The 144,179-nt window shown below is 40.3% G+C and overlaps 5 protein-coding genes and 1 long non-coding RNA gene across 14 annotated transcripts; 3 read left to right on the top strand and 3 right to left on the bottom strand.

Moving 5' to 3' along the window:
- The first annotated feature begins 9,853 nt into the window (after nucleotides 1–9,853).
- Nucleotides 9,854–46,922, top strand: fgf11b (fibroblast growth factor 11b). Its single transcript, XM_015961138.3, has 5 exons — nucleotides 9,854–10,854; nucleotides 33,085–33,195; nucleotides 34,170–34,273; nucleotides 43,390–43,588; nucleotides 43,680–46,922. Exons 1-5 carry the CDS (start codon nucleotides 10,662–10,664, stop codon nucleotides 43,811–43,813), a joined length of 741 nt encoding a protein of 246 aa, XP_015816624.1. The 5' UTR covers nucleotides 9,854–10,661; the 3' UTR covers nucleotides 43,814–46,922.
- Nucleotides 46,923–64,178: 17,256 nt separating this feature from the next.
- LOC107386612 (claudin-7-B) lies at nucleotides 64,179–67,274 on the top strand. The gene is made up of 4 exons (XM_015961137.3): nucleotides 64,179–64,734; nucleotides 66,055–66,219; nucleotides 66,327–66,411; nucleotides 66,490–67,274. The coding sequence occupies exons 1-4, from the start codon at nucleotides 64,512–64,514 to the stop codon at nucleotides 66,650–66,652; spliced, it is 636 nt and encodes a 211-aa protein (XP_015816623.1). The 5' UTR covers nucleotides 64,179–64,511; the 3' UTR covers nucleotides 66,653–67,274.
- Nucleotides 67,275–69,150: 1,876 nt separating this feature from the next.
- Nucleotides 69,151–77,178, bottom strand: npm1a (nucleophosmin 1a). 2 transcript variants are annotated; one of them, XM_054730652.2, is made up of 11 exons: nucleotides 76,998–77,178; nucleotides 74,783–74,862; nucleotides 73,925–74,044; nucleotides 72,366–72,459; nucleotides 72,117–72,232; nucleotides 71,984–72,036; nucleotides 71,429–71,471; nucleotides 71,277–71,357; nucleotides 71,097–71,195; nucleotides 70,936–71,010; nucleotides 69,151–69,923 (listed from the first exon to the last, which is right to left on the bottom strand). In XM_054730652.2, the coding sequence occupies exons 1-11, from the start codon at nucleotides 77,044–77,046 to the stop codon at nucleotides 69,873–69,875; spliced, it is 861 nt and encodes a 286-aa protein (XP_054586627.2). In that variant the 5' UTR covers nucleotides 77,047–77,178; the 3' UTR covers nucleotides 69,151–69,872. The 2 variants fall into 2 exon arrangements, with proteins under 2 accessions (XP_054586627.2, XP_015816622.3); XM_015961136.3 differs by having other exon boundaries at nucleotides 71,097–71,198; nucleotides 76,998–77,177.
- Nucleotides 77,179–77,856: 678 nt separating this feature from the next.
- Nucleotides 77,857–113,345, bottom strand: kcnip1b (Kv channel interacting protein 1 b). Of its 8 annotated transcripts, none has more exons than XM_070555323.1 (10): nucleotides 113,182–113,345; nucleotides 112,486–112,745; nucleotides 95,984–96,164; nucleotides 82,859–82,983; nucleotides 82,703–82,784; nucleotides 81,936–82,006; nucleotides 80,770–80,877; nucleotides 80,595–80,699; nucleotides 80,428–80,490; nucleotides 77,857–79,103 (listed from the first exon to the last, which is right to left on the bottom strand). In XM_070555323.1, exons 4-10 carry the CDS (start codon nucleotides 82,958–82,960, stop codon nucleotides 79,056–79,058), a joined length of 579 nt encoding a protein of 192 aa, XP_070411424.1. In that variant the 5' UTR covers nucleotides 82,961–82,983; nucleotides 95,984–96,164; nucleotides 112,486–112,745; nucleotides 113,182–113,345; the 3' UTR covers nucleotides 77,857–79,055. The 8 variants fall into 8 exon arrangements, with proteins under 8 accessions (XP_070411424.1, XP_054586630.1, XP_015816616.3 ...); XM_054730655.2 differs by having other exon boundaries at nucleotides 82,703–82,772; XM_015961130.3 differs by lacking the exon at nucleotides 95,984–96,164.
- On the top strand, nucleotides 97,016–100,908 carry LOC139072097 (uncharacterized). The gene is made up of 2 exons (XR_011521704.1): nucleotides 97,016–98,615; nucleotides 100,857–100,908. It is a non-coding gene; the product is annotated as an uncharacterized lncRNA (long non-coding RNA).
- A 13,757-nt stretch (nucleotides 113,346–127,102) lies between the features above and the next one.
- On the bottom strand, nucleotides 127,103–139,960 carry hrh2b (histamine receptor H2b). The gene is made up of 3 exons (XM_015961129.3): nucleotides 139,859–139,960; nucleotides 130,138–131,006; nucleotides 127,103–128,119 (listed from the first exon to the last, which is right to left on the bottom strand). Exons 2-3 carry the CDS (start codon nucleotides 130,756–130,758, stop codon nucleotides 127,655–127,657), a joined length of 1,086 nt encoding a protein of 361 aa, XP_015816615.1. The 5' UTR covers nucleotides 130,759–131,006; nucleotides 139,859–139,960; the 3' UTR covers nucleotides 127,103–127,654.
- Nucleotides 139,961–144,179: the final 4,219 nt, after the last annotated feature.

The following is a 144,179-nucleotide window of genomic DNA, read 5'->3' as shown; positions in this document are numbered from 1 at the left end:
AAATTTGTGACAGGATTAAAAAAACTTTAATTTGGATAAAAGTGTTCTTATGCATGCAGATGACAGGTTCAATTAGATACTCGGACTGATAGTGATATTTACGTCTGATTAACACAAGAAGGAGATGATCTGTCCTGTTCAGCCTCCAATCTCTTTATCCCCGTCTCACAGTCTTCATTCCTCATTTCTACAAAACCTAATACCAGCAGAAACAAGCCTTTCACATATGACCTTTTATGTCTCAGATTAGGATTAGAAATAAATAAATAATGTTACGGTTTCAGTAATGATTCTTCATTTAGGAACTAATCCAGCTATTAGCAGTTCCCATCATCCCTACAGAGATGTTCTCAGTAAACACAAACAGCTTAGAAATGTAAAAAAAAATTGTAAAGACCTGCATGTGTGGTTGTGTTTAGTGTGCACAGCTTTGTGATAATACAGCAGAGATGATGTTTTTATGCAAGATTAGTCCCCAGAAAATCAAACCTGAGGAAGAAAACAGAAAAAAAGAGGTCAGATTGTTTGGTTTTCAGATTAAATGCATGATAAATGTAAATTGGGATCTCTCTACTATTTCATCTGTCATTTGTGTAGAGTTTATAATAACTCTCAAAGCAAATATCTTTGTACTAAATAAAAAAAGAGAAGATCCAGATTTAGAAAATAACACTGGAAACGCAGGTTGGGTGGTTTTAAAAGTGGTGGGTGAAAGCTGGCAGGGCTTTGGGGTAATCAGATAAGCTCCTCCCATCACAGATGCTTTTCTCTCAAACTAAATCAAAAGACGTAAGACTAACTGTAAGGCATTTAAAAAATGAAAATGTCCACATTGATTATCAGTCTGCATTCTAGCATCTGAAGAAGAAAGTCTTGTTTTTGTCTAAGGATGCTGTTTGTCTTAGCTTCTGCTTTGTAAACACATGTTCAGCAGCAAGCCTGCGTGGTCACCTTCACATGTGTTTCACATTACTGCAATAGCCCTTGTTTATTCCACATGTGACATTACAAATGTCAAGCAATTTATCTATTAACCAGAATTCTCTAAACTGACATCACTGACTTTGTGTAACAACAGAACACTTCGCTCTCTTTGCAGATTCTGAGATTTTCTTATCATTTTAGATCTCGGGCTCCTCTTGCAGGAAAATGATGAAGGTGAGACAGGGAGAGCCAGACCTGCTGAGGGTGAGACAGGGAGAGCCAGACCTGCTGAGGGTGAGACAGGGAGAGCAAGACCTGCCGAGGAGCAGGTAGGTGCTACAGTGAAGAGTGAGATGATTTTAGGTGGCTGATGAGAGGAAGATTTGAATGTGGTAATGAGTGAACACAGTTACATTTATTTAATCCCATAACAAGTAGAGCTGGGCAATACGGCTTAAGAATAAAATACATTTTGTACACGCTTCCTTAGAAATATTTGAAAAATAAGTGTTAAACTCTGCATTCTGGTGCAGTTAGACTGCAGTTTTGGCCACTGTTTTTTCTTTTGGCCATCTGAAAACTGAAAAGGAGAAATGAATCCGGCGAATTAACTATTAATTGATTTAAACAATATATTTTACCTAAAAAAAAAGATTAAAATCGGATTTTATCAGGAAAAATTAGCAACAATCAAAATGTGCAATAATCTTCCTGGATGGGTGCAATGAGCACATGAGCAAGTGCTGTGATTTTGGTTATCTTATTGTTTTATTATTACTTACATGATGGTGTTAATAATGTAGACCACACAGTATAAACAAATGTGCAATAATCTTCTAAATCATATATGAGTGAATACTGGTTGTATTGTTTTATTTTTGCAAGATGGTGTTCATACTGCTAACTTGGATAATTAGCTACAAACAAAAAAGGGCAATCTTGAATAGATGGGTGCAATAACTACATCTGAGCAAGGACTGAAGTTTTGCTGTTTTATTCTTTTTATTGATTAATATTTCCATTTTGTTTCCATTTTGCTTTTTGGGGGGGGCAAACTTTGGCTCTTAACCTGTGTGTCAACATACATGATACCTCAATAAACGTGTTCTGGTCCTCATCCTTTCTGATCGGGCCTTTAGGAACCATGGACAGCACCAAGCCATAAAACCATCTGGGATTATGTACCATAAATCCTCTAATACAGGCCTGGGCCTGTATTTGACTCAAGCTCATCAAGCTCCAGGCCTTTATTGGAAGGAGGACCAGAATTAGAGGCAGGTCTCAATTTCTATTTGAGCAAAATGAACTAATGGTTCGCTGGAGTTTTTGACAATTAAAATAGCGCCCACATTTTCAGTTACACCAAGCCCCCACAATGGAGCTCTAAAATTGAGTTAAACCCGGAAGTACCAAAAATTGCAGTTCCACCCTCATCCGCTGGGGGCTGGTGTCACAAGCGAGCAAATCCTCATTGACTCCCATGTTAAAAATACCAATTTCACAGGAGAAATAAACATGTTTACAGCTTGGTACCAAAACATGTTTTTGGTTTAAATGATCTAGTTTACACTCATGACAACTTTGAGGGGGGTGAATTTTTTTCTCACTCTTCTGTTTAAGTGTATTAAAAGCCTAAAAGTCTGTATAATTAATGAGCATCCGACACACGTGACCGCCGGCTCAGACCAACGTGACCACAGAGATAGCTCCGTGGAAAGGCCTCAGTAGAGCCTCGGTCTGGCCTGGAAACTGCTCCAGCATTTTGAGTCTCTGTGTTTGTGTATTCTTGTTTTGGATATTTTTAGTGCAATTGTTGGACAAAATGACTTGCTGTGGCATTAATTGCACTAATAGAGCGTCCAAGGAGTCTCCACTTTAGATTTTTCGGTAAGTAAAATTATATTTATGTATTTTAGGTCACTGCCGAGCTGAGCTTAGATTTGAACATGTACTGTTTAACCATGAAATTTAAATGTAATAGGGTAAAACCCAGTGCATTTAACATAATGCTGCACTTTAGAAAATGGTTGAAATATAACATGTTGGTGGAGCTGGGTTCCGACTATCGGCTTGTGGAGCTCTCGGGTGAGCGATGTTTTCCACCCGTTCTCCCCTGGCTTCGCAGCTTCTGTTTGCTGCGCAGAATGCCGGCTGTTTCTCCCTGCAGCTCGGCGCGTCTCTGTCTGATCGTGGCTTCTGTTTGATGCGGGGAATGCCGGCTGTTTCTCCCTGCAACTTCGCGCATCTCTGTCTGATTGCGGCTTCTGTTTGATGCACCGGGCTGCCGGCTGGGTCTCCCTGCAGTTCGGCGCATCTCTGTCTGATCGCGGCTTCTGTCTGCTGCTTGGAATTCCAGCTTGTGGAGCTCTGGGATGGAAACCTTTCCACCCGGTTCTCCCCAGCGGCAGCTCTGCACATCTCAGATCGCAGCGGCGCTTGTCTGCTGTGCGGCTGCCGGCTTGGGGAGATCTCGGAGGCCTCTGTGTTCCACCCGGTTTTACCCAGCGGTCAGCCCGGCGTATCTCTGACTCAGAAGCTCTGGTGTTGTGCACATTTAACTCCAGTTGTAGCTAGATTGCTACCTCTGTTAGCTTAGCTCCCACCTCCGCGTTAGCCAGGGTTAGCTTCAGGTTAGCTTGTAGCTAGTTCGACCGGGTGTCGTCAGTTGATCCCAGCCTTACAGCCCCACCCTCAGCTCCTCCTCTCTTCCCTTTTGTGGAATTGTCTGGGCTTGACGGAACCTGTGACACGGTCAAAATGGCGGTGGTGGCCACCTCCCATTTGGCCTCAAAAGCGTGATATTGGAGCCTATGGAAAGGAGATGTCCAGTATATTTATGTCGATGAGTTAAACACATTTCTTTTAACAAAGGTAGTTTCTGCTTCAGCCCTCTCCCCCTGCACAGCGGCCGCAAACTCACTGATGCGCCTGCAGCCTCTCAGAGTTCCTGCTGCTCTAAACATTAAAATAATTATTTCATTTTCTGTTCCTCACTTCTGATTACCTTCAATGGTGTCTGTTTGTTGCAACCACCAGGTACAAAAGCGAACATGTTTTTATTTGACTATTTTTCTGTCCTGCCTGTTGATTATCTTCCTGCATCTCCTCTCAATCCTAAAGAAAAACTGCTACCTGGGTTCATTTATATTCACCTTATGTTACCTTTGAACTGCAGTTCTAAAAGATCTACCGACCGCAAAAACAGCGGAGTGCTCGCCGGCCACATCAGTTAGGTGTGTCACTGAGGACAAAACAGGTGTTGCGCCCCGATCCACAGCAGCAAAACACATCAGGCACAAATAAAGAATAAAAGACTGAAAACATAAAAGGAAATGAGCCGACATGAACAATCGCATGTTAAATTAGTTTTTGAGGTGGCAACACCTGATTTGATAATGTTACTGTGGCCGTGCTCAGGACGCAGATGTCTGGAGCGCGTCAACAATCAGAGCTTTGCATGCGCAAGCTGGTTAAGGTTAGGATGGGGTGAGGGGAAGGTTAAATTGCAAGAGGGTAAACGTCACAATTTGGTTAAATGTCCGTTTTACGGCGGGTGTCAGTACCGACGCTCTGGCACAGCTCGTTGCCTCCCAACGCGGAGGAGCTCGTCCCCTGCTGACAGCAGGCTGCTGTCTTTTCCGTGGACTGCATCTTGTCGGTCATTATCACGTGACAGCGACTAGTCGATAACAGGCATAAAAAGTCACTATAGAGCGTTGAAGTCGACTAGTGACTAGTTCATACAACCCCTGCAACTGCTCCCCAGAGTGTTCTGCAGCATAATCAGCACGTTCTCTTTGAACTTGATATCAAATTTTCGCCTCCTCTTCGTCTCCGCACAGTTAAAGTTACCCTCGCGGTCTATCACTGGCAAATCAAAAGTGAGACGGATGACACAACTGCCCCCCGTACTTGCTTGTTACCACATTCCACCTGGCTACAATAAAAAACCAGCCATTATTCACCTCCGCCGACTCCGACACCGGCCAAAATATGATACACGGCAGTTAAATATATTAGAGGATTTATGGTATTTTGTAGTATAAAGTGCCTCTAAAGAGAATGTGCTTTTGATACACTGAGCTCACATGTAAACTATTAGGCATGCCAGGATGATGAAACGGCTTGTTTTTAACAAATCATCTGCCTTGTGGCTATTACTCAGATGATGGAAATGTATACATGGACACATGACATAACGTTGGTGAAATATTTTTCCCTCTTTTCATTTTGATGTGAGCTGTATTTTTATTCTCTACCATCAGGGATTTTAGCAAGGGTACTGAACTGTGAGTTCAGGCAGATGTGCTTTTCTCAAATTGGAGCAGATTAATAAATAAATAAATAAAACTGAGATGAATCGGATCATTAATTTAAAAACAATGATGGAATGTCCATGAATTCTGACATAATGACCAGTTAGTTGTCAGGTGGGATGAGCTCATCTGGGTGATTGCTCTTCAGAAGAAATAAAATATGGTTTCAGGACTAATGCATCCACTTACTTTTTTGCCACCAAATTTCATTAGAATGATGGAAATATTTCTTACCCTTGAGATCGAGTCCCTACTTAGCTTTCTTTTGGTGTAACTTGGCATGTACTTGCGATTACAAGCAGCAAGAATGAGAACAACTTTTGGCAGTGCAAGTAATGGGATGTCCATTAGGAGATTGATTCTCAACCCAAAGAAGACAAGTGAGTGACTGAGGGTTCCTGGCGAGTCTTGCGGTGGGTGGGGGTCTTTTCTGTTTCCACGTCGATACAAACCACATTATCTCACGTGTGGCTCCTTCTGCCCGGCCCTCACCGTGTCTTTATCCTTCCAAAAATTAGATGTCAAGGGATGACAATCAGCGACCTTGCAAGATATTATTAGAGAAGAGTCAAATTGACCTTGGATTTTTAGATTGTGCCCACTAGTGGCTTCCTTGACAAATAGCTTGTAAAAGCCAAATAAACCCAAACAGAAGATTAGTTGAGTTGATTTATTGAGTTGAAGTTTGAGTGTTTCTCATAAACGTTTGGAGTTTTTTAAACAGTTAAACACTGACATCAACTAGCCCCACCCTTTAGTATCCTTTAGCACCCCACTCTTCATTCATTCATTCGTTTGTTTGTTTGTTTGTTTGTTTGTTCGTTCCTTCATTCATTAAGTCATTCTTTTTTTCATTTAATCAAGCAATACATGTATAATGTAATATTACTATTACGTGTATCGTAATAAACATGTACACTATGAAAGTTGTTCTTACAACATTTCCATAGTTTTTAATTATTTTCTTAGCTTAATAATGTCTTCTTCTCAGTATCGGTCTACTTTCTCTCCTTTGCAAATTTTAGTGCTTGTTTCCATAAGCTAAATTGCCAAAAGTTTTGAGAATGAAACAAATCTTGGTTTTCAAAAAAATTGGTATTTTTAGGCAGTTTTCCAGATGGTATACTGAAGGATACTACTACTACTACTACTACTTTCACTACTACAGGTAAAAATTGAAAATGTGCATAAGTCCATTTATTTCAGTAATTCACCTTAGACTGAGAGACCATCTAAAGACTCAGGAACCCTTTGCAGGAGTACTGGATTCATTGGCAGATTAGAGTGTGACACTTTGAGTCTAGAATATTGAACCTTTTCACAATATTCTACTTGTCTGAGATTTTGTATCTGTAAGCCATAATCATGGATCTTATAATGAGTCTGTCTGTCTATATCTTTTAAGCTGAGTTACTGAAATGAATTAACTTGTACTACTACATCTGATTTTCATGCTAGCATGTTGACAATTAACTTCTATTCCAATGATGGAAATTCAATAATTTTTTTAAATGTGTGGAGTTTGTAAGAATTCATGTATCTTTTTTTCTTCTGTACCCAACTCCTAAGGATTGTTCTCAGTGGGTTTATGTTCCAAGAAGTTTCTAGGACAAGGAACCAAAATGTAAATGCTTTCTGCAATGATTTTAGCCTTATGGCACTGTGTTTCACCCATCGTCATATATACTGGACAATTCATGTCCATAGGCTCCCAATAATAAGTTTTTAAGCCAAAATGGGAGGTGGCCACCACCTCCATTTTGACTGTGTCACAGGTTCCGTCAAGCCCAGACAATTCCAAAAATGGGAAGAGAGGTGGAGCTGAGGGTGGGGCTGTAAGGCTGGGATCAAATGACAACACCTGTCGAACTGAAACGATGTAGCTACAAGGTAACCCAAAGCTAACGCGGAGGTGGGAGCTAAGCTAACAGAGGTAGCAACCTAGCTACAACTGGAGTTAACTGTGCACAACACCAGAGCTTCTGAGTCAGAGATATGCCGGGCTGACCGCTGGGTAAAACCGGGTGGAACACAGAGGTCTCCTGAGAGCTCCACAAGCCGTCAGCCGCGCAGCAGACAAGTGTCGCTGCAATCAGAGATGCGCAGAGCTGCCGCTGGGGAGAACTGGGTGGAAAATATCTGTTTCCATCCGAGAGCTCCACAAGCTGGCAGCCCGCACATCAGACAGGCGCAGCGACGATCAGAGATGCGCTGAGCTACGGGGAGGGAAGAACCGAGTGGAACACAATGGTCTCCCGAGAGCTCCATAAGCCGGCAGCCGCGCAGCAGGCAGGCGCCGCAGTGTTCAGAGATGCGCCGAGTCGCGGGGAGTTGACCATACCGATAGTCGGAATCCAGCTCCACCAGCATGTTATATTTTCTAAAATGCAGCGTTATGTTAAATGCACTGGGTTTTACCCTATTACATTTAAATTTCATTGTTATACAGTACATGTTAATATCTAAGCTCAGCCAGTGCAACAGTGACAGGGACATAAAATACATTAATATAATTTTACTTACCAAAAAAATTAAGTGGAGACTCCTTGGATGCTCTATTAGTGCAATTAATACCACAGCAAATCATTTTGTCTAACAATTGCACAAATAATATCCAAAAAGAATGCACAAACGGCACAACTAATGATTGTTGAGGGACTGAAAATCGCGGAACAGTTTTCAGGCGAGGCCGAGGCTCAGGCTGAGGCCTTTCCATGGAGCTAGCTCTGCGGTCACGTGTGTCGGATGCTCATTAATTATTCAGAATTTTAGGCATTTAATACACTTAAACAGAAGAGTGACAAAAAATGCACCCCCCTCAGAGTTGTCATGAGTGTAAACTAGGTCTATTAAACCTAAAACATGTTTTGGAACCAGGCTGTAAATACATGTTTTTTTCTGCTGTGAAAATGGTATTTTTAACATGGGAGTCAATGAGGATTTGATCGCTTCCGACACCAGCCCCCAGCGGATGAGGGTGGAACTGCAATTTTTGACACTTCCGTGTTGGCTTCTAATTCATTCCAGTATCATGGGGAATTATTATTATTATGTTGGAAAAGGCATTGTTCATCATAACTAAACCACTTTTGGATAACTGGGAGGAGTTCCTCTTGGAGGATGTTTCAGTACCATTCTTATTTAATGACTGTATTCCAAACTGTGAATGAATCCATTCCCTTGGCTGAAAAGCAGCAACCACACATATGCTTTACTGTTGGCTTGACACAGGACTGACGAACTAAGAGAAAAATTCTGATTAACCAAAGAATATTACTTCACCCAGTTCCTGGACCTTTTGCAGGGTGTTGATCTTTCCCATGCTTTGTTATTGATGAAAATGGCTTTATTGCTGCTTTTCCAGACATCAGACCATCCTCCAAAAGTCTTCTCCTCACTCTGCCGTGGATGTAGTCACACTTGCCTCCCTGCACTCGTCCCCCCTCTCTACTGTCCACTCCTTGTTCCCTCCTCTCCATGATTGATGTCAAGTTGTTGTTGTTATTGTTAGCCTCAAGGGCAACATGCCGATTATCACTTGTAAGTCGCTTTGGACAAAAGCGTCTGCTAAATACATAAACATAAACATAAACTTGCCTACTGCCATTCTTGAACAAGCTCTACACTAGTGTTGCCCTGATTCCACAGCTGGATCATTATCAGAAGATGATGGTGCTTGCTAGACTTTTTGAAGCCTTCTTCATAAACACAGTGGACATGTTTTCCACTTAACATTCTGGAGTAAAGTGCCATCATAAAATCTGAGGCAGGACACTTGTTCGCAACTAACATTTGTTATATTTTAAAATGTGTGACCACCATTGTTAGGACTAAATTATATTAAACACTTGCCCATAGTCTCAACGATGCTCCAAATGCTCTGCTGCAGGATGTTGGTGTTTACCAGCAATGGTTGAGGTTTCTTTGTCCAAAACTGTTAGATTGCTGCACAAATATGATTGCACGTTTGTGTTTTTTTTTTTTTCATTTATTTATTTATTTATTTTTTGCTGCCAGAGAGAAGCTAAGGGATGTTGGGAGTGATCCAATGTAAGTTTGCAGGTCTTAGCTTAACTAAATCCGTCCAAGCTGGTGTTCCAGTCTGCTTTAGTGTAAGCTGTCATTCAGTTACATCATACAATAAATGACACATTGATGGAGCAAAGTCCCTGTTACTGATTCCAATAAAGAGGTCTGCGAGTCAGAGATGAAGACAAACCATGAGCAAGACCAGAAGTCCACAGCTAAACCCGTTGAGGTTTTGATGTGCAGATGTGTGGGAGTATGTAGGAAGGTGAAGCTGTTGCTAATGGGGAGACAGAACTATTGTCGCAATCCTCTCCCCCAGTCAAGCAGTCAGAATGATTAAGCCTTGTTTTATTTTGGGAATCATATCCGTAAAGTAAATTTGTAGTGAAAGGGGTTGTTTCTCTCATCCCAACCATGATTCCCTCCCTCTCTCCTTCTCATGAATGTCACCTCTACTGATGGAGGTTTTCACACACGCGCACACACACACACCTCCTCATTCAAGCGCTTGCTGACTTCGGATGGGAGGAGGAAGAGGTGGAGAGAAGTGAACGAGAGGGAGAGGAGGAGGTGGGAGGCATGGGGTGAATGAGGGGGGAGTGTTAGGACTGTGTGCCATCCGGAGGCAGAAGAGGAACCTCTTGTCTGTGTGTGTTCATGTCTCCGCTCTGTTGCCGACTGCTTTCCGACAAACACCGTCAGCATCCCGCCTGCTGCTCTACATCTGGAATTAAGTCAGCTGGATTACCGCTCGGACTCTGCGCTTGCTGCTCCACTCTGCCACGTTTAAATGGGAGGCAAAGTTGGATCTGTTTGGACAGCACGATGGGGGACAAACAATCAGATTTTTCCTGCTCTTTTAAGAGTTTCCTAGCGTTCAAGATTATCTCACTTTTTTTCGGTAAAACTGTTTTTATATGTAATTTAGTTTAATCCTCTTCTCTTTGCTATTGTGTATTGAAAGTAGGTTAATTAGTTTGGAATATTTAGAACTTGAGGCACATTTTGATGTGAAACAATGAGTGGGGAAGCAGGTTAGGGGCATGTCTCCTCTCCCTCTTTTTTTAAAAGTTTTTTGTTTTGTGATTTTAAACAGAAAATGTGACACTTGATCCACGTGTCTGCTACAAAGAGGTTTTTTTATTGTTTTTGGCCAGAGTTGAGACTTTACAGTGGACTACATCTGATATTACATCTCTCCCACATCTCCCCCTCTCAAAGGGAAGCATCTTCCCTGTTAACCCACTTAGTAGCCGGATTTCCCCTGGGGGGAGTTCTTTAAAACATCTGTCCTACTCCAGTTTTTTCTTAAGAGGAGCAGAAAACCAGCTAGGAAAGGGGGGTACAGAGAAGTAACATACCCCCCTCCCAAACGTGTGAGGGGGGGAGAAGATGGCAGCTCTCGCCAGCTCTCTCATCAGACAGAAACGGGCGGTCAAGGACGACCAAGCCAACCGACCAGTTGCCAACAAGCGCAGGCCCTGTCCCAAGAGCAACAAGTCCCTGTGCCAGAAACAGATTCTGGTTCTGATTTCTAAAGTTCGGCTGTGTGGGGGTCGGAAAGCTCGAAACGAGAAAAGACCGGGTGAGTCACTCCCGATGCTTTGGTGTTTTTAATAATTTGTGCTTAATAAATTAGATCTTTAGTTTTAGCGAAGTGCAAAATTTGAACCGATTGTAAAGTTCAACAGCTAAACTTGTTACTTAATTAATCAAAATGAGTTCATTACTTTATTCTCACGTCCAGTGTAGAATCCAAAAGTCCAAAATGGTTTCATTATAGTCAAAATGCTCCTACGTTGTTGTTCCCTTCCAAACAAACCGCAGTGGTAACACTTTATAATAAGGGTCCCTTTAATAACGTTAGTGCATTTTTAAGCATTAATAAACTATTAAAGTATTAACAACTGCCTAATAATAAACTTAATGTGCATAACTAAGCCCATTGTTAATAGTAAATGGCCTGTATTTCTAGAGCACCTTCTTAGGATGCTACAACCCCCCAAGGCGCTTCACAACACGATCAGTCATCCACACAGTCACACACTGGTGGGGAAGAGCTATGATGTAACCACAGCTGCTCTGGGGCGCACTGATGGAAGCAAGGCTGCTGAACACTGGTGCTACTGGTCCCTCCAACCACTACCACCAGGCAAGATGGGTTAAGTGTCTTGCCCAAGGACACAACGGTAGCATTCTCTGGTTGGAGCCAGAATCGAACCTGCAACCTTCTGATTACTGGAAAATCCACTCTACCTCCCGAGCTACTGCTGTCCTAACCTTAGGGACACTTAATAGTTAGCAACATCGGGAACGTTAATAAAGAGATCATTTGTTTATGATGCTTAATAATGAACTAAATAATGTTAATAAAATAATCATTTTTAATAAAATGTTACCACAGCAGCTGTTGATCTTCTGGTATTGGAAATGAGGAACTTTGTGTAAGTTGTTAATGATAAAATAATAATTTAATGTTTATAAATTTTCTACATTTTACAAATTTAAAAAAATCCAACAAATGTCCGAAATTGTAGCTGTTCTAATTAAATTTCATTTTAGAACTTAAATTTAAGATCATATGTTCAGAAACGATACAACATATTTAGGAGAAATCTTGGAAAACAACACCATGCACCATGTAGGGTGATTGTGCTAAATCTGCTCCTCGTGAAACGTTATTTCATTGTCTGTAAAGCTGACAGGCATTTTTGTTTTCCAAGGTCAGATGGCTGTGTTATCCATTCTGAGTCGGGTCGACTAGTAAAGACTTTCTGAGAATTTCATTAGAATCCACCAAGTTGTTTGTGAGACAGTTGAGATTGCTACCAACACTTAAGTGAAACACTTAAAACAGATACTGCACATTGTGTAGCACTCAGAGTCCACGTTGTCAGTCTGTTAGTTACTACGGCACAAATTATGGCTTAATATTAAAAAGGTGGTCGAGCCTGTTTTGTTTGTTAATGATGATCAGCCATGGCAGACATCTTGAATTGGGTAGAGTCCATTGTTAACCACTTGTAGATGTACATCTGATGAAGACTTTCAGAACAGTTCATTCAGTATTTCCTGTATGTAGCAAACATTCAGTCACCTCTTGGTAATAGTCAACAAGAGCTGAATATTACAGCTGATAGCATGCTTTTTGTTGTTTTTACAGAATATAATTTTTTCTTTCATTATTACATTGACTGATTGTTTTGTAGCACTACCAAACAGGTAATATGAGCGCTCTGCTAAAGGTAAACGATGCAGATGAGAGAAATGTTGCTGAACACACGATCTTCACAGAGAACCATGAGATGTGATACTGCTCTGTATTCACTTGGTTTGTGGTCTGTGGGTCTGGCTGTTTTAATCTAACTGCCTCTTTAGCTGTGTTTGTGGTGCAGTTTGAATGCACAGCAACAGGGATGTCTATCAGCCAATCAAATCTCATTCTCACCTAATGTAATAAAAATAATTCATTTTCCTGTTTATGTTACTATGTAATCTACAAGTAAATAGTTTAATGTATCATTTGTATTCTTAGACACATTTTTGTATGTTGTATCTGTTTCAGTCTAAACCCCTACAATCCCTGGCTTTCATAAAACTGACTGTTTACATAATAATACCAGATGTTTGGTTGCTGCTGCCCTGCCAAGGGGGGATTGATTGTGGACGCAAATCAAAATGCTCTAAGCTCATGCACAGTTACAATAATATCCCTATGATTCCATGAAATGGTAAATATTGTCCTAGCTTGTCCTGTCTGTTTGGGCATCTGTGTGTGTGTGTGTGTGTGTGTGTGTGTGTGTGTGTGTGTGTGTGTGTGTGTGTGTGTGTGTGTGTGTGTGTGTGTGTGTGTGTGTGTGTGTGTGTGTGTGTGTGTGTGTGTGTAAATTGCTCATGTGCTAACACTTATTTTATAGCTCGTTAGAGAAATTGAGGTGAGGTGGTGCTCACTCCTCACCCCTGCCACATGGACCCAAGGGATAAACCATCAACCCTGCTCAATGGTCAACTTTCCTCACGGGGTCACACCCATTAGGACAGTGGGTGGGTTTAAAAAAATCGTTTTTTTTTTCAGTCAACCACACCTTAAAATATCAGTTTCCCACATTATGGAACATAAGCACACATAGCTCCTTATTTGCACAAGTTAGGATTTTTATCAGAATCCTAAAAAGATCCTCTATCTCCCTTTCTCTTGTTCGACAATGAGAGAATTACTTTTGCCATCGTTGTCACTAAATAACTGATATATTATCCTTTACAGCAATTTCACAACAAGCCTTTAGTAGGAAGACAAGCCTTTTGATGAGGAGATCAGCGATAAAACCAAGCTGATTATACCTGCTCATCACCTCCTCCAGGAGTTAACTTGTTCCAAAAGATCCTTTGAAGTAGAGGCCCTTTCACTGTCAGCAAGCTGCACTGTTGCCCTCTTTTCAGATCAATTCAGCTCATTAATATATAGTGATTAATCAATAACCCACTTCTTACTTTGTTCAAGGTGGAATCTGATTTGAAAAGGGGGGAATATTGAACTGCCTGTCTCCGTGTATCACCTTCAGTATCTTTCTTTATGTTGACTCAAGTTAAACATACATGATGTGTGTGTGTGTGTGTGTGTGGGGGGGGGGGGGGGTGACATTAAAAACATACAAATAAGTCATTAATGCATGTGTTCCTTGTGCAGACAACCTTATGTGCAGTGTGTGCTGTTGGACATGGAGGTACAGTAGTATGTTATGGGTGTAAGCATCCGATGGGCCAGCCGGATGCTGGAGCATGAGCGTAGGCCCCGGCTGGCGGGCAGCAGACCAGGTTACAAGGATAGATCCAGGAGAGGATAGCATTAAGCTGACCCCAAAAGATCAGGGCAGCAAACTCGCTTACTCAACAACACCTGATCAGACAATGCAGTGTTATGTAGCTTCTTATCCGAACTTTACTGACTGTGACAGGGGTCAGAGAGAGGGAGGAAGGCAGGCAGAAAGGCACAAAGGCAGCTATCTGTGAAGGTAAACAGAGAGAGAGAGAGATCCAGATGTTGCTGCTGGTGTTTAAGAAGATGCCAGCAAAATGTCAGGGTGTTTTTGTTTCCTAAAAGAGATGTAAAGTTATTAAATATGTCATTTAAATGACAGAAGAGAAGCTGCTTGTTTTTGCTTGTAAATGAGCTTTGTGACGGAGTAACGACTAGATAAAGATTTCCAACATTTTGGCTGTTAGTTTGAAAAACCGTGAAGGATTTCTCGTAGATAAGTCCAAAGATCTCGATTTACCAGTCGATCTACATCCCAATCCTCACCTGTGGTCATGAGCTTTGGGTAACGACCGAAAGAACAAGATTGCGGATACAAGCGGCCGAAAAGCGTTTCCTCCGTAGGGTGGCCGGGCTCAGCCTTAGAGATAGGGTGAGGAGCTCGGACATTCGGCAGGGACTCGGAGTAGAACCGCTGCTCCTCCGGATCGAAAGGAGTCAGTTGAGGTGGTTTGGGCATCTGGTCAGGATGCCTCCTGGACGCCTCCCTGGGGAGGTGTTTCGGGCGTGGGCTGCCGGCAGGAGGTTACATCTCCAATCTGGTCTGGGAACGCCTTGGGGTCCTGCCGGAGGAGCTGGTGGACGTGGCCGGGGAGAGGACGGTCTGGAGCTCCCTAGTTGGGATGCTGCCCCCGCGACCCGGACCCAGATAAGCGGAGGAAGACGATGACGAAGTTCAAAGATGTGACGACATATTAGTGAAAATGTTGAGTTTAAAATGACATTATTTTGGTTTACACACTGTAACTTGCATCAAGGTATAAACCAACATTGTAAATGGCCTGAATTTGATATAGCAGCTTCTAGAGTCATAGAACCCCCCAAGGCGCTTTACCACACAATCAGTCATTTATCCATTCACACACACACACATTCATATGCTGCTGCTGATGATGAGCTACTTCTTGCACTGACAGAACGGAGGCTGCCGAGCACAGGCGCCACCGGTCCGTCCGACAACCACCAGCAGGAAAGGTGAGGTAAGTGCCTTGCCCAAGGACACAACGGCAGCAACAAACAGAGCGGGGCTTGATCCTGCAGCCCTCCAATTATAGGGCAGACTCTTAACCTATTTGCCACTGTCGCCCCATAACCAACATGGCAACATTTTACAATATGAGACAATTCATTAACATTACCAATGTTGAGCAATTTGGTAATACCTGATCTAATAGTTTATCAATGCTTTATAATGCACTAAGTTATTGCAAAGTGTTACTGACAACACAAATACTGATAAATGTCTGACTAGAATAACCAGATGATAACCTTTAACTAGATGTTTTTTTTCCTTCTTATTGACCCTTTTGTAAAAATGCAATCAGAAAAGGAACCACAGAAAAATAAATGATAAAAAATTTTCAAAGTAGTTGGAAAAGCAGATTAGATTCAGACCATGTAAGGATGTAATGCACTTATATAGAAAAACACTCAACTAACTAATCCAACACTTTTCTCTACAAAATTAAAACTTCTTCAGCATTTCAAACCCTTTGAAGTATAAACAGAGGGAGTGTGCTGTGGGTTTCTGTGCAGACAGCTTTTGGAGAAAATTTGAAAAATTGACCAATGGTAGAAAAATCACTTTTAAACAGTTTTTTTACACATTTGTCACAATTATAAGTGATGCTGGTCTAAAAATATATTTAAAAAACTGCATTCACATGAAATGGTGTGAATTATTGCAGTTGTCTGCAGACAATAACAAAAGTTACTCTCATATTTGATAGTTTAATGTTTAACAAATCAACTTGGTAGAAAAAAAATTGTTTTGAGATGCTAACCTAAACTGAGTTTTTATTTGAAGTTTTTTTCAGAGTTATCTTGCAAAAAAAGGGAAAAACAAATGTGCTGTGTGCTTTTGAACTCTCCCAGAAACCCCTGTTTCCTCCAGATGAATCCACTAAGAACCAGATGTTGATGAGGGTGCAGCTGTTCATCCGAAGAAGCTGACGACCCACTTTGTCTTCTAAACTTTGTCCAAGTTTTTTTTCCTCAATCAGCTTAAAACCTAAATTAAATCCTAAAGTTTAAAACCTCTTTAGAGTTTTATATAACCTAAAGAGTAATTATATTGCACAAGGACAAAGAGGGTTTCAGAATGTGTTCACAATGAACTCCCTTCTGTTTTCTGTCTTCTGGAAGGTCCCACCTTACAACCTCCCACACGAGCCTGCTAAATTAAATCAGTGGGTGCTCTGATTAAGGCTGACAAAGGAAGATCAGATTTACCTCTAACACGGGAAAGAGTGTGAGTGTGGCGGACGTTTGTAGAGGTAATAAAGAAGACAAGAGAAGGAAGTGTGAGAAGAAAACACCCATAAATCGAAGATAGGAGGAGGAGGAAGGCTGAAAGGTCAAAAACATATTTTAGTAATGATTCCTTTTACAGTCCCCTAATTACTAAGTACTTACATGGTAATTACATGGTAAGTTCAAGTGTATTATTGTGTAATTAAAGTGTATTAATTATAATGAAGGGAAATCATTGTGTAAAGCAGTATTTACTGGGAATGATTAATAAAAATAAAAACTAGAATTGAACCTGAGTTACATGGCAATAACTGTTTAAGAACTCAGAAAGAATAATACACTTCAACCTTCTCAGGCTCAAAATAAGTTTTGATAAAAGGATGAACAATTAAATCCTTCAGGGGTACTTCAGAGTTAAAAAATGCTCATGAAATACGTATGTGGAGTAACCAGGTAGGTAGGTTTTAACTGTTGCAAATCTGCAACGCCTGCCTCCAGAGGGTTAACTTACTATGTAATTACCATGTAAGTACCTAGTAATTAGGGGACTGTAAAAGAGTGTTACCCATATTTCTATGTTCACATTATAAAGAAAATCTAATAACTACTTTTCACTTGAACACCAAATTAAAGTTTTATATAAACTTAATCTGACTGAGGAAAAAAATGCCCATTTTATTTAATTCCTTATGCGTCACATGTACGGTTATTTGTAGACACAAAAATGAGCTTCCCTAGTGTGCATTTTAATATTCTGCAAAATTGTTGTCAGGTTTTTGTATTTAAACATGTAAAAATTAAGAATTTTACTTCAACGTGATTCAGCTGCGTTCATCCTCAGAAGTGTCACCAGTTGTTGGTGTTTCACAACAGGTTTAGCAGACCTGTTGGGTTTGAACAGTTAGCCACGCCTACTACGGGTGGACGATGTCCAGAGAAGGGAATCCCAGGTGTGTGAAACATGGGAGGCACCCATTGTCCAGGTAGACGATCTACTGGCCCCTATTCCTGGAGTCAGTGGTCCCAATGTTGTGTCTGTTGCTTTCTGATCTGATGACTCTGCTGTCCCAGTTCATGAAAAGGTTGTTTAAGGTTTGTTATTTGTACCTTTTTCCTTTCCTGCTTTCTACTTTGTTGTTCTCCTGAGTCATCGTTCTGCCCCGTTTTCACTGTGCTGATGCTCTTCCAGCTCAGTTTAGTTTCCTTGCCTCATAAAGTGGTAGAAATGTGAGACATCACTGTGAAGGATTGGCAATCTGTGAAACTAAGCTGCAACAGACATGAGACAAAATCAAGTCAATCAAATTTGTTGGAGTCCAAGGGAGGAATGACAAACATGCAGAAAACGTCTTTTGTTGTCCACGACTTCAAATGGTGTTTTTCTGGAGTTTGTCCTAAAGTTGAAGTGGTAGCAGCCAGCTGTTTCTCCTTCTCTGATGTTACTAAGCAGAGACCCTCTCACACCAGTGGTTCTCTGTTGGTAAAGACACAAGTGCATTATGAATGGAGGACTCAGGGAAGAGCAGAAGTGTTTTTGCTTTCCTTGACGTTGGATGTGCTACTACTAGTTTATCCGTTTATTGTATTTATCCTAGTGGATCTATAATTAAAGTTTATCCCTCACCAAATAGAATATTTACTAAGACAACACAATACAACTATAGACACATTACTTTGTCTTTGTGTGTGTGCCTGCTCTGTCTTCTTGATCCCCAGTGAGTCGTGGAGGATGGCTGCTTATACTGAGCCAGGATTCTCTGGAGGTTTCTTCCTGTTTAAAGGGAGTTTTCCTCTCCACTGTCGCTTTATGCTTGCTTAGTATGAGGATTGCTGTAAAGTCACTGACACTAGTCAGTGACTTGATGCAATTTGCTGGGTTCCTTATATAGGAAACATTATTTCTGATTGGCTTAATGAACTGACCTGAATTGGAATGTTTATTATGGGAAGTGCCTTGAGACGACTCTTGCCGTGATTTGGCGCTATATAAATAAACTTAAATTGAATTGAAGTGTGGAGGTTTGGCGAGACCGACTAACGGCTGGTCAAATGTTGCTTTCGTAAGGTGTTATTGGCGAGGTTTTTAGACAACTGGGAAAAAACAATTTAAAGAGCATATTGCCGGTTAGAGACTCCCATGAACCGATGTTTAGAGAAACATAATAGAAACTTGTTTTAAACATTTTTTTACACATACATAATAGGCTTTTAGTCATTTGTGTGAGGTTTTTTATTTTTGGCCAAACAAAGTGACGTCAGCTGAGGGAGTCCCGTTAGTTTAATCCAGAGAAAAAAAATGGATTCTAATGCGGCGCTGACACAGAGGAAACTTTAAATGTTTACAATTATACTCATGATGGACCAAAACCATAAAGTTATAAGTTTGCTGCACGCCCCAGAGAGCAGAGACAAACCAGAGGGAGAAACGATCGTCCAAAGCAGAGAGATTGTGGGGGAGCAGCAGTGGGGCAGCAGGTGTCTGGTTAACTATGTTAGCCAATAGGACCACATCTACACATTTAAAAAGTCCCTGTTTGTGATGTCGCAAATGGGGAAATTAGTCTAGAACCACCTCTCACTTGGAGGAGCAGCAGCTCTACTCTGAGCCTTTCTACGATATCTGAGCTGCTCAGCTGATAGCAGCCAGGGAGGGTGATGGAGGGGCGTGGCTTTGAAAAAGCCAATTCTGAAAGGCACTATAAATTTACAGAAAAAAAAAACTGAGATTGCTTTATGTGAAAGGGATTTTATGCAACAACAACAACAACTTTATTAACATGTCTGATATTGACCATCTGGCTTTTATAACTTAAATTTAAAAAAAGTCATGATGTCCACTTTAAAGAAATAGAAAGTATTTTTTTTGTTGCCAAATGAAGCCTCTCCTTTCTCTAAAAGACAAAAACAAGTTGTGTCAGTATAGGTTAACATTGCAAAGTTGCATCTAAACAAAGCACACAACTTATATAACAGTGCCCTTTCAACAGAAAACTGTCAAGGATATTTGTGGAGGGCTGATGGTTTGGGGGGGGGGGGGGGGGGGGTTGTAACCACATGATGCAGGTACCTTGCAGACATTGAGTCAAACCTGAAAACCTTTGTTTACCAAGGAAAAATGAACACATACACAACAGGATGGCAGGAAAAAAAAGGGTGAAATGGTTAAAAAGCTCATCCAAGTCCAAACCCAACCTAATTAAAATGAGCAAACACCTGAGGCATCGGCTACATTTTCTCCACAATGATCTGAAACTAACCCCTAACAAAAAAAAAACGTAAAACCCTTTATTCTAAAAGTAGTTTGCTGCATCTTTAAATTCCCATCTGAATGGAGCACCCTGTGTATCCAAACAGTGTTCTCCAAACCTAATTTTAGATAACGTTTGACAGGAAATGCTGGGTGGATTTCCTCCTCGGTGAAAAAAGCTGCCCCTAAGCGTCTGCACTCACGGTTTTCCACCTGTGTGAGAGGAGCACTAATCTGTATCAAAGTGTTTCATAGAAGAAATCAATGCAAGTTCAAATTCTGAAAGCTTTGTTGTTGGTCAGTGTGTGATCAGACTAACTGACATAAGTCTGAACCCTGTAGGAGTGCAGAGGATGCTTTTGTTTGTTTCTTCAGCATATATTAACTAGTCTATTTGTGTTCTTGCTAGAGGGTCCGTGGGACAGGCTTCTGCATCTCTGTTCCTCACCACTAGACGCACCTTGCTAGTACCAAGTCTAGTCCAGTTATTCCTGTCAGACTAAACTTTCCTCAGGTGCTCTGGTCCATACTCAAATGACAGACTAACACCATTATCACATTAGTCATGTAATCTTCCTGATGTAGCTGTGAAGCTTTGATAGAGTGTCACTGTCACTGTCAGACCTAGTGATGATCAGCCGGATCCAACAACAGCCAAACACAGAAAGTTTTAAAGAGTTTAAGGACTTGTTAAAGTGATCGGGACCAGCTGGAGTCGGTTCCAGGTGGCGTGGCCTGGGAGACAGAAAACAGTCAGAGAGGGAGATGATTCAGATGTCTTACTCTGAAGAGTGACTGACCTTCTGAAAACAGCAGCAGTGCTCAGCGGTGAGGGATGCCGAAGAAGGTAGTACTCAGATTCAGGCTGGAACTGAGGCAATATACAGGTTCCGTGGTCAGACAGACTGAGGTCGGGCAACAGGCAGGCAGACAGGCTCCGTGGTCAGGCAGGCAGAGGTCAGTAACGAACAGGTAGGCAGACAGGTTCCATGGTCAGGCAGGCAGAGATCAATGGCAGGCAGGCAGGCAGGCAGGCAGGCAGGCAGGCAGGCAGGCAGGCAGGCAGGCAGGCAGGCAGGCAGGCACAACCGCTTGAAGGACTGTGACAGGGCAGCAGACGATCTCGCACTGAGCAGCAGGAGCCAGGTGCTTAAATAGGGAGCAGCACAGGTGGAATTAATCAGCTAGATTACTGCTGCTGCAGGGAGACAGGAAAACACAGAGATCCGAGCATGATCTTGACAGTCACAGACAGTTTCCGGCTATAATGCTAATGAAGCACGTATGTGATTACTGAATGTGAGGCCGGGATTCAGCGTGAGCCCTATTTGCTGCTGCTCATGTACGACATGATCTAGTCACCAACAACAGTAAGCGACAAATACTCCTCTCCCCTTTTTGAGAACTGCTGCCATTGTCACATTGAATGTTTCAAAAGGCCTTGAGTTGATATTAAAAGGTCATTTTGAAAGCTGTGAGTGATGCAGTGCACCTGATTTCACCTCGCTCCATCCTCCTATTCCTGTTCCTCCTCCAGCATCATTCCTCTGCCTTAAGTTCAGGCTTGCCTTGTGTCTTTTTATCGCTCTGTGAGATCATCATCGGCCTTTTGCTTTTTTAACTTTCCATAAGGTTGAGTGGCACCAGCGGCATGGTAGAGCTTCATGGCCCAGTTTCATTAAAACGAGAGACAGGCCCCTTCTTTAGATGAAAATACGCGCATGCATTCAAGTGTGCAATCCATAGATCATGCACAGGAGGGATTAGCTGAAAGGGAACGAGAGACTGGGAGTCCTGACAACACGAAGCAAGAAAACTCCCCTTTTGGTTTGGACAAAGATGAGGAGATGCCCTTGGTCGTCCGACCATTGCAGGCATCCAGTAATTACCTCCAATCTCATCAATTGGAGTTTGGTTACAGCCTGCAGAAACACTGAGCTCAAACCAAACTACATAAATACATTAGTGTGGTAATATCCAAGCTGTATATGCTGATTAGTGATGAAACCCAACCACTGCTTATTTTTCAGAGCAATTACATCACAGAAAGCGATTCAAGCGTCCTTGATGGCGGCCGTGAGGCACAAAGTGATTAGAATGGCTTCTTATGTGAACTGACCTCATTTGTGCAGAGACACGTATAATTGCTGTGTGGATGATCGTACTGTAGGACCAGGCAAGCATTCTCCCCCCCAGGTGCTTTTCAAAACCACCATCAATTCCAAATGTAATTTTGGTGAGGGGCATCCCTGTGTAAACCAGGATTAGAGGCAGGCTTGATTTAATAAAACTGTCTCAAGGCTATTTCACATGCCTTTAAAAAACTTTGCGATCTTCATATCTCTTGATGAATTGTAAATGCATGTGTGGCTATTTTTATCTCAGCTTTCACACTAGAACAGAACCCTTGGGAACAAATGTTAGGTTCAGTTTCAGAAAACTTAAAATGATTATTGAGACATTTATCACATCACTTGGAGGTTTTTACTTGCTTTACTGCTTGACAGCTTTGAATCCCATTTTCTCTCATATGTAATGAGGTCATTTGGACTCAGCACGGCTGATAGGTCGACTTGTCGTCAGGTGTGATAACAACACCTCTGCACGAATGTACTTAAGTACAGAGAGGGCCGACTTTGACCCACACTCAATTGACCTGGATCAGTCCCTATTTTCTATCACTCAAGCCTACATGTGTCCCTGGAGGAATGCATGTAGGCACACACACACACACACACACACACACACACACACACACACACACACACACACACACACACACACACACACACACACACACTAGCTGATCATTGTGCTTCTGGCAAGGCTGCCCTTGCCCTTATATGACCCAGTGGTGTATTTGCTCCAACAGGAATCAAATAGGCAGTTCGGGTGTTCTGAAGCGGACTTCTGTGAGATGTTTATGAGCAGGTACTATTTTACTTACTGTAGATAGCATGTTGATCAGCCTTAATTTGATGAAATAGAGATCAGTTTTGATTAGGTTAACAAAGTTTGTTACGATAGTAATGATATTTTAAATCAACTGAGAATCTCAGAAATGTTCATAAATCAAAGTTCTAAAAATTATTTACACATTAAGTGTGTCTCAACAACAAAACACAAGGAAAATCACACTGGATGTACAACAGATACATTTATGTGGGAAAGATGATCAAACCTCTGCTAAGTCTGGAGTTTAATGAATGAGAACTTGATAGAGATTATGTTTAGCATTAAAAAGCTGTTTTTGTGTTTATATGACTGCTTTATTTTATTCTACTATTGTTCAAGTTAAACTTCAAATGTACAAAACATGCAGCAGAATCCGCAATGCCAATATTATTTTACCTAAAAATGAACCCAAGGCTGATGTTAAGAAGCATTTTAAGCCACAATGGCAAATCTGTAAAACAAGCAAACACTTTTTCATGCTTTTTAACAACGTTCTAACATGGAACTACATATATTCTGATTTATTTTTCAAATGACAGTAAAATTAATTAAATGGTTCTTTTGAATTTGTCTAAAATCCTCGGTCAATAACACGGCTCGGTCCAAAACCAACAATTGGACCATCCAGTTTTCTGTCTTACTGAGCCACCGAACTTCTGTATTTACCTGGGTCTTCCATTCCTTGAAAGCGGACAGAAGGGGTGAAAGGGGTGCTAGTTCTGTGACTGTGTTTGTGTTTAAAAACTAGCCTGTTTTGCAGATTTGCCATTGCAGTTTTTTTGTGGAATTAGCAGCACAGTAAAGATTTATAAAGTACCATAATGGACCTCTCTAGCATCTTAGCAGTCAGAGATGGTTTAAAATAGTGAAACACTTTATTCTAATCAGCTAGTTCCTCAATCAGAGCAGTACAGATCTCTATTTCTCCACCCTGAGGCTGAGCAAAAAGCTATCTGGCATATACATGCTATTTTTATTAATCTTTCCAAAGTTTCTAACTTCAAACTTTCTGAACTGTCTTGGGTCATGAGAAGAATCATCAGTGAACTTAAAGGCATGGTGGGATTATTTGGTATGCTTTCTTGACCTAGTACGGTAGCACGACTTGGGTTGCGAACGACCACAGTCACCAATTCTTGTCATGTGTCTATGTATGTATGTCTGATCTCAGAATTGTGTGTACTGAAACTCTAATTTCCCTCTGGGATTAATAAAGTATTTTTGAATTAAACTAAATTGAATTGAATTGAATATACAGCTCAGAGATCAGCATCTTACCTGCAGTTGAAAACTGTCAAAAAGCACAAAACAGGTAGAAAGTTTCACGGTGGAATCAAGCTACCCAGAACAGGATGCATCCTAGAGCAAATTACTCTCTTGTCACCACATACTTCATGGATTTATTTAGTTCTGAGATGTGTCAATACCTTCTAATAAGAACGTTAGCTTAGAAGGCACCCCATGTGTCATATTACCAAACAACCTGCTACATGGAATAAAGTAAAAGACTTGTTTTTTTATCCTCCTCAAATATGTCAGTAAATTAATTAATTAATTAATTAATTAATTAATTAAACTTGTTGTTTCGCACATTTTGAAATTCCTCAGAGGCAGCTGTGGGTATTATAGTGTAGATTAGAGTGAATCAAACCGTTTGTGTTGACCTATATTGCTCTTGTTCTGATTTAATGATGAAAAATATCTATCCTTGGATCGAGCTGGAAAATGAAATTAGTATTTTTAAATGAGCAGTTGTGTTTTTCTGTAAAAATGTTTGAAACGACTTTACTAATTAACTTTTAAAACGCAAAGGCAGAGAGTCCCCGGTGTCTGAACAAACTTATAGACGGAAAACTGCTGGTGCAATACTGTAAAAGTAGGTTACATTATAATGGGACAAAGCACCCACTTCAGCGTATCTGGTAAGTTGGAAAATTGTGATCATTTATTTTACATCTGAATGTTGTTGGAGCAGATTGTTGGAAGATTGTAATACCTCTGAGTTTTACTTATGTAGATATTTAAATGAAGAATTTGAGAATTTCTTATACCACGTTATTCTCATGAATCACAAAATCTGAATTTTGAAGAATCTCATTCATATCGTTTCACCCCAAATGCTCTTTGTGCTTTTTTTGTGCATGAGGAGAAAAAACACTATACAAATTATAGAAATATTTAGGGGATAGCTCAGTGTAAAAACAGGATTTGAACTCATGTAAACATGTTTGTGTGCTTTGTTGATCCAGCCAAAATAGTATCTGTCAGAGTCTGTCTGTAGGCTTCTTTAGAGCTCAAGATGGAAATAAGTCAACGTCCCTGTGTTATCCTGTCACCCAAGCTTGGAAACAAAATGTGTCCCCATCATTGACATTGAATTAAGATTATGTGTCACAGGAACCGTGATTTAGCTAAAAAAAAAACATGGTTACCCTCAAAGAGATTAAAAATAGGCTGATGTCAGATTGAGATATCAGTTGTTGGATAATCATGGGTATTTACTGAGCAAGGCCTTAATAATGAAAGATCTGTTGCAGTGGTGCCTCCAGTGGGTGGCCAGGGGTGCCCATGGTCACCCCTAGAAAATTGCTGGCCCACCCCAAGGAAAGACCAGTGTTAACAAACCATAATAATGTTCACTCAAACACAAAATTCACCTTATTTTTTCAAGACATAAATGTACAATCTATGAAAATTAATGAGTAAATAAATAATCTGAATTATAAAAAGAAAATTATACGTTTCTGCTGCTCACCATATAAAATTTGCTTATATCGCCATAGTTTTTGTGAAGACAGCAACAGGTGAATTAAACTAAAGAATAAAATTCTAAAATAGTTTTTAAAATAAAAATTTCAAATAACTGAAATGTATTTTTCTGAAATGTTTGTGTTTCTCAAATTTATAGTTAAGTGTATTGGATTCATATTGTTTTTATTACAAAATAATAAAGGAGCAATTCAGTGTGTCGCCACAGGCTAAACTCTCCCAGAGTTACCCCAAGGACCAGTTTGGTGTGCCACTCCAAAATATTCTGCGGCCCCATCTGGCAACCTTTATCAAAATTTCCTGGGGCCCCCCACAACTGTTGATTTGCATGATGTGATTTTTATAAGAGGTCAAATGTATTTTGTCAAGAATGTGAGAAATGGTGACAGGAAAAAAAATGTTTTAAAAATACATGCAAAGGGATTTTTCAGTTATTTTGAAATGTGTCTCCGTGTAAAATTATAAAAAGTTACTCTAGCTAATTGAACAGCTTCGGTTCGGAGAAGTGTTTATATTTAAAAAGACTTATGAGCTTTCTGAAAAATTAGAGCAATGTTTGTAATTTGCTCTAAAGTTAGATCAATTAGAGCCACACTGATGACCAACAAAGCCACATCACGGCTTCACTGCTATGTACCAATAAATACACTTGTCTCTTAAATTTGACAGCGGTGACAATATTTTATTTTTTTGTATCTTTATACTATCATTATTTTTGCAAAGCAAAGTTATTTTGACAAGACAGGAAATTCCTGCTAGACTTGACCCATTGATTTTCCTAAAAGGAACATGGGTAACAGTGGCAAAGAAGGTCAGTGCACGCCCGGTAATTGGAGGGTTGCAGGTTCAGGCCCCTCTCAGTCTGTCACAGTCATTGTGCATGTCCTTGGGGCAAGAAATTTAACCCACCCTGTCTGCCAGTGGTGGTCGGATGGACCAGTGGCAAGTATTCTGCAGCCTTGCTTCCGTCTGTACACCTAAGAGCAGCTGTTGCTACAGTGCAGCTCATCATCACCAGTGTGTGAATGGGTGAATGAGTGCCTGGGGGGGGGGGGGGGGTAGAACCCTATAGGCGCTATAACTCTCTCTCTCTCTGTGTGTGTGTGTGTGTGTGTGTGTTTGTGTGTGTTTGTGTGTGTGTGTGTGTGTGTGTGTGTGTGTGTGTGTGTGTGTGTGTGTGTGTGCGTGTGTGTGTGTGTGTGTGTGTGTGTCTTCTCAATCATTCCATCAGTCATGACAAATGGCTGCTGTAGCGTAATGGGCTTGGCTCTTTTATGAACGATGAACCATTCTACATAATAATCTGGAATATTAATTTTAACAAATTAATAACCAAATGTTACAGAGATAAGAAGACTCAAAGGTTGTTTTCATCGATAAACTGACGGTCATATCCGTTTGTCTGTGTTTCAGTTCAATGAAAAGGCAAGTTTAAATTTTAAGAGATTTATTTCTTCAATTTAAACTAACGATTTGAAATGACAATCATAGGAAAAACAATCAACATTGGCAACCTTGTTGGACAATCTTTAACAGTTGATATTTTAAGCTTGCACAAATAGACCTTGTGTTGGATGTGAGGATGATGGAAGTATGAATGCGTGCATGCAGGTGTCTGAGATTGCTTCAGGGAGAGGGAAGGTGAACTGAGTGAAAAATGATGTTTTGCAATTAAACTTTAGTTCTTATTAGAAAAACAGCATCAGAACGCTATCTGGTCGTGTTCTGCCTCACCGTACTTAGGACCCCCTTTAGATCCGGACCTCGGATGTGTTCTGCAGATGACACCTTGGCTGACAGAGAAGACAAAGGTGTGCGACGGTCCAGTCCAGAGTTGACCTCGGTACACATTGCTGAAGCGTTTGGCAGATGCGCTTTCTCAAGTTTAAATTAACTCAGAAATCAAAAGACTCTGGGACGAGTCTGCGTTATCGGTTGCATTTCAGCTATTCTGTCTGGCTTGACAGTAATAGCGTGGTGGGAGAACAGGAGGCTGCAGGGCTCCTTTCCCCGTGGCGTTCGTTCCGCACTTCAGCTCTCTTCCATTCATCAGCTCTCTCCCGTTCTGCCTCCTTACCGAAACCACTTCTCTTCCCAAAGCAAACTTGTTGTGCGTCAGAGCAAATGTGTTTTGAAGTTACTATGGATCCGTACCTGTATGAGCAGGTGTGAAGGTCATCGCCAAACATCTTCAAAAACATTATTTAATTAAGTATACTGATTCATTATAGTTCATTATGATTACCCAAAGCATAATAATCATTCATTTGCTTAAAATACACTTATAATGAGCAAAGTGATCAAATGATTATTTAACATTAATAAAATAAAGAAAGCTTAAGACTCTGTTTTATTATGACTAGACTGTGTGTGAAGTCCTTCTTCTGGAGAGCAGGTGTTCGGATGTTGTGGAGTCCTTCAGACTTGCTGGCGGCTTAGGTCTTAATCTGTGGGTGAAGGTGCTGCGTGACCCAGCTTTGACCCAGCTGGGCAAAGATGACCTTTGGCACAGAACCCATACTTCCTCACGATACACTGCTCATACTCAGTCAGGTGCTGTTGGAGGTTTAATCCTGTTAAATGGGAAATTTCCTTTCCACTGTTGCTACATGCTTGCTTGGTATGAGGATTGCTGTAAAGACTCTGACACAGCAAGTCTGTGACTCTATGCGATCTGCTGAGTTTTCTTACATAAGAAAATCTCACCAATTGGCATTATTATCTGAACTCAATGTACTGATAAGTAGGTTCATTTGAAACATTTACTTTGTGAAGAACCCTTGTTGTGATTTTGTGCTATAGAAATAAACTGAATTGGCTTGGTATGAATTATACAAATGCAGGCGTCAAATAATACTTCCGCGTAAAAATCGGAGCTGGTTTACAAAAAGCTGATGTATGACACGAATGGAAATGTTTGACCCAAACATTTATCGCCGTTTTTGGCATGCTTTGTGATGGGCCTATCGCACGTCCTGTTATCCCGATGATGATAATTTTTCGATATATTGTGCAGCCCTACAACAACACCACATTTTTGCTCAACATCTGTAAAACCGATTGAGTTGTAGTCATTTTTATTTTTATAACATTAGTTGGATTTGCTGGCCATCTAAACATAGGATGAGTCTTATGAGGTCAAACAAACATCTGACATCATCGATCAGCACTTGGAGTACACGAGGGTGATGACTTTTAGATATTAGCTCAATCTCGGCAACAATCCCTAAGATTAACTTGTTTTGTTAAACAAAATCAGACCGCGCTGTGTAAGGAGGAATACCACTTCTTTTAAGTGAAACATTTGATTTGATTCTACTCTGGTTGCACACAAATAACACAAACTGTCTATTAAACTTCTGCCTGCAGTTAAAGTGTGACCGTAACTCTTAAAGAGACGACAACTCTTCATCACGTCCTCCTGCTGTCATCCCACTTCTCTCTGCTCTGATCCTCTCATTTCACTTCTTGTCTCACTCTTTCATCCCTCCATATTCCCTCTGCGGGGACAAGTAATGGAAGGTTTCCGCGTTTTAATGGGATGATGAATTGTAACATTAGGTGAGATGAAAAAGAACATAACTCAAAGGGTGTGAATTTATAACGACGCAGAAGAAACAAGAGCGAGATGGAATAGTGACATGATGAAATGTTTTGATGAGAAGGAGCGAGAATGGGCAGTGCTCCAGATGAACTCTTGTAGCAATGGGAGTAGGTCACAGTTTAACTGATGTTTCAACCCTGGCACAGTTCCTCTGAGAAATAGTGCTACAGATCTCATCATCTCCTCCCTGCCACTCCCTCGCTGCCTGCACTAGTCCAAGGAAGGAAGGCTGATTCTGCAGTGCCCTGGGTAGTTCTCCCGGGACAGCCTGTAAGGGGAACTCCTAGATGACTCCATCCAAAACTTTTTTATCCAATGTTTAATCTTTCTGTGGTAAAAGTGGCTGGTCAGTTTACATGTGAAATTTGAAAAATTAGAATTGTATTTATTCCAGTAATTTCACTTAGGCTGAGAGACCATCTAAAGCAGGGGTGTCAAACTGAAATTCACACTGGGCCGAAATGAAAAACTGGGACGAAGTCGAGGGCCAAACTCAATATTTTTCAAAAATTGACAGCAAATGTGCTCATTTTCCTTCATCTACACATCTTTGAATCTTTTAAGTATTTCTATTTTATGTTTTCATCTTGTTTACTCCTTATTCTTATGTTTTACTAGGGATTAGGGATTTTCTATCCTATTTCTATTCTATTCATATATCTGTAGTCTTTCCGGTTCCTGTTTTAAAGTAGGGTAAATCTTTTTTTCACAGGCCAACAGCAAAACCCCCGAAAAAGTAATTATCTTTAAAGAAAACGCAATATCTCACCTGTTAACATTCATGCTTTGGTGCAGATAAAGTGCATACAACCAAAATAATTCAAGCTCAGTTTGCTCCACTCTGATTTACTGTGATGCTCACCTGTTCCAGCTAGACACATGTATACGGTTGGGCTCTGAGTTGAGGAAAGAGTTCATCAGTGAGACTCCTGTGTGGTTTTGTTCATCTTTATCACAGACAACAGTTGCTCACACAGGTTTGAGCTGCTGAACATAGAGAGCATTGGAGCAGTTCGACCACACAGCTGGGTCACTGTGTCTGGGAGGAAAGATAAAAACTACAGCAGCTAGTCACACTGACTTGAGCGTGTCGCTAAACTGGAGGTAAATCATCTCGGTCTGGAAGATGGTTGGTGCGCTTTCTATGTCAGCAGCAAACAGATTACTGAGCTGCATGGTGGCACAGTTGTTAGCATTGTTGCCTCGCAGCACGAAGGTTGCAGGTTCGAAACTCAGCTGTGGCCTTTCTGTGTGGAGTTGCCTGTTCTCCCCATGCATGCGTGGGTTTCCTCCGGGTACTCCGGTTTCCCCCACAGATCACAACATGCCCTATAGGTTATAAATTGTAAGTCTCTTTGGATAAAAGCATCTGCCAAATAAATAAACATAAACATAAAATTCCATTTCTGGGCTTAAAAGTCGGCAAATTGCTGAGTGAACTTGGCGCTGAGTCAAGCCTAATTTATACGTCTTCGTCTGCGTTGGGACAGATGCACGCAACGCCATTATCTGTCCTTGCGAGCCTGCTGGAGAGCCCTCACAAAGATGGACGGAGTTGAGCTCTCTTTTCTTAACATCCGTCCGTCGAAACATAGAATGCAAGCTTGTGATTGGTCAGGATGCCACTGCCATCTACTGCACTATGGGATTTGTAGTCTTTGCTGCTAAATTGGCCAGTGGGCCAATTTTAATATATATATTTGATATTTGATCTTGTGGGCCAAATAAAAGTAGACCGCCGGCCAAATTTGGCCCTAAGGCCTGAGTTTGACACCTGTGCTCTAAAGGCTCAGGAACCCTTTGCAGGTTAGCTGATCAGAGTCTGAAACTTTAAGTCTACAATATTAAACTTATTTACAATAATCTAATTGTCTGAGATTTTGAATTTGGGGTTTTCGTAAGCTGTAAGCCATAATCAATCAAAATAATAACAAATAAATGCTTAAATTATCTCATTTTGCATGTAATGAGTCCATCTCATGAATTACTTACACATTTTAATTTTTACTGAAATAAATAAACTTTTGCACGATATTTAATTTTTTTAGATTTGCCTGCATTTATCCAGATGAAATGCATGTGCTTTTAGCCATTTTGAGGGTTCTGCAGGGTTCTCACTCATGATTATGTAGCTGTTGTCCTAAAACTACTGCAAGGCTACTTAGTCTTCCATCCTCAACTCTGGTACAACAGCAGTGTGGTACTTTATTTAGAAAAGGATAGATGATCAAGTTCACCTGAGTTCAGCAATTGATGCTGAAATAATAGAAACCAACAGTTTACAAAATGAGCATAGCAACTGTAGGGTGACCACTTTGAACATGTAAATGTTTGGAATATTGTAAAAATATTTTGTTGTTTATTTATTTATTTTTTAATAAACGTACATTGTTGCTTTTTTGAACACAGCATTGTTACCTTACATAAAAAAGAAAACAAAAGAAAGAATATCTACTTTGGACTTGAGAAGATGGAGAATATGCACAGGAAAGCATGGTGTCATGCTTGACTTTTTGCTAAAAGATCCACATTGTTGGACAAAAACTATTATTGCTTTCAAGTTCAGTAGCAACAAAGCCAGGTCATCATCAATTGATTTTGTACCCTTCTTCAGCTTCCTCAAACAAGTATAGGCTGAGCTAATTTTTACTCTGGTTTTAGCTCTTTGCTTCACCACAATAGACATTACTCTCTTACTTTCACTTCCAGGCGCCACCATGGTGCTGTCAACACAAATTAAAGTTGCTCTTCTTCTTATGCTTTATAGTAATGGTCGACAACTGAAAAAACAAACTGCTAGCTTTTATATGAGCTACTGGCACAGTAAACCGTATTAGCCATAAAGCAGGTAAAGAAATTCAGACGTTTTTGAACAAATCCAAGACCATGGTTGGAAAAGGGCAGAATGCCTTCTCTGGGTCTGGGATGAGGTCCTGCCTTAAATGGAGGAGTTTAGGTATTTCTGGGTCTTGTTCATGAGTGAGAGAAAGATGGATCATGAGGTTGATAAATAGATCGGTGCTGCGTCTGCAGTGATGCGGACGTTATACCGGTCAGTCGTGGTGAACAGAGACCTGAGCCGGAAGGCAAAGCTCTCAGTTTACTGATCGATCAACTTTCCTACCCTCACCTATGGTCACGAGCTTTGGGTAGTGACCAAAAGTATGACATCACGGGTACAAGCGGCAGAAATGAGTTTTCTCCGCAGAGTGGCTGGGCTCTCCCTTAGAGATAGGGTGAGAAGCTCAGTCTTCCAGGAGGGGCTTTGAGTAGCCCCGCTGCTCCTCCACATCGAGAGGAGGCAGTTGAGGTGGCTCGGGCATGAAAGCAAGTTCCTGCTGCTTCCACAATTAAGAACCACTTCAAACATTTGTTGCCACTTTGGAAACTTCCTCACACTGCACACAAGTCGCAGCCCAGTGAGCGCTGGCTTAACAGCTCAGAGCCAAGACCTCTTTAGGGGGAGACATGTTTTGCTAAATTCACATTCTGCTTTAACACTGTTTTCACAGACTGAACAAAAACACCTGGACAGTAACATAAGATGCTATCAGGCCCGTTCAGCAGTAGGAAGCATCAACACGCCACATGCTATGCTAATTCTTTAGCTGTGCTAATAACAACTGGATGGGAATTATTCACTATAGCCTAAAGATTGTTGCGTCTAATTTTTTAACAGAAGTTTAGTCATTTAATTAATCAGTTCACACAATGGATGTCACACTTCATCCCAAAAACCAAGATGATGACAACAGTTGTGATTGTAATGGAATCACTAACAAGGAGCTACCTTCACTGAAGATCCCAGGTGTTTTGCTTTATTCTTAGCTTATTTGAAATCTCTGCACTCAATAATTATGTATCAAATCATCCGAAGCAACAACTTGACCCATTTTAGGTAAATGTGGACGTAATGTGTAACATTCTGTGCTGTTTTTGTGTTTGCTCGCAGAGCCGCAGCTGAAAGGCATCGTCACCCGGCTGTACAGCCAACACGGATTCTACCTGCAGATGCAGCCCGATGGCATTTTGGGAAGCACGAAAGAAGAAAGCAACGCATTTAGTGAGTGTTTGTTTTTTATAGAGGCTGCATGTTTCTGTTAAAAAATGTAGTTTAGGCTTTGAAGAACAGAAACCAAATGCATTCACTAAATTCACTTACCTACAGACCTCACCATCATCTGAATAAAACAGCTTGTTGTTGCTGAGAATCAAATCTCTAACTTTGCCTGAGCTGATGCTGCATGGTATGCATCGATCTAGAGCCACAGCAAGTGCCATGCTGCGCAATAGGAGCCCTGAGGCTTATGCATTAAGGAAAAAGTTGGGATTTCATCAGAAAACCTGTCAAATTGGTTCAAATTAGTTCTGTTATTTTGGTATTTAAAGAGAAAAAAGACACCAAGTCAAAGTGGCTGTCAAACTTTGGCAATTTAGTGTTTTCTCACCCTGAAATCGTCCCATTGAAGGTTGATTCTCATTAGCTCTGCATTTCTCTAACTGAACATTATAAACCATTTAGAAATGGCCAAAATGACACCACTCTTCAGCATGACCTTTTGCAAAGAACATTTCAGACTGAGAAATAAGCGGTCTTCCTGTTGTATCAGTAAATTTTCTTTGCATTTGCCTAGCTGACCTTGAAGTGGATTTTTTGTTCCTTTGTAGTTACATTTACTGTTTGGTGTTTTATAACTAGTGTGATAGCAGTTTAATCACCCCATATATTGTCCATGTCCACTTTTACTGCCTTTTCTGTTAGATGCTGTTGAAATAGCAGAACATCTCAGTTATCATTGATGTTTAGAGGCTGTGAAAAACACAACAGAGGTGACTCAACTGTTCGATTCCATGAACATGAACTCAGAGGTTTGAATTTAGGGTTCATGTAAGTCACAGCATGGAGCAGTGATACTGGAGTCATTCAGGCTGAAGACAGAATGTGTTCAGTGTCATCTCACAGTCACCTGACTTCATTTTATTTCCTCCTTCTCCCTTTGTCATGCTGGTTTTCTTTGACTTTATTTCTGGATTCAGCACAGTTCAACTTAATTCCGGTGGGACTGCGGATTGTGGCCATTCAAGGGACAAAAACAGGGCTGTACCTCGCTATGAACAGTGAGGGATACCTCTATACCTCGGTAAGTCCATTCTGCAGATTTTTAAATCATTTTCTTGAGCCAATATGTGCTAAAATTACCCTTTACAGGGTTAATGAAAGCCCACCCAAACCCCCACCGCCTTCGCACTTGCAACTTCATAGTGCCGGTCCAGATGAGCTGACATACCTGGTGCTGCAGTCTGCTTCCAGCACATTTCCTGCATGTTTAGATCCTAAACACAGCTGACTTGTTTAATTTAGTGATGAATCAATCCTGTAGACACTAATGAAGGCTGAGGAGGCATTTCAGCTTTTAGATTAACTCATTCACTGCCAATGATGACAAAAGTCATCATTTGCATTGTTTTTACTGTGTGGGCATCGGGCCTATTGGTTTGTATCAACCACATATGATTTTTAATGCATTTGCATTGCACTAAAATGCATTCATTTCCAGCTGTGGCTAAAACAGGTTACCTAATTTATCCCAAATTTGCCAACAATATTCTTTTATAAAAGATTACAGTCTTTATGGTCTTTAATGAGGTGTGGCTTATGCTTTTGTACTTAAAGGTGTGGAAAACTCATTTAATCAACATCATGCTTTTGTACTTAATCAACACTTTTGCAGTGGTCTCTAGTAGGAATGAATGCCTTGTAAGTCTTTTTTTCTGATATTTGGACATCTCCATACCATACCATAGTTTCTTTATATAGCACATTTAAAACGCAGCATGGGAGCTGCCCAAAGTGCTGCACAGGCTGGACGAAATACGGCCAAACAAAGCAATAAAAACAGAAAATAAAAACACCAATCAATAAAAGCAAATAAAAAATGAGGAATGCTAAGAACACAATAAAACACTAAAACAAGTCACGGACTAAAAGCCAAATCGTAAAAGTGGGTCTTTAAACGAGATTTTAAAACCAACAACGATGGAGCCTGTCGAACTATAATAGGTCGAGAGTTCCACAGCTTTGGGGCAACATGTACAAATGCTCGTTCAACCTGTGATTTGTAATGCATACGGGGAGTGCAAAGCTGCATGAGGTCAATCGACCTCAACGTGATTGTGGGTACATAAGGAGTTAGCAGGTCAGAGATTGAGAGGTGCAAAGTCATTGAGCGCTTTAAAGACAATAGTCAATAGCTTAAACTGTACTCAGAAAATGACAGGGAGCCAGTGAAGGGAGCCAGTGAAGACATCCAGGACAGGAGTAATATGGCTACGTCGGTGCATATTTGTCAAGAACCTGGCAGCAGCATTCTGGACGACCTGCAGCCGATTCAGGGCAGAGACCGGAGCACCAACTAGGAGGGTGTTTGCATAGTCCAGGTGAGATGTAATGAAAGCATGGATGACTGACTCCAAATGCCTCCACTTCGAGATTGGTCTGAGGCGAGTAAGGCAGCAAAGCTGGTAAAAACAGGACCTCACTACTGAGTTAAACTGTGGGGCCATTGACAGTTCAGCATCTAGCTTTACCCCAAGACTTGCTTCAGATTGGATAACAGCAACGCAACTCTAACACTGACTTGACATGTTGCAATGTCTCCACAAATAACACAAGCCTGGAGGAGCTTCTGCTGTGTGGTGGTGTTGCTAATGCTAATGGTTACTTTAAACTAGTCGAGGTGTGGGAGACTATTTTCATGTTCAGCCTGCATGTTAAACTCAGAGTGATCAATTATATTCAGAAAAAAATTAAAGAAATGGTTTTTCAGTCAACAACACATTTAGTGAGGTCTATTTTTTTCAGCTTAAATTTCTTTTACTTTTAAGTAGTTTTGAAACACATACATTTTCAGTTTTACTTGGGTCAAAAGCTTGAGTCCACAGAGGTTTTTTAATGTTATTATCTATAGCAGCTCCATAAAATACATGTATTCTGGCCAAAAATAATATATAAAATTTATAAATTTATAAAAGTTAATAAAATTTATTATTACATATAATTTATGTAATGTGACAGATTCCCACTGAAATCTATGAAATTTAAAGGTAAGGTAAAAAATACCAAAACAGCCTCTGTTGGAAGGAAGGTTACACTGAAACAAGATTTCTTTCTCAGCTGGATGGGGGCTATCAGTTTTTTCGGTCAAAAAGCTAAAGAGGGATGTAGTGTTTGTTTACATTCTGTTAGCTTGTGTGGCTGATGAGTTTGGGCTGCTAGAAAATGCTGCAGCTTGGGCATAAGTACTTTGACACTGGCCAGCAAAAAGCAGCAGTGATTTGTAAAGATGCTAAGCCGATAATAGAAACAACCCAGAATTTATTTTATGTGCCTCCTAAAGGCTAGTTTATAATTCTCCATCTGTACAGAGAAACACAACACTCTGTCATTGCAAGGTCTCTCCAACAGGGTCACAAGGGCAGATGAAGTAGAGCCCAATTTTCTAAATCTCCGTCGTAAGCGACATAATGCACCTTTAAGTCAATTAAGCTTGCAGTGTTATGACCATTCAGAGGAGAACGAATCCTCCACTGATCGTAAATGACTAACACAAAACCGTTCAACCCCAGCAACGGGAAGAGAGTGTGTGAAAGTTAAATGTTGATTTATGAAATGTCGACATTAAAAACTCCCATCGTGTTCTGAGTACTCGCTCAGGTTTGGTCTTTTTCTCCTGATAACAGAGAGGAGAAGGGATTTCCTCAGAAAGAGTCAGCAGCTTCCTCTGTGTCTCACACTGACCTCCTTCAGAGAATTTCCCTTACAGACTTGCACACAGAGTTACAACACCAAGTTTAAAGCCAGCATGCAATAGAGCAGCGGTCTTCTTGTGTGTTATTATGCATTTGATTTAATGATGGGAGCCTATTCTCTACGGTGCCACTGATGTACTGATGTGTAGGCGTAGGAAGGAGTTCAGGTGGCATGTTAGGGCTCTTTGTGCATCAACACTAAACCATGCTTATGTTAGCTTTTAGATATGAATCATCACAATGCACTGGACGACCTTGGATAATAATGTTTTGTTGCAGTAAAACAGCTATGTGCTGCCTTCAGAAGTGTTGGCCAGAGTGACAAAAATCAATCAGAACCAAACTTTTTTTTAATACCAATTTTACAATTAAGGTGATCCAATTTGCAAAAGAAGACTTGATGGCAGGAAGGATATGTGACATTTTTACACTGAGGGAATGTGATGATGAAATGAAGCACAGCTGACAGCAAGGAGTTATTAGAATGCTAAAAGCACTTTTGAAAAACATCTACTTAATGTGAATCATCTGTTCAGGGAGAGAGGAATGACAAACGCGGAAGGACATGAGAGGTATTGATGACACATGTCCTCTCCTTTCTGTGCTTTTTATGGGAGGATTACATTGAGAGGCATGACATCACCAGCTGTTGGAAAGCATCACTTTAGTCACAGATCAGGAGAAAATGTTGACACTAGACAAAAGGAGCAGAGACAATAATTGGCCCAGACAAGACAAAAGAGACACGGTGCAGATCTGTTAGGATAAAGAAAGGCATTATACAGGGCAGCCAATTAGGAGAGCGCAGGAAGGGCAAAACCTGTTCTTTCTGATAGATTCAGGATTTATCTCGTGTCGGAGCTCTCTATCCAAACTGCTGCAGGGATTTCTGGAATTGCAAATTTGCAGGAATGAGAAATAGCTAATGATATGGAAATAGCCACTATCATTTACTGTATGTCCTAGAAAATGTGAAGTGGATGAATGCTTTGGGAGGCAGCAGGAATGTCAGCTCTGACTGGCAGTGTATTGATAGGGGGATTTCAGATATCACTCAACGCTGCCGAGTAATAAGTCCCTGCACATCATCATCCACTCGGCTCTTGTCATAATTCGTTTGAATGGAGCACAGAGGACAGACTGTACATGTGTCCTGCTAGACGGTATTAACTCCCAGTCTCATAGTCTGTAAACTCCTCCTAACAAGCACATCTCTGCCCCAGTGGCTTATGTAACGTGGCGTGCCATTGTGCATCTACATCTCACTCAACGGCAACATTAACAACATGCCCGGCTCCCTTCCCCGAAAACTCTCACACAAACCTAGATTGCACGTAACAGAGATGTGATGTGAATGAACTCTCCGTGCAAGGAGGTCGCCGCAGTGGTAATGCAATAGGATTGTGGTGGTAGTACTGCAGCAGATCAGTCAAGGAGCTGGTGGGACGGTCAGCAGATGCAGAAATCCTGTGACCCCTGCTGTCTACATGGGGGCACTGCAAATAATGTGCACAGTCCTGGAAACATGGTTGAAATTCCAGAAGCAGAGCTCACATTTTGAGGTGCATTTGCTCTGATTTCCTGCTGCAAAACAAAACGAAAGTAAACAAGATATAGAACATTACTCACTATCACAGCTTTAATTCCTGTTGATTAATTAGGGGAAGATTTAGGGACCTCTGCCCTGATAAATTCATCATTAGCACCTCGCTGACTTTGTTTGGTGGTATAGTCTCAGCGTAGAGAGGAAAGCTTCTTTAACCAGACTAGATGTAATCAGACACAAGGGATAAAAATGGATGGTGCTGTGTGTGTGTGAGTGCAGGGCGGGTCGGGATGATACGCCGCATCATAAAAAGGTTTTTCCCTTCTTAGCGATTCTCAACACGGAAACTACATATTACCTTTCTCATCTGCTGTCATTGAGGCCCAGTTTTTACTTGAGGCACAGGAAACGGATCAAGCCGCCATTATTGACATGGAAATGCTCCTTTGACCCTGATCTTTTAAAAGTGCAAAGCTATTTTTCATGTGTGAAGGTGGATCTGGTGGTTTGAGGCTTGGAATAATTTGGCTGGTTTCAGCAAAGCGATAATGAAGGGCTTTCTTTTAGGAGAGGATTTATCACTGGTCTCAACTCAACTTCTTTTATCAGAGCTTCAAGAGTTCTGATGTTCTGGTGAATAATTTGTCAGCGGATCAACTCTCAGACTTTGGTCTAGAGAAAGGAAGCAGGTCTCCTCACCTACCATCCTCCTTCTGTCTCCTCCAAGTGATCTTCTGCTCCCATTCCTGCCTCGTGTACCTTACCTCCTCTGGCTCTCTTTCTTCCCAACTCTCTTTCTCTCTGGGCCAGATTAATAATGAATGAAGCGGATCATCTATCGATCCCATCCTCTGTGTTAGCACAGCAGAAGATACCAAACCTGTCAGTGGACCTTAAAATAGCTCTGTAATTGGAGGGTAATGGGGGGGGGGGGTTCGAGTTAAAGGTGAGAAGCGGAATGGGCATCACCTGGATTGAAAGACAGTGTCATAAGACTTGGGATGCCTCCCAGTGAAGGAGAATAATGATGATGGCCAAACTCCCACACCTTCTCAATCTCATTTGGCTCTTTATTACAGCTTGTCCATATTAGGTGGTGATCTTTTAGTTCTTTTCGTTTTCCGGAGTCTTAAAAAAATTCTAAATTTAACCGTTTCTGCCCGGTTGCTCTTACTTTATGAATCTAGCAGAAAGTCTCTGCTTTCTGACGTGGGAAGGACCCTGTCCAGAGGCTGATGGTGGCTAAGAGAGATGTATGTCTGTCTTTAGTTGTTAAAATCACCAGTCAACATTATGCAGGGTTCAGTAATCTTTATGTTGAGGACAGAGTGGGAGGGGATGTGCTGCAGGATCATGATCTGTTACAATGATTGGACTAACTGCTGGATTTGATCCAAGTTCTGGTCATTTGATTTTATTTTCCCACTTAAGGCTAACCAAACACACACACACACACACACACACACACACACACACACACACACACACACATACACACACACACACACACACACACACACACACACACACACACACACACACACACAAAGAAAGCTTAATTAGTTTTGAGTTTCTACAAGGTGATGGCTTTAGATTGGTGGCAATGATGATGCAATCCAAAGAGTGTGCATGCTGTCTCCGTTTTTTATTTCAAATGCCAAGCCACAAGTCACAAGACTGAGCTTAAGCTGTTTTTTTTAAGTTCTTCAGTGTGAGCCTGTTATTTTAACCTCCATTGTTTTAGGCTTTGGTCCAACGTGTCATGAAAATAAAGATACAATCCCATCTGAGGCAAATGAAAGACATACCTTAGCCCCATCAGTTAAATGAATTGGCAACGGCTTTTGTAACTAAATTATAATGTTGGTTATTTGGAAAGAGTAAACATCAGTAAATATTAAAACGTACAAGTTCTACTTTCTTAAAGAAAAGACAGAATTTTTTTTTCCTCTTTAATAACACCAACTGTTGTTGTACATCACTGGAAAGTCTGATTAGAATTACTAACTAGTCTGGTGTGACCTCCTTTGGCTGCTTCTCATTCCAGTTTGCTGCTTCCAACGACTGGAATGAGCTGCAAAAATCAATGAATCATTTTTTTTAAGTCCAGAGTAGAGATTCTTTTTTTGTTTGAGGCACAATCATGTGTTTAAAAAATGTAAAGCTAAACAAGGCTATAAAATTATGGACTGATGGTGACCTGGCTTTGTTGCTACTCAACTTGTCTAACAGTGTGGATCTTTTTACTTGGTGGCTGGTTGAGTACCAGTTGGCTTGTATTATTGTGTTATTGTTAGTTAGCAGGCTGCAACAGGATTGTTCACAACAGTTGGGTAACACTTTCTTTTACAGTCCCGTAATTACTAAGTATTTACATGTATTAACACGATAATTACATAGTAAATTACACTGTATTTCTATGTAATAAATCTTATTCTGTAAGGTAATTGCTTTTTTAGTGTTGCGGTGGTATTGTTGTGTAAATATTTATGGTGGAACTTTGAAAGAACAAGTGTTCTTGGGGTGTTGCTTTCCTGGTATAACCATCTAATGGTCTGGTATCTGGCCCATCCAAGACCAATTATGTCAGTGTAAATAAAGTTGCAACCATGCTATGTAAAAACCAAAGAGAGCCAGAAGAGGGTGCTGTAGGCTATGATATGGAACGCTTGGAGACTGTAAACAAGACCGCAATAATGGACATCAGAACTTGGCTAAACAAAAAGAAAGCAAAAATTAAAAGGAGGGAGAGGTGTTTTTTCTTATCTTTATTTGAGTATGACAAATGAAAAACTCAGAGTTGGCTAAAATGATTCCTGCCAGTCACGGGAATGAAACACACACACACACACACACACACAGGCCATGAGATCAAAAATAAACTCACTGTTTAAGTCAATATTATTTTTAATTTGAATAAACAAGCAATGTGGTTGCTTTGGTTACGTAAATGTTTATTCATGTATTTAAATGGAATAACAAAGAGTGTTTGACCTTTTCAGTGGCCTAGTAATAGTGTCCACCCTTGGACTGGGAGATTTTGAGTTCAAATTCCAGTCGGTTCACACCATCCATCCATCTATCCATTTTCATCCGCTTATCCGGAGTCAGGTCGCGGTGGCAGTAGCCTAAGGTGAGAGGCCCAGACTTCCCTCTCCCCAGCCACTTGGCCCAGCTCCTCTGGGGGAATCCCAAGGGGTTCCCTGGCCAGGTGAGAGACATAGTCCCTCCACCTTGTCTTGGGTCTACCTTTAGGTCTCCTCCCGGTTGGACGTGCCCGGAAAACCTCACCAGGAAGGCGTCCAGAAGGCATCCTGACAAGATGCCCGAGCCACCTCAACTGGCTCCTCTCGATGTGGAGGAGCAGCGGGTCTACTCCGAGCCCCTCCCGAATGACCGAGCTTCTCACCCTATCTCTAAGGGAGAGCCCAGCCACTCTTCGGAGAAAACTCATTTCGGCCGCTTGTATCCACGATCTCGTTCTTTTGGTCATTACCCAAAGCTCATGACCATAGGTGAGGGTAGGAACGTGGATAGGCCGGTAAATCGAGAGCTTCGCCTTCTGACTCAGCTCTCTCTTCACCACGACAGACTGGCACAACGTCCACATCGCTGCAGATGCAGCACCAATCCGCCTATTGATCTCACGCTCCAGTTTTCCCTCACTCGTGAACAAGACCCCGAGATACTTGAACTCCTCCACTTGAGGCAGGACCTCATCCCTGACCTTGAGAAGGAATTCTACCCTTTTCCAAATCAAATCTCAGATTTAGAGGAGCTGATTCTCATCCCAGCTGCTTCACACTCGGCTGCGGACCTCGAAAACAAATTTAACACACGATCGTTTATCGGCTCATTTCCTTTTATGATTTCTGTCATTTATTTGTGTCTGATGCGTTTCGCTGCTGTGGAGCAAAGCACATCACCTGTTTTGTCCTCTGGTCATTTCACCTCACCGGTGCGGCCGGCGCGCAGCGTGCACTCTGCTATTTTTGTGGTCGGTAGATCTTTGTGAACGGCAGTTCAAAGGTAACTCATGAGGTGTTACCAGGTAGCAGTTTTTCTTTAGGATTGAGAGGAGATACAGGAAGATAATAAACAGAGACAGGACTAAAAAATAGTCAAATAAAAACAAGTTAGTTTTTGTACCTGGTGGTTGCAACAGACACCACTGAAGGTAATCAGAAGAGAGGAACAGAAAATGAAATAATTAATGTTTGGATCAGCAGAAACTCTGAGGGTCCGCAGGAACACCAGAGAGTTTGCGGCAGTTGCGCAAGGAGAGGAGGGATGAAGCAGGGGATCAGTAATGATGCAAAAACTACCATTGTTGAAAGAAATGTGTGTTAACTTGAAAATGTGGGCACAATATTTAATTGTCAAGAACTCCCCCACCCCCCACCCCCATGTGTGTATGAATGGGTGAATGACTGTGCCTGCCAGCACTGGAAGCTCAGTGGCGTATCGTGTTTCCCAACTGGAATGACCGAATTAAAACTTCAAAAATGTTGAGGCCTTTGTTTCTTAGTTAAGTTGCTTGTTTGGTTTTAAATAATTCATGTATGTTAGACACTGGAAGAAAGACCTGCCTTGACAAGAAAAAACAAACAAACAAGCAGACCATGGATGAACTTCGTGGGGTCTTTTTGACGTTATTATTTGCGTATTTAGAAGCACACAGTTGACTTCCTTTAGGGCATGACAGCTTGGAAGGTCCATAATGGTTTTAGCAACATCCATAGCAAGATAGTGGTTGTTGACCATTGAGCAGACATATTACTGTAGTTGAGATTTTGAAACAGGATTGGCCACACTGGCGTCATGTCAACTCTACAACCCCATCTAGCTACCTAGTTTAGACACTTAATTCCTAATGTGAATTTTCCTTTTACTTCTTTTCAGGAGCACTTCACTCCTGAGTGTAAATTCAAAGAGAGTGTGTTTGAGAACTACTATGTTACGTACTCGTCCATGCTGTACCGTCAGACCCAGTCTGGACGCTCCTGGTACATCGGTATCAACCGCGATGGTCAGATCATGAAGAGCAACCGAGTGAAGAAGACCAAGCCAGCTGCCCATTTTCTGCCTAAAGTTATAGAAGGTTTGTGCTTCATTCGTCACTTACACACATGATATTGCTGCTGAAAATCACCCCTTGTTGTTGTTACATCAGGGTCTTCTCTGTTTTGTAGTTGCGATGTATAAGGAGCCTTCGCTACACGAACTGGCCAGCGAGCCGGTGAGCCCTCCTCGGAAGACAGCGAAGACTTCGGATTCTCCAACCAAGAATGGACGGAGAGAATCTCCCAAGGCTGATGCCTCCTAGCACAGGAGTCTGAGGGTGGGACGGAGGGCAGAAATGACACTAGGAAACTCAGTTGCCCATAATGCACCAAGGGTGGCTGCAGGAACAGCTCTCACTCACCACCACGTTACGGAAGTGCATTAGGAGATGGTGAGGGTTAAAGAGCCAGCAGACCATCAGCCGCCCAGAAGGCCGAGAGAGGAGTCCCCCTCCCCCGCATTCCTCACCTGAAAACACAGAACAAAAGCCCAGGGAACCCCCTCCCTCCCTAAACCTGCTTCCTATTTGTTAGTCTTTCTCCTCGCCCCTCCTGTAACCCATAATATGCAGGTCTCCTCGATTTCCTGCCAAGCTCAAGCTTCGTTGTCTTCTCTCATTCCTATCCAGTGTTTGCTCTACTTTACTCATCACATATTCATGCAACGCTCCTGACTCAGCATCATAATCCTCACCCACAGGTTCCTCCTGGGCTCGGAGGTGGTGACAGCGTGGCTCAGCCCGCCCTCCACCCACCATCTTCGCTACAGCTAAACAAATCAGCAGGGTCAACAGAAACTCAAAGCTATGAAACCGCTCAGATCAGAAAGTCTTAGTCGGGTTCCACCAGCGGTAGGCCGTCCGTGAGAAGAAGCAGAACAATAAAACACATTTTAATGAGAAAACAGCCATTAAACTGATTTAGTAAATCTAAAATAAAACTCAAAAATAAGAGTTTATATCCAATATGATCTCTAAAATGTGCAGTTGCTGCATAAACTCTAAGCTGCAACATTGTGTTAAGTCCAATGCTGATTTAAGTTTAGACATCTAAAAAGACCAGTCAGCACTGGTGTTTGAAGCCCAACATGAAAGCCTTCGAGCTGCAGCACTTGTTATTCCGAGCATGTCAGGCAGCTTATCCACTCCATTGCTATATCTAATCACCTTGGAAGAATTGCCCTCAAAAACGGACTTGTCTGAGTGAATGTCTTGTGTGTGTTTCTGCTTTAACACCGATGAGAGAATGCGTGTGAATGAACTGAGTGTGTGTGTGTGTGTGTGTGTGTGTGTGTGTGTGTGTGTGTGTGTGTGTGTGTGTGTGTGTGTGTGTGTGTGTGTGTGTGTGTGTGTGTGTGTGTGTGTGTGTGTGTGTGTGTGTGTGTGCATGCGTGCATGTGTGCGTGTGTGTGTGTTTGCACAGGGGGGTGGGGGGAGGTAATCTCTTCTGTGTCCTTCACTCCGAGCACAGCATTATGTCTTTGATATGTCTGTGAGTAAGTGATGCTTCATCCATCTCGTCAGCCATTTCCTCTGACTTTTAGCCCCCATGTACAGTTTAAAATAGCATGGGAGAGGATTTCTGGGCCACTTCCTGCTTGAAGGTATTCCGTTAAATTGATGATTCCTTTGTGCAGTCAGTCAATGATTGTTTTGCATGCATGAAACCCGGAGGAAGCCGAGTCTATAAAACAGAACTTGTCAGTGTGCGTCAGCTCTGGTTGCTGACAGAAAAGATGTGTCACCGCTATGTTTCCTCAAAGTGCACGGATACCACCAACACACACTGACAGCGGTACGTGCTTCTTTTGGGAGAAGGAAGCCCGGGGAGATGTTGCCCGATAGAAATGGTAACGGAATGTGACCGAGGGTTATGAAAAGTGAAAAAGAGGCTCTTTGAATGCGTTGCGTTGAGGGTGGAAAGCAAGTCTGGCACGTGGAGTGACACTGTAAAAGAGGTCATCACGCGGAGGTGGTTATTTGAGAAGTGAGAGGGATTAGCAGGTGTATTCTTGAAGGAATGCCGATGAGGAATTCATGCAGCTGAAATAAGAAGAAGAGGTTTGGCAGCGTTGCATGCGGCACGTTGAAATGATAATGAATGTGAGACAAAGAGTGAGCCGCTATTTATGACAAGGGGCCTTTGGAGGAAATTAGTCGAAGGGCTTTTTTTTCTTCATTTTCTGGGTTTTTCTGAAGGGAACATGATATTTGGACTCTTAATCCTGCATAGGAGCTACAGAAATGTTGTGTCCCTGTTCTGTGAGGATTTTGATTTTTACTGTATGTTATCAAAGCCTCCAGACATCAGGTAGCTGAAGCCACCTACAAGCCCCTTAGTTCTGATTTGAATAAGAACACCTCGTGACTTATAGAGTAGATTTATTTATTTAATTATTCATTCATTTATTTATTTATTTATTTATTTACTTACTTATTATTTCAAAAGTTAAAACAATAATTGAAACAATAGACTATACACATCAACACAAAATATTTGAAGGCATTGGTTCTAAGTAAAATAACATGGCAGCCTCTGTAAGCTGGTTATAGTGGTTATTCTATATACTATGTGGCTGGTTGCTTCTCATAAAAAAACTAACCATAGTGGGTTGTTTAGGTGAAAGTATTTCCTATTTTTTTATTTTCACATTTTCACATGATCAAATGAAACTTCAGAAACTTCCCAATCCCTCTACTGGGTTTCGTAGCCCAGTGAAAGTGAAGAACGCTGCAATATGGTCCAGTTGGTCACATTGTAAGTAGAGGAGAGAGAAAGTTGTCTGAAATTAGCAGGAAGCAAACAAAGAATGCAACAGGGATGTATGCTGCTGCTTCATGAGATGAAGGAAAATCTGCTGAAGAATAAAGTAGATCTTTGTTATTGTAGTTAGAAGGAATGAGAAAGTGTTTTTGTTGCAGGTCGTCGTGGAAACGAGGTTTTATGAGGATAACGGTGTTGTTACAAAGACAAGACCACTATAGGTTGGTGCACACACATTAGGAGCTTTAACGTCTTCATCCCTCTGCTAAACAGACCTCCTGAACCACTCAGTCCACAGTCCATTAAGTTTCTCTTCAACATGATGGTGCCTGTGTGGGAGTATTGTGTCTTTTTAAAGCCTTTGTGTGAATGTGTGATTATGTTAGTAACAGAAAAAAAGGGCATAAGACTGAAATAATAATCAATAGGACTACATAGAATATGAGCAGCCACCACATAAAGGAGACAAAATGTCAAGAAAAGAGCAAAGTGGACCAAAAACGTTCAAGCTGACATCAAAAATCCCCTCCTTCAGTCTGCAAACTTAAAAAGTTTGTAGAAATAATCAAAGTCAGTGACTCAGCAAAAAAAAAAAAAAAAAAAAAAGAATCTAAAGTTATATTTCAACATAAAACTCTCAACACATATAAACAAGAAAAGTAAGGAATTTTAACTTAAACATTTCTGTCATTCAAGACATGTTTAATAATATTTATGTTGACAAGCAGTTTGGAGCTAAACACCTCTCATTTATACTCATTTGAAAGAATGCAGGAAGGTTTGTTGATCATGATTACATTTAAGTCATCGTCACTGCATTTGTGCCTCCTAGTCCTATTGGAAAATACTTCATGTGTACCATGCTGTTTATTAACGGTGTAAAAGAATGTATGCTGAGCGCCCTCTGGAGGTTAGAGGCTTTAATTGACCTTTCATGAGGACACATTTGGTAACACCGGTGGCAGAATTTCTAAAGTCAGATTTTAATAAAACTCAAATGAAAAGATAACTAAAAAATTATGGGATTTAAAAACCTTTTCCTGCAACATTTTGTTCTTTTCGTTTTCTTTAATAGAACACAGAAGCGGTGTGAATAACATGTTATTGCTGCTGGAGTTTGACACATCTGACAGTCAGTGAGAGGAATGTGAAGAATCCATGTGCAATTCTGTTTTTTATATGTTTCCATAAAACAAAACAGGTGAGCAGTGAGGAAAATATTTGTCATGCAGCCGGATGGTTTACACGTTATCTTATGGCGGTAGCTCTGTATACACGTGTCTGATGTTCTGTGGTATTTGTTTTTTATTTCATGCTTTGTCATTAATCCTGCTTGCAAATCCCTCAGAAGAGGAAGCTGCTGCTCCTATGTGTGTGTTTTACTTATTTATTTTGGTGGTGGTGGTGGTGTGTGTGTGTGGGGGGGGGGGGGGGGGGGGGTCAGCACTTTGTAAACACAATTGTATAAATTTCACTGTGCAGCTGAGTTGTTTCCAATCAGAAAGATGCAATCACGTGCAGGAAGAGAAACAGCAGAGGAACAACATCTCCAAAAGGCAGCAAGTCAGTGAGCTCACAGTTTTGGTTATGCAAGTCTTCCGAAATGGCTTTTCCCTTTTTTCCTTTTCTCAAACTAATCCTCTCGTCTTCCAGAAATAACGACACTTTCATTTAAAGAAACAGCAACAAAAATGAAATAAAGTAAAATAAAAGCCATAACTGGAAAACGGGCCTTGGCTGTAGATAGCCACAGAGCGAGGGGTTTGACTCCTCCGATGCCTCCTGAGTGTTTATGCTGGACTCCTCATGATAAGAGCCCAAAGATTCAGTATGATCCTGAGGTTCTGGGTTTTTGTTTTGTGGAAGAGAAGCAGTAAAGACCAGCAATATGCAACGAGATCTACCAGCCCGCACTCAAGGAGACCAAATACACCCACAAGGCTTTCTGCAAATCAGTGGTCTGCAATAATAAGGACAAATGGTCCAAAGTGACTTTTTTTTTTAAAAAGCATGCATACTTTGGCTCTTTAAGAATGAGTCCCTGTCAGTATCAGCCGAGACAAGCCCTCAATCCACCCTCTCGCCATGTCTGTGTACATTTCTACGACAACCCTTACATGAATTCAAAGGAGATGTCTTATTCTGGAATATTTACTCAATAAAATAACATATATTTGTATGATTGTAAGCATCGGCTGTGTGTTTTTGTCTTATTTTTTCCTTCCGGTTTCATTTAAGTCCTTCCAAAATGTATTATTAGATTTTCCTCCAGGCGCTACAGGTCATCCACATCTTTGTCCTCCTTTTATTCGTCCTTGCAGCCACCCACTGGGCTTCTCGCTATTATAAGTCAGACACCTAATCCATGTAAACGTTATGAAATATATGTGTAAGAAAAGATTACTTTGGGGAGGTTTTCACATCCAATTTAAAGCAATGAGGAGATATAGTAGTCCCTGCAGAGTTGTGACAGACAGCTGAAAGAGGTGAGAGGCAAAATCAGCCAAACATCCATGGTTCTATGCCTTATCCCTGATTTTAATTAACTAAAACTCACATGAATGACACCTCTTCATGTTAGTGTGATGAGTTTTGGAGGAAGGCTTTTACTGCAGGAGCTGAAATGGTTCACTGTGTGACGAGATGGAAGCGGGAGTAGTTTTACTCAGATCCATGATCTGATTTTGTTCCAGTAAAGCAGCGTGGTAATAAAATCTACCTTTTCTAATTGAATTAATTTAAAAAACCTTTATTGTTAATGTGCAACAACAGAACATGCTGCAGGCATAAAAATTATTTTAAAAAAGGCTACTTCAAGGTGCTGGTGCTAATAGTAAAAAATGAAAAAGCACTGAATAAGTAAAATGCTGCTGGCATCTGAAAGTAAAACGATTGCATGTAGTTTATTGCAAAAAAAAGTTTTTAGTGTGTATGTACACTTGAGCTTTTGCATATAATAAGAACGTAGATTCCAAGAGAAGAGAATTTTTAGTTCAAAGTTGGTCAAAGTGCATTTTATTAAAAGATGTGTGTATCCTCCTGTGGACATCCTTTAAAGGTGTCGTTAACTGAAAAACGTTTTTATAATTGTAGCGTGGGCAATCTACACACTAGGATTTAACACTGTTTGCTATCAGCTTGGTTAGATCATGAGAAAAGATCAGGCACATGAACCTATATCATGCATAAATATCTATGATATGTAAACACTCGATAGAAGGTCATACACCAACTGTCTTGGTCTATATTTTAATCCAAAGATTAATTTTTTATTTAAGATAATTAAATTTAATAGCAAAAGTTTATTTATTAAACAGAAGACTTAATGGTTTCTTTGCTTATTCAATAACCAAATATACACCTTTCTGTGTTTCATTTCAATGAAGAGTCAGGTTTAAAAAGTTAAGAATTTATTACTAACAATTTTTAAAGGTGACAACTGAAATGACAATTTGTAACTGACAATTTGTAACAGCTTTGATATTAAACTTGGTATTAAAAACAAACCTGTGTCTGGATGGAAAACTCAAATGAAATGCGAGGTTTGGATGCGTGGGTGAATCTCAGAAGATTTCTTTCAGAGAGAGAAACGCGTTCCGGGTGAAAACATTGTTTTTGCAGCTAACTGAATTGTTTCTTAGAGAGAAGAGCATACAGACGCCATCTGTCGGAAAGTGTCTACCAAACCCAGTTCAGGAGACCCTCTGTGGATCCGAGATGTCAGGTGGAGATGGTTTCCTCCGAGCACGAGGTTGGTAGAAGGACCTTAGTGTGACTCAAATCGGTCATTAGATGTCTCCGGGTCACAACGACTGATGAAACTATTTGCGTCTCAAAATCAATAATTCTGAAGGAGTTTTGCGTCAGCTGGTTACAGGTGCGTTTATTCTGAGCAAATCTATTGGCATGACAGAACAGCGTAGTGGAGGCATCAGGCGGCCAACCCTCGTCCTCTGGTACTCTCCTCGCCACGAGAGTATCTGCTTGGTTCAAGAACTGGACTTGAGCTGCGGAGATTTTGGTTTTAACAAAACCTCAGAACACGCCCTCTCAGCATCAGAAAGCTTGTTGTTATGGAGCAAAGACATGTGAGGTGGTTACCTTTACTCTGGATTCAGTTCTGCATGAGGTGTACACGTGCAAATGACCTTTTGGTTACTGTTCAAACATTACTGATTATCATAAATAATTATTATTATTAACCCAAAGAATAATAAGTCATTTCTGTAATTAAAAACATTTATAATGAACCATGATTATTTCGTTGTCGTTGTCTTTCTCCGCTTATCCGGGTCCGGATCGCGGGGGCAGCATCCCAACTAGGGAGCTCCAGACCATCCTCTCCCCAGCCTTCTCCACCAGCTCCTCCGGCAAAACCCCAAGGCGTTCCCGGACCAGATGTAACCTCTCCAACGTGTTCTGGGTCGACCCGGGGGCCTCCTGCTGGCAGGACATGCCTGAAACACCTCCCCGGGGAGGCGTCCAGGAGGCATCCTGACCAGATGCCCAAACCACCTCAACTGGCTCCTTTCGATCCGGAGGAGCAGCGGTTCTACTCCAAGTCCCTCCCGAATGTCCGAGCTCCTCACCCTATCTCTAAGGCTGAGCCCAGCCACCCTATGGAGGAAACTCATTTCGGCCGCTTGTGTCCGCGATCTCGTTCTTTCGGTCATTACCCAAAGCTCATGACCATAGGTGAGGATTGGGACGTAGATCGACCGGTAAATCGAGAGCCTGGCTTTCTGGCTCAGCTCCCTCTTCACCATGACGCGTACACAAACATGCACGCACACTCACACACACACGCACACACACACACACAGACACACACAGCCTGAAGCGCAGAATACGGAATGCAGAATATCAGCATAGGGACAGATTGAGACAGAATGTCATGCGTCTGTGACAGTGTGTGTGTCCTGTCATTATGACCCGATTTATTATGCTTCCTGGCTACTTGGTCAGGGAAGATCTTTGTTTGGCTGACTGGTTAGCTTGCATGACTTTCACCCGGGGGTCTGGGGATTGAATCCCGATTGGACCATTTTTTTATATCTGCCACAGATCTCTCTGAAGAATTCACAACATTGACAGCTTCAGCAATGCTGTGCCACTCCGTGGATTTTCTCGTATTTGTTTTCAGATTCAAAAATACTTTATTAATCCCGGAGGGAAAGTCAATTGTTTCAGTACACACAATTCTGAGATCAGACATACAAGAATTGGTGACTGGTCATTTGCAACACGAGTCGCGCTACCGTTTTAGATCAAGAGGGTTTTGCAAAAGCACTTCCTTTCATTTCTCCACTTCACCCCCAGGTACCTCAATTTCTGCTTCTGTGAAATTGCGCTTCCTCAATCTGCCTTGATCTACGGTCGCCATGTTATTGGCAGAGCGCTGCAACAGCCGGCTTATGTATATGCATGAGATCCACAAGGCACTTTGCATTGACTATTTATGGCAGTAAGTGGGTGTGGTGAGGGTGGGAAGCGACTGAAATGCAGCTGAGAAACATTCTCGTTAGTCTCCGATTTATGAAGCGGAGATTGCGTGCAGCTGTGCGTACTCCATATTTGATAGATCACAAACCTACTTGGCATAAGTGAAATATTTTGCTGAGCTTAAGTAAGGTTTTAGTAAGGATTTTACGCAATGTTTGATAAATGAGACCCCTGGAAACTAATCAAGGGAGAAGAGAAGAAACTTGGCATCTTCCAAATTAAGTACCTGAGAAGAACCTTCAGGATCCGATGGCAACAACATGTCTTCAATAAGAAAGTCTTGGAGATGGCTGGGACAGAGAACATCAGTGAAGAGAAAGATGGACCTGGATCGATCATGTGCTGAAGAAGGACCCAACAGACAACTATGCTGTGGCCCTTGGGTGGACACCTGAAGGAAGAAGGAAAAGAGGCCCTCCAATCAAATTGGAAGAGAGTGGAGGAAATGGAGCGGAACAGTGCAGACTAGAGCACATGGAACTCAGCACGTCATGCAGCTGCAAACCGACTCCAGTGGAAGAGTGATGTGTGCCTTCAATCAATCAATCATTGATTGATTGTGAGCCTTCTGGCACAGAAAGAACTAAGTTAAGTTAAGAAGAAAGTATCAGATGAATTAAAAAAACAGCTCTGATATACAACCCAGAAGTCTAATAGACGCCAGTGACAGCTGTGGTGAATCTGTTTGACAGGTTGGATAATTACCCCTCAAGAATGAAGTTAAACTCCATCTGATGTGGGAGACCATCACAAGCTGTCAATGCGTTTACATCAGCTTCCTCTTTGAGATGGGACCTCAGTCAGGGTCAGACTCTTTCCCTCCTTTGATCCTCCTTATTCTTTACTGCAATATTTCAAATCTCAGAAGCATGACTTATGCATTTGTATGAGATTATTCTGGGTAAACCTACACAGAGAGGAGCTGTACTCACTCAGACTGAATGCAGCTTTATGTTTCTTAATGCAGCGAATAAGGATTAAGGCATTAAACCAAATATAGATCTCGGCAAAGCTGGAGGAACCAATTACCCTCAGTGTGCCCGTGCTTAAATTATGGTAATCTACCTGCTAAAATTAAATGGACATGGGAAAATCACACCAATGTGTTCATTGTCTTTTTTAAAGTGTTTGAGGTCAGTCAAGTGCCACTGATGTCTTATGTTTTGTTTTTGATTCAGAATGAATTAATATTTTGGAATTAAATAATAAATTATGTTAAACTGAATCAGAAAATATGCAATTCTCAGTCTAGGTTGGGTGTGAATCTTTGCCTAAAGCAAAGGAGTTCATGTGTCTTTGTTTGTTTTTATCTATTTATTTATTTATTTATTTGTTTAGAAAGAGAGCATTGAAAAATGGACCTTTGTGTAGAAGGTGTAAGTCTGTTTCAACCCTCTATGGTCCATCCATCCATCGGTCAGTTCACAGGGGGCAACAGCCTAAGCAGAGAGGCCCAGACTTCCCTCACCCAGGTTACCTGGGCCAGCTTCTACAATGGTGTTCCCTGACCAGATGAGAAGCATAATCCGTCCAGCTTGTCCTGGGTATTCCTTTATGTTTCCTCCTGGTTGGACGTTTTTTCCATTTTTCCCTCACTTGTAAAAAAGACTTTGAGACGCTTGAACTCCTCACCTTTAGGCAGGACCTTGTTCCTGACCTGGAGAAGCATTCTACCCTTTTTTGAGTCAAGACCATGGTCTCAGATTTGGAGACCTGATCTTTATCCGAGCTGCTTCATGCTCGGCTGCGAACTGCTCCAGCGAAAGCTGGAAATCATGGTCTGATGAAGCTAACAGGACAACAACATCTGCAAAAAGCAGAGATTCGATCTTTAGGCCACCAAAAATGATCCCCTCAACATCTTGGCTGTGCTTAGAAATCCTGTCCATAAGGATAGTATATAGAATCAGTGACAAAGGTCAGTCTTGGCAAAGTCCAACTCTCATTGTAAGCAAGCATGATTTACTGCGTGCAGTGCATATGAAGATTTGACACTGACTGTACTGATTGTAACAACCTGATCAGGCACCTGGTACCCTATACTCCCAGAGTATCCCCAACAGGACTCCCCAAGAGACACTGTCAAATGCCTTCTCCAAGACCAAAAAGCACATGTAGATTGGTTCGATGAACTCCCATGCTTCCTCCAGAACTCTGCTAATGGAATAGGGCTGTTCCAGTATTTCACAGCTAGGATTAAAATCACCCTGTATGGTCATTGTGATTAGGGATGCAACGATACCACTTTTTTTCCAAACCGATCCAATACCGATACTTGGATGTGAGTACCCGCCAATATGGACTACCGATACTTCTGCCACACAAAAAATTGCTATGTATTGGAATACAGATTTTATTTTCTTCTCTGCTTTCAACAGAAAAAAACTGTGAGGTAAATAAAAGATAAATATATTAATAGAAACGATCACAAAACTAAAATATTAGGTAAACAGAATGACAAGTTACAGTGAAGCTACTTTCAGAAAACTGCATTGGTATCAGTTCCTGGTATCGATTAACTTTTACCGATACTGGTATGCCTAATTGTGATTATTCTTAAGGGAGTAGTTCCTGTACAACCAAAATGAGAGTTGCATCCACAGTCTAGCACTGATTAATTAATGTTACTTCTTCTTTATGTGTGGCATTAGATTATGTTGCCCCTTTAAAAAAGAAGGTAATTAGGCCCAGGAAGTTGGCTCCCTGATTTAATTCTCATTTACGAACTTTAAAACAAAACTCTAGAAAATTGGAGAGAACATGGCTTTCTACTCACCAGGAGGAGTCCTACTTATCCTCGAAAAATAGTCTTGTGCTTTATAAAAATAATAATAATAATAATAATAAGCTAGAACTGCTTATTTTTCATCTCTAATTGAGGAGAATAAGAATAATCCTAAATTTCTTTTCAGTACAGTTGCCAAACTTACACTGAATCATAGCTCTGAACCATCTATTCCCTTAGCCCTCAACAGCAATGACTTTATGGGATGATTTTTCACAAGTAGAATTAATTATATTAGAAACAAAATAATTAGAATCCTCCCTAATGTGATTTCTTCTTCCTCAGTAAGTGAGGCAGCATCAGAGGTAACTGTAGAACCTCATCTGTGTTAGAACCATTTTGACCCAGTTGTGCTTTCAGAGTTATCAAAAATGTTAGTTACATCTAAACCTTCAACTTGCATTTTAGATCCAATCCCAACCAAATTATTTAAAGATGCATTTCCTTTGGTTACTGCCCCCATTATGGATACAATCAGTCTATCCTGAGTAAATGGATATGTACCACAGGATTTTAAGGTTGCTGTAATCCAGGGTTGGGGAACCCTGGTCCATCAAGGGCCGCTATCCAGCATATTTTAGTTTCAACCCTGCTTCAACACACCTGATTTAAATCAGCAGGTGATTAACAGACTTTTGCAGAGCCCGATGAGCTACGAAACAGGGGAGTCATCCACTGAATCAGAAGTGTTGGAGCAAAGACATGCAGGATACTGGCCCTCAATGACCAGGGTTCCCCATGCCTGCGAAGCCTTCTCTGGATCCAGATGACCCAATGAATTATAGACCAATATCTGTTTGAGGAATATCAGTATGGTTTTAGAGTATCACAGAGCTGAAACTGCATTAGTGAAAGTTACAAATGATATTCTCATGGCCTCAGATTAGAATCTTGTGCCTGTTCTAGTCTTGTTAGATTTGTTGTGCCTTTGACACAGTTGATCACAGTGTTCTTTTAGAAAGGCTTGAACATGTTGTTGGTGTGGCAAGGTGGAGAAACGAGTGCCTGGGCAGGATTTGATCCCCAGACTCCCGGCTGAGTGTCATGCGTGCTAACCAGTCAGCCAAAGGGACATACCTTGGCCAAGTAGCCAGGGCACATGATCAATCAGGACACTGTGAAAGGACGCCCACACTGCCACATCTTCCCCCCCTCTTTCCACAAGCATGTTCTCGTGCTCACGCACAGGGTGCCACAAACTTCATATCCATGGACCTACTTGACAGTACTACATGGATCCTGCCAACAATGCCAAATATGGTAAGGTGGAGAAATAAGGGTGAGAGTCATGCATGCTAACCAGTCAGCCAAAGGGACATCCCCTTGGCCAAGTAGCCAGGGTGCATTATCAATCGGGACACTGTGACAGGACGCTCACACTGCCACATCTTCCCCCGTCTTTCCACAAGCATTTCCTTGTGCTCCTGCGCAGGGTGCCATAAACTTCACATCCATGGACCTACTTGACAGTACTACATAGATCCTGCCAACAACGCCAAATGTGGCAAGGTGGAGAAACGAGTGCCCGGGCAGGATTTGACACTGTGACAGGACACTCACACTGCCACACAGGGATCAAAGGAACAGCGCTAGGCTGGTTTAAATCCTACCTGTTTGATAGATTTCATTTTGTAAATGTACACAAAAAAACTTTTTCAGACTCCAGGGGTACTTTTGGAGTACCACAGGGTTCAGTGCTTGGACCAATTTTTACTATATACATGCTTCCAATTGGTAAAATCATTAGACAGCATGGGATAAACTTCCACTGTTATGCTGACAATACTCAGTTATATCTATCCATTAACCCTGATGAACCTCAATGGTTAGTTAGATTACAGGTTTGTCTTGAAGGCATGAAAAATTGGATGACATTAAACTTTCTGCTTTTAAATCAAGACAAGAATGAAGTTCTCATCTTTGGACCTGAAATTCAGAAAAAGGAAATTGCTTAGCCTATCACCTGACCTGAATGGCATTAAATTAGTCTCCGAGAACAAAGTAAGGAACCTTGGTGTTATCTTCTACCAAGACATGTCATTCAAATACTACGTTAAACTGGTTTGTAGGATTTTCTTTATCCACCTTCGGAATAAGCTGCATGGTGGCAGAGTGGTTAGCACTGTTGCCTCGCAGCACAAAAGTTGCAAGTTCGAAACTCGGCTCGGCTGCGGCCTTTCTGCGTGGAGTTGCGTGTTCTGCCCATGCATGCGCGGGTTTCCTCCGGGTACTCCAGTTTCCCCCACATATCACAACATGCCCTATAGGTTATAAATTGTAAGTCGCTTTGGATAAAAGCATCTGCCAAATAAATACACATAAACATAAACATAAACATAAAAGCATCCTTTCCAGGAGTGATGCTGAAAAAGTAGTTCGTGCATGTATTACATCAAGACTGGATTACTGTAATTCATTACTCTCAAGAAGTCCACAGAACGTAGTTAAAAGTCTTCAGCTTGTCCAAAATACTGCAGCTAGAGTTCTGATGAGAATTAAAAAGAGAGATCATATCTCTCCTGTCTTAGCTTCCCTACATTGTCTGCCTGTTAAATTCAGAATGGATTTTAAGATCCTCCTTTTCACATATAAAGCTCTAAATAATTAAGCTCCATCATACATCAGTGACCTGATTGTTCCATACGTTCCTAACCGAGCACTTCGCTCTCAGAGTGCAGGTTTACTGGTGGTTCCCAGAATATCGAAAAATAGGATGGGAGGCAGATCTTTAGATCTTTTAGTTATCAGGCTCCTCTCTTGTGGATCCAACTCCCAGCTTTAGTCTATGAGACAGACACCTTGTCTACTTTTAAGACTAGGCTTAAAACATTTTTATTTGATAGGGCCTGTGGTTAAAATCTGATGTTAGCTTAGATCTGGACAAGTGGAGGAGTAGAGGGAGGTAGAGAGTACAGTCAGTAAAGATGGCTCTCCCTTGCCCTGCATCACACATGCTTCCATCTAAAAGGCTAGGTTATCCAGAGTTATCTCTGTAGATATGATGCTACAGGCTTAGAGTGCTGGAGGACATACTGACCACTTTCCACACTCGACTACTTTCTTCTACAATTGTTCGTTAACTGTATTATTTCCTGCTATTTCAGCTAACTTTATTTTTTCTCTGAGTGTTTTTCTCCCCAGAAGAAGCTACAATGATGTTCTGCTGAGCTGTGGTGCCCTCATTGAGGAGACCATCGGCTTGAACACTGTTGCTAACCATTAAAACATTCTCCCTCTCCTGATAATAACATTTTACTTTTTTGACACTGAATGTGCTATTACTAGTTTACCTATTTAATTATAGCTTCACTAGGATAAATATAGGTCCTTCTAAAAAAAATTAGCATTTGTGATGAAGTTCATTATTGTCTGTAATGTACTGATAAACATTAGACTGTCATATATATTAGATTCATTACACACAACTGAAGTAGTTCAAGCCTTTTATTGTTTCTAATATTGATGAGTTTGGCATACAGCTCATGAAAACCCAAAATTCCTATCTCAAAAAATTAGCATATCAAAAGATTCTCTAAATGAGCCATTAACCTAATCACCTGAATAAACTAATTAACTCTAAACACCTGCAAAAGATTCCTGAGGCTTTTAAAAAATCTCAGCCTGGTTCATTACACCAAACCGCAAGCATGGGTAAGACTGCCGACCTGACTGCTGTCCAGAAGGCCATCATTGACACCCTCAAGCAAGAGGGTAAGACACAGAAAGAAATTTCTGAACGAACACGCTGTTCCCAGAGTGCTGTATCAAGGCACCTCAGTGTCTGTGGGAAGGAAAAAGTGTGGTAGAAAGAGCTGCACAACGAGAAGAGGTTACCGGACCCTGAGGAAGATTGTGGAGAAGGACCAATTCCAGACCTTGGGAGACCTGCGGAAGCAGTGGACTGAGTCTGGAGTGGAAACATCCAAAGCCTCTGTGTAAAGGCGTGTGCAAGAAATGGGCTACAGGTGCTGTATTCCCCAGGTCAAGCCACTTTTGAACCAGAAACAGCAGCAGAAGTGCCTGACCTGGGCTACTGGGAAGTAGCACTGGACTGTTGCTCAGTGGTCCAAAGTACTTTTTTTGGATGAAAGCAAATTTTGTATGTCATTCGGAAATCAAGTCATGGTCTGGGGAATACGTCTAACCCAAGACATACAGAATCACAACTACTCACGGATTGATGGTTATTATATATATATATAATATATATATATATATATATATATATATATATATATAAGTCTAATGTTTATCAGTACATTACAGACAATAATGAACTTTATCACAATATGCAAATTTTTTTAGAAGGACCTATACAATCAAGTTTATCTCTCACTAAATAGAATATTTACTAAAAATTCACAATGTGTGGATGTGCATTTGTGTGTGGGTGGGCTGGTGTTGGTGTATGCGTGTGTCTGCTCTGTCTTCCTGATCCCCAGTGAGTCGTGGTGGATGGCTGCTTATACTGAGCCAGGATTCTCTGGAGGTTTCTTCCTGCTAAAAGGGAGTTTTCCTCTCCACTGTTGCTAAATGCATGCTTAGTATGAGGATTGCTGTAAAGTCACTGACACCAGTCATTGACTTGATGCAATTTATTGGGTTCCTTATATAGGAACCTTTTTTTCTGATTGGCTTAATGAACTGACCTGTATTGAAATATTTAACGTGTGAAATGCCTTGAGACGACTCTTGTCGCGATTTGGCGCTGTATAAATAAACTTGAATTGAATTACACCTTATTTCCAAGTGTGCTTGACTCTGCCAGGGCAGCCTCTCTGGTGTAGTGTGGTGTGTTCTTGGATATAGATCTCAAGGTGCAGTCATGGAGAGGAGCCATAATCTTCATTGTGCCCTGGGGGGAATGACAGCTGGAAACCTGCTTCTCCAAGTCTGAGGCAATTTCATTAAAGAAAAAAGTGTTGTTATTTTTTTCCAGATATGGGATGTGTCTTTGACATAAAGGGGGGAGTTCAAGAATCAGTATGTTGATCATCAAAGAAGAAGAAGCAAGAGCTGGACTGAAATACTTGGGATTGATCTGTAGTAATAGAGGTTGTAGATGTGTTGGACTTCCAAATTTAAGAAGCCAACAGCTCATGTGTTTTGTCAAAACTAATCTCTGATTCTCCAAATTTTCCCTATAAGTCTTTGTGGCATTCCTGACATTTTCAGAAAGCAATATTTTTCCTTTGAAGGCCATTTGTCATGCTTCATATTTGCATGAGCCACCAGATGGCAGCATTTATCTCAAACTTATGCAGTTTGATCAAAGAAAGTAGTTATGAAATGTGCAAAGTAGTGAAAGAACTACAGTTGAGTCATAAAGGAAAGATTACAGCTTACTTAGGTTACATAATGTAATGTGATCACAGGACTAAATTACCAATTAACTACTAATTTCATGCCTCAAATTATCAAAGGAACTTATTAAGACAGATTTCAGGTTGGTTTTAACGTAAATCACCTTTCAAACGCTTATTCACAATGAGACTTCGTTGGAAAAAAAAACACTCCTATTAAGGTCGGGTCAGAATGTGCTTCCAGAAAGCTGAAACCCCTGGTGACACGCCCTGCTTTGGAGTACAGTGAATATCTTCGGTCGTCTCTTCCTGCTGATGAGTCAGTCATGTGATCGGATACAAGTCAAAAACTGTGCTGCCTACTTTATCTACCTAGAGATGACTCACAGACTGTTTTTAGTATCACTGAAGAAAACAACAACAAAACTTGAGTTGTGAACTCTAAAATCAAACTTTTATCTATAATGGTGTGTTCTCACGAAGCTCTTGAGCGTGAGAAGACGTAGCCGACAAGTATGTGCTTGCTGAGGTCCCTCATACAAGAGACTTTATGATTTGTTTTATGTTTTCAAAGAACTGATAAAATACATGCAGGAGCCTGATGAAACCAGTCTGACCAGGAGAGTCAACTCTAAACTTCCTGCTAGCGGACCACAACAACCCAGTTTGAAACAGACAAAATCCCATAGGAACTATGCCCATCAGTGTTTTGTTTGATCTTTTGCCATGTGAAGGAAGACTTTGGTTGATCAAATCTGACAATGGACTTTAAAATTCCCGGGAATTCTCCTTCTCATGCTGTCATGAGAAGACTGTCTTCGGGATTTCCTGAGGGCAAACAGTCTAAATAATCTGTCTCTGTCTAAACTGGATCACCTCCTTCACCGTCTTTCATTAAGTGTTGGAGAAGGATTCCTCCCCTTCAAGCTCTCACATAGTTACCAAAAGGAAAAGGTCAGAGGGAACCTTTGTTGAATCAATGATTAACAGAAATCAGTTCTCTTAGTTCATCTCTTCTTCTGCATTTTCTCTGAGGAGGAAGGGACGAACTGTAAGTAGATGAGCTGTGAGGTCAGCTTTAGTAATCAGCCCAGCAGATGCAGCAAACCAGGTATCACTTTTACCTCCTTCTGAGCTGTGACTCACAACTACCAGATACTCCATCAGCTACTTGTTGATATGTTTGTTATCTTTCAGTTTCTGTGAAGCCACTGGATAAAAACATATTTATCCTGTTTCATTAAACGTGACTGGAATAAAAAAAAATAATAAAGAGAACTGAAATGTAATCTGGGTCAGGCAAAAAATAAGACACATGCTCAGTGGTTGAAGAGCTCTTTAAAGCATTCTGAAAATGAAACGTTTCAGAAGGTAAAGAGAACAGTAGCACAAAGTCAGACAAATAAGTGACTGCTTTTTTTGTTGTTGTTTTTGCTGTTTCTGTTTTAAATGCCAGTGTTGTTAGCTAATTTTAGGTTTTTTTTTATATTGAAGCTCATAACATCTTCATTTATCTTTTTCCTAATTAATTTAGATGAATAAAGCTTTTTTAAAGCTCTGTCCGAGAATAAATGGTAACTTTCCTACACATAATAAAAACCATAATAATAATAATAATATACTTAAAGAGCAAGTCACCCCCTGCCAGATTCTTACTCAACTCCCACTTCCGGTTTGAAAAATGCAACAAATGCTGTTGCCTAGCAGACCGAGAGGGAGGAGCCTCTAACAAATACACACACTCACGACATTGTGACATCATAACGTACCATCTAACATCATAATGTACCTCTTAGCCAATAGTGATGGCAGATTTAAATTCAAATGCAGTGTTGAGTTTTTGCCTGACGACGGTGCATCGCTGACAGTTTTAGGTAGAATATTTAAATTTTAACTAAGATGCACTAAAGTGCCTAATTATGGACTACATTTGTCTACAGCACAATTGGACACTCATTTGTATAGTTTATCAGCAAAAAAAAAAAAAGAAAAGTGATTGTCATGGGTGGCTAATAATTTTATCCTAAACTATAATTTTATCAGCTGTGTGATAGAACAGTCGTGTTACTGTTGTGATTAAACTTACCAAGTACAATGCCTTTTAGGTGGAGCCTCTCAAAGGCCACCTTCCCATTTTGCCCTCATCAAGTAATTCCCTTGGCGAGGGCATTAGTCATGGCTCCTTTGAGGACCCGCCACACCGTGTCCTTTACTGTGGACCCCCCCGCAAGGCCGAGTGTTGAACCCTAAAATTAGAAAAATTGATTGATTTTCATTGAATTTTCAAACAAATATTATACAAACTTAAAGAAAAGCCTGGATAGCCATTGTGCTCCACTATTTATTTATTTGGCGTTTCGTGGTTGCCTGATGAAGGACAGAGACCTGAAACGTGGGGGGCGCAAATAATTGGGTGGAGCTCGTTGGTTGCACAAGCAGTACTTTAACTCCTTTGGCATATCTACCACTTTACGATTTGAACAACACATAAATTGGATGTGCATGCCAAAATGCATTGTCCAAAACTTTGTTGTAAAGAACAGAAAAAAAAGCTCACCAATTTATGGGCCAATGTTGAACTGATTCCAAGCTCCCTCTCCAGGGCCATCAGGGCCTGAACATCTGCCAAGGGGAAGATGCCATGGTGCCTGGTCTCCACACTTCCCCCTGTGGTCAGGACCTGAAGTGCAGCAACAGCAACAAAAAGGTCCTGCACCATTTTGGTGAGGCCGCACTGCTGCTGAAGGATTAATTCCTGTTTTACCAGGACTTCATGCAGGAGACTCTCTCTCTCTCTCTCTGTGTGTGTGTGTGTGTGTGTGTGTGTGTGTGTGTGTGTTTAACTTTATAAACCATCTTATATTAGTATGTATGCGTGGATCATGTGTGTTCGTATACTGTAACTGGCATGTGAGGACTGGTTGAGTGTAAACCATAAAAACCTTACATGTTGTGTTGTCCCTCTGCCGCCACTGCCCTGGAGAGGAGTTAGGGCAAACTGTAGGCACCTGGAGAGCCGGTTCCTCCCTCATCATCCTACCAGATGAAGAGGGAGTTGGAACTGGAACCCACTGGGTTCCCTGGTGACCCTGCAGGTCAATGGCCTGCCGCAATGATGTCCCCAGGGTCATGACATGCTGGAAGAGTGTGTAGAAGAGGGAGAGGAAGAAGAACAATGGTTTACAAAATGCAATTATTGACCTCAACACTGACGTAATGGCTCCAGAAGCATTTTTCTCCATGTGACTGCCTCATTAACCTTTGTAAATTTCCTAACATGTTTGAAACACCACACTTACATGATCAGCTACACTCAAACCCATTTGCTATACATGTGTTACTGTGGTACTTGATGAGATTTTCATTACCTGGTAATTGGTCAGATCAGGCAGAGGTACAGGTTATTGGGGAGGATGAACATTCTCCTCACCGGGGGGATGGCTGGGGGAGGGGGAAGCCCTCTTCCAGGGGTCTGGGCTTCATCCTCTGATGAGGATGGACATATACTTGGTCTTTGGAAATGAACACACAATACAATTTTTTTTCAGAATTAAACATTTATTTTAAGTTAATGAGTGCAAATTCAACACAGGCCCAAGAGGTGGAGGAATGGAAAGTTCACAAAATCCTTACTTAATTCTTCTTCTTTGAGGCCTTTCAATGGCTTCCGCCTCAGACTGGAGGTCTGTCTACTCCTCAGCAAGAGGGAGCTTCCTCCTCGCCTCATTAAAGTCGTCTGTGTTCATAACAGAGTAAATTTTCATGTTGTGTCACTTTATTAATTATCTTTATTTAATATCCCGCTCCTACCCACTCCCGCTGAATTTCTGACCATTACTGCTTTAAGAGAGCTCTCAAACTTGATACAACGTTTTGATTTTGGAAGGGATGTGAACCACGTAGACACTTGGCATTTAAACTGCTAATTGAAGGTCTGAGTTAAAATTGAACAAAATTTAAATAAAACATTGTGATTAAAGCAACCTTTATTTGCTCAATTTAATTATGACTATTTCAGTTTCATTAGAATAAAAATAAAACGCTACCTGTTTACTTAACATGTTTACATATGCAATGATTAAGCCTGTTTTTAAAAAGTGTAACTTATTAAATAAAAAAGGTAATCAAACAAACGGTATACTATTTATGTAATCAGTTGTAACAGAAGTTAAGGTGTATTCACTTCTGTTATTTGTTTCTTTTGTCGTATTTGTCACTTCCGTTTCCAGCTGAAGGTTCTGTTTCAGGAAACAAGTGACATCACGAAACTTCAGGTGTTCACGCTTTACGCTGATTGGCCGAAACTACGTGCGCGCGCCCGCTCACCTGTGCTACTGAAACCGCCTGAAAAAGCTCAGTCCCGCTCTCCCAACCCTAGTCACGGTGCAGCAGAGCAACAGGTGCGCAGAGGTTCACCGAGAGATCTTTTAAACAGAGGCCGACTGTGTTCTGGGTCATTTTACTTTCAGCACCCGGCGGGACGCGCGCGTTATTCCTATCAAGGAGTGAACTTTGTCAACTGCAACCGGAAAGCAGAAGGATTTTTGATCTATCGCAGTAGAAGGACGCCGGCTCTTTGTTGATTAGAAACAGCAGCAGAAGTAGAAAATGGCCAACTCCGGTCTTCAGATGCTGGGATTCGCACTGGCTCTTTTGGGAGCGATCGCGTTGATAGTCGGGACCATTCTTCCTCAGTGGAAGATGTCCGCTTTTATTGGGTCCAACATCATCACCGCGGTGTCCATGTATGAGGGGCTGTGGATGACTTGTGCCTTCCAGAGCACCGGACAAATGCAGTGCAAAGTGTACGACTCCATCCTTCAACTCAACTGTAAGTACAAAGAAATGGTAACCCAAACCCTGATCTGACATTCTCTGGGCTTGGCTCTTCTAGGAAAGGCTCATTGTTTTTGTTTTTTATAAGTATTCCCCTCCCCCTTCAACCTGTTGTCGTTTAGTCCTAATTAAATTGCTCTAGTTATTACCTTTTTTGCTTTAAACGTTGTTTAAAGTTTGGGCTCGCATTTAATTGATTGGTTCCACACAGGTGTGCGCTCTTACAAGCGATGGAATTAGGCAATTAGGGACACCTGTTAGAACGCAGGTGTCTTTTATATCCGCCATGTTTTTTTAACTGACGCCTACAGTCATACAGGAAGAACAGGTTTTTTGTTCCCTCTTAAATCACCTGGAAAAAGTTGGTTCACTAAGCAAACGGCCTAGAGCCATAGACTTTAAGATATTAAAGTTTTTTCTTTGAAAAGCTGAACTGTTTGGTTAAAGCCTTGGTAGATTTGATCTGGTGGCCATTGTCCTGCAGTCCTACTCCCCCGTCTGTGGACATCTCCATATTTTCTCATTACAAGGCGCATGTAGTTAAAGGTTAAACCCTAGTGGAAGCCGTTAACCAACCGGTCACACACACACACACCACCATTATCAGGGCTTTGTTAAAGAGGCCTTTGGTAGAGAACATTATTGCAATTCATTGAATGCATTTTGGAATTTGTGGTACCATAGGAAGTTGATTTAAAATATATTAAACTTTCTGGAAAAAATGAAATTAATGCAGATTTAGATTTTTAAATTCATTTATCTTAATCTCAATGACTTTAATGGGTAGTTGGGTGTTCATTGCCCTTGAACGTTTGTTGCCTGGGGGGAAACTGTTATGTACTTCCTTGTACAGTTTTCCAATCCATGTGCATTACCCTTTGGATCTCTTCACCTGCTGGAACATCTAGATGAAAGTTCAGAATAAAGATCTTTAGATTTTTGAGTTCTGGTGGACTTTCAGTCCACTTGGTTTTCAACTATGCTTCCAGCTTGTTAAAAAGTGGACTGAGAGTAGCAGGAACTGGGAGTGCCAATGCTAGTGATGAAACCTGAAACCTGGTTAGACCTGTTTTCAGGCTCTGTGCATACACACACACACACACCCTCCCCCCACTTATTTCTTCTGGCTGGAGCCGGTTTCTGGTGTGTTTAGGTGTAACGAAGACTGCTCAGTCCTAATGGAGTATTCTTCCAATCCTAATGGTGGCACCTAACGACCACAACAAGACGTTTTAAATGCATCTTTTGTACAGATTAATAACCACTGATTGTGTGACTAATGGGTGGATTAATTCTGTTCTGTTTACCTCTCCAGCTGCCCTTCAGGCCACCCGTGCCCTCATGGTTGTGAGCATCATCGTTTCTCTGGCTGGTATGGGTGTAGCCAGCATGGGAATGAAGTGCACCACCTGTGGAGGAGATGACAAGACGCGCAAGGCCCGCATTGCATTGACTGGTGGCATCATCATATTAGTTGGAGGTTGGAAATGTTGACTCGTATTTCTCATTTTTAAAGTGTCTACTGAAGTCGGTCATCGTAGAAACCATTTATGTTGCTCAGATTAGTGATGATCGTTTTCTCTGCAGCTCTTGCTTCACTCATTGCTTGCGGTTGGTATACCAATGACATCGTCCGAGCTTTTTATGACCCTTTCACCCCCGTAAATACAAAGTAAGTACTGCATCAGTTGGAATGATGTACAGTTTTAAGCTATTTTATTCTGATCTGATTTTTACTTTTCTTGTGAAGGTACGAATTTGGCGCTGCCATTTTCATCGCCTGGGCTGGAGCATTCCTGACTCTTGTGGGAGGATGCATGTTGTCACATTCCTGCCCAAGGAATAAATCTACACCTCGAGCCAAGTATCCAGTGTCCACCAAACCCCCAAGCACCAAAACGGATTATGTTTGAACAGGACAGGAGTCTGTTGCAGTTTAAAGGAACATTTTTAATAATCCACTTGGTTAAATCCAGATATTAAAAAAAGTGTATCCATTGAAGACGATGTTTCCTTTTTTAAAATGATCTTTTAGTTTCTATTGATGTTACTGTAAAAGGTTAAAAAACATGTTCCATTTTTAAACGGTGGCTTACTACAGAGCTAATTGTTCCTGCCATGTCTGGAAGGGCTTGTCCAGTGAAATTGGCACAAGGCTGAAAACTGTAAAGCACTAAATTAATTTATGTGAAGCCTGCTTTTTGTGTAGAAGGTGCTCTTCACATGCTGCATGTTACAGTGCATCAATAATGAAACGGCCTACGGAACACATGTTTTTAGTGGCATTTGTAGCTTTGTTTTATGGAAATTCAACAGACCCACTGCAGTTTTTCAATTTAGTAAAATTTAACACACCTGTTTGCCAATGTTTTTGCTGACTCATGAGATTGTGAAGATTATGATCTTGAGTCTGACATTTTTTATGTGTGAATTGGCTTAGCTTGTGTTAGTGTTTTTATGTTTTTTTTTCTATACGTTTTAAATTGTGATGTATGTTGTACATAAAATAAAATTTACAAAACTGGGTTTTGAAAATGTTTAAAGAATCTTTTATTTCTCAACTTCACTTTAGCCTTGATTTGGGTGTTAGTTTCCTAGGACTAAAGTCATTGCAAATGGCTGCTGAACAGACTCTGATTTCTGATCACCTGCAGGCAAAAGCATTCTGGCTGTCAGCCATCTTGCCCCAGGTGTAAATGAACAGCAATAAAATGGCCTGGAATTTAATCTGCTTAGCTTTTTCTCTGGTCAACATAAGCTATGTTTATCTCAGTTAGGGCTACAGCGCAATGTGTGTTTTACAAAAATTCTCCATGAACAGTTTTTTACTAGTAGAGAAATGAGCATTTTTCTCATTGTCCCCTCCCCGACCACAAATCTGTTTAATCAAACCTAATCAGCAGGGCGTGGCACTAGGCCTACACTTTGGTGCTACTGAATGTTGGTCATAAATACGTGCCTATTCATTTACTGCTCATTGACTATAAATGTCATGTTACTGGAAGAGTCATTACTGTTCAAGAAAGACTTTGAAGAAGAAAAAGGGTTTGAAGGAATAACCCCTGGAGTGTCATGTGGGTGGAGAAGTTAGGTACTGTAAGAGGCAGTGGACAACTTCATTTCATACAGTTCAGAGATTAAAGCTGTTTAATATTCCAACACCAGAGTCATTCACATTAACTCGATCTCTTTCTTGGTATTTAGTTGCAAAGTAAATGGAACATAAGTGGAACCAACACAAGTTTGTACCGGCTGCATAAAATCAGCCTTTTGTGACCTTTGATCATATAACATTTTATAGGTGTGTACTCAGTCAGGTAACAAAAGTGTGGGACGTTATAGAAAAGCTTAGATGGCCTGTGCTTCGCATAGCACCTTCCCAAGCTGGAATATAGCCTTCTATAGACACAGCAACCAAAATATCAACGGTGTTAGCAAATCACAAATAATCAGCATGTTAGGTGATGCTGGTGGTGGCTATGTTCTATCACTATAGCCATTATTTGTCCTCAAGGGACAACAGTGGCTCAGGAGGTACAGCTGTTGTCCAGAAGGTTGCAGGTTCAATCCCAGCTCCCACCATTAACTTGTGAAGCACTTTGTGACCTTTTTGTCTGTGAGAGGTGCTATAGAAATAGTTACTTACTTACTTACTTACATTAAATACTGTTGTGTCCTTGTCTGCTAGTGGAGGTTGGAGGAACTGGTGGCACCGGTGTATAGCAGGCCTTGCCCACGTCAGCTGTGGCTACACTGTAGCTCATCTTCACCAGAGTGTGAATGATTGTGTTGTGAAGCCCCGTGGGGATTTGTAGAACCAGAAGGTGCTTACACATACAGGTACATTGCAAGTATCAGTCTTTTTTTTTTTTGAATAATTAACACCTCTGAAATGTCTCCCAATGCCCTGAAGTTTTCTCTTGCCGGCCTGGGTTTAATTTATTTTGAATTAATCCAGATAATTTTTCTGATGGACAGTAATAAAAGAATACACACAACCACAACAGCTCGACTCTTTTCCCCTTTGTAGGATCTGGACACTTGTTATCCCAAAAGTAGCTGATGTTCAACCACTGTGCGGGTGTTTGACCACGACATACTGTACGCCCGCTGTTGGAGATAGAAATATTTTGCCTAACATGACACTGCATTAGTTATACCTGGTTTAGACCGCCCAGGTAGGAATGGAAGCCTTTTGAGGGCCAAATGGGTATATGTGAATTATTGTTAGGTTCTTAAAACGGCCCTCAACCCCATTTCAGTTCAAAGGTACACTTCCAAAACAGTTCTAGTTTAAATCAGGTCCATCATTACCAGAAGATAAACAGAACTGTTGGGTTTAATACTGTTCAGTAAGCCTTTGAGACAATTTTCAGTTCATGAGCTTTTAATAGGCGTATAAAACACTGGGTAAATTTGAACGCTTTATTCAGAGACACAGAACATTTCAGATGTATAACAGACCAAACTCGATGCATTTAAAATCCATGTCTGGACACTTGAGCTGACAGTATGGAATGGTCTAACCGATAGGCTTCATACACTCAAGATTTGAATCCAACCAGTCAAATGAGCTTAGTTTGAACCTTTAATATGAAGCTGACAAATTCCTAAGATTACACAAGTTATTTGCATACTCCCTTCATACCTTTCATGATACATAACCTTTGCCCTCAGGCGGCCAGTGGTGACAACACAAAGCAAACAGGTCTAACGGAGCAGAAACATGCTGGCCGTTTTACTTTAGAGCCATTAAAAAAAAAACAAAGCAAACAAGACTTGTTGGATTTGGACGGCTGACTTTAAACTTAAAACAATCTTGGTTGTTGATGTAGGACTTCGGTGATAATTTGTTTGATGGTTGGTGATGAGGTGACAGGATTGTATTGTTCTACAATAAAATCAGACAAAAAGAAACCGATTGCAACAAGAATGAACAAATACACTATCCTGTGACCATCTGTCATGAGTGGGTGATGGAGGTGTATAACATGCCAACAGTGCACCGTGACCCTCCAACACCACCTCACGTTTTCATTCAGAGGGGCTGAATAACTGAATGGAAACAGAATTAGGCACAGAATTAGGCTTCAGGGATGCTTGAGTCACAAAAAAATAAAACTATGGAGTTTATTATTTCTCGTCCTTCAGCGTCTGTCGCCACTTCCACAGCTCTGAGATGACCTGTAAGAAAAACCAATCAGCTGTAAATAAGGTGGTGAGAAAATGTGTCATCAGCCTAACTTTGTTAGCACAACAGGATAAGCATCATTTTATATTCTTAAACTTAAGTCCACACACTTTTTAAAGTTTGACTTTGTTGACACCTGGTGGTATTTAAAAGTAATTCCTAGAGTCACATTTTATTTAACTTTAAAAACCTTGTTGTCCTGACCATGAGTGCTAATAAAGCAGGAACGCCAAAATTAACATTACAATGAAGTAATCTTAAAGAAAACATGCACAGAGCAGTCAAAACAATAAAAATAAAATAGATCAACAGCACGCATCAACAACCAGTGCATTAAAAGGTCTATGTGACCGTAAAAGTCGGCGAGGACACATGAATCTTGAGCAGGAATTAAAAAGGCCCAACAGTCGGATTAGATTAGGGGCAGTTTGCTTCACAAGGTGTGCATGCATGCCAGGGCATCTGCTGGCTCGCTCCTGCTGGGGGTCTGGGCCCTAGGGCTTTTCTGGGCCTCCACCGGTGCCTGGGCACCCTTATGTTAGAAGTGGACTTGTCCCTCTTGTGTTTGTTTTGGGTAACTTTTCTCCCCCACCTCTCTTCTTCCTCCTTACCCATTTATTTGGCTCTGAAGGGATTCAAAATTAAACCAAAGCATTATAGCTGAAGCAGCAACACTTAAGGCCAGTAAGGCTCTCAAACACCCATTCTGACGTAACCAACAGTAAAATTTGAACTGGAACATTTTGCAGACTGGAGGCCAAGATGGCACGATCATGCTTTTTATCCCTGTGCACGGATGCATGAGTGTCGACTGAGGTAAACCCAAACATGATAAATCACAAAGGTCCAGGCGAGATGTGATGAAAGCATGAACCAACCGGACAGACTGAACAAAGGTTTTTATTGCACTGAGTCGTCAAGAGTTGTCTCCAATCACACTCACACGTCCAACAGGCCTCTAACCGATGCATGAAACTAAGTGAAGTGAGGACGGTTGAGGTTTACCTTGGAATCTGTCACGTTTTGACCGTGCTTACAGAAGTTCTCAAACTTGGCCTGAACTTTGGGTAACGAAACACCCTAAAAACACAAAAACCAATAAGCAAATAGAATTTTATTACCCAACTACAAACAAACTTGTTTAAAACTATGAATAAACGACAAACCTTTTTCACCGACTCCAACATCTTGGCCTTAATCTCAGAAAGCGACAGATTGGCTTTAGGAGTGGCTGGGCTTTTCTTCTCTCCTTTGCCCTTGGGGGTCTTCTACAAACAGACAAAAGCATATTAGAAGCAGGTAAACAAGCGTTGCTGTAAAAGGTGTGTTTGAGGAGGCCGCCTAACCTGCCCTGAAGTTGGAGTACTGGGTGCAGAGCTCTTGCCGTTCTGAGTCGGGGTCTTTGGTTTGGTTGGTGTTGGTTTGGCCTAAAAATAAAAATAATCACTTAGGAATCAAATTCATTAGTTAAACTCCCAAATATTTAGTTTCTGTTCACCTTGACAGGCGATTCCTCAGCCTCACTCTCTTCCTCCTCATCCCTAAAAAAACAGAAGGAAACTCAGATGAAGAACTGGTTAATATTGGGCGATTTGCATTCCATAAAGGACAAGCTTTTGATGCACCTATCGGTTTTTAACACGCTAAACTTAATTAGACACTGGTTTCAGTGATTCTAGATAGAAACATAAGCAACCCAACTCCACACAACACTCTGCTGCCCCCTGCTGTTCAGTAACTGCACTTAGTCTTGTGGTTCGGGTAGGTGGGAGGTCTACCTGCTTTACAACACCATCTACAGTGCCGACAGCTCAAAATGAAGGCTAGCAATTAGCTGGTGATGTCTCACTACGGTGTGTAATTTGGGACATTTGAAAGGCTTCTAATATTTTCTAACATCATCACTATACTCCATGAAACAGCTGATCATTCAGAGATACGCTCACCAGCTCCCATAAATCCTGTTAAATTGTTCCACAAACGTCACTTTGAGCTAAAATATTGATTCTAAAACAGGTGTGCTATTAGTAATAGTAAAAGACCCAACACTTACTCATCATCATCTTCCTCCTCCTCCTCCACAGTCTCATCCATTTTAATCTTCTTCTGTAGGAAGATCAGCAGTAGGCGGTCGTTAGTCACACGGGGATAAACATTTAGTAGAAAGTCTCCAAACCTGAACACACCTGGGATTTTGGAGCAGGAGATGTAGCCTGCCTTTTCTTTGATGGTTTCACTTCCTCCTCCTCTTCTTCCTCCTCCTCCTCCTCACTTTCATCAAAAGACTGACCTGTCTCCATCACTAAGAGCAATTTTGAAATAAGAGTTTAAAATAAAAACAAAACACTGGAATTTCCCATCAACTGTTTTTACTTTCAGAAACTTTTAATCTGAGCTATAAAATAAGCAGATGTTAGAAAAACAAAAATACTCACTGATGAGGTGTTGTCCACTGAGGTGCACCGGACCGGAACCAGCCTTCAGACGAAACACTGCTGGGGGTGTGATGGTGAATCCACCAAGACACACCTACAGAAACACCACATGATGAAAAAGTTTAACACGCGTGTTCCACAGACACACACAACCAGGGTCAGAGAGGTTTTGTCACGCTGCAGAAAGCCTTACTACCAGATGCATAAGGGGCATGACATGTTTTACATGAGCCAGCTAACCACAGGTCCTACTTGATGAAATAATCTTAACTTTAACATGAATTTTAATTCTGTGAACAACAACATCACCTTCATTTAGACAGAAACATGTTTTGGAGAAAAAAAGAAAAAGACTTGCAGCACAACCAGTGTGTTTGTTTCTGACCACAACCAAAGTCTGGAAGAAACCTCTGGGATGAGAGGCTAAATGTCTCCAACACATGCAGAAACGTCCAGTGGTCTTCAGCTAAAACTCTCAGGATGATCATGTCCAGGATGACTGAGAACTACACCTCTATGCTGCAGCAGCATTCAGTCAGAACAGAAAGTGAAACTCAAATGTAGCTGGATGCGTCGGACTTGCTGGCGCTCCGTGTTTTTATTTCTGCAGTGAGAAACTCACCTCACAGCGTCCAGAGTTTGTTCTTTCAAGCTTCTATGAAATCCACCGTGTTGACGTATTTTAACACGTGTCCTCTACGCTGCTGGAGTTAAAGTTTACACCGCGGAGTAAAAGCTCGGCAGACGCGTTTGTTTATGTTTGGCCGCTGCGCGCCGGGTGGGGGGACTCGGGGCTGCACACAGACAGCTGGTGTGATTAGCTCTGAAAAGCCTTGGTCAAAATGTGCAGATCGCGCTTGTTTTTCCACGGAGATCGCTGCGGATTCCTCTTCCGGTCGGCATGCTAGGAATCAAAATAAAAAACTCAACAATTCCGGGAAAAACTAACAGTTGGAACTGGTTCCAATCGATGCCCAACCCTACCCATTAGACGGAAAATATCAAACCGGTAAGATCTTCACCCCAGTGTCTCGCGAGGCGGAAAACTCAGTGAAAATCAGGCGCACAGAGCGAGGCATCTGCTGAGTAAAAGGTCATTCAGCTCGATTAGAACCAGCCCGCCCTCAGCCAGACTAATGCGTTTACATGCAACAAACCAACACAAGTCTATTTAAGGTAATGCCTTGTTTTACTGATGTGCATGTAAACGCACATATTGTCTGGTGGAGAGGCTCTGTCGTCTCACTATGCCAACACCCATGAGGGACTTTGTATGTCCTACAACATTTGTAAGGGTTCTAAAATGTCCACGGATGGGTCACGTGTTCATTGTGCTTTATTACATTTGACACAAACAACTTGTAGGAGACCCATTCATGATGCCAACATGGTCGGGGCACTGCTGTCACATGAAACTCACTAATAAAACATCTGACTAAAATGCAATAATTTAGTGTAGTTTTAATAGAAACTTTCTCACATTCCTGTCAGAGATGCAGCCCAGTGAGATGACAGACTTGACTGCAGAAACAGATTAGCTAAAGCTGACTGATACTCACACTTGGCAGGGTAGAGGGCTTGAGTGTAACTAGAGTCGCTTTGACCACTTGACCCTCTGCATCGCGTCCTTCCACCTCCACTGTGTGCAGTTCATCTTTTGTGCTAGGGTCCACACAGGCCTGCAAGAGCAAGAGGATGACCGAGTACTGCTAGGTTTACACAAACCGCTGCTGACTGCATAGACGAGCTGCTTTACCCCTCAAGCTAAAAGACAATTAGCTTGAAAAGCTGCAAGACTTCTTTGCAAAACGGTTAACTCTACAAACAACAGACCACATTATGTAGATACATCTGTCTAGTCCATCTAGGTTTTGGTACCAGCAACAAGCTGTGAACTCTTCATCCATGATCAATATGGAGTCCAGAGGAGTGCTTACAGTGGGCTTTTCCTCCCAGTGAAAAAGAAGCTATGAATTATAGAACTCTGACTTGCTGACCCTAGGCTGCTTTGGATGGAAAACCTTACCAATTCAACAGCGAAACTGCAGAATCTTCTGCAGCAAAAACAGTGAATCACAACCATCAAAGCTGATGAGGCTGCTTCTGATGGATTTGATTATTTAAACTCTCCCTTCAGAAATATTTATAAGTTTTATGTTTCAGTTGTTGGACATCCGTGTCTTTCATAGTATATTTACAAATAATTCATAAAAATAAGAAAAAATCCAGTGGGAAAATGTTAGAATTGTTTTGAAACAGAAAATATCAGGACAATTTAAAAGAAATGCAATACATTTACAAATTTACACAGCCTCGAGCAGCACCAGTAATTTTTCATTTGCTTGTTATCAAATTTTAAATATAAATTTAGATTATACCAAACAACTTTAACCCATTACAACATCGTTTTAACGTACCATCCTCAGATCAAGCTGATGCTCCAACTCGTCATCCTCAGGATTGAAGTGCCCCTCCTTTCCAGATTCCAGCACACACCCTGATGAGAATGGATCAGTTAATAGGGCTGTCGCGGTTGAGGAATTCCTCCTGCGGTGATTCAGGGTGGCTTAATATTGCGGTGTGCGATATTATTGCAGTCCTTTTTTTATTGCAGTACTATCTAAACATAATGTTTACACATTTAAAAAAGGTTAAAAATTGCCGTGCCTTCTTTAATAACACTTTACTGAATGCAGATCAAAGGGCAGTAACAACACAGATCGCAGTAACGTTTGTTTCTCCGACAGTCGGAGTCCGACTGAACTTAAAAACAACAAAATTCAGGAGAAGGTTAAACTTTTAAATGCAAATTTGGCTGCAGCATCCAACAAATGAGAAACAAGTCCCCATTTTGTTTAGTTGTTTAAAATCAAGCATAAAAAATTACATGTACCGGGCGCGCGCGCGCCGGGGGGGGGGGGGGGGGGGGGGGCTTTGCACTATCATTTCACTTTCACACACACAAATGACGGTGATTTATAGCTCGGTCACGTCCTTGTTACCTACAAGGAAAACCAGCATGTTAACCATATACGGTTTTAGAGAGGATCTGAGAGGGGTGGCAACATTTCCAGCAACACTGAAAACCCTCTCGGATGGTGCGCTCCTTGCACTAACGCACACGTACTTGCGTGCGACTCTGGCGAGCAAAGGGAATCTCTCCCTGTTGTTGCTCCACCATGTCAGGGGGGTTTCTTTAGGGTGGATGCATTCCTCCTGCAGGTAGCGAGTGAGCTCCAGCTCGGCTCAAGCTCTCTTCGGGACGGTTGCAGAAGCAGTGCTTGTCCGGGACTTCAGCAGGTCTCCGAGCGTTTATTATTATTTTTTTGCCGCTGGTGGCAGCTCTGTCTCGGCCAAGGACTCTGGCTGAGCAGCAGCTGACGTACTGAAAACCAAAGTGCTCCCAAAGGAGCGAAGTAACGTTTCGTTTTGATACCAGCGCAGCCATCCTTCTCAACATGCATCATTGAGTTGAACCAAGTTCAGTAATCGCGGTGGCCCATGATGCAGCGCGGTGGGCTTCTTCATATTGCGATATTTCATTTTTCCGGTTACCGCGACAGCCCTATCAGTTAATTTAATTTAATCTGGACTAAAGCTGCACACTTTTATATAAACTACATTCAAATTTAGAGCAACTAAATGACTCAGTCAGACAGGACCTGAAAGCCATGACGTAATTTCTGAGCCATTCTCAAACTAAGCACAGGAGGGAGCTCTAACTACTGAAATGGAAAAGCACAACACGTGGAGAAATAACCTAAAGAAAGAAGAATGGAGTCAGCCCAAAAACTAAATCATAAAACCAAAAATAAAAATGAAAGAAAAAATATTTTATAAGAGATTGTGCTTTAATGTGCTAACACTTTGGGGGCGTTAGAGTGATACCTGTAAAATAGTTTTAATAAGATTCTCAACATTTAGTAAAACATGAAAATACTGAATTACAAACGCTGGTCAAAAGCAGACCAGATTAAATAAACAAATCGTGTCAAACTTAATAAAATATTAGGGAGCAAACCGTTTTATTAATTTGTGACCTTTGAAAATTTACTTAAGGATCAGGATTTACAGCAGTAAACAGGAATCAGTGCAGCAGATGGTGATGTTACACATATTTAGATGATTAAACTAGTCCAACATGATTTCAGACGCTGCATTAGGCCCACGAGGATGGAAGCTCAAGATGGGAGGCAGCGCGTGTCCCACAAGCCACGTTGAGCTGACTTTCTAGACCAAAAAGTGACTTTTTCTTTAATCGATCATTTGTATTCAGTAAGCAGTACATTTTGGTGTTTCAACATCTAGCTAAGCATCAATTTGTGTGCGTTCAAAAGACACATTCACAGATATTGTCCCGTTAATGTAACACGAGTGCAGCCATGTTGAGACCACGTGTGTGACAAATAATCCGAGTCGTTCACCAGAACTCGATCAAACCTCCTGCAACAATACTTCCTAAAAGCTCGCTCGTGTTTCTTAATTAGCCAGATTACATCTACATTTAACCAGGGTTTACTGCAGCGTGTAGCTAACATTAGCCTAAAGATCAGTCTCTTGTCCTCACTAGCAATTTTCAAAACGCAGTAGTATTAAAAACGCGAAGGACACAAGCTTAAAATATTGTCTCACCGTAAAGAAATGTTTGGGGTGCCATTTGTTCGTCGTTCACTCCGTTCATTTTGTTAAATTATGGTTTTTACAACCAGCAACTAGCTTACTTTGAATGTGCCGCAAATGAAATGTACAGCTAACTGAACAAACGTGCTGCTGTTCCTGCTCTTCTTCTCTGTTGAAAAGGAAACTTAAAGGTTCCACTCTGCCCCCTAAAGGCCAGTTCCTGCTACTGCTGTTGTGCCACTGCTATAAAATCGAGTTGCCGCCACCTAGTGGAATAAAGCGTGTAATTGCTTTAGACAAATGTAATCTTGGCCATGTTAAAAAAGAAAGTATCACATTCCTTCTAGATTAGTTCATGTTTTTTGAAGACTCCAGGTCTGCTCGAGAGAAAAAAGTGATATTAAGGCATAATTAATAATTATTTTTTTCTAAGTAAAATGGATGCTGTAATCAGTGTGCTGTGTAACCCCCACTCCAATACAGAAGGGAATGTCGTGCCAGTGTTTGGTGGCCTCGCCTACGTCAGTGTGTCCTGTGTCAGATGTGGCTCATTACTAACAGTGTGTGAATGTATGTGTGCATGGCTGTATGACTGGTTGGCTGTAAAGCACCTTGGGGGTTGTAGAACCTTATATGGTGCCCTATCAAATACAGTCAATTTTATCTCTGACATGCTTGATTATGGTAAATGATAAATGGCCTGTATTTGTATAGTGCCTTCTTAGGGTTCTACAACCCCCATGGTGCTTCAAAACACAACACACACATTCACACACATTCACACGCTGGTGGGGTTGAGCTACAAAACCTTTGTTGTCTTCTAACTCCCTCTCATAAACCAGACAGACATGTAAAATGAAACAGAATCAAGTTGAACAATTTAAATATTTATTATTGTGGCTTCAAATGACTTTCTGCATATTTTTTTCATTCCAACAGAACGACCGTTTCCACCAAAGAAACTAGACATCCTGGTTTACACAAGAACGTGCCACATAGCATAGAGCTGCTCTGCTCTGGCTGCAAAAAGAACAATAATAAATATTTCAGTGTTAAAAATTCTATATCCCAGCAAGTTTTCTGTAATGGTGCTTTTAAACATGCACCGACCTGCGGGGAACCACAGGAACCTTCATCTGTCTGAACTTTATATGCATTGATGTTCCAATTTGCACAAAATAGTTCATAATCATTAGAACTGTTGTATTACATCACAATCCAAACATGACTTTATGGAATTTTCTTCAGAAAATTCAATAAACATGTTTCAAATGTCTAAGACATTTAATTACCCGTCAGTACTGCAAATATGTTGCTTTGAACATCTTGCCGAATTTATTTTTGCACAATCTTAACAGAGCTACTCGACAACTATGGGATTTTATGAGAATGCCCTTTTTTTAATGCTAAAGCACAAAAAGACAATGTAATCACAGCAAAGACCCACCTTTAAGTCTTTTCTCATTCTGTAAGCATGACATGTACGAGCACAAATCGTAAAGATGTGAGACGGACTCAACGCAAAAGTATGAATCACCAAATCAGAGGAATGGATAGCGAACTTTTCAACACTGTCAGGCGTTTAAGCTAATGAAGAAACATATGTCTTCATGGTCAAGCAAATATTTGAAGATAAAAAAACTCTTTGAAATCTATGCAGGTATTTTTGAGAAATAAAAAGGGAAAATAAAGACAGCAAAAACAAATAGCTTGTAGCTTCTTGAACTCATGGCTCGTCTAAGATCTGGAGCAGCTTTGTAATGTAGGAACATCTTCATCTTTAAAAGTCTGATCTTTGTCATCGCTCTGCTGCAAACAGAAGTGTCGACGTCCAAGCCCGTCAGAAGGTTTGCTGTGTTGTGTGTGGAACTCCGCAGGAAGGCTAAACGTGTTCCACTCCAGTCCTTTTATTAGTGTCATTGGTTGTATCCAGCGCTCAGCTGGACCCAACAGGAAGAAGAGGAGGGACTGGAGGTACTGCACATATGCACCCATGCACACACACTCGCACACACACTCAGACCAAGCCCTGTCATTTCCATGTTTCGATCTTCTTGTTTCCAACTTGTCCTACATCACATTTTCAAACAGCTGCATGGATCTCATCATGTTTTCATCCTGGAGAGAGCGAGAGAAATGGTATGCTCCATCAATGGGACATACAGTATACTACTGCCTATGGGGTCAATTATAAAAGTCAGATGGGTCAGGAGGTCCCAAACTAAAATGTTTTTGTATTTCTGCAGATAAGTGTTCAAAAACATAAATAAAACAAGCAGCCTTGAAATCTCGACCGTCAGTTGTCAAAGCAAAAATGATTTTGTTCTGAATGTCAGTCTAGCCACGCTCCACTGGAAACCCTGTGGCCAGACTGGTGGCTGGCCAATCACAGCGCTCTATTGGTTTGTTTGACGGGATGATGCAACAAAGCAAAACTAAGATGACGACGGTTTGTGACTGAGAACCTGCAATTCCTTCATACCAATAAATCATTTTTTAATTCAATCACATGTTTAAAAGCCAACAAAACTTAACTACACCATGATACTGCCAACTTTGTGTCTCACTAGTTAGATATGAGAGTATGCACATTTTTTGTGTTTTTAAGAGAAACTCATTAAACTTTATATGGGCATTTGTAAGATTCACATTTTCTCTGTACTCTGCCCTAATATTTTCTTTACTTTGGAATTATTGACAATTGAATGGTGAAGGTTGAACCAAACATTTACTTGACAGTGAATTGGAGAAGTCCAAATTAAGTGCAAATTCAGATGTTGGATAATTCTGCTGGTGAATGTTCAGGTATCCACTAATCTCAGTATATTCAACAAAAGGTAGCTGACCTTTGTAAAAGTTAATTGGTAGATGTTCCTTATTCCACATGGGTAGTTCTATCAACTCAAAATAAAAAGTGCAGCTTTCCAAGCTGCTAAACTGCAGTTTGTTTTTGTTATTATTACAAAGAATAGGTAAAGAAGCTTTTTCTACACTTTTCAAGTTTGGTTCGTTACCAATTTTTCGTATTGGATTGATTAACTGGATTTTATTAAATATTACTTATTTGAAAAATCTTTAAGAACTGTCAGAAAAAGGCCAGCTGGTTTAGTTTGAACCCATTATGATTGAATCATTTCCTTCAACGACACCTTGCATATTTCCACTGTAGGTCCTTAGTTGGTACGTTTTAATCTAAGCAGCTTTTATACGTATTCAAAAAACACAAATTATAATTATGATAATCTATGAAATCCAAAGGGTTAATTCTGAAAGTACCAAGTTATGCTGAAACACGGACACTAACTCAATTATTAAATGTCAGCACTGTTAACTTTTCAAACTCAATCAACAATAGTTAATCAGGGACAAAATGTCTTTCTTTGGTGCAGTTCTTCATGTATTTTATGTCTTTTTCTACATTAAAAACAAGAAAAACACTTACCTGCTGGCAGGCTATAATAAACTCCTCCAGTGTCACCACTCCGTCTTTATTCTTATCCATTTTCTGCGATCAAAACAAATAAAAAAAATTCTTTTGGATAGTGTCAATGTTGGGTTGCAGGCAATCATAGTGTTGAAATATGGTGATCTCATTTGTTAGAAATGAACCTGAAAAAAGGCATCCACATGCTGCTGGGGGACGTCCCCCTTTAGCGCAGGGTAGGTGTACTTGCCCATCATGTCATAAATAGCCCTCACAATCTCTGTCATCTCCTGTAGAAACACAACGTTCATGTAGAACCGTAACAAAAACACAGCTCGGTCCGTAACTCTAAAGTCTCACCTCTCTGTTTATGTATCCATCTCTGTTAATGTCATAAAGATGAAATGTCCACTCCAGCTTTTCCCTCAGAGTGCCCCTCAGCAGAATAGATAGGCCCATCACAAAGTCCTGTCAACAATAGCAGTGCTGCGTCAGCTGTGGTCCACGGTGTACTAACACTCATCTTGGGCATGAATGTCAGTGTGTCAATTTGAAGCTTACTGATTCAACCCGTTCTTTTTCTTGGGTTTAATTTTGACTTTAAAGAGTAAGTCACCCCCCAAATCAACATTTTTTTTGCTGATAAATGTGTGTTTAATCGCACTGTAGACATGTGTAGTCAATAAATTGGCACTTTAGTTAACTTTTAAATATTCTGCCTAAAACTGTCAGAGTTGTGCCCTCTTCAGGAAAAACTGTGCTACATTTGAATTTAAATATGCCATTGCTACTGGCTAAGGGGTACCCTATGATATCAGCTGGTACCATATGATGCAACAATGTCATTGTGAGTCTGTGTGTGTATTTGTTAGTGGCTCCACCCTTTTGTTCTGCCAGGCAACAGCATTTTTTGCATTTTTCAAACAGGAAGTGGGATTGGAGTAAAACTCTGCTAGAGGGTGACTTGCTCTTTAAATGTAAATTAAAAAACCTAGTTATAAAGAATACATTTTGAGGAGTCTATGTGTGGCTTTCAAACCTAAAACTAATGTACCAACTATCAAGCACGGTGGTGGTAACATCATGCGGTGGTATCCATGTGTGTTGCATCAAGTGAAGTGAGCGACAACGAATGAGGACATTTGCATAAAGTTAGGACAATGATCCCAAACTCAGAACCTGCTCATGCTTGGGTAATGTGATAAAACTATATAATAAATTGGACAGTTTTCATTCACTAAGTAGTTAGAAATTCAGCAACACTATTGCTTTACACAGAGAACAGATCTGCTGCTAGTTTTTGTGATGGTCATAAAAATAACTGCTCTGGTTGACCATAGAGTTAAATGTGCACCTGTTCCTTGTCTTTGAAAATATTTGAAGTTGTCTAATTATTCCTCCATGGAAAAATATAGGTCAAATCAATCATTAAAAGCCTTTTATTATAATGAAGCTCATGGATGATTGTATATAAACTATAACTGTACATTTATGACAAATACAAGAGAATGTTGCATTTTTTATACCTTAAACTTAATGGAGCCATTGTTTGTTGTGTCAAATGCATTGAAAAGATAATGTGCGTACATGCTGGCATCTGCAACAAAAGCAAAATCAGTATGAATACATTAAAGTTTACAAAATGTTTCATAGAGAGATGACAGATTATGACCACATTTACAATTTGGTCAGCTTGGCCCGGGGCAGGTAAGGACAGCTAGTCTGATCAGCCAGGTTGTTTTTACAGGAACGCAGACTTGGCCGAATACATGGGCAGGTCTGCTTTGGAGACCTTCCGGAGCATCGTACGTTAGTAAACAAAAGCAGGCATGAGAAGCGTTGCTTTTGGAGGCTCTGACATGAAGCACACAGCTTTCTAATCTTCTCACCGAGCAGCGGTGCAACCATGAGCTCCTCTCCCATCCCTGAGCGCTCACGACAGATGGTCAGTCCTCGCATTGCAACCGCAGCTCAGACAGAGCTGCAATCAGAGAAGACGTTTACCAGATTTTAAAAGAATCGCACATTCAGGAAGCCGCCGCTGGTTGATTCTACCCGTACCAATCAGAGGCTCCCAATAATAGGTAGGCGTGAGAGATGTAACTTCAGCCAGCTGATCAGTCCATAGATGGGTGTTTTGGGTTAGCTCAGCACAAAATAGACTGCTGGGAAGCAGGGCTGAAAAACCTGTTGGCTCTGCACAAAAAAAAAGCCAATGTATATGCAATGACCCTACAAGGGCCAGACCGAGCTGACCCGAGTGTAAATGTGCTCGTAGTAAACTGCTTTTTACCTCCATGAGGGAAGAACTGTGCATAAATGTGTTTAAACGTCTCCTCATTTACCACTCCACTTGGACATTCCTGATGGGGAAACTGGGATTTATTATTGTTGCTGAAGGAAAAATGCATCATATGGTATGTTAAAGCAACAAAATAGTGAAAGATACATTTTTAAAACCACGATAGAGGATTTGCAGCTCCTGTTTGCTGAAGTTAGTTTGGGCTTCCAGTTGATCGAGACCTTCTGGTCTGTGACACACCATGGTCATCTCAAGCTCGTCGTCTGTTTTATCTGGTATGAGAGGAAAAACATAGAAAAGAAAACACACATGTTACGCTGCTTTGCTTTTTCATCTTGTTCTCTCTCCACAGTTCCATAAACTATAGGTTACAGAAAAATCTGACAGCTCAGCAAATTTCCAGAACATGAAGAACCCATCAAGTACCTGGTTAGACTGCAGAATAAAGAAGGGAGGTGAAGGATAAAAGGAAAAGGATGAGGATGACGGGAAGAAGAGCGATGCACATGAAAAATGAGGTTCGCCCCCACAGGAGATGAAGCGTTTTATTAATGGGAGGATGGTGCTGAGTATCGGGTGCCGTGGAGACGGATGATGGTTAATGATCTGAGGAGGTGACTGCTGTGGGTAAGCGTTTTTCACTGTCACAGGATTTGTATGCAGGTTGACGCTCACAGCTAAACATCCAGCGCACATTTAATTTGTCGTTTTGAATAAATCTGATAGAAAACTTTTTCACGCATCACATTAAAGGGATACTATGCAATTTTTTCTTGTTTTTTTATCTTTTTTTGAGCCAGTATGTGCTAAAAGGACCCTTTTTCAGGGTTAATGAAAAGCCACTAAGACACTAATGAAGTCTGGGGAGACATTTTACCTGTTAAATTAAGGTGTTAAAAAGATGAATGCACAACAAGGAGACAGGCTTTGCTTACGATTCTACAAATGGAAACTAGAGGGTGCTAAAAGCAAGCCAAAACTTCCTAGTTAACTTTTAAGAACATGAATAATTGTGAACTGATTTAAAGCTTTTTAAACATGGTTTTACTGATTAGGAGTTAACACATTTATAAGAAATTTAAAAGACAGAACTTTAAAGTGCTGATGTATAGCGCCCAGATTGTTTATGGGGTAAACAAAATTCATCCCACTTATTTATTGTTTTATTTTCTGCCGGTAGTATTATGTATGACTATTATCAAAAATGGGAGATTTTGACCTTTTGTTATTATTTTTTTATTTTTGAAAGAGAGCCGTTGTTACCATTGCAATTACAAGAAAGCCTCTGAAGGCATATTATGCCACTGTGCTACAATGACCCTTTACAGGATGAATGAAAAGCTACTCAGCCCCCTCCCCTCCTTTTGAGCAGAAAACCACACTTGCAACTTCACCCTCCCCAGACCGCTACCGTGAAATATTACGGTCGCGTATCTTGAGGAGAAGTAGTAACACTTTATGGCAATCCATTTTAACAACTCAGGGCAGACAAGCTATACCTGGTTAGCATTTATTGTAACCTGTTAGTCATGGTGGAGCCTAAGAAGAAACATCCATCCATCCATTTTCAACCGCTTGTCGAGAGTCAGATCGCGGGGGCAGCAGCCTAAGCCAAGAGACCAAGACTTCTCTCTCCTCAGCCAGAGAAGGCATTCTACCCTAAGAAGAACCAAAGAAGCATTTATCTGATGGAACTAAAAAAATTAAAGAACATGAGACCAGGACACACACAGAGCTGAGAGGGTTTAAATATGTGAGGGCTGGGAGTCAACATTTGTAGTTTTCTGAATCATGAGACAAATAAGGATTCTAATTGGTTGCAGACCTATTGCACTTGTAAGTACAACTTAAATATTTTTTGTTTGTGCGTGTTTTTGCTTTCCCTGTGCTCATTATTATTTCTAAATATGTTTGCCAGGTAGTAGTGATCACGCCCTGTTCCATCACTGATCATAAACTCATCCTAACCCAGGTGTAGGAGACTCCAGTCCTAGAGAGCCACCATCCAGCATGTTTTAGAGGTTTCCTTGCTTCAACACATCTAATTTTAATTAGCAGGTGATTAACAGGCTTCTACAAAGCCAGATGAGCTGCTGAACAAGTGGATCAATTGTGTTGAAGCAGGAAAAAACTAAAACATGCTGGATGGCGGCACTCAAGGACCAGGGTTCCCTACTCTTGCCATGACCCCTACTTCACACTGGAAGCATCCAGTCGCGAGTAAACCGTTCCACTACCGTTCCACTCCGCTGATGGTTTCTGTGTGGAGAAGGGGTAAGACCCACATAAGCTCTCCTTTCACTTGACAAACACTCAGTCATTGACACTTTCTCTACCAAAACTGCTGGTATCCTCACACACCATCGAATCCTCAGCGCATCTTTGGGCTAGCTATCCATGCTATGGAAAGCCTTCTGCTACTGAGCTGAGCTGCCATCCAGCTGGCCCCGCCGACCGGTCCTGTTGTCAGGCCATGTGTACACATCTGTTATCACCCAGCGCTCTGACTTCCACAGTTGGGTTTGCTGACATGCTACAGAATTTCCCTTTTGTCACATGATTCCTCCTCTCAGGAATTTTCTTCAATGTTGGTCATAATTTATCAGGAACTCTGTTAGTCAATAATAAAGTGGCAAGATGACATGAACGCTGGACTGTGCTTCCAGCACATGATTCCTGCATGTTTTAAATTGTAAACGCAGCTGATTTGTTCGATTTAATGATGAACTGCTCCTGCAGAAACTAAGGAAGGTTGAGGAGACATTTCAGCAGTGTTACAAACATGGATGCACAGCGAGAAAGAGTACAGCAGTTCTTTTTTATGACAGTTAAATAAAATGGACTCTAGGGGTGATAACAGCAAGGCAAACTTGGAAAGTGTACCTTTAATTGAGATATACAGCTGAATGTCATCAGCATAAAGATAGTAGGGCATTTATTTAAAAGAAAGAGAGGTAGCAGATAAACAAGGAACAATAGAAGCTTCAGAACAGAACCTTGTGGAACACCATGGGTCAGGGAGGTGGAGGAGGACAAAAATTTGTAAACAGACACATAAAAGGAAAGCTCAGACAGAGGAGAACCCCTCCAGTCCAATTCCTGACCCGGTGTCTCAATCTATCAGGTGGCATGTAATGGTCAACAGTGTCAAAAGTTCAAAAAAGTGCAGTAAAGTAGGAGAAAGGATGAGCAGGATAAGTACTAGAGAAAGATTATTCAAAATAAGATTAAGTCCACCACATTTTTTTGTATGAAAGTTGTTTCATTACAGAAATGAGCTTTTTAAACTGAAAATTTTGTTTTTGTTTTTATAATAAGTTAACAGAAGTAATTTAGGGGGTCTGAAACAATTTGCACCGAATGCAGCAAATAGCTTCACAGTGGGGAGGTGAAGATGCTTTAAGGTGCATCAATACTTGTTTCATAATTGCAGCACAACCCTATGATTATAATCAGATCAAATCATAAAGACTCTAAAGATCGCCACACATATCCATTACACTTTCATCAAATCATCAGCTTTGGATATTATTAAAGTTGTGGTTTCACTTCCTATTTTAACATCCGTTCTCAAGTATCATACCCTAATTCATCCTCTATCTTCCCCTGAGCTCCGGTTGCCAACCCACCACCTCTTGTTGTCATGGAGACAGAAAGCCATGATGAATGTGCGCAGTGCGATTTTGTTTTCATCAGGACCAAAACATGTCAGGATGTGACACGATAACAAAATGACAAAGGTGTTGCTACGCTTACACACACTCTGCCAGGGTGCTTTGATTCCTAGAGAATGAAACAGATTAAATAAAATGAGGGCATGAAAACGGAAAGAGGCAGAGGTGCTGATTACGGGGTGGCTGAAGGATGGATAAACAGGAAAATTGGAGGCAGTAGGAGTGTGAAAAAATAAACAAAATGTGGCAAAACTCAAAATCACACTATATTTGTAAGACTTTAAAAATAATAGATTTTAATTTAATTTAATAAAACGGGAAGACTGAGCACTTGTTTTTTAAAGTCAAATCAGACAAATTCTGCAGATTTTTATACAAAAGCTTCCAGTGTTCCAGCAGGAGGCCCGTTTTAGCTGCAGCAACAGCTGCACTGCACACAAGGCTTGATCAGCACCTGCTGTGAGGGAAAGGATGGCATGAAGGAGATAATTAGAGGTGGGTAACAACTCCATCATGCTGTCAGTGGTAACCCCTGTAGCAGCGGATGGCGACACATGTTTCTTACACAATATTGCTGACATTTTCTGACTGCAGTCATCATTTTGGGGTCAGAGAGGAGCAAACACTTCAAAACAAGAGAATGTCATGGGTTTAGGTCACCAGAACTCACAACATCACTTTGGTGGTGATGTTGTGGTTGTGGCAAATAGTTCAAGCAAGCTTTGTAATGCCAAATTGACACTAGTGTAGAGGTTTATGCAAGTGATGACTGATATTAAGGGGTGAAGCCACAGTGGCATTGGCCCCTGTTGAAATTTGACTGGCCCCTAGAAGTGCCCCTGTCCTGTCGCTCATCTGTCCTTTGCATGATGATCAGATTATAGGTGGATGCAATTCCAAGTTTAAACACTGGTGGCACAAATGAGCCAAATGGGAATTTCCAGCATAAAATCTTGTACAAGGATGTTGGTAAATGGTAAATGGCCTGTATTTGATATAGCGCCTTCTAGAGTCCTGGAACCCCCCAAGGTGCTTTACAACACAATCGGTCATTCACCCATTCACACACACAGGTGGGGATGAGCTACGATGTAGCCACAGCTGCCCTGGGGCGCACTGACAGAGGCGAGGCTGTGAGCACTGGCACCACCGGTCCCTCCGAACACCACCAGCAGGCAACGTGGGTTATGTGTCTTGCCCAAGGACACAACGACAGCGACAGACTGAGCGGGGCTCGAACCTGCAACTTTCCAATTACGGGGCGAGCACTTAACTCCTGGGCCACCGTCGCCCCATGTTGGATTATTACTTGACCAGACATAGTTGCGTAGACGCCCCATTGGGTGCTGGAGAGCGTAACAGTGTCGCAGCCATATTAGATGGGTCACCTCACTCTGCAAAGTCAATGCAGAGGGAGCAACTATGCTTGTTTTTGTGCAGTGTTGCAACAACCAATGTACTATTGAAAAAAGATCAAGTGGAAGTACTATTGACTTTTCTAGCTTACCTGATGGGATTTCCTATTTTAATTTGTTTTCATTTATTTTGTTTAATTATATTTATATTTTATTCATCATGCCATACCATGTGTCTGGTTTTGTGAAGAAGCATGACAAAGTCTGTTTTTTAGTTGGCTAAGCACCTTTCTCAGTAAAAATGAATGCACTGTGGGTGAATGGAGAGCCATCAAAGGTGGCAGATGGCCACTACGATATTACTGAGGTACTTTGTGCAAAAGAGAAAGATAAAAATAAGAGATAAGCAAATATAAGAAGTAAAAATATAATCACGATAAAATAATATTATAAAGTAGCAATACTTAGAGAAATGACTACAAACAATGTAGGTGCTGATCAGAGCGGAGCAGTTCAGGTACAAACACAACACAGGGTCCTGTGACTGAAACCAAGTGACTGGAGTGGGCATCCCTAGGACTGTCATTCATGAGTCCAACTTCAGAGGGGAAGAAACTGTTCTTGTGGCAAGAGGTTCTGGTCCAAATGGATCGGAACCTCCTGCCAGATGGGAGCGAGTCAAAAAGACTGTGTCCAGGGTGACACGAGTCAGTTGTGACCGGACCTGCATGCCTCAATGCCCTGGAGGTGTACAAGTCCTTTATGGAGGGGAGTTTGCAGCCAATGACCATCTCAGCAGAACGCATGACACACTGCAGCTTCTTTTTGTCCCTGGTGGTAGCTCCAGCATACCACACAGTGATTGAGGAGGTGAGGATGAACTCGATTATGGGGTGTAGAACTGCCTCATCGACTGTGCTGGTAAGTTTACTTTTTATAGTCGTAGTAATCAGAGACCTTAATACCAAATAATGCTTAAACAAGTAAAAATCAGAAGTCATGAAACAATTAGTGTTAAAACCATCTTGATTTTGGCTGTTGTGCTGTTTGTTTTGTAATATAAAATGAAATGATTAAGACTAGTCATTCACGTTTAATTAGAATTCCTGTCAGCAACATTTGATAAATCCCTTTACTGTGTAGATCTGCTCTGTTAATACTTTGGAAATAGTTTTTGTCAGACTTTGTTTCTGACAGAGGGCCTGTGTTGTGCACGCCCCATGGACTGCTCAAATGAACGTGTTAATTTAATCTGCAACGAGATAAAAATAAGACACTATGCATATAACAAACTAACTACCTCTTCACCTGCTTTCCACCATTTCGTCAATAATTTAAGACCAGTTCACTGACTGAACACCCAAACCTGCACATTCTGTAAAAAGAATAATAAATCTAAAAGAGTAATTTACAAAAGGATGAGCTTTAATGTTTTAAATGGCTTGGCTCACCCTGCTAACTACCTTTTTAATTCCCTTTCCTGTCATGATAGAGTAAGAAGTATTAAGACCCTACCTCCAGGTTCCTGAACACTCCCGCTCTCTTAGCATTGCCTCACTGTCTGGAGATTTAATTGAGTGATAAGTTAGAGGTTTTAGTTGCACTTGGAGCACTTTATCTTGAGTCTTGTTTGATGATTCCTCCACAGAGGCAGTGGAGCGTTATCTCTAGGATTCACATGGCTGAGGCTCACATGGAGTGTTAGCTTGTATAGCATATATTTGTGATTATACAGTACAGTACAGAGGTTTTAGGCAGGGGGTGGAAAAAATCCTGTGAACAAAGAACGCTTTCATTTTATTTTATGAATTACAAAATACAAAGAGAGTGATCCCAAACATACTGCCAAATCATTAAGAACTAAAACTGGGAGTGATGCCTTGGCTTTTTTGATGATTGATGAAAATAAATGATTTCTACTTCCATTTTTGCAGCACACTGTGTTGCAATTTGTAAACAGATTTCACCAGTTATTTTGTTTCTACCATGACACTCTTCTGTGCATTTTTGTGCCAACATCTGTTGTGATCACTTGGAAGCCTGATAGATTATCTACCAGACAGATCTGGTGTAGAGCGCTTGTGTTTGTGTCAAGGGAGCCAACAGCTGTCTGTTTTCTGGGGATGAAGTCTTATCCGTCTAATCTTATCTCCTGCCATTCTGCATAGCTGGCACAACAACACACTCTGCAATGGACTACATTAGTATTGAGGACAAAATAAATGGTGAGATGACCTGTTCAGTTAAAAACTTCTTTAAAACCCCAAATAGGAAAAGAGATTTGCTCTCCAGTGAGCAGAAATAACCCCCAAAACAACCCTCTTTTATTTGTGTCAGCTGGCAATTGCCACCTACTTTGTTTGCAGTTATTTATTTCTTACATATCCATCATGTGCTGCTCTAAAAAGGATTTTTCACCCTACCGATGCATGTGTTTGCCCTCCTCTTTGTGCTTTTACAACCCAGTCACCATGACAACTGGCTTCTCAAGCATAAGGCCAGAGAGAGGTATGATATGTGAGCTGCGTGTTAATTCTCTCCGCTGAACTCGCTTTGCTGCATGTGTCCCTCCTCTCTCTCTCTCTCTCTCTCTCTCTCTCTCTCTCTCTCTCTCTCTCTCTCTCTCACACACACACACACACGCACGCGCGCGCACGCACGCACACACACACACACGTTTGACTGGCAGGCTCACAAGTGATCACAGGCTGATTTTCAAGGACATCCTGTTAGTTTCACCATCAACTCAGCAGCGCATGTGTTAGAGATCATACCTCCACATCATTCAGAGATTCTATTCATCTTCAGCCTCAGCTGTTCTGCAGCATCTTCATTGAGGAAATGTTTAATTTTTATTTATGAATCAACCTGTTCTGCAGCAGCGCAAATCAGAGCAACTGGTTGTCTGAATGTTTGCTGATTTTTCCTTTGAATAAATACATATTTTTTTAAACACAAATTTGAGTCAATTCTAATGTAATTTGTCATCCTGAAGGGTTTTTGCTCTCTATAATCTCTTTCCGACCAGTGTTGACATACCTCTTGAGGGTCTTCTCTGTTTGGTTTGCATGGTCAAAGTGCCCACCACTGCACCCATGTTGTCACCGTGGAAACCAGCTTGGTAAAACTACCCAAAGAGTGATGGTCCGTCGCTCGACTCAGATTTTGTCAGCCTGTCGTCCCGTCTCTATCTCCGTCTGCTGCTCTCACCCCTCTCCTCACCAGGTTTCAGATCTGTCCTTCTTTGAGCAAACTCTCCTGGATTTCTGACTCTCTCTTCCCTCCTTACACACTCTCTCTCGCTCTCTAAACACACAGACACATACAAGCTGCTCCTGCTTTTCTGCACCACTCCCTCTGAGCTGTGCTTCACTCCACTCATCTGTCAGCCTTTCCCTCATGTCTTGTTTTTTAAATTCAAGCAACCTGTCACTTCACGATCTCATTTAAGCTATTTTTTTCTTTTGATATTTTATCACTGTAGTCATCACTGATCACTCTTGTAAATATACACAGCCCAGGTGTTACTGTATGCTCCCTGAATCAGTGTTTTAACACAAATAACTAGTCAGCCTGTAACATGGGATCAACTCAGTTTCGGCATGTAGACAGACGTCTTGAAGAAGATTTGATGAAGGAGCACCAGAATAATGAAGGAAGACAGTTTCAGTGACTTTGCAGAGGGCATGGTTGTTGGTGAAAGAGAGGTGGGTCTGAATGTTTCAAAAACCAATGATGGAATGGGAATTTAATCCACAACCACCTCTAGGTTTTTTTTTGATTGTTTCTAGGTGATAAAAAGGAAACTCAGATAACCACTGTTTAGAACCAGGGGCTGCAGAATAGCATCTCTGAACCACAACTTGTTGATCTTTTAAAGTAACAACAGTTTTTTACATTGATCTCAGTAGTTGTTGGGTTAGAAACTTGACCAGTTTCATATGTGACACCATTTTGCAGCTCTCTGCTGACCAAAAATTGCACTTGATAGTTTTGTGGAGTGGGTAGTAGTCCTTTAAAGCTGCTAGCTATAATGCTAGCAGTTAGCATTGTCTGTTTGCTGATTGTCAATAAAAAGCACAAGAAGAAAAAAAAGTTTGCATTTTCTGTTGGCATCATGGTGGAGCTTGGAAGTAAACATAAAAGAATAATGTCTTTGGAGGCAAAAAGTTAAAACCAGCATGAACATTGACACAGCCTACAGCAGTATAAAGGAGCTAATAGGGCTGGGCAATATGGCCTAAAATCAATATTACGATATATTGAGGTTTATAGCTCGATAACGATAAATAGACAATAACTACAGGTATATGCAGAAACAAAAGTTGTCCACTAGATGGGGTTGTCACATGTATTACATTGAGTCACAGTTTTACGTGACTCAAGGTGATACAGCTTCTTAAAGGGAAAATGAATGTTGCCAACCTGAACCTACACACATCTTTATTTTTTTTAATTAGCAAATTTATTGACATGGAAAAAATATCTCGATAAGAGTCAGACATTTCGATAATGATCCATCCATCCATTTTCTGAACCCGCTTGTCCACGCAGGGTCGCGCGCTGGTGCCCATCTCCAGCGGTCAACGGGCAATCAGGCGGGATACACCCTGGAAAGAGAGCCAGTCCATCGCAGGGCAACACAGAGACACACAGGACAATCAATCATGCACACACACACACACACACACACACACACACACACACACACACACACACACACACACACACACACACACACACACACACACACACACACACACACCTAGGGACAATTTAGACAGACCAATAAACCTAACAGTCATGTTTTTGGACTGTGGGAGGAAGCCGGAGTACCCGGAGAAAACCCACGCATGCACAGGGAGAACATGCAAACTCCATGCAGAAAGATCCCAGGCCGAGAAGCAAACCCAGGACCTTCTTGCTGCAAGGCAACAGCTCTAACCACCGTACCACTGCGCAGCCCTTTCGATAATGATACATTTTTTATTTATTGCCCAGCCCTAGGAGCTAAAGGAGGCTACAAAGTCACTTACTGATGATGAACTGGCTTTGTTGTAATAATATTTTGGAGGAATCTTATGTGATTGCAATACCCAAAGTGAGAGCCAATGCTAAGAACAGATGTGTCAGTTGTGGGAGGGAAGTTATGGAATGGACTTAATGATGAATTAAAGATGTGCTATTTTATGCCATTTTTCAAGAAGACTTAAAAAAATTAGAATTATAGAAATTTGGTTTGACGTCTACCTTTGTGTTTATTTGATACCTTGTCCTAATTTATTATTGATTTCTAGTTAAATTGATCCATAATATACTTACCAATGTTTACGTTTTGGTTAAGGATTTGATTAATCCTAATTATTATAAACTACTGAGCTTCAGCCTATTTCTTTGTCGGTTGCTGTGTGATTGAGTACTTTTATGTAACTACATGGACAAGCGGGTTCAGAAAATGGATGGATGGATATATATATATATATATATATATATATATATATATATATATATATATATATATATATATATATTTTTTTTTTTTTTTTCTCTTTTTTGACCAAAAAGATGAATATAAAATAAATCACAATGTTAGTGTTAGCTCATTGTTAGCATTAGCCATAGCAAGCTGCAGAGGGGTTGTTTACAACATAACCCACTTTCAAACAGTAGGTCAGAGGAGCAGGAAACTGCTCTGTTTTATGTTAAATCAGCAATCTGGGCCCCCCCCCCCCCCTTTTTTTTTTCAAAGAAATCTGTTAAAGTGATAATCTTAACCTGTACTGTGATATAATGTAGGCAATACTTCATTTTTTGTTTATCTTTTTGCTGACCCCACTACTTCCCTGTCCCATAGAGTCCTATGCAATTTGAATCACGGTATTAGGGAGAGTGGCTTAAGATGTACAACATTTTCTCCACCTCTAGATGATGCCCACAGAAAAATAAAACGTTCTGCTTTGATCAGATGGACCACAGCAATATTTATGCACCACTACATTATAAGAAAACCTGACTGTTTGTAAATATAAGCTTTATCATCAAATAGATAATTTTTCTTGACTCTAATGAACATGCTCTGCAGCAAAAACAGACAGAGAACCTGGTTGGAGACAGAGATGTTCCACAAAGTGTTCTGTTTATAGACAACATCTCTCCTTTTCTTATTATTCTGTACAAGTGGGATGAAAATTCACTCAGCTGCAACAAAGAGAACGATGGAGTGTACCAGGCAAGTCGCCAGTCCATCACAAAGAAGACAGAAACACACGAGCCTGAGGAAATAATCATCACGTTAAGATTTAAACCCTGTACTTGTCTTTAATATCTCATCACTGTCAGATTCTGCAGGATGTAACTATCATCAGAGAAACATTTGAAGGTGGCAAATTCAGTGGATGTGAGATGCATGAAGACATGAAAAGCTGTTTAAATATTCCAAATGCTGCAGGCAGGAAATGTAAAATCCCATCACACTTTCTTTGTGGGTACATGTGTGTGTATGCTTGGTAAAATATTCATGCAGTGTAGGATTTTTTTCTCAACATAGTTTCAATTTTTCATGTTTCTTGAGATTTCTTTTCCTTCACACTTGTGTTGAGCTGTAAAAAAGCAGTGTGGCAGAACTAAATACATAGAAATAACAAAATAAAATCAGCAAATGAAAAAGCTTTAGTTCTAAATCATTTGTCGAATGGAAACATATTCTAGTATGATTCTCATCTTAAGCAGCGCAACAACTTGTAAATATTTCAGACATTTTTAACAGAAAGACAAGTGAGAGCTCTGGTAAATTAACAGTTAAGGGCCGCAATCCAGTCAGATGTATTCCAGTTATTACAACTTGAACCAGTTTCCTCCGGTGCAGAAGCGGAATGCAGTCATTTCCCTACTTTCTCAAATAAAAAAAATGTCTGCAGTGATGCCAGCCTATTGCATGGTTGGTGGCCATGATGGAGCTGAGGTACAAACCTGAACAGAACTGATTAAATTATCATTAAATCGTTCAAAATTCATGCATATGTTTGCATCCTTCTGGGGTTTCTACAATGTCTGATTTAATTTTCTTTTCCCTTTTTTTTAAAATTAAATTTTACCTTCTATAATTTAAAATAAATGCACAGATTGAAGTACTGTGCATCTCCAAATTGGCTCAGGAATGCCTTGGGGTCGTACCTGAGGAGCTGATGGAGGTAAACTGGGGAGAGGACGGTCTGCAACTTAGTTGGGATGCTGCCCCCGCGACCGAGACGCGAGAGAGGAAAAGTCACAGCTTAAAGCTCACATTCCTGCAGCATCACATCACTGCTCCACACACACACACACACACACACACACACACACACACACACACACACACACACACACACACACACACACACACACACACACACACACACACACACACACACACACACACACACACGCACGCACACACACACACACGTTTGTTTTCAGTGTTTAGGAGGACACATGACTAAAACACACCCATCCATTGGGGTCTCCTTGTTTTACGGTAGCATTTCATTGTTGTTATTCATTTGATAAAATCAGATGGTTGATATTGATTGAGCTGAAGTGAATATATTAGTTAATAAGTCTGTAGCCAATTAAGATTTTTGTCTCAAGTGAATCTGTTTGTGTCATATAAAATTCAACAGCAGCTCGTTAGGATTCACGGATTGTTTAGTCGAGACTGATAAGAATTTTGGATTCATTTCCCTTTCTAATTAGAAGGGGTGGTGCCCCGTAGATATCTCCGGATATCCTAATTTATTAATAAATCGGTAAATATTTCCATATTTACGAATTTATTGAAGAATCCAAAAAGTAAGCAAAAGCTTACAAATTATTCGTTGACCTATAACCCCGGCATGTGGAAATGTATTTAAATGTGAATGTATTAATGTTGTAACTTGTGCTGCTACTCTGTCTGTCTTGGCCAGGTCCCCCTTGCAAAAGAGATCTTCAACGGGACCAACCTGGTTAAATAAAGGCAAAATAAATAAATAAAATTAGATATTATGCTATCTGTCAGGGTTAACTGCAGTGGATGGTTGACCTAATCACAAAACTTGAAGCAAAGATTGTGCAATTAGAAATTTATTAGAGTATTGGGGACGGCGGTCAGCTACAGCATCAAAGTCAGTCTCATTGCCTGAAAAATTGACTGAGTTATAGACAGTTGTGGAAAGCTGACTGAGGAGGCCATCTGCTTTTGGAATGTTTGAACAGACGATACTAACCACGACTTCACACCGGAGGAACCAGCGGTGTGGAACGGCAGCAGAACGGTTTACTTGCGTATTTCGCTGTGTGCCAATCCACACCAGTAGAGTCTCAGCTGGGGAGTGGCTTCTCTGACGTCAGACTCACAAGATCACAAAATCCCTCGAGTCTTGAAAGGTCATGGTTTGTTTATGCCATCTGCCATTAAACCCAAAAGAAGAAGGGAATCACATTTGATATCGCTGATGTCATACATGAAGTTATTCCATTCCACTGCCAGGATCAAAGCCATGAAAAACACCATTGCACTTCTCCAAATATGCTGGGAGTAAATAAGCCATTAGGTCACATGTATTGACGTAATCTACATAGATATGAAATTGCATTGCTGTAATAGTCTTTTATTTTGAAAATTACCAGACATTTTACACTGACACTGTGTGCGATTTCCTAGACTAGCCCTATGCTAACTGTGGAAATTGATGTGCCCCAGAAGTGGCTTGCAGCAAAAATGGAGCCCAATTTTATCTTCTGTGGCACGGCGAACTGCTCATGGGATCTGGTTCTGGTCTGTAGGGCCTTACATGGACAAGCACCATCATACATTGGTGATCTTCTTAGTCCCTACACCCCCAGCAGGCCTCTGAGGTCCAGTGGTCAAAGCCTACTGGTTGTGCAGCACACCAGGCTAAAGACAAAAGGTGACAGATCATTTGCTGCTGTGGCCCCCAGACTCTGGAACTCTCTCCCCCGAGCCTGAGATCAATGGACTCAGTGGTCTCCTTTAAAAAGCACCTGAAAACTCACTTGTTCAAGCTGGTTTTGGTGTGACCTTCACCACCCTCTCCTTGTTCTGCTCTCCCCACCTATTCCACCTTCCTCAGGATCCACTGATTTCCCTCTTTCCTACTCACTCTCTCTCTTTCTTTACATTTTTAATCACAGTTGTCTATTTTTGCTCATTTTAAATATATTTTTAATCAATTTCTAAATTCTTTTTTATATTTTTACATTTTTTGTTTTTGTGAAGCACCATGTGATTTTTATCTTCAGAGGCGCTATAGAAAAGATCTTCTTCTTCTTCTTCTTCTTCTTCTTCTTCTTCTTCTTCTTCTTCTTCTTCTTCTTCTTCTTCTTCTTCTACACCAAAAAACTTCTGTGCCACTGCCAGTATAAATCAACCCTATACACTATTTGAAGCAGCTCCATTCTGCGCTGCTTCCTCCAGTGTGAAGTTGGGGTAAGACAGGCAGATTGTATTTTGACAGATCCCTACTGTGTTTTACTAAACTCAGGATGAATGTACAGATTTCGTCGCTGTAATCACAATTGGTATACATATTCAGTTCTTCCATTAGGAACCCAGCAGATTGCATCAAGTCACTGACTGATATCAGTGTCTTTACAGCAATCCTCATACTAAGCAAGCATGTAGCAACAGTGGAGAGGAAAACTCCCTTTTAGCAGGAAGAAACCTCCAGAGAATCCTGTATCAGTATAAGCAGCCATCTGCCATGACAGGTTCCAAGATGCCTAAATCCTCAGTTTAGTTCAAAGTTTTTACCCAAAGGTTAAAAGGGGAATGGGGGGTGGGGATTTCAAATGTGGTTTTTACTGAAGTAGTGGATCTCTTTTTAGGCATTATGTTGTAATTTTTATTTGTATTATTATCATTTGCATTATTATTTCTTCTTTTTATTCTTTAATTGGCGTCATTGGTGTTTGTTGAATTTAAATTGTTTTAGTAATTTGTGTATTTATTTATTGTTCTATTTTTAGTGATGGCCTGGGTGAGTGAAGCATGGTGGTGCCGGGTCACCCTCTGTCAAAAACAGATTTCTCCAATGAGACAAATAAAGACACTGGCTTTTTTGAGACGTGTGTTGAACGATTCCTGTCTGGGACTAATATTAAAATCTGACCAACGATTCTACAGATGTTCTAGCAAAAGCTAACACAGACACAAGCAAAACCAGATGTTTCTTGGTTGGGATATGGCATTCATAATCAAGCACAGCCTTTTTCTGTTCTGTCTTATAATGTGTAGATATGAATGTTTACTTGTTAATGAATTAAGAAGTGACTTTAGAATTCTTATCATCAAATTCTACACCGAATAAAAATAGAATAGTATCATCTTTGTTTATTTAGCTAAATCTAAACAAATATGCTAGTCCACACTGTATATGTAATCAAAAACTGAGATGTTATTTTAATGGGTGACTTTTGTGGTGATACTTGTTTAACAACAGATGGCAGCAGAGCCCAACGATTCAGTATCAACCAGCAGTACTTTTAAATCCATAGGCTAAATCCAGAAATTGCACAAATCATCACAGAAAAAAGGAAGAACGTTAATACAACACTACACACAATCACCCTTTTACTGCAAATGCATCCAAAAACAAGCAGAAAAGATCACAGAGCTGCACAGGATTCAAGTGGAGACAGAAGCGCAGAGAGAAGGAGAGTAGGCAGGAGCAGAGGATAAAAATAAATCAAGGGGAGGGTGGTTACATAAAAGTATGTAGTGATGTGATGTAAAAAATTAAAAGCAAAGACATACACTGTCAGCTCCCATCCGCTGCTTTAACAGCCACAAGATAAAAAGGATAAAGTAAGAGGAGGGGACAGAGCCAGGTTTCCAAGGTAAAACTGATATTCAGGTGACATTTCTTGTGATTTATGTAAAACTTGCTCTTCTGTGTAGCTCAAAACTGTAGATTAAACACCCAAGATGGATGATAAGACACAGAGAACGAAGCAGAAGAGACCTCTTCTACATTTTAACTAGGTAGTCTCCAATCACATTATTTTATGTTTATGTATTTAGCAGACACTATTGTCCAAAGCAACTCACAAGGTTTGTTTCACTTTTGTGCGTCGTCCGTGTCAGCAGAGAAGGTAGGGCCAGGGAGAGGTGGTGAGGACCACGCTTAGCCTGGTGGCCCGCCAGGCTAATAATGCGCTGGGGGACATCCTGCACTTTATGCACATGTTCTTTTCGCAAAATCGGCAGAAATCACCCAAAGACATGTTAATTGCCTCGTGAGTGAATGAATGAAGCTTGAGCGAGTTGTTGTTGTTTTCCAAGTACGGTATAGGTCATTTGATTTGTTACTGTGACTGGCTAAAGGCAAAATATGGTAGCCAGTGCCAGCCGGGCACTACCTTGTGCGTCCTCCAATCAGCTAAAGATATCCTACCAGATAGCCCTCCCTCTTTCAGATGCTGCAGAGATTCCAGAACAAAATGTTTAGACTCGACACGGGGCGGGGCCACACATAGAGATCTGGCTGCTGCCCGGTTAAAACCCTCTAAAAACCAACAGAAAAAACTACCAGGCAGGATATATTTAGGATATTTACTTTTTATTTTTGAGAGTATTTATTGAGTTACATGATCACAAGAAATCTTTTTGTTTGCATCTGTTCAAAGTCAATTCTTCTGAACGGTAGCCGTCACTTACAAGGAAACAGTAGGAATGAAAACAGAAGAAGAGTTTTACCTTGGAATGTGCTACACTTACAGAATGTACATCTAAGCAGGAAATGAGTTAGATTTCATTGATGCAAAGTTGCAATAGGAGGATTATTCACAAACTACACTGGTGCACAGCTGCTCTGTTGATCATCTGTAAAATTTTATGAATCAGGGAATCTTCCATTTCTAATTTAGAAAGTAATTTTAATGTAGTTCCTGGTCATGAAGGCTGAACTAGAACCCAGTAAGGTTCAATGTGTAAAAGTAAAGGCCTGTATTTATATAGTGTTATAAGATGGGGTTTGGACCTCAGTGTGGGTCACCAATAACTACACAAGGAGTCTTGAGACAATTTAAAGTAATCAAAATAAAATAGAAAAACAACTGCTGAAGAAATATCTCTATCACAATTGTCATAAAAACTCAACCAAATTGTCAGATGCGGTTATAAGTGAGCAAGAGTAGATATGTGTTTGTCTACCCCCTGAATTATTAAGTGTTTGAAGCATGCTTGTTTTGTCAAATCAGGGCTATCTGGGTCCATGACTTGACAATTGATATTTAGTGGTTTTGAAGCTGAACAGTTTGGGAATCACATGTTCTAGAGTTCTAGAAACCCCTAAAGATGCTTTACAACACAACAAAATCACCCATGCACACCTCGATGATGCACACACACATCCACACACGGGCCGCAATGTAGCCACTGCAGCCCGGGGGCTAACTGACAGAGGTGGGGCTGACCATACTTCTCTGCCTGAGACCCTCCAAATAATCTAACATGCATGTTTTAGATGGTGGGAGTAAATAATGTCACAGTGATGTGTGTGCTGGTGTGTCAGTGCCCCAAGGCAGAAGGAGCCTTTATGTACATCACAAACGCCAGAGCCTGAACGCCTTCGACTTACATTAGAACGATAAACTAAATTAAATATGAACGTTCACTCAAGAACAATGCTGCAGATTGTTGGCTGAGGTATTTTCTTTATATGCTCTGTTATTTATTTACATAAGTCCAAATATATTAACAGTTTCTGTCATTAAAATGCACACATTGGCATGGTTTTCTCCACAATCGGGGGTTCAGAGTAACTGTTCTACCTGAAAAATACCTCAGCTGGTGTCATTCAGACTCAGATGCCCTTTGCTTTCTGTTCAACTTGAATAATAAAAACATTTGTGCAGCACATTCTAAACATTCTTTGCTTTACAGAATCCCAGAAAATAACATCAGTATTGTCAAAGAACATAAAAACAATTGGCCCATTTTCATAATCTAACATAAACAGAAAAATAGTTCGAATGCAGCCTTTCACTGGTGAGACAGGATTAGTGTGTGTTAGGTCAGCTTCAGGCCTGGGGCAAATCCTCACAGTAGCTTTCTGACTCAGTTTTCATCTTCCAAAGGTCTCCAGATGAATATGCAAGCTGCTGAACATGGAAGACTCGTTATTAAAGGTGAGCAAGCCAAGACAGCCTCAGTTTGTGTATCAAAACGTTATCTAAAACTGAGTTGTTATGAAATTTCAAATCAGGGGTTATCAGTGAATTGTGTCAAAATTTGCAGCTTTAAGTCCAACAGGTGTTCTTTAGTAAAATGTTCACATTATTGCATCAAACTATGCTTTTCCACTGCTTTCGTCTGGGTGATGTATGTGATTTTTGTGAGTTGCGACTGGTGGGAAACCACAACCAAAGGGAAAAACTATAAACAACTCGGTAACAGACTACAAGACTAAAAAGTGACATAAACCCTCAACATGAATAAATAAATGGAAGACCAGTCATGCTACTAACTTCTACTTCCTGAAACTGGAGCACAAAATGACTCACTAGGCATTAATTTATACCAGGAACCACAGCAAATTCAATCAATTAGCAAGTGTATGCCCTCTATAGAAGGTTGCATTTTTGCATATTAATGGTTTTTATAGTTTGGTTCAAACAGGACCTTAACTTTTAGAACTTTTTGTTCAGTTTGTGTTTTAGTTAAGTCTAGGGCAGCAACTAACGATTATTTTCATAATTGATTAATCTGTTGATTATTTTTTCGATTAATCAATTAATCGGTTTGTTATTGTTTAGCTATTTAACCTATACAAGTGATGAATACATTTCAGTTAAGAAAAATAAAAACATAAGAGAATTCTGCAGTTGACTGCAATCTATTTTATTGCACATGAACACAGTCAGCGGTGTAAAATGAGCTAAACAGTGCAAAATATCAGTCCAGAATAATTTTTTGGCATCAAAATATAAGAGGTAAATTCCATAAAAAATAATGTAGAATTGCTGGAGGGTGAGTGTCTTGTTCCCCATGTAGTTGTCCATCGTTGCTTGTTTTTTTCTGCATAAGAAACACAAATAGACTGAAATAAGTACACATATGAAATAAAGCAGCACACGCACTACAACACTAAATCAATATTACATTATTTGAATTAATTAACAATATACAGTGAACATTTATTTTGTCAAAAATGTGTTGTGAGGCGTTTTACAGCATCAGACAGTAAAACAGTCTTTTAATAGTAAAAAAAAAAAGACTTTCTGAATTTCTCCTGTATTTAAAAATTGAAAGCGTACAACTATGCCGCGTTATATTCACCTGGACCTAGCTCGTCTGTATATTTTTCTCCGCGGAGTTGTCCTTTTTTGAATGAGGAACATAGTTATGGGTTTGTGCCGTTTTTCTCTTAACGAGAACATTCTTATAAACAGACGTGCTAAATTTGGCAAGCGCATGACACACAACACGGAGGCGATTCACGATTGCATTTAGTCAATCAGAAGTAGAACACCGTAGACTGATGCGGCAAAAAAACATGTTTAACATCCACTATAACGAACTCAGCTCCCAAATTTGATCTGCGTTAGCTTGTTTATTTTCTGTTACTTACCGGATTCACCGGACTTTCCTCTGCTGCATCAGCCCCCACATGTTTTCGTCTCAAATGTTCACTTAGGGACGTCGTGCTTCCGTGCCACGCTAGATGGTTATTGCATATTTTGCAGGTCACCCGTCTTTTCATGGCATCTAGAGTGAAGTGCTCCCATACTCGTGAGGTTTGTGTCCGGGGTTTCTCTTCCGTTTTGTCGCTTCTATTTTTCTTCCGTATTTCTTCTTGTTCCGCCATCTCTCACAGCAAGATGAGCATCAGTAACGTGTTACGTCGTGAAAACCGAGGGCACTTATTGGCTCGTTTCTTCTTCTACGGCTCCACTGGTAGATCAGTGGCTCATTACTGCCACACACTGGCGGCAAATTTAACAGATTGTAACCGATGTCAGATTGTGGTAAAAATTAGACTTTATGCGGTAAAATATGATTATTAAACAACTAATCGATGACTAAAAAAGTTGTTAACTATTTTAATAATCGATTGTAATCGATTAAATCGATTAGTTGTTTCAGCTCTAGTTAAGTCCAGTGCACGCTCTTACAAGATATAAGGGCTAAAATGTTCTACCAAGTGGTTGATCTGCCAGTTAAAGGGTTACAGGTAGAAGAAGAAGAAGAAGAAGAAGAAGGAGGAGGAGAAGAAGAAGAAGAAGAAGAAGAAGAAGAAGAAACAATCTTTCAATAGCGCCTCTCAAGATAAAAATCACGAGGCGCTTCACCAAAAGAAAAAATTTAAAATATAAAAAAGAATTTAGAAAATTATTACAAATACGTTTAAAATAAGCAAAAATAGACAACTGTGAAACTTGTGTAGGAGCTAAAAGCAGTGTTTTGTGTACGTGCATGTTGACATGTTGCTCATCAATGCCAGCCGGTTATCAGGCAGCCCAGCTGCTGAGTACATGCTCCAAAAACATGTTGATCTGCCCAGCTTATGTAAGTTTCAACTACTTTTGACCATATTAGGATGTGGAAGTAGCACCCCATCATTTCTCAGAATCAAAAGGGAGGTGGGGGTTGAATAGTATAACTGATGCTGCGTGGTGTAGGGGAGTGGGCTTTTGCAGAAGGATCTCCAGCCGAGGTGGTTAGATCGAAGCTGGACGCTGTCCCCTGTGAAGTGTTGGTGATGTATGGATGAGTTGTGTAAATAAATGCCCCCCGCTGAGTTTGGACAGAACCTGTCTCCTTCTTGTTTTTGATAAGGAAAAAAGAACCACATTTGGCGACCACGAAGCGGGAAGTAGAGGTGTGCTCTTCGGATCGTTTCGCAGCCCACGGAATAAACTTCTGGGCCCTAGGTAAGAACAGTTTTTGTTCAATTTTGGAGTTATTCCGTGGACTGAGAACTGGTCTGAGAGAAAAAACATGCCCTTCTCATAAATTAGAAGTTATAATAACAAGAAGAGGCATTTGTCCAGAGCAGCGGTGAAATTATTCACACATGTGTGAAGTCAGCTGAGTCATTTTGATGACGGACAAAGTTTGTGACAAATTAAAAGCTGGGACAGCGAGAATTGGAATAGAATTTGACAGCTGATTAAAGTCCAGTGAGGACAAGTGAACGAGGTCGACAATTGAGATCCAGTATGCCCCGGTGAGGCCGGGATAAGATTGGGATCTGAGAAAAAGCGCTGAAGTTGTGACAGATAAGCTTGCCAGTAATTCGGTTGAATCCTCGGGGATTGGTAAATTTCATGAGTTTTTGGCAAAGATATGTTTGACGTCAGAGTTTGCAGCAAAGTGGCTGTAAACAACTCTAGAGCTCAGAAATTGTTTGTTTGTGTGAGTGTGTTTGTGAGAGAAGTTTTGTGGGTGGGACAGGCGTGTGAGATAAGCGTGTGTGTGTGGAGGAGATAAGAGTGTGTGCGAGTTGAGAAGTGGGTGCGTGAGTTGAGAAGGTGTGTCAGGCGCCAGAGAATTAGAGGAAAAAAGAAAAACAAAGGAGTAATACAGATCAATATTGTTCACTGCAGTGCTAAATTTTGATGTTTAATGTTATACAAATTTCAAAGTCTGTGATCTTGTTCTGATTAGTCTTTAAACAGAAAACCAGAAGTTAAAATAATTAGTTTTAGAGTGACATATATATAAATAAAAATATATGCTGAAGTGCACAAGCATGATAACTACTTTTACCAGCTGGGTAATGTGAAATATGAGAAATATAGATTATGATTAATAAATAAATAATAATGTTTATGCGTGTTGAGTGTGTGGCATAAAATGATGCTTCGGTGTCAAATTGCTTTGAAGTGTGTTTTTCTTATCTCTATGCAAGTGTGAAAGCTTTGCTGTGTGTGGTTGTTTTACTCGTGAAAGGTCAAATACTCTGATCTTGTTTGGGCTGTTGCTTGGATGAACTGGAGAGAAGCTGATTCTTCTTCTGCTGATTCGGTCTCTCTTGTGGTTGATTTTTTCCTGTGTTGTGATGTTATAAAGCTGTATGAGAGTTGCTAAAATCTGAAGGCTGAATGCTCTTGGGTGTTGTCAGCGTGTTCGTTTCTCCGTAGACACCCTGAGCTGTCAGACCCAAGTTTAGACTGAGCAGAGGGGCCAGTCCAGAAGCGCAAAGCTCCACCTACAAGCTGTCCTCTCCATACACACGCACAGACACAGAAGTACAGAGGCGATCCCGCCTCTGACTCCACCTCTGTGTGTGGATAGGTTGGTGAGCCAGAGGGCGTAGAGAAACCCCACCCTGTGGGCTGAGTTTTGCTCACACACAAGCTTGAGATTCAGCATAAGGCTATTTTTAGCCTGCCACTGCACAGCTGCTGAGGAAAAAAAAAAAAAAAAAAAAAAAAAAAAAAAGGGAAAATAATACATATTGAATCCAGATTTAAAAGGTTCACCTATAAAAACTTTCAGGCATTAAGTTTTTCTTTCAACAATAACTAAAGCTTTTGAACTAACTTTACTTTAGTGTTACATCAGAAGATATTTGATTTTAAGGCATTTACAATAAGAAGATAAATTGTTCAACATTTGTGTAAACAGAGCAATAACAGATTACTCAAGACCACAGCATCATATGTCACCAGTATCTGTTTCAACTTTCAATTCTTGTGTTATTTTCAGGAGATTATAAATAAACAAACTAGTCAACTAATCAAAGGAATAATAGTGTCTGTGAAACTTCAAAATGTCTGTCACGCCAGCAGGAATTTTGGGAGCAAAGAATCCTACTTTAGCAAAAGAGATAAAGCACATGTCAGAGAAGTGGTCAAAACGGACGAGAAAACTATGCAATCCGTGGCCATCTGAAGGCACTTTTGACGTAGTGGCGTGTGATAATTTGGAATTGAGAATTCAGGATCATAAAGCAGATGGGTCCAAGAAAAGACAGCAGAAAAGAGAAAAGGAAATTCAGATCCTGGATTTATTCAGGAATGAAGGAAAGATTTACAGACAGAATTTTAAACAGGCCATCCTTAAAATGAAAGACAAAGTGGACAAACCCCAGAAGGAAGTGAAGGCCCCATCAGAAGAGGGCCTGTATCCCCTTTTGGGAACCGTTACAATTACGGGAGATTTTGATTTGCGCGACACATTCGACAAAGGTCCTAAGGGTTTAGATGTTGACAATGCAATTTTAAAATTAACAACATCACAGCAATCAGATGAAGCACCTGGCAAAGAAAAGCATGCAAAAGGAAGTGAGGAAAGAGAATTCGAACAAACAACTCCACCTCGTGGAACGCATCCAAAATATTGCAGTACAGAACGTCGAGCGGTAAGGGAAGAAGGACGAAGGGAGATTGATTGTTTTGCAGAACATAAGGATTTTTTGAAAAGGCAACCGAAGGCTAACTCATACTGGATTGACCTTGAGAACAAGGATGAGGATGTACATGATGAGCTAAACGATGTTGACCAAATTATACAGGACATATCTGAAGGCCTGCGGAAATCCTTAAATCACATCACAGGCACACATTCAGATGAGGTTAGTGAGAACACCACTAGCACAAGCAAGGAGAAAAATTTCAAGCCTTTTTACAAACCAGGCATTCACTCACCAGAGCGTGGTGACCCAAATACAGGTCTGACTCAGGAGAAGGAAAAACCAGGTCCTAGCAGTGAAAGCCGTGAGCTGAGACCCAGACATGACTTAAAACCACCTATTCGATACACTAATGATGGTCAGTACCCAATTTTAATTAAGGGCACAAGAGCTAATTATATTCCCTGGCAGAGCCTCGACCTCACTGGTTTGGTTTCACGGCTGCCCCACATTCAAGATGGCGCGGGAAGGTGGATTGGGGCCTTCGAACAGGAGACAACTGGGCTAATGCTTGCCCTTGGAGATCTCAAAGCTATTTTGGCTCGAGTTGTTGGGACATCAGCTATGGGAACATTGCTAGCATCCAATGGAGTCCAATGGATGCTTTTAGCTCCTACACTTGAAAAATGAGAAAATGGTGCAAAAGTTAATTTATTTTAGTAATTCAGACTGCGAGACCATCTAAAGGTTCAGGAACTCTTTGCAGGTATTTTGGATTCATTAGCTGATTAGAGTGTGACAGCCTGGCCAGCCATGCTTCCTTATGGGCAGCAAAGGATGTCACAGTCTGGGTTTTTTCCTCCTGCCATTTGCTAAGTGGTTTTGAGTCTCCTTCTGCAGGTGGGCATGTCTGGAGGTGGCCAAGCTGCAGATCATCAGCTCATCAGCTGGCCAGGGAGTATTTAAGCAGCTGAGAGACGCCATCACTTCGCTGGATGATTACTCTACCAGGGTACCTTCTAACAGCCATCTTGAGTCATATATTCGAGTATTTTAGCCTTTGAGCATTTGCTGTGTTTTTGGACTTTGGATTATGCATTTTTGATCTCCTGCTGTTGTTTCCAAATAAACCCTCCACTCCCATCGCTGACCGTCTGAATTCTGGAGAACTTCTACACTCGCTCGTCTCTCAGTTCCTCCCTGGCCAATTCCACCTCCAGTAGCCTACCATTACTCACCTGGATCTGCACCATCTTCACGCGCAGCTCCCTCACCCTCCAACTCTGGATCCCAGCTCCTAGAAGCTTCATCGACCCAGACCGGGACCCCCCCCCCCCCCCGAGCTCTTTCCTCTCTCAAGACTGTAAGTTCTCAAAAGATCACTAAAATCCTCTGTCGCCCTTTCGAGCTGGATCTAACCTCCATCTGTCTAAGGATTCCCGTGCTTGACCCCTGTTGAAGATCTCAGCTACTTTTATGCTGCTCCCTTGATTTCTCCCTTAATAAATTATTGTTTGAACTTTCACCGTAGTCTGCGAACTGATTCTGTATGTCGTGGGTTAGACACTTACCTCACAACATGACAAAGGACCTTGTAACACTCCCATTCAAATAACCCCACCCCCTGAGAACTCTAACCGAGCCAATCAACACTGAGCAACATACGTCACACACACCGATACCCAGTTTCTCAAACAACGAAGACGGCGTCTGTGGCGGAGTTCGCTGCGGCTCATTCCTCTGTTCTAAATGACTTGGACACATCTTTAAAACCACAACAAGAAGAAGCGTTAAAAGCCTTCTGAAAAAAGATATTCGCGCTGTCGCAAGATGCCATCTTTGACAACAGCTAAAAAACTACAACGTCACACGATACAGTCATCATTTCCGCCTTTTTCTGATTGGTTACTTTTAGCTGGTTAGTCCCGCCCCTCATGATGCTCTCTGCCTCCGAGTATCCAGACTCCTCCTTTGGGTAGAACAGAGGGCGAGTCTGGCAGACCAAGTGTGACACTGTGAGTTTAGAAGATTGAACTTCTTCACAACATTCTATTTGTCTGACATTTTGAATATCGAATTTTCATAAACTGTAAACCATAATCGCCACAAATATAACAAATAAAAGCTTAATATATCTGGCTTTGCCTGTAATGAGTCTCTCAGCTTTTTGAATATTGAAATAAATGAACTGTTGCACCATATTCAATTTTTTTGAGACTCATAAATATGGAGTTTGAACCCCAAAACACTCAAACATAACTTAATCTGTCAAATGAAACATTTGAAAACATTAATGAAGTGACTATCCCTTCTTCATGCCAGTGTTTATCTTTGCTGCTAATTAACTCTGTGACATTTAATCATGTAACAGTGACGACAGTATCTTAACACTAGAGACGGCCAAAGACAAACCCTACCAACCAGGGGAGGACAAATGGCCTTTTGAAGGACAAGATCAAGGGATTAGATGCTCAATAGATTATATGCTCTATTTCATCAGCTACTCATCCTTAAAGGACAGAAAACTGGGTAAGTCAAATACAAAGACAGACAAACAGAGATAACTCAGAAAACTTTTTTGGAATCCAATTATATTTCATTTAATCAGTCAGTTCAAACAGTTGTAATTAAGGTTTGGAATAAATTATTCTAAAGCTTATATGAAGCTACAATAAATTACCTTGACTGAAAACTTGCATCATTATGAGATGAGTGGGATTTTTTTAACAGAACAGAATGACTCAAAATAGTTTCTGGACTTGCTTTTATGTTTGTATTACAAATACATATATTTGTCTCTTGATAACAAGCAGGTTATAAGTCTGCTTTGTTACTGTATTGTTAGCATCCAAGCATTCGATCCCTAACCCTTGATGCAAGTCTTTCAGTTGAATTGTGCAACTGCACAAATGTGTAATTCGGTGCAAATATATGTAACAAAAACTCTAAATTTTGGTCTAAGTGCCTTTTTTGTCCCCAGCTCCCTCCTGGTTCCCTCATGTTCTCCATTCTCCCCACCTTTTGGTTTAGTGTTTCAGTTCTCCTGCCTCCTTTAGTGAGTTTGTGTGTGTTTCCTTTCTCCACTTAGATCATTTATTTTCTTCTTTTTAGATCACCCTGTGTCCTTGTTTCTATTATGTTTTTAGTTTAGTTTGGTTATTTCAGTAGCTTTGGTTTTCAGGATTATATTTGTTTTTTTTCCCCCTGCTTATTTCTGGTTCTCCTTAGTTCATTATTTTTACCTGTGCCCAGTTCCCACACACCTGCCCCTCGTCTCCTATCACCCAGCGTCTGTGTATATACCCTGCCTGTGTCTCTGTTTGTCGGTCCGTTGTTGTTTGTCAGTGTTGTTTTGTCTCCCTTGAAGTTTCTCCAGGTTCGTGCTCATCACCGAGCTTCTGTTTTGTTTCTTGGTCATTCTGTGTTCCTTGAGGTTAAGCTTGGTTATGCGCCTTTGGATTTTTGTTCATCCTCCTTTCATAAAAGTAATTTATTTTCTTAAAACCACTCCTGCCTCGAGTCGTTCTGGGGGGTTTCTGCATCTTGGGTCCAACTTTTCTGCTCGCAGCATGACGCTAAGTTGCAACAACATTCAACTGAAATTAATACTTTGTTAAAATATTTCATTAAACCTATTAACTTTCATGCTACAATTGCTTTAAAGCAAATATACAATGATTAAAATGAATGACAACTGGATCAGGATGAGACAAAAACAATCTGGCCTTTTTTCTCTTTGTATCTTCTGTACACACACAGACAAACTTAGTTTTTGATAGAAATATTATGACTTTTTAAAGTTATAATTAGCACTATGGTCAATGAAAAACATGTTTATGGAGTTATTTGCACTAAATCCTTCCAGAATAAGCCGTTTCAGGGCTTCTTTCACTTTGACAAAACAAGCTGGAGCTGGCCATGCCCAGCCATCCACCGCTTCAGGCCTGGTGGGGCTGAGGAGTAGAGTTGCCGCAGCAGCCCTCTCTTACACATGAGAGCTGATTTTATTCAACTATTCCAGTGTGAGACATTACAAACGGTAACTTTTTTAAACACATTTTTTAGCACACAATTCTGAGAACCAAACACTAAAAGAGAAAGCGTGTGGACATTGCTTTTTGGAGTGTTTATAGAGGCAGCAAAGACCAAAAGTGCAGCACAAAAGGATGGAAAAAGTATATTTTCTCTTTAAAAACATTTTCCATAATGTCAAGGTTTTCAGAACTGCAGCCTACTTTTGGGTGCGCACAAATGTTTTGTGCAAAACAAAACAAAACAAAACAAAAACAAACAAACAAACAAACAGCTGATACAGTTTTGGTCCACATTGTCCAAACTGTATCTTGATTCTTTTGCTATTTACAGAGGGATGCAAACATTTGGCCAGCCTTTTTAATCTTCATTAAAAAGGCTGTGTAACTCGTTGGTTGTTACGATAAAAAAAATTCAGTTAATATGTTAATATATCATATAAGAGACACACACAGTGATGTTTGAGGAGTGAAATGAAGTTTATAGGATTTATAGAAAATTTGCAATAATTGTTTAAAAACAAATAGACAGGTGCACCACACAAAGAAAATAACTCAATATTTAGTATGTAGTGTAGTTAATCTACATAACTAGAATTTAACACTGTTTGCTATTCAGCTCTGCTAAATCCCGAGAAAGATCAAACAATTTGGCAAATGAAACTTATGTCATATATAACTATATCCACAAATATTTATATAATCGATAGAAGTTCATACACCAACTGGCTTGGTCTATATTTAATCAAATGATTCATTTTTAATTTAAGAGATTTAATTTAATAGCAAAAGTTTATTTTTTTTAAATCAGAAGATTTAAAGAAATCTTTGCTCGTTCAGTGACCAAATATACACCACTCTGTGTTTCATTTCAAACAAGAGTCAGGTTTAAAAAGTTAAGAATTTATTACAAACAATTTAAAGATGACAATTTAAAAGACAATTCATAAATGACAATTTATATAAGTTTTGATATTAAACTTGGTATTAAAGCAACCTGTGTCTGGGTGAAAACTAAAATGAAATGTGTGTGTGTGTTTGGAGGTGTGAATGTGTCTCAGAAGGTTTTTATCAGAAAGAGAAAACACGTTCTGGGTGAAAGAGTTGGTTTGCAGCTGAGCTAAGTTATTTCTTAAAGAAACAGGCATACGGACGCAATCTGTCGGAAGTGTCTACCTCACCCAGTTAGGAGACCCCCTTTTGGATCCGAGATGTCAGGTGGGATGATGAACCCCCAAGCACGAGGTGGGTAGAAGAACCGTAGCGCAACCAAATCGGTCCTGAGATGTCTCCGGGTCACAACGACTGATGAAACTGGTTGCGTCTCAAAAATCAATAACTCTGATGGAGTTTTGCGTCAGCTGGTGACAGATGGCGTTTATTGTTGAAGCAATTCTATCAGCGTGACAGAACAGCTTTGGTAGAGATTTCGAGCGGCCGACCCAAAACTCTGGACTCTCGTCGCCACGGAGAGAAACCAATTTTGAGTTCCTATAATTAGTTCTAAAGGTTTTGAAATCAATAAAATGACAACAGTGCCAACGTTTTGCACCTGCCTATGTTTGCACACTTTCTGCAAATCCTAAGAAATTTGTTTTACTTCTCAAATGTCACTGTGTGTGTCTCCTATATGATATATTTAACTGAGTTTTATATTGTAACAACCAAAAATATATACATGAAAATCATGAAGACTAATAAAGCTGTCCAAACGTTCACATCCTATTGTATTTAAAATTGTGTTGTAGCTCAGAAGAAATTGTTGGTATAAAAACCATGTAAATTATTGGCTGCATCATCACAATTCATTTTTCCATGCATATAAATCTACGTCTGCACCTGAGTGGAAACCGGGACCCTGACACTTGCTGGCTTGATCTTGAATTTGAACAGAAGGCAAAGAATCAGACGCTGCTTCGTCTTGCAGTACTTGTACAGAGATTGGTTTGGGGACAATTTTAGAGTTTTGCCCCCCATGGTAATCTGGTTCATAGTTTATTCACACAGCAGTTCAGGTAAATGCATTATGCTCTGGTTGTTATTTCTAAAATGCCTAACAGATGATAGGACTCAATATTATTGTTGGCCCTGATTGCAAGGTAACACAATTCAAAGCCCATCCAGAGGTACTGAAAAAGAAAACGTGCTACAGATAGCATGAGAGAAAGAGGACCTTGACTTTGTTTACATTTAGCTGATAAAAGAGAATCCCAGAAGCTGAGCTGGTTAAAATTAAATTGAAGAGCATTTTGACTAAAACAGCACTAGCCTTTACTCTACAACAACTACAGCACAAGCAACACACCAAAGAGTCTCTTCATATTTACAGAAAAGAGTCATACAATAAAGGAGAGCATTGGTGAAATGTCATATTACCTTTGGTGAGACCTCCTGAAATCAGTCTCTGCAGGGACTGGATCAACTTCAGCACCCCCTGCCTGCAGCGGCTGGTACAGCCAGCCATCCCGGGGTTAAGCCGTAGACAAATGAGGCAGGTTCCTTCCAAAATTTAAGAAAATAATTAAAAAAATAAGTAATTGAATAGCCGTTAATGTGGAATGTGATGCTGGGTCTGCATCAGGAGCTTTAGAGATGTGACAGCATCAGGTGGTTTTAGTGTCAGGAGGTTCTTGTTCCTGCAGAAGGAAAATGTTTCAATGAAAGCCCTGTAAACATTATATGTGACAGTGTTTTAACTTGCTTATTCATATTCAGAAACACACACATGCACACACACGCATGCACACACACGCACACACACACATACACACACACACACACACACTGAGGAAACACACATCCTCGCATGAATTGATGAAGTTAAGAAGCCAAAAAAATGGAAGTGCCAGAAAAAGACAGAAAAGCTAAACAAACAAGGGATGACAACTGCAGAGAAAATATAGATTTTAAAAAGGTACAACAAATTCTAAAATAGCAAATGATTTTTACACATCCAAATTGAGGAGGTTAACGCAGCAAAATATTAAAAGAACCTAAAAAGTCAAACCCAAATAGTTTCTTCCACTGTGGACATTTTCTCCATCCAAGAATGAGCAATCTTATTTTGCTCACCTGTCTGCCTCTTTGTCTTGTCTTCTGTCAGGAAATGTTCTGATCCAGTTCTCCTGTGCAGCAAACATTCGCGTGTATCTTCTGAACTGCAGTGGAGGAGTTATATTCTGGATGCTTTCAGCAGATCTGAGCTGCATAGAATTGCCAACAGCCACCACACTGTTCCCTCCCTCCCTGCTGTGTGGTCCCTCCTCCTGACTTGCATTTGTGCTTTCTCACTCTGATGTTCTTTCCTCAACCTTTTTTCTATGTACATACGCAGTTGCATGATTCAGTTAGCAGCCTGGTAATGACCCAGGTTAAAGTTGGGGATTTATGAATTATGATGAAGAACTGATACTTTCAAAATGAAAGTTTGTATCTTTGCATCCATCATTTCACAGAAATCTTTGTTCAGTTCAAATTTCTGTCCCACCGTTTAAAAAAAGGACTGCTTTACTCATTGTAGACAACTCCCTCAAAAGTCTACATTTGGAAAAATACAGTTTATCCTTCAGGATTTATGTGCTATCAGCTAGTATGAGCACAGCCAAGATCAATTTGTATTTCTATCTTCTTAAAGTGGAGGTTCAATAGTAAACGTAAAACACTTGTTCTCTCTGAAACACAATCAGTCAGTTTCACATGCAGGCTGAACATGAACACAGTATTAAACATCTATTCCCAGCATTAGAAAACAGAAATAAGATGACTAAACACATTCAGGCTTGTAGTTTTTGTAAAACTAACACAACAACTTTGCATTTTTTACTTACAAAAGAATAGTGAATGGAGGCAGCGGAAGCGTTGCATTGCTGTTAGCGCTCACGGATTACTAAACTGCTGTTTTGACAAGTTATCAGATCGTCTAAAAATAGGTCGTTTTTTAGTTTAGTATAACTCCGCTTTTACGTTGCCTATTAATAAAATTTAAAAACTGGGGTGTAGTTTATAATCTCCTTTTTAAAGCCGAATTGAAACCGAAACTTAGGGAGGCGGAGTCTTGCTCCCACAGCGTCCAAAATAAGACCTGTTCAAAAGACGCGTATACTCGTCCATGGACCCCAGAGGTTTAATGTGACGTAGCCAATGAAACGGTCTATGGTTAAGATAAACATTGTCACTATTTTTAGTTAATTAATAAATATTGAAACAAATTGTAGATAGGAGTCCTAGCTACAAATTCTATCATAGGACATTTGTACATTTAATTTTTAATTTATTTATTTTTAATTTTGTTCCTCTGTCTTGGCCCCATCCAGCCAATCAGGCCCTAGGCACGTGCCTACTTTGCCTTTGCGTTAATCCGGCTCTGGCTGTTAGCCAATCAGAAGTGAGATGTTTACATGTCATGAATGCTAATAAGTAAGATTCCAAATCCTGCCGTTTCCTCTAAACCAATCAGTGGTAGCAAAGATGATCTTTGTGTCAGGCTAATTAAAAATATCAGTGATAATCAAATTAAAACTACGGATATACATAAAACCCATTTTTATTCATGAAGAACTACTGATGATGATGATAGAAGGTTTCTAAAGTAACATTTGCATTAACCGCCATGAAAAGTCAGAGGATGGATGAGTTTTTAAACGGCAGCAATATGTTTTGAAAGCAAATATGCCATGAACACAGCTGTCTACTCACTAAAGTCACTCTAAAGCAAGTTATGTAAGTCTGCAATATGCTTGTGGAGACAGAGCTTTTGAGTTCTCACTCCAGTGAACTGGGTAAACGCCCCAGGAAAGCATGACGCAGTGCAACTTCTGTCCACTTCCTCCCCCCATCATCTTGTCTATATTTAATGTTTATAGATTTTATTTATCTTTTCAGTGCTGCAGTCATATTTTAGGAGGCCTCAATGCGACTGTGTTTCTGTAAAAAAACAATAATAATAATAAAATAAAAAACAAACAAGAGAGTTACATCAAAAACAATGAAAAACACAAAAAAGAAAATGACAGTGGAACCTTGTTCATGCATAACTTCAAGTGTTTTTTTTTTTTTTTTTTGCAGAATCTTGTTTTGGCCCCAGGGGAAGAGCACTTAACTCACAATGTGACAGTAAGAATTGCAGAGCACAAGCCCCACAGCCAAAGTGTACACATGTGAGCACGCAATTAGTGAGTACAATGTGATCAGAAACACTTATGAAGAAAGGGCAGTGGTTCTGTTTGGAGTGAAGTGAAATGAGATGAGGTATAAATTCAAAAACAGAAATCAAAAATTGTTTTAGACAGAATATAAATTATGAAATTTCTCCTGACAGCTTACTCAGCATCTATTGGAGCATTTATCTTTCTGCAAGCTTGTGGAAGTAGAATGAACATGTAAAGATGGGTGTGATGGGGAATGCATGAAAAACGTAGGTATTACCCTGGAGAACCCACCAGTCCAACACAGTTAAAACACAACTGTAAATGCACACATTAACTTCTGAAGTAACAATCCAAATTATTGCTGCACCACTATGCTTTTTTTTCTGTCTCCAGTTTCTTATAATGCAGGTATTTATATGTCTATGTACACACACAAACACACAGCAGAGGAGCTGTAGATTTATCGGAAACCAAACCCATTTTCCTTCTTACACCTTTAAAGAGCTCAGTCGTCTTAAGTTTGGTAGTATTTTAAACTGGCATCAGGTAAACTCTGCAAGTTGGAAGTGAGCAGCAAGAGCTAAAAATGACAGAAGTGATAGAATTTGCAACCCTCTGCACTTGGTTGGTTGATCATATGTTTTACAGGCAAGGATTAAATTGTTGCCTTCGATAAAATAAATGAAAATACCACAATATAGTACCTGAAGTAGCTCAAAACTATCAAAAGCAATTATGATTAAAAGGGTTCCCATTAAAAGGTTCACCTTGATCCCTTTTGAAGATAATCCTTTGGTTACTAGCCTTGCTGCAGTTTGTGGACCTTAATCAGCATCATCTGTCCAACTGTGGTCACAGGAACATCCAGCATTTTCTTTATCTTTAAGTTGCTTAATTGTCTTTTCAGTCTCCTGAGATAACTCCATGTTCAGTGTGGTACACACACTGATACTGAACAACACTGTGACTACCTACAGGGACAAGGCTGAGTAAATGTTTGTTTGGAACTTGTCAGTTGGTTATAGTGAAATTTGTGATGTCCAATTGCTTTGATCTATATTAGCATCTTGCTAAAAGCATAACATTGATTTAATATTTTAATAGACCTTATAAAAAAGTCCTGCTGTGGCAAGTCCTAGCTAGAGGGCTTTGTTTTCCCATCTGAACCCAAAGATAGGGAATAAAATTTTGTACAGCTAAACAAAAGTTTTACCAAAACCATAAGTAGAAGGCAATTCTTTTCAGAAAGACATGAGCTACGCTGAATGTCTTTTGTTTGTCTATGTTTTCATTGTTTGACTGGCCCACAGTGAACTGCTTATGGGACAAATTAATTTGTAGATGTGTAGTAGATAATGCACTGATTAAAACTTGCCCCACTAGTGTAAATAAAGCAAAATTGACAGCAAAGTAAAAGTTTATAGAAATAATAATTGCACAAATAGTTTTACATGATGTTCTTGGCTGCTCTACGTTATATTTTCAAACTGTATGAACTGTACAAACTGTAGGTTGTATGTACAATTAGTAAGATGATTATTATTCATAAATTTGACACACAGTTTAAATACTGCTTTATTTTTATCATAAGAAAGTATTTTGGTTATTTTTAATCCCAGTGGATATTCAGATGGAAATTAGAAAGAAAAGAGGGAGAGGAAAGAAAGAGACGGGGGCAAAAAGTTCACAAAAATAAACAATACAGGACATAGACGAATCTGCTTCTAGACCTGCAGAGAGAGAGAGAGAGAGAGAGAGAGAGAGAGAGAGAGAGAGAGAGAGAGAGAGAGAGAGAGAGAGAGAGAGAGAGAGAGAGAGAGAGAGAGAGAGCAAAATCAAGATATCATGGAGCCAAACCACACAAGGAAATGCAGTATAACAGTAACACAATTTTATGAAAAGCACATGGTAATAATGAATTCATGGTGCATTTTGTACCAACCACAGCCCAGGGTAATGTGTGAAAAACACCCAAGTTCATACCTGTGAGGATACTATGTGAACACCTGTGCTTGTACACATGCTCATATATGGTTTCTGCACAAGCCTGCCTCCCAAGACCCATGGAAAACATGTAGGAGATACAAGCCCCAGACATCCAGATGTCCCTCCGGAGCATGGAAACTCCAGCAAGACTGCAGTGGAAGCAGGCAATCCCTTTGCCCCTTTCTTTTTTCCATTGTGTTCCAGTTCCTTCAACTATTCACATTTTTCCTTGATGGGAACATCAAAACAGTAAGTTGACTGGATCATTTGTGAAATAAGTCAGTTACAAGTAAGCAAAAACTTAGAAGAACCTTAGTTTCTAACCCAATTATGCTGCGTAGTATCAGTGGTGCCCTCACAAAAATAAAAATGTTCCATGCCATTTAAATCCATGTGTGTGTTTTTTTCTCATCCTCTTCCCATAAAACAAACATAAAAATGATCTGATGACTAAACTCATCTAGATCCAAACACAAGTTCACTATCTTTGTGTCTAAGATCAGACCACTTGGCAGCATTTCTGCATTGGATCCTCTTCAGTAGTGTAGAGAAATAGAGTGATGTAACGATCTAGAGTTGTATTTTAATATACTGTAAGTAGATCACTTGTTATAATCAGAAGATGGGCTGTTTTTATCATCAGGGAGTTTAATTAAACACTCTGTATTGACTTTGAGACAAGAAAAGAGATAGAGTTGGGATCGTTTAAGAATCTTTAATTTCTTAATTATAAATTCTTAACAATCTACCAGGACTAACTCTGTGATGGATGAAAATGGATTTGGATGTTGTGTTGGTGCGTGTGTGTGTGTGTTGTTCAGGATCTTTAGGCTGACGGAGCGTATCTGGTTGTTATGACTACGAACCACGAGGCTTCGGAAGCTGATGACATGAGCAGCTATTTTGCCGTGTACGTACCCTGTGGAGTCTCCCAGGTAGATCAGGAAATGCCAGGTCCTAGGACCTCGGATGTGTACTAGAGCTGGTTGAAGCAGCGGTCACAGCACGTCAGAGCCCGTCTGAAGGGTCGACCCCGGTACCATCGGCAGCGTCAGCTAGTGGTGCTCTTATTTTGAAGGGACGTCGTCTTGTTGGTAAACAACGGAAATCTCCAGTAGCTTCACAGTTCTCAGTTAAAGAAGAAAGCACATCTGGCCAGGCTGTACTTCTCTTTTGATGACGGTGGAACCCCGTAGGACTTCCAACTGAACAGAACTGAAGTCAAAATGGAAATGAGCTTAAAATGGCGTTGCCTTGTTTTATATCTCTGAATTGTTGATAAGTTTTAGTAAAGCGGATTGGACACTTTAAGTCAACAAGCCAGATTCTCTTGCGGCAGCCGAAAGCTCTGATTGGTTGGAAAAATGTGTCATGCGTTTCTATGGAGATGAGGGTCAGTCTGTCTGTGCAGTAGTCCTGTTTTCATTAAACACATAAATCATGACATCTTTATTCCACAGATCATTCACTTGATTATTATTGATCAACGTCTGTTTCGACTAGCTTTAATCACAAATTAAGTACTTTGATTATTGAAAAGCGTTCTTCTTCTCCTTCTGGCTCTTCTCCTGGAATGTAAACAGTCTGAGGAACACCCGACCTTGGCGTTTTCTACACGGGTGTTACTGTGTACAGGGGCAGCTGTGTGGAGCTGAAAATTATGAAGTTCATAACGTTACAGTAGTGTCCCTCCTACCATCTCCTATGATCACCAGACTCTTTTGTCCTTCCGTTTGTTCACAATAGCCCAAGATGCACTCAGGACAAACCTCCCTGTTTGTTTATCTGAGTGCGCACTGGCCTGGAGCCAAACGACGATCCCAACCAGCGTGCCTCCAACGATGTTTACCCAGTCCCGGGAAAACGCCGGAGGAAAAGAGGTAAACAGGCAGGAATCCAGGTGAGAATAAGACTTCTCTTAAAGCGTGGTTTATCTAGTAAACATCGGCGTGATCTTCTAGCTTCTTGTCCTTTGTTTGGCGACTTGAGCGCCACTTCCACATTTCCGCCTGGCTGTGTTGCGGCGCGGTTTCTCCGTCCAAGTTTTTTAAGGTCGGTTTATCCTCATTCCTCAATGGTTTCTCCTCCTGTTCCCTCCATAAGTGATTTTTATAAACACCGTGGATCTAACCCTGCTAATTTACGTCCACTAACTCTAGCTGTTTCTGTAGTTTCTGATTCCTGCACCTCACTCAGCATGGCTCCATTAAATACCCTCTCTGTTAACAATAAGTCATTCCTGCTCAATGATTTAATTCTCTCTAAAAACCTGGATTTTCTGTTTCTGACTGAAGTTTGGCAGCAAACATCTGATTATTCTAGTCTGATTGAACTCTGCCCGAGTGGTTAGTCTTTTCTTAGCCAGCCCCGGGGTTCTGGTCATGGTGGAGGCCTACCTGTTGTTTTCAGAGACCATCTTCCTTGTAGCTCTACAATCTCTGGTCACTTTGCTTCCTTTGAACTGCAGCTGATTAAAGTCGGGCGTAAGGACCCGTTCTACTGTGCTGTGGTTTATCGTCCACCTGGTCCAAACGGGTCTTTCCTTCAGGAGCTTAGTGACTTTCTATACTCCACTGTGAAGCTGTCCAGATTGGTGATTGTGGGTGACTTAAACATCCACGTTGATGATCCCTCTGATCACTTTGCCGTGAATTTCTCCAGCCTTATGGACTCCTTCTGCTTTACCTAGCAAGTTTCTGGCCCCACACACACAAGGGGACACACTCTGGACCTTGTTTTTACCCTGAGTCTAAATGCTGACAGTGTATGTCCTGAGGACGTTTATATTTCAGATCACCATTGCATTTTCTTTAACTTGTCAGTTTCTGCATCCTCACCTCCTGCTCGCCGTATGGTTAGTTCTCGTTTTCTTAATGAGAGCACAGCTAGAAAATGTTCTGCTGCTTTTGATCCACCCTGTTCTTCGGATAACGACCCAGATTCCTTAACGTCTCAGTTTAACGAGCACTGCCTCTCCATTCTGGACAACATCTGTCCTGTCAGAACCAGATCAGTTCCTACAGTGAACCCTAAGTGCCAATGCAGACAAATTGAGCACTTGTGGAAGAAAACCCATCTCCACGTCCATCTACTGCACCTAAGGGATCTTCTGACATCCTTTAACTCTGCAGTCAGAGACGCGAGGGTTTCCTATTTTTCCAACCTGGTGTCCCATAGCAAAGGGAACCCCAAGGCGCTGTTTAACCCCATCAGCAGTATCGTCTCTCCTGCCTCTCCTACAGCCTCCATCCACTCTGTTGCAGACTGAGATCTTTCTGTCTTCCGTTGTGGACAAAGTCAATAAGGTTAGATCTAGCATCTCTCCCTCAGCTTTATCGCTGCCTCTCCCGACTCCAACCAGGCCCATCATCCTAGATAGCTTTGCTCCTGTTTCTTTGCCTGAGTTAACCAAACTAGTTAACTCTATGAAGACCTCTGCATGCCCCCTCGACATCTTACCCTCATCTTTGTTTAAAAGTGCTTTTCAGTCCATCGATCCCAGCGTGCTCTCTATAATTAATGCTTCTCTGGTTTCTGGTCAGGTCTCTGCTTATGCTAAGAACACTGTAATCCACCCGCTTCTTAAAAAAACAAGTCTTGACCCCTCTCTCCATAGCAGCTTCAGACCCATCTCTATACTTCCGTTCATCTCCAAGATCTTGGAAAAGGTTGTGGCTAAACAACTCACAGCTGCTCTTGATGAACATAACATCTATGATTGCTTCCAGTCAGGTTTTCGTAGAGCTCATTCTGCTGAAACAGCTCTTCTTAGGGTCTCTAATTACCTTCTGACTTACAGTGATGCAGGGAACTGTTCTGTTCTGGTCCTGCTGGACTTGACTGCAGCCTTTGACACTGTTGACCATCACCTGCTACTGGAGAGGCTGAGAAACTGGGTAGACCTATCAGGAACTGCTCTGGAGTGATTCTCCTCTCTCCTGCTCTTTCTGAGCATTCCTTTTCTGTGGCTGTCTCCAATTTCAGGTCTTCCACCACCTCCCTTACCCATGGTGTCCCACAAGGTTCTGTGCTGGGGCCTCTGCTCTTCCTCCTCTATCTGCTCCCTCTTCAGCACACCCTGAGCTCCTTCAAAGGAATCTCCTACCATCTTTATGTGGATGACATCCAACTGTACATCTCCTTTAAGCCCCATGAGATGTCTAAGCTGCAGCTGTTACACACCTGCTTAGACTGTATTCAAAACTTGGAGGGCTGGGAGCTTTCTACAGTTGAATGAAGATAAGACTGAGATACTCATCTGTGCCCCAGACAAGCTGGTTCCCAAAGTCAGAGACTCTCTTGGTCAGCTTGCTTCTCACACCAAACCTTCCGTCAGGAATCTTGGTGTGACCTTTGACCCAGCTCTCACCCTGGACTCTCATGTCAGTTCTTTTGTTCGCTCTTCCTTCTTCAATCTCAGTGAACATTGCAAAGCTGAGCCCCATTCTGTCCCGCTCTGAACTTGAGACAGTTATACACACCTTCATCTCCTCACGCTTAGACTACTGTAACTCTCTTTTCACGTGTCTGAGCAAAACCTCCCTGAACTGTCTACAGGTGGTTCAGAATGCCTGTGCTCAGCTTCTGACAAAGTCCTCTAAACACACCCACATCACCCCACTTCTCCTCCAGCTTCAATGGCTGCCAGTCAACGTCAGGGTTCATTTCAATATCCTGGTTCTGGTTTACAGGGCCTTACATGGAGAAGCACCATCTTACTTTGGTGATCTTTTTTTTGTTCCTATAACCCCAGCAGGCCCCTGAGGTCCAGTGATCAAAGCCTACTGGTTGTGCAGCGCACCAGGCTTCTGTCATGATCGCAGGAAGCTTTCTGACCCACATGAAAGAATCACCACAGGCAGGAGGTAGGAAATAAGAATATGGTTTTATTAAATGAAAAAATAATAAACAGAGGACGCAGCTCCAGACGGGTGCTGGAAAAATCCAACGGGAACTAAGGGCGAAACTTCGACGAAGCGGAAACCAAGCCGGGGTCTAAAAATAGAAAAACACACAGAGGTCAAACCAGGAACGAGGGAACCAGATATAAATAGAGGGAATGGAGATCTTACAGAGCCAGAACAGAGGATGGATGTGAGGAGAGGGTTGGTCAGGTCTGGTCAATGGAGAATTGGGTTGAGGCAGGAGGGCTGTGGCTGACGGGTATCCAGGGCAGGTGAACGGCGGAGAGCAGCTGGCCAGGGGAGATGAGTGACGATGTTGAGGTTCACACTCCAGGAAAGACAAGAACTCAGGCTGGGATCCAGTAGTAGATCTGGAGGCAGGACAGGCAATTAAAAAACAGGACAAGCAGGGCAAGATTGCAAAATTATTACAAGTTCAGTACGAGGCTGGAAGCTACCCAGGTGAGAGTATCAACCGGCGCTGGAGTGTGGACACGCCACTCCTTAAATCCCCTGGCCTTGCTGATGGGAAATCAGCAGCAGCTGAGGCTCTCCGACACGCCCACCTGCAAAAAGGCTCAGAGGGAAAAACAGCAGACTCATGACAGCTAAAGACCAAAAGTGACAGATCATTTGCTGCTGTGGCCCCCAGACTCTGGAGCTCTCTCCCAATGAGCCTGAGATCAGTGGACTCAGTGGACTCCTTTCAAAAACAGCTGAAGACTCACTTGCTCAAGGTGGTTTTTGTATGATCTTCTTCACCACTCTCTCTTTATTCTGCTCTCCCCACCTATTCCACCTTTCTCAGGATCCACTGATGTCCCTCTTTCTTATTCACTCTCTCTCTTTCTTAAATTTTTTTAAATCACAATTGTCTATTTTTTCTTCATTTGAAATATATTTTTAAACATTTTCGAAATTCTTTTTTATATTTTTACATTTTTTGTTTCTGTGAAGTGCCTTGTGATTTTTATCTTGAGAGGCGCTTTAGAAATATTTTCTTCTTCTTGTTCTTCTTCTTCTTGTTCTTGTTCTTCTTGTTCTTGTTCTTGTTCTTCTTCTTCTTCTTCTTCTTCTTCTTTTCAGTATATCAGTAAACCACCCGGCTGAAAATTATATTTAACCATCTGTTTTAAAATCAAACTAGTAGCAATACTCTGACAAATGTGGTTGGCATGCGTGAAAAATATCAAAACCAAAATATAAAGAAAAAAACAAAACTTTTACTCTGTATCCATGGAGATTTGAAGATATGTTTGCCAAGAACTCAGAGGGGAAACAACTTTCGTCAAATTTATTTGAAGAAAATGTTGTTTCCATAGTGAAGCACTATCCTAAACACCGATGTTAGGTGTTTGCTTTTATGGACTTAATAGAGCTACTTGCATGAAAGAATAATTTTTCTTTGCAGACTTTCTGTTTCTTTACATTTCAGTCTTATCGGTATGAAAACAACTCCTTTCTGGTGTAGGCAGCAGCTCTAACACTGCAGGAGCACCACATTGCCTCCCACACTCAGACACAAGCTTTCTCAGAGAAATCTGCTCCTGGATCAGCAGACAGGAGTTTAGCAGGTGGAGCCAACAGCTTAACCCACATGAAGAAACAAACAGAATCAAGTAAAAACAGAATTCATACAGAATTATTATTTTTTAATGCAAATGTGATGCATGATTGCACAAGTCAAGATGTCACTGATTAATGTTTCAGTATTTTCCTTTTTTAACATCACACACAAAGGTTTTTTTAAACCATTGTTGGTTCAGCTTTCCTTTAACATTATTAAACCTTTTGAGGCATTCGCCACAGCTCAACCAAGAGCTGAGTCTGCAAAGAATGCAGCAGGGATGAGTGGAGACACAAGAAGAGCACACGTTTTTTCAAAAAGGCAGAACGTCTAGGTGACACAAAGAAAATCATATATGTGGTTTTAATCTATGCATTTCGTTATTTGTGTTTATTCTTAATCCCTTTTATTATAAACTTCTCTCTTGTTCATTGGGGAAAATGCCATGGCTGCTTTAAAGATGAGAAGCTTTCATGTGAAGAAGCCAGAAATAAATAAAAAAAGAAAAAAATTATATTTTAATTTGCTTCACACCGCCTACTTTGCATCCTTCTCACTTGCACAAAGTAGGAGGTATCTAAACCTTTCAAATTCCCAGAGAAATAAATAAATAATAAATCATAATTAGGTCACAACTATCATATATATATATATATATATATATGGATGAACTACATTGTAGCCACAGCTGCCCTGGGGTGCACTGACAGAGGCTATCTATCTATCTATCTATCTATCTATCTATTTATCTATCTATCTATCTATCTATCTATCTATCTATCTATCTATATATATATATATATATATATATATATATATATATATATATATATATATAGATAGATAGATAGATAGATAGATAGATAGATAGATAGATAGCCTCTGTCAGTGCACCCCAGGGCAGCTGTGGCTACAATGTAGTTCATCCCCACCAGCGTGTGAATGTGTGTATGTGAATGGTTGAATGACTGATTGTGTTGTAAAGTGCCTTGAGGGGTTCCAAGACTCTAGAAGGCGCTATTTACCGTTTATATATAGGTCATAAATATCACCAGTTTCATGGATTGTGTACATAAAAGAACTTTCATTTTATGACTTTTTACTCTGCCCGCATCTATGTGGAATGAAACTCCAGTTTCCCCACTTTATTTTTATGATATCCACTTATGTACTTTCTACATCTGATGCAAGACTACTGATCGCATTGCTACTAGTTTTTATCGCTGAAAGTTTTATTCTAGTTTTTTAAATTATATTTTATTCTATTTTATTCTATTTTTAATCTTATTATTCATGTTATATGTAGCACATTAGTACCGAAGCAAGTTCCTAGTTTGTGAATTGTTTTGTTCACTGACAATGGCAATAAACCTATTCTGATTCTGATTCTGATAAGAGAACTTTGCTAAAATCTTCAGATGTTTTAGATAATCTCTGGCTGCTGCCCTTAATTGATAACTTTATTGCGTTAAGGTCTCAACAGAATATTTTATTTATTTATTGGTTTAGGATTAGTTTTTTAATTTTCAAAACATTAAACAGTTCATAACACAGATATAGGATAAATGAAAAAGACCCATGATCTCTGGTACGTAAGTATGAAAGTGAAAGTTGGTCCACACTGTCCTCTAGTGGTAATATTCTCCTTTAGTCAGAGCTAGAGAATGTCTTTCCTGTTTAAATGCCTTCACTTTAGAATTACACAAATTCCCCCAAAGCCAAATTAAAGATCCTGTTTTTACAAAAAATTCCTTAAAAAAGATGTGTAACCAGATTTTTGTTGTGTCTGTTGTTTAAGTCATCTGAGAAACAACTCAGTAAATTGTAAATGAAGCAACATAAACATAATTTATTTTGTAAATTAGACCAATAAATAAGTTGCCAAGTGTTCTTGATGGATTAGAGTTAGATTTGCTGCAACCAAGTGGTGAGGTTGGAGATTCAGATGAATTTGTAAGAAACCGCTACAGCAAACCAAAGAAAAAAACAAGGTAGAATGTTGATGAAAATGTTCTAGATCTGCACAAAATAAACATAAAGCAAAAAAAAAAAAAAAAAAAAAAAAAAAAAAATCAAAAAGCCTTTTCTATTGAGATGATTTAACAAACCTCTAGATTCATGGAACAATTTTCTTTTGTTGTGGCTTCAAGCTCAAAATTGCTTTTTTTAACCAATTTATTCCCAAATGAGCCCTTATGTCTGTTATTGTATCATTTCCATGAAACCATCACACGTGTCACAACAATATTACAATCACTGACACTGATTTAAAAAGGCTGCTGGAAACGTATCACATGTTGTTAAAGTAAACAGAGATAAGCACATGATATTCGAGGAGATAATGCTGCATGAGGCCTTGTGTGAACAAAGGAAAGAACAATATTGGATTCACACATTACTAATATATTAATAACCATTGTTGAGTACACAATGATCCCATGATAGTCCCATTGGATTGTCATGGGCTGTAACTGAGCTTTAGCATTATTTAAAATCACAAAAACAGTATTTAATGTTGACAGCCAGACAAGTCACACTTTAAGCTGCAGGATTGGAATCATCAGTGAGGGAAATTTTTTATTTAATTTTGTTTTGGTATTTTTGGCAGGATGAATAAACTGCTTATTTAGCATCAAACTGAGTTCCGTGGACTGGGCGTTAGCTCGATATGACTAAATATGAAACCATAAACGTCCACGTTCATAAAACTTTTTTTTTTTTGGATAAGAACATAAAAAAGGCTAACATGAAAAACAGTTTTTCTTTTTCCAAATGTGAAATATTCTGAGAAAAAGAGAAAAACCCAGGAGTCACACAGATGCAAACTCATTCTTACCGGATAGTTTCATACTTAATAATTTTATTTATGTTTTTTTAATCATGAAAATGATGCAATTTAGACTGTGACTAGATTGTTTTTGATAAAGACCACAATACAATGGTACAACAGCATGTTTCCCCATTATGCACATTCAAATAGTTAATTAGCTTATTGCAATGACAGTAAGCTACAACTATTTGATAACACATTTGTTGTGTATGCAATATATGAAATAAATCAAGTTTCTTTAAATGATTCTGACGCACATAACATTTCAATTATAATATTCATGACAACTGTTGCATTCAATAAATTAAGATTTAAAGATTACAGTTACCTTTGTAGACTTTGTTATGAATACAGCACACATTGTAGTAAAATATCTGCAGAAAAACAATCTGTGTGATGCATTAAAGTCTCAATAGCACCAACCTTATTAATATATATATATATATATATATATATATATATATATATATATATATATATATATATATATATATATATATATATATATATATATATATATATATATATATATACATTAATATTATATTAACGATGATTCAATATTTTCACAGTGTTCAGATTTTCATCTTGTCCTTTAGTTTACTTAACGTGTTGCAGTAAAATTTCATTATAAAGTCGGACAAAATTCAATGTGACTGGGCTTCACTATATATCAAGAATCATTAATATCATGAAGTTATAGTTTTGTAGAATAAATTTTCAGTTACTGCTAAAACCACAGGAAGCCTTGCAGGGTATTTAACTAGAATCGTGTCAAACATACACTCAGCCTGCATATCAAATTAGCCTGCTGGCCTCAAAACATAGAAGAGCTGGCAAACCTTTAACTAACAGTCTCCATACAATTATAACTGAAAAATATGTTGACTAGTTTTGCAAACTTACCTGAGAAAATATGATCAAAACATACTCTACGTCACCAATAGACTTCATATTATGCTTTCTCCAAATGTTTAAAAACGGTGATATAACATTCCCTGCTGCACTCTGAGTTGAATAATCTCTGTTTTGATAAATTAAAGATCTAACTGACACTGTAAATTGTTAGCTAATCTTGTACTTTGAGCTGTTCGTCAGTGAAAGAGGATCTTCATTTGGGGTCATCGGGGCTGTTCTTCTCAAATAGCGGAAGGCTCTTCTCATTTTCCATTTGAACTGTTTCTAAACTTTTCTTAGACTGATGGGAGGCCCTGATTGCATTAATGAAAGCTAGTCGGCTTTGCACAGACACGTGAGTGAGCTGCAGGTTTCTTCGTGATGGACCTCGAAGCAGCTCTCCATAGGCCTGACGGAAATCCCTGTTGAATGCTGGGTAAAGGATGGGATTCAGAGTTGAGTTGAAGTAGCCGAGCCACAGGACCACTGAATGAAGTGTGTTTGGAGGGTTTGTCTTTTCCTTTATGCCCATGCAAGTGAAGAAGGTGAAGTAAGGGAACCAACAGATGATAAACGCACCCAGTACGGCTGCCAGGGTCACCGTGGCTTTGTGCTCACGAGCTAAGGTTGCTGTTGCGGAACGTGCAAATGAGGGGGTGGTAGCACGGATACGCCGCACCTAAAAGGAAGATGATGACAAAGATTTAGAGAAATAGATTAATACAATGACACCATTGGATTATTTGTAAGAAAATTGAAATTTTTGACGTTATGTTTCTTAAAAATATGAGAAGACATTCCATTTAGTTGCATTATGGGTAATGTGTTAAAATTGCTGGGCCCTGAAAACTTTCTCTAGCTATGCATATGTGTGTGTGTGTGTGTGTGTGTGTGTGTGTGTGTGTGTGTGTGTGTGTGTGTGTGTGTGTGTGTGTGTGTGTGTGTGTGTGTGTGTGTTATTTGACTGTTTGAATACCATAAATGTGTGTAAGGGAGTTGACAGCACTTTCAGCCCCATGCCCTCAGAGTATTGTTCCAAAAACACAACATGGCAACAATGTTTAACTCATGGTGTTGGACAAAAGTGTAGAAGAAATACAGTCTCACCAGAATATGACTTTTTATATGACAAATCTGGCACTTCTTTGACTTTGCTCCAGACTGGCCAGGGTGACCTCCAGACCACCACTTGGGGTTTGTGGAGGATATTCCCCAATTCAAACTGTTGAAATCCCCATTAAAATCTGTGGAATTGGTCCTATTGCCCACGCGCTGCTCGCTTAAGCTTCACAGGCGATTGCCCTCATAGCAAGGAAAAGTGAAGGTACTGTGCTCCTAGAAGTTTTGGAAGGAGAGGCAGAAGACCATTGGCAGGTTAGCAGGAGAGGCCTCTGGAGCACCAGAGAATTTGGCGAGAACTCTCCAGGAAATCACCCCTGGTTGTCATGAAATGTCTAAGTTCTGGAGCTTGCACTGCTAGCTTAAGCTTTATAGGCAATCAGCCTCATGGCAAGGAAATTACCAATGTCTGTGCCCCTTGAGGTTTAAGTAGGAGCCACAGAAGATCATTAGTGGGTTAATAGGAGAGGCCTCTAGGTCACTGTAGTGTTTGGCGGGAGCTCCACAGGAAGCTTCCCAAGGTACAGTGAGCTTTATTTTGGGCAGTTTTTGAGGTCGTAACCCCTGGTTCTCATGAAATGTCAAAGTCCTGGAGCTCTTGCTGCTCGCTTAAGCTTCACAGTCAATCAGCCTCATGACAAGGACATTACGAATATCTGTGCCCCTGTACATCATTTTAAGGGGCAATATTAAGTAGTTCAGCCCAGCCTTGGGGCTCAATTTTGGGCATAAACAACAGTATAGGAAGAAGACAGGATGTGACATATATGGAAGGAGGTGTGATTTGTTTCATTTGTGCATTATTCAATTGGAGTGAATAAAGAATGTGGTCAGAACTAACTCATGTTGTCCCTTCATTCGTCCACACTGGTGTATTTTAAGTCAAACAAATTAAAATACATAATATCACAGAATAAAAATTCAGTGTCATAAATGTAATGTCTAATAAATTCATTTTCTGGTGAGACTGTATTTCTTTCATACAAAAGTCCTGTCCTGGAGAACTAAAATCCTGCAACAAAATCCTGTTGTTTTGTTGCTTCAACTTGATAAAAATTAATGAGTAATTACCAGGCCTCTTCAGAAATTAACATGATAATGAGGTGATTAAATCATTTTATTCAGGTGTGTCGAAACATATTGTCCAGGATGTCAACCTTCTGTACTTTCAAAATGGTCAAGGCTAAACAAATTAAAGCAAACCTAATTGGAAAAAAACAAACAAACTCAGAAATACTCTCTTTAAAAAAATATTTGCTTTCAAGGTAGGATTAACTTGGGGTTGGGTTAAGGGGTGGGTATTGCAGTTTTAATAATGGCATTTAAGATATATTGGGTCACCATAATAATAAGTATGATTTGCTAACTGTGGGAAACAAATTTACTTTAATGGCCTCTTTCGACAACTTTCCTTGGCTTACGAATAAAAGGTCAAACTGTGCGACATAGAAAGAATTATGACTCGCGTCATTACATTTTTTTATCTATTTATATTACTGAAGGGAGTTGTTAAAACACTTCTAGACATGATTGTCTTGTTTTAATTAAATGTATATGATGTTAGTGCAAAACACTAACCTGTTCTCGAGCCACTCTGAAAATACAAAGATACATTCCACACATAAGCAACAGAGGTAGGTAAAAAGAGCCAAAGGCATAAATTAGAACATAGTTGTTGTTCCATTCAAACTGGCAGTAGCGTCCCTCCTTGTCCTCATCCCCAGTGACCCAGTCCAGGTTCTGTACCCTGTAATCCGCTGTGTTCCAGCCCAGGTGGACGGGCAAAAAGGCTACAGCCAATGACAAGCTCCAGATGGAGATGATGGCCAGTGCCACCCTTTGAGGAGTAACCTTTTGACAGTGGCTGAGGGGTGATGAAATGGCCAGATATCTGTTCACACTGATTGCCAGGAGGGTCAGGATGGAGCATGTACACAGCATGATATCCAGCGAGATGTAAATGTCACACAAGGTCCCTCCAAAAGGCCATTTCCCATCACGCAGCTCAACAGTTGCAGAAAGCGGCAGCACTAGCAGGCCAAGCAGGAGATCTGCCACCGCCAGCGACACCACAAAGCAGTTGGCAATCCGCCACAGTCGTCGGCTGAGCCCAACAGCCAAGCACACCAGGACGTTTCCACCAATGGTCAGGATTATTACAGACACGAGGAACAACCAACGAAGAACTGTTAACATCATGGCTGCCTCCAGCTTTGGCTTACTCCTGCAGATTTTTAATTATTATTTATTATGACAAAGTATTGTTTCAAATAGATCATCCACTTTTCCAAATAGTCTCGGGCACTTCACTTATCCATCAGATGATCATCCTCATGGCATTTGGTTGGAAAGGGTATGAGGTCCACTGATGAATGTCTTAATGGAATCCTCTTCTTGGCCATTTCTATAACAGTGATAACTCCACAAGCCCAAAGACAACAACTCTTCTGCAAAAAAAAAAAGCATTAGAATTAATAAAATAAACAACACAATCAATAAAAAACAATCACATGCATGTCAGTTTATCATTAAATGAAGATACATTAGAATCTGTCAATTGCAATTATTGAATGAAACATTATTGAATGTAAGATTGGATAAAAATATCAATTCAGGGTTCAGTCAGCTGATTACAAGCCGAATACAAACCTTTTCCCATAAATTTGTCCCATCAGGTAGATTTTTTCCCCCTTTACTTTTCCCCCTTTATGAACTGACCTCCCGATCCAGAATGTAATTTTGTAAAACTCTGCTGAGCCAGGATGTTCGATGAAGGGCATCCTCTCATAAAATCTACAAGAGCAAAAGCCCTAAATAAGAAATTAAAGGGCAGCTAAGGGATTAAAGCCTTCTATTTTGGATTTCAGACACATTTGTGACAACATCATACACAGAACCCACAAAGACTATATATTCAGCTTCATGTGATAACAAAAACTGTAAATGAGGTAACTATAAAAGTAAAATTCAGGGCTGTATTGATCTTTATTGTGGGTGATCATACAAAAGCATGGACATATTGGCATTAGTATTAACTCATGAGTCTTCCCTTTTTGTCAGGAACAGCTTTGAAATTGACAAAATAAAAACTTGATCAGGAGTGAATCGAATGATTTATAACATTTAGTGGCTGTTTGTGATATAGCTTAGAGACATTAATTCCTACATTGATGACGATGCGTTTCTGGTGAACCAGATGAGAAACTAAACTCACTTTGGAGCTTTACAACAAAAACATCACAACTGACATTTTATGAAGTTGGAAGAAACCAAACCAAACAAACAAACAAAAAAGAACATACTGTATATACACTCACAGTTATTATTATTATTATTTGCTTAGTGTAATAAAGCCATTTATACAAACTTTTTATACGTAACGTTTTTCCCATCCTCCACGAAATTTTTGCATTGACCCACGAAATCGGAATCCTGCATTCCCAGAGAAAACGAGATGGTTCTAAACACCATACGCCATTTTCTAGATCTAAACTACTTTTTTTGACTTCAAATTATGTTTTTCTTTTTGGGACTCTGGTAGTTGAAGTGGTATCAGCCAGCTTATCCTCCTTCTTTGATATTATTGAGCCACGGACATCTCACACCTGTTGTGTTCTTTTGCTGCACATACTAATGAATGGAGGACCCAGTGAAGTGCAGAAATATGATGGTTTGGCAAGACCGACGACTGGATGGTCCAATAGTTGCTTTCAGTCCAAGCCATATTGCTGGTGGAGGTTTTTAGACAAATGCGAGAGAACCACTTTATTTATTGATTTATTTTTTAATCAATATATTTCTAGCTGCAATATTTTAGGTTGTTAAGACACATGAAAACATTTTAAGTTAACTCATTTTCCAAATTTGCTATTGAAGCTTTAACTTTAGCTGTTAAAATAAATAGAATTCAGAGTAGAAGTGCATGTGAAAAACAGGATAATTGATGATGATGATGATGTTGATGATGATGATGGTGATGATGTTTTATATTCACTTACTTGCTACTGTTGGGGTCGTAAGACAAAATCTTAAAAACTGTTGTAAAACATTTGGTCCAATGGGTCATATAAATCTAAAACTAGTTTGACAAAAGACAAACAAATCAAAGTATCCCACCATCCATTTCTCAAAATAAACCCCAAACTGAGCATTAACCCGAGACCCTGCATCCCTTAAAGAGGATGTGGCTTCTTGCACTGCAATATTTCATTTAGATCCACTTTGATCTTATTTTATTATTTATGAAGACTCAAATGTTCTTTTTTTAGTCCATTATTAAAATAATATTTTCAGTGTTTTTAATTAGTATCCTTAAATTATGTATAAAACATTTTTTACAGTACTACAAATCCAAAACAACTGTGAAAAACAAAAAGTTCCCACCCCCCCAAAAAAATTATAAATAAAATAAAGAAATACTTGTAAAAATCCAATAAAACAACATGACACACACGTGTTTGTTTTCTTTTGAATTTTCTTTGAAAGCTCGAGCTGTCCTTATCGGATCATGAGGCTGAGATAACACTGATGAATGAAGCCCAAACTGTATTTGCTTTATTTAATAATAAACAAGCTAAACCAATTTCACAGTAACAGCTAATTTAATTTGATGATGTGAAAATGGATTGTCCTAGCATCACTCAGACTTTAATCTTTGAATGTGGAAACAGATTCTAGGCATCTCCAAAAAGGTACATTGAGGATTTACAAACAAAAAACAAGACTGACAGAAGACAGTGTGCTTTGGTGGCTTGACTCCCACACCTTTTAATACAAGAAACCAAAAGTGTTCCCCAGGGTTTAGCTCTGGGACGTATTTTATTTTTCCATTACATCAACAGTCTTTATAGCAATGCATGACATTGTTATTTATTCACAGTTGCTAATTCAGGCTTTTGACTTGCAACTCTCTTATCCTAATGCAAATAGAGAGGGTCCATACAACCGGCCTGGACTGCACCACTAATGGTACTATCGTGGCCCCCTTCTGTTGTAAGTTCATAGCAAAATGTTTCAGAACAGTTAGGACGGAGCAACAACACAGTCCACCAATTGGGGGACAGAAATACGTCACTACCTGTGACTCGTTTTAGTGTTTTATTGTGTCATTGTTTTAATGTGCTCTTAGTATTCATCATGTTTTCTCTGCTTTTAATTGAGATTTTTATCCTTTGTTTTAGCTCCTTGTAATGTTGTGTTTTGTTTTAGCCTGTGCAGCACTTTGGGCAGCTCGCATGCTGCATTTTAAATGTGCTATATAAATAAACTATGCTATGCTATGCTATGCTACCTACAACAAGCAAAAAAAAAACAACAACAAAAAAAAACCCCGGAGTTCCATTGCTGTGACTCGTTTTAGTGTTTTATTGTGTCATTGTTTTAATGTGCTCTTAGTATTCATCATGTTTTCTCTGCTTTTAATTGAGATTTTTATCCTTTGTTTTAGCTCCTTGTAATGTTGTGTTTTGTTTTAGCCTGTGCAGCACTTTGGGCAGCTCGCATGCTGCATTTTAAATGTGCTATATAAATAAACTATGCTATGCTATGCTATGCTACCTACAACAAGCAAAAAAAAAAACAACAAAAAAAAAAACCCCGGAGTTCCATTGTTTGTATTTATGATAGTTACACACGATGATGAGAAAATATCAGCAAGCAGCAGCAAGGTTTGGTCAGCTTCAGGGCTCCAAACACTCCTCGACATTGTTGGCAATAGCCACATTCAGGACGAGCTAAGCAGATCGGTAAGGAATGAAAGTTTTTAACAAAGTTTCTCCGTGGATTTCAGCCGAAGGATTCAAGCGGACATCGGAACAGTTTTAAGCCAAGCTGAAGAAATTAAAAGCCCAATATAGAAAAGTTAAGGACAGCAACAGCCACAGTGCAACTGGGAGAAATAGACAGAGATGGTTTGACGTGCTGGATGCACTTTAAAAATTCTGAATGGTTGCTTAATTTATTCATGAAATTACACAGTACAGTTAACCCCACCTGCCAAGTGAGAGGCCAAACCACTATTGAAATGGTCTCCTGAAGTAGCAGGCCAATACCGCTCCATGCTGGCCCATGATGACCCGCCCCGCACCGTCCCAAACCCTGCGGTGGAACCAAGCTATTAGACAGCATCAGCCATCTTTTATGGTGTGGTTTCTTGGGGGAGAAGCTTACCTATGGCTGAGAGGAAGAGATTTGAAAAGCTCATTAACCCTCTGGAGGCAGGTGTTGCAGATTTACAACAGTTAAAACCTACCTACCTGGTTACTCCACATTTGTATTTCATGAGCATTTTTTAAAACTCAGAAGTACCCCTGAAGGACTTAGTTGTTCGTCCTTTTATCAAAACTTATTTTGAGCCTGAGAGGGTTAATACAGCCAGCTCTTTCTTGGGTTGATCCAGTGCAGGAGGTGGGAGACAGAAGGACTCTAGCGCTATGATATAAATGTGTTGTTGGAAGATGTGGTACAATATGATGCAGCATGGTACAATACAACATAAAATATGTCCATCATACAACACAGTACATAACAATATTGTCTCGTGATTCAATGCAATACACTAATGTACAAAATAATGCAATGTGATAAATTATAGAGTGCTAAATCACCTAACAGACTAAATTACTGAAACTTTTACTTTGTACAACCTTTATTATAACATGTTAAGGCTTTCTGAACCGTAAGCTGAATCTAACTTACCTGTTCAAAATGAACAGCAGCATAAACAAAATTCAGTAGGAGGTATATTACTAAGATAACACATCACCAGCTCACGTTTTGTGACGCAGGCTTAGTGGGATGTGCTCATTCATGTTATGTTTGCACAGTTTATCAAATTTTCAGTAGCCAGAAAAGCAGGAGAAATCAAAAGAAGTGGTAGATTACCCATAATAAATATTTTGTTCAGTGGCAGTGGTTCCTGTTTTGCGTTGCATGTTTCCCAGTGGAATCTAATCCACGTTGTGAGGACAAGTTAGACAATAAAATCAAGTAATGGTAGTTAAAGTGATAAGTTCAATAGTTATGACGTTTATATTACGGTGGAGGAAATTATGGACAAACAGTAAAATCAGTAAATTCATTTATCATTTACTCAAAATAAACACCCCCCTGGGACCTTTAACACAGTTCATGTTGAATGAATTAAAATCAGTAGAAATATATAAATCCAACAAAGTTTTATATGCTTTATAGAGGCTCAAAGATCAGTTTCCAACTTTAAATAAATGCCATTCTTCCACCCATTTAATAATCTGTTTGGATTTGACTCACCAGATAAAAACTAGAACATCATTTGATGTCAACTTTGGACATTTTCAGAACTTGAAAAAGTAGTGAACTTTCCCCTTTTATGCAACAAGTTTATGAAAGTAAAGAAGCTTTCTTCTCCTTTAAGTAGATTTCCCTGAGGGAGGATAAACACTATTTGTTTACTTTATAATGGTGTTTGTTCAGAACTTGGAAAGTTGAAATAGCTGCTACAGTGTCATTATAAGCAGGATTTAATGGTCATAAACATTCAAAAGGGATGAAAAAACTGTAAATAAAGAGGCTTGTCAACCCTTTGGTTGTGTCCTGCTTCTAATGAGCTTTATCGTTTCAGTGACAGGTGAAACACAACACTTTGTTATGGAATCACGACCAACAAGAGAGCACTTTACAGCTCACCTTATGGTTTATTTCTATTTTATCCAACTATAAAAATAAATCTTCTTTGTTGGGTCCCTCAGAGTTGAATCTGTGGAGGAATTAAGAGCTTTAACTTGTTTACGATGGGTTAATGTGAAAAGCCGCAAATCTGATTCATGCAGTCACATAGTGAAAACTTTATGTGCTGAGCTACTGCTAAATACATGGCATGGCTAACAAGTGAGTATTTTTTCACTGCTATAGTTCAGTCTGCAGGATCCCTGAGGACAGCACTCACCCATGTCATGATCTGTTTACTCTACTGCTCTCAGGCACTAAAGAGTCCTCAAATGTCACATCTCCAAGCTGAGGAACAGCTGTACACTCACTGAACAGGAACGGTACACACTCCCATTCCACAGTATCACACATATATGCCTACATACACACATATATGCGTGTCACACACATGGCTTTTAGGGCAATGGCCATGATTATGTGCAATGTCTACCCACAATTCATATGTGCAGTTTTGTATGTAATTTTATTGATTTTCTTAATTTGATCTATTTTATACATATTTTGAATGTTTTTTCCATTGTACCTTTTTACTGTATTTTCATGTTCATGTTGTTGCTGGTTAGAATGTTTGCTGCATGTAAGAGTCTGTCATTTAAAGGTGTGGCTCACTCATTTAATCAATACATTTGCAGAGGTCTATAGAAGTCATACTCTGGGGAAAAGAAGCTCCGCTGCACCATGTCCAGGAACTAGAAGTCAGCCAGATTAGGATTTGAAGTCTTATTTCCTGATTTTTGGATATTTTACCTCTGATTGGATGACAGCAACACAACTCTATTACTGACACCATTTTCTCTGCAATGTTGATGTTTTATCTTCACAAATAACACAAGCCTGAAGGCATTCTGCTGTGTAGTGGAGATGCTAATGCTAATGCTACTAGCCGAGATGTTCTCTGCTGTTTCCTGGATGCTAAAGCAACAACAGCCTTCCCCGTCGTGAGTCAAGATGGGTGAGTCCATGAATGTTCAGTGACAGTGTGACGTAGATCTGTGAGGATTTTCAAATCCAAAACCCAATTATGGTCCTAGAGGGCCGGTATCGAGGAGGTTTTGTGCTTTCTCTTCTCCAACATGATTCAGTGGTTGCATCACCTGTGCAGCAGCTCATCAGGCTCTGCAGACGCCTGCTAATCATCTGCTGATTGAAATCAGGTGTGTTGAAGTAGAGTAAAAAGTAAAACCTGCTGGATTCTCCAGGATCAGGATTGGGCACCTCTGTTTTCTATCAGAAGCTATTGCAGGAGATAGGTGTAGGAGACAATTTTGACGTTCAGCCTGCATGAAAATCTCAGAGTGACCAATTATAATTTGAACTAATTGTTGAAAAATGGGTTTCCAGTGAACCACGACAATCTTGATGAATATTGCTGCACATAAATGGCCTGTATTTGATAGTGCTTTCTAGAGTCCTAGATTCCCTCCAAAGTGCTTTAGAACACAATCAGCCATCCACACACATTCAAACCCTGGTGATGATGAACTACAATGTAGCTACAGCTGTCCTGCTGCGCACTGAGGCAAGGCTGCTGAGTACTGATGCCACTGGTCCCTCTGACCACCACCAATGCAACGACCATAGAAGCATTCTATTCTATTCTATTCTATTCTATTCTATTCTATTCTATTCTATTCTATTCTATTCTATTCTATTCTATAAGGCAAGGCAGCTTTATTTATAGAACACATTTCAAACACAGAGGCAATTCAGTGTGCTTTACAATGATCAGGACATGATATGAAAACAACATAAAAACATAAATTAAAATACAAACAAATGGAATTACAGTTTAGAGCTAAAGGAGAAGACAAAGTTACAGTGCAGATTACTGTGGAGATGACGCAGCATAAGAAACAATTCATTTAGAGGCTGATGAGTAAATTAGGGTTTTTAGTTTTGTTTTAAACAACACTAGGGTTGGGGCAGAGCTGAGGTAATGAGGAAGCTGATTCCATATGTGAGCAGCATAGTAACTAAATGCATCTCCACCATGTTTTGTTCTGACCCGTGGCTCTACCAGCTGATTGTTTCCAAGGCATCTCAGAGCCCTATTGGGTGTATATACAGGAATAAGATCAGACATGTAGTTTGGTCCCATACCATTGAGTGATTTATAAAGTAGTAGGAGCACTTTGAAATCTATTCTGTAGTTTACTGGTAACCAGTGTAGGGATGTAAGAACAGGAGTGATGTGCTCTGTTCTCTTCGTTCTTGTTAAGACTCTAGCAGCAACATTCTGAACAAGCTGCTGTTGCTTCACAGCCTTTTTAGAAAGACCAGTTGGGAGACCATTGCAGTAGTCCAGCCGATTAGAAATAGAAGCATGAATGGTTTTCTCCAAGTCTGGTCTGGACATGAGACCTCTGACTCTTGATATTTGATGAAGGCGATACAATGCTGATTTAGTTATAGCCTTAATATGTCCAGAGAAGTTCAGGTCGGAGTCAATGACAACACCAAGATTTCTAACCAGGGTCTTTGTTGTTAGTCCAGCTGAGCAATGACATCCATTCTATCCTTCTTGTTGCCAAAGACAATAATTTCAGTCTTGCCTTTGTTTAGTTGCAGGATGTTTGACTGCATCCAGTCGTTTACTTGCTCTACACACTGACAGAGTGAGTTCAGTGGCCGACAGTCACTAGGTGATAGGGCTAGGTAGATCTGGGTGTCATCAGCATAGCTATGATAGGCGATGTTGTTATTAAGACCTGACCCAGGGGGAGTATATAGAGATTAAAGAGTAGTGGTCAAAGTTCTTCCAAGAGGCAGAGGCAGAAAACATCCAGGACATTATAATGCATCAGTGATTAGGTTTAAGAGGCCACCTTGTGGACACTTTCTGACCCATAAATAACAGGAGATGTGCAGGCAATAGGCCCCATGATATAGTTCAAACTAGTATTAATTATTGCATACATTATTCAAACTGTCTGAAATTTTAAATACCAAGTTAATTATATGCAAATTTTTAGGTATACGAACCCCAAATGCTTTAAAATGTTGAACCAATGCATGATTTTTTTCATGACAACGATGTTGAGCGTTTATGTTCTCATTCAAGTCTGAATCAGGACAAGAAAATGGCAAAGAATTTATAATCAGACAAAAACAAAAGCATTTGATGATTGATGTCAAGAGCAGAACTTTCATTCAAACTAAGCTCCATTGAAGTAATGTGAGAATGAAAAAAGAAAAGTGAATGTTAACAAGTATAAAGTGTCTTAATACGATATAGTTTATATAGATGCATTAAACAGCTTCTCTGTGTGATTGTTGCTTATTCAAGGCTAAATCAGCTCTCTATGTGCACCTGTTGTTGTTGTTTACCCCCCCCCCCCCACACACACACACACACACAAAGATGTGAGAGATGAATGAATATCTAAGCAACACACCCCTCTGTTGAAGCCACACATATCCGTGCACCTTTAAAATACTAATATTTAACCATCGGTTCATTCTAAAAGAAATGTAAGCTTTGAAAGTCATAATTGCAATCCCTAGAATAAATGCAATACGTTTATTGTTTAGACCTTGTTTTCTATCTGGATCCTCCACCATGACGGTGTTAAGAAAAACAAAAAAATCTCACCTTTTGTAATTTGTCCAGATTCTATTTTAGTTTCTGCTCTTCTTCAAAACCTTTGAATGTTCTCTGGTTCCTTGATCCACTGTAAATGTTTTTCTCACCCCCTCTGCTCCTTGTCTCCACCCCTTCTTCTCTCCTCCTGCTTCTCCTTTAATAAACAAGAGCATGTCCACTCAAATGCCTCCTTTCCGTGTGTGCTTGCTTTCTGCATGCATTTCTACATACGGGGTTAGGGTTAGGTCTTATTCTAACAATATTTTTAAACAGCAAAAAACCAAATCCAAACAAGACAAATTATGATAGGATAGAACAATCCATCAATACACAATTAGAAAATTAAAATATCAATTTAAAAAGTAAATAATGATGTAATTAAGTGTAAATGCAAACTGATTCAAATTTCTCAAAACAAATAAAGCAAACAAAATTGGATCAAATTAACCGCAGACAAATGCAAAACGACCACAAAGGAACAACAATTGAGTGATCTGATGCTAAATTTCAAATTATAATCAGAAATGACGACTACCGCAGTTAAATAGTGACCCTTTGCCTAAAACAGGAAATTTCTAACATGTCCCTGCTCACCTAAATGACATTTTTGTCTCAAAAACAAAAAAAGTTGGCAATTAAATCAAACTTTCAGAAACTGGCAGCACAGAGATTAAACAATAGCATTGGTTCATTTCAAACTGCCACCAACAGGCCTGCTGCAGAACATATTTGTTTTTGAATAAAAATGTAGTAGGGTATGTTGGACACACTCATTCCTGTTTTGTTTGTCAAACGTGTATTGATCATTGCTTTTGAATGTCCAGGATTGCTTTGCACTCCTGACACATGCACAACAGAAAACATGTTGTGCGCACATCCAGCCCAACAGTAAATCACTTTGAGAGCAAGCCATAAACACTATAGATTTTATGGTGAGGAAAGCATGAGAATCACAAACCGTGTGTTTGTTTCACTAGAAATGGGAGCTTGTAGACTTCATAAAAACTATCAGGTCAATGAGGATTATAGAAACAAACATTGGTCATTATTTGAATAAGCTTTTCATTAACTTTCAGAGGATACTATCAGCTTTTGGTTGTAAATCAATATAGTAAATTGGTGTCGTAAGAGGGAAAAATAAAAGCATTAATGTAGTAATGTAATCCATATCTTTGTTTTGGTTCTAATAGCTGAAAAAAACAACAACTTTTTTTTAAAAATAAACTGAGCTACTCTTTTATGTCCCCTGCTGGACGATAGTTGGTACTGACATGGTAAACACTCAGATTGCATAAAGAACCCTTAGAATATACAAATGAACTGTTAAAGTGATGTTAAATATTTTTAATTAATACTTTCAATTATTATTTTTCAGTGTGAATAATTAAATTGTCCTCATGTGATTTAGTAAACAATTATCTTTAGATATATATTCACATCAACATTTTATTTGCAAGGTGTCTGATTGGTGAAGAAAGTAATTAAATCCAGTAAAACAAGACATTTCTATTCTGAGAAAACAGGTGATGAAGAATTTCAGAAGACTACAACACTGGTGCATCATTAATGTAATGAACTACATTCTTGTTCTTAGAATGATCCATCCCCAGGCAGCTGATCTTCAGCAACATCAAGGACTGGAGGCCTGGTTTCCATAGCAACAGAGTGATGCTTAGTTTTCCAAGCTTGCTGTATAATATTGAGACAGAGGAAAGTAACTTGAGGGTTGAAACAGAACCAAACAGAAATGCTCCCTAGTGGCTAGCTGAGGTATAATCATTTTAAATTCAGCTTATTCCATACAAACACACATTTTCTCCTATTGGATGATATAAAACCATCATGATCACAAGCTCTCAGCTCCATATGTGTGCAAACGCTGGCTGCAAAAATAAAATTCAGCAGCTTCTGTAAATGAAATACTTTCGCTTCAGATTCAAAGACATTCGTCAGTAGAGACGCTTCACCTGTCTTGTTAATTGTTGATTATTTCAAGCAAATCATCTGCATGTTTTTTGTACTTTGTGGCACTGAAACACAAAACAAAACACACATCAGAACACACACTTTTTCACAAACACTAATTGTTCTGTGTATTTGAAGGAAATCCAAAGATGTTCCATAAGAAGCATTAAAGTAATTTTTTTAATTTATTAGATTATGAAGAAATTAATAATGAGACTCAACACTCTGCTGTCATTCACCTTCAATCTCCCTGGTGTGTTAATGAGATGTCGGTGAGCCTGAAGCGATGACTCAGACTAACAAGATTTTTCTCACTGTTGAAAAGCCCGAGCTGCTTTGTGATGATGCACATAAGCTTTCCTCTATCAACGCTGACTTCTAGGGTCATAAAACGTCATCTGAAAGTACAAGCTGGTATCCTTTTTAATCAGCCTTATCCACCCATGTCAGAAGTCCATTAATTAGGGACTGGAGCTAATATTTACTTAAGGCTTTGACTGATAATAGACAGGGAACATGATTTCCAAAAACAAATGCCAACTTATTAATCTTTAGCAGACATATTAATAATAATGTGTGATGGTTTTCCAAAACTACTGCACATATTAGCTTTGATCAATAGTTTTTTTAATCATTAGTTTTAACTCGTCTTGTTCTGATAGTTTAGGCTGAAAAAATGTGGATCTGACCAAATTGTAACATTGGGAAGTTTTAAGTCTTCACTTTTAATAAGCTGTTTCCAATCAACATTTATACAGACATGTTCTTATTTTGTACCTTTTAGATTGATTTGTGTTGTTGCTTTTAATTATAAATACAATGTTTGGTCTTTTGTTAATTTCCTTTAACCCTCTCAGGCTCAAAATAAGTTTTGATAAAAGGATGAACAACTACTGTAAAGTCCTTCAGGGGTACTTCTGAGTTAAAGAAAATGTTCATGAAATATGTATGTGGAGTAACCAGGTAGGTAGGTTTTAATGTTGCATATCTGCAATGCCTGCCTCCAGAGGGTTAAAAAAGTTGAGATATTCCTTTTGAACTTTTGTTTGTGGTTCACAGACACTCTCCATCCAATCTGACTGAGCTTGAGCTATTTAGCAAAGATAAAGGTGCATTTTTTTATTTTCTAGATGCACTTTTTAGTGATTATTTCTGATTATAATCTGTCACTCTGAAATTTTCTAACAGACTGAACATGAAAATAGTCTCCTACACCTATCTCCTGCATTAGCTTCTGATTGAAAATTGATGGTGAAACTCTAGGATTTGAAAATACTGAAAGATCTACGTCACACTGTCACTTAACATTTATAGATTCACCCACCTTAACCTGTGATGAGGAAGGCTGAAGAAGCCGGCAGCCGTCGGCGAAACTGTAACTACAAACAGGTAAACAAAACTGTTTCTGTGTTTAAAAAAGAACGAAAGCATGGAGGAAGGCTGTTGTTGGTTTAGCCTCCAGGAAACAGCAGAGAACATATTGGCCTAGTAGAAGCTAACTGTTAGAATTAGAAACTCTACCACATGGCAAAGCCACCAGGCTTGTGTTTTCGGGGAGATAAAACATCAATGCTGCTGTAGCGTTATTAAGATCCTATTGTCTGCCCTTAACAGCTGCCCCTTCACACAGTAACAGCGTGCATGAATCGCAAAGGTCGGGTGCTTGTTTCTGAATGTTTACATTCCAGGAAAGGAGACAGAAGAAAGAAGAAGAACGCTTTTCATTAATTAATCCAAGAACTTTGTTTGTGATAAAGCTAATCAAAACATATGTTGATCAATAATAATCAGGTGAATGATCTGTGAAATCAAGATGTCATGATTTATGTGTTTAATGAATAAACAGGACTGTGCACCAGACATACTGATCCACAGAACGTAAGAACGCATGACACATTGTTCTCATCCAATCAGAGCTTCCGTATGTTGCAGGGCAGAATCTGGGTTGTTTACGTAAATTGTCCACTCTGATTTGCTAAGATTCATAAACAACTAAGTTAATAAAAACAGAGCAACACCATTTTAACTTCAGTTCCATCCCAGCTCCAAGGAAGTTCCATCTGAGTTCCAAAGGAGTTACATCATAGACTCAACGTAGTTTCAACCAGCTCTCAAATCATCATCGCTAAAGGAGATTACAGTCTGGCCAGCTGTGTTTTTCTACTTTTAAGCTGAGAACTGTCAAGCTGGGAATTTCTGTCGTTTGAACAACAAGACGACGGTTCCTTCACAATAAAAGCTGAACGTGCTGAGACCTGCCGCTACTGCCGGAGCTATCCGTGGACGGGTTTGTCGTGCTGCAACACTGTTTCATCAGTCCAGTACCAAGGGGGTTCGAGGATATGACACTCCTGATCTGACCGCG

This window comes from Nothobranchius furzeri, chromosome 10, assembly GCF_043380555.1.
Source record: "Nothobranchius furzeri strain GRZ-AD chromosome 10, NfurGRZ-RIMD1, whole genome shotgun sequence".
Classification (NCBI taxonomy): domain Eukaryota; kingdom Metazoa; phylum Chordata; class Actinopteri; order Cyprinodontiformes; family Nothobranchiidae; genus Nothobranchius; species Nothobranchius furzeri.
This window is presented reverse-complemented; position numbering and strand designations above follow the sequence as displayed.

Bases quoted from the DNA above. Each gene is read 5' to 3' on its own strand.
- LOC107386612 (XM_015961137.3), top strand. From the start codon at position 64,512: ATGGCCAACTCCGGTCTTCAGATGCTGGGATTCGCACTGGCTCTTTTG. The intron at 66,220-66,326 runs GTTGGAAATGTT...TTTTCTCTGCAG, and splicing joins CATCATCATATTAGTTGGAG to CTCTTGCTTCACTCATTGCT. The intron at 66,412-66,489 runs GTAAGTACTGCA...TTTCTTGTGAAG, and splicing joins TTCACCCCCGTAAATACAAA to GTACGAATTTGGCGCTGCCA.
- fgf11b (XM_015961138.3), top strand. From the start codon at position 10,662: ATGGCAGCTCTCGCCAGCTCTCTCATCAGACAGAAACGGGCGGTCAAG. The intron at 10,855-33,084 runs GTGAGTCACTCC...GTTTGCTCGCAG, and splicing joins TCGAAACGAGAAAAGACCGG to AGCCGCAGCTGAAAGGCATC. The intron at 34,274-43,389 runs GTAAGTCCATTC...ACTTCTTTTCAG, and splicing joins AGGGATACCTCTATACCTCG to GAGCACTTCACTCCTGAGTG.
- hrh2b (XM_015961129.3), bottom strand. From the start codon at position 130,758: ATGATGTTAACAGTTCTTCGTTGGTTGTTCCTCGTGTCTGTAATAATC. The intron at 128,120-130,137 runs GTTAGTGTTTTG...TCTTCCTTTTAG, and splicing joins TCAGAGTGGCTCGAGAACAG to GTGCGGCGTATCCGTGCTAC.
- kcnip1b (XM_015961130.3), bottom strand. From the start codon at position 112,573: ATGGCTGGCTGTACCAGCCGCTGCAGGCAGGGGGTGCTGAAGTTGATC. The intron at 82,007-82,702 runs GTAAAAAGCAGT...CTTTTGTTGCAG, and splicing joins ACAGTTCTTCCCTCATGGAG to ATGCCAGCATGTACGCACAT. The intron at 80,878-81,935 runs GTATAAAAAATG...TATTGTTGACAG, and splicing joins ATGGCTCCATTAAGTTTAAG to GACTTTGTGATGGGCCTATC.
- npm1a (XM_015961136.3), bottom strand. From the start codon at position 77,046: ATGAACGGAGTGAACGACGAACAAATGGCACCCCAAACATTTCTTTAC. The intron at 72,460-73,924 runs GTGAGTATCAGT...GTGTTTCTGTAG, and splicing joins AGCCCTCTACCCTGCCAAGT to GTGTGTCTTGGTGGATTCAC. The intron at 72,037-72,116 runs GTGTGTTCAGGT...ATCTTCCTACAG, and splicing joins CTCCTGCTCCAAAATCCCAG to AAGAAGATTAAAATGGATGA.